The 134,483-nt window shown below is 37.2% G+C and overlaps 4 protein-coding genes across 10 annotated transcripts; 2 read left to right on the top strand and 2 right to left on the bottom strand.

The window, feature by feature from the left end:
* Positions 1–29,376: 29,376 nt before the first annotated feature.
* Positions 29,377–36,121, bottom strand: MED21 (mediator complex subunit 21). The gene is made up of 4 exons (XM_090275496.1): positions 36,038–36,121; positions 32,149–32,263; positions 31,548–31,648; positions 29,377–31,004 (listed from the first exon to the last, which is right to left on the bottom strand). Exons 1-4 carry the CDS (start codon positions 36,077–36,079, stop codon positions 30,828–30,830), a joined length of 435 nt encoding a protein of 144 aa, XP_090131622.1. The 5' UTR covers positions 36,080–36,121; the 3' UTR covers positions 29,377–30,827.
* Positions 36,122–42,241: 6,120 nt separating this feature from the next.
* Positions 42,242–69,477, top strand: TM7SF3 (transmembrane 7 superfamily member 3). 2 transcript variants are annotated; one of them, XM_090272950.1, is made up of 12 exons: positions 42,242–42,571; positions 49,975–50,129; positions 52,575–52,725; positions 55,325–55,445; positions 56,397–56,568; positions 59,990–60,167; positions 62,531–62,617; positions 63,604–63,684; positions 64,319–64,471; positions 66,550–66,647; positions 67,218–67,380; positions 68,880–69,477. In XM_090272950.1, the coding sequence occupies exons 1-12, from the start codon at positions 42,481–42,483 to the stop codon at positions 69,140–69,142; spliced, it is 1,713 nt and encodes a 570-aa protein (XP_090129076.1). In that variant the 5' UTR covers positions 42,242–42,480; the 3' UTR covers positions 69,143–69,477. The 2 variants fall into 2 exon arrangements, with proteins under 2 accessions (XP_090129076.1, XP_090129073.1); XM_090272947.1 differs by lacking the exon at positions 62,531–62,617 and having other exon boundaries at positions 42,423–42,571.
* Positions 69,478–78,430: 8,953 nt separating this feature from the next.
* FGFR1OP2 (FGFR1 oncogene partner 2) lies at positions 78,431–103,007 on the bottom strand. Of its 2 annotated transcripts, XM_090275493.1 has the most exons (7): positions 102,768–103,007; positions 91,166–91,314; positions 87,698–87,815; positions 85,522–85,664; positions 83,056–83,169; positions 80,051–80,164; positions 78,431–78,995 (listed from the first exon to the last, which is right to left on the bottom strand). In XM_090275493.1, exons 2-7 carry the CDS (start codon positions 91,298–91,300, stop codon positions 78,858–78,860), a joined length of 762 nt encoding a protein of 253 aa, XP_090131619.1. In that variant the 5' UTR covers positions 91,301–91,314; positions 102,768–103,007; the 3' UTR covers positions 78,431–78,857. The 2 variants fall into 2 exon arrangements, with proteins under 2 accessions (XP_090131619.1, XP_090131621.1); XM_090275495.1 differs by lacking the exon at positions 83,056–83,169.
* Positions 103,008–103,160: 153 nt separating this feature from the next.
* On the top strand, positions 103,161–133,341 carry INTS13 (integrator complex subunit 13). Of its 5 annotated transcripts, none has more exons than XM_090272943.1 (18): positions 103,161–103,707; positions 104,213–104,257; positions 104,642–104,877; positions 108,061–108,135; positions 114,789–114,991; positions 115,354–115,434; positions 116,530–116,620; positions 118,058–118,186; positions 119,698–119,782; positions 122,775–122,864; positions 123,027–123,116; positions 124,395–124,573; positions 125,168–125,338; positions 125,545–125,699; positions 125,988–126,218; positions 127,696–127,835; positions 132,152–132,287; positions 133,030–133,341. In XM_090272943.1, the coding sequence occupies exons 3-18, from the start codon at positions 104,653–104,655 to the stop codon at positions 133,064–133,066; spliced, it is 2,118 nt and encodes a 705-aa protein (XP_090129069.1). In that variant the 5' UTR covers positions 103,161–103,707; positions 104,213–104,257; positions 104,642–104,652; the 3' UTR covers positions 133,067–133,341. The 5 variants fall into 5 exon arrangements, with proteins under 5 accessions (XP_090129069.1, XP_090129068.1, XP_090129070.1 ...); XM_090272942.1 differs by having other exon boundaries at positions 103,161–103,866; XM_090272944.1 differs by lacking the exon at positions 104,213–104,257.
* The last annotated feature ends 1,142 nt before the right edge of the window (positions 133,342–134,483 follow it).

The raw sequence follows: 134,483 nt of genomic DNA, 5'->3' as shown, positions 1-134,483 counted from the left end.
TTCCTGAAATTCTCAACCCTTGGCTTTGGTGATACCATACTTTCCTGATGCTCCTTAAATCTTTCTCACTGCTTCTTCTTGGCCACCTTCAGAAGCTCCTCTTTCACTGTCCACTCTGTAACTCTGTTGTTGGTAAGGGGGAAAAAAGTGGTAGCTCTTCTTCTATGTATTTAATTTTTCTGATCCACAGAATAAAAACCAAATACTCCATCTTTATCTGCTGGTGCGCTCTCCTCTCCCTTTACAATGAACAGCTTTAAGTCCCATTCTGCATCACACTGTTTCTAGAATCAGTGCTTTCGCTAAGGAGCTATCTCTACATGGCATGTCCCCATGTGCCCCCCAACACCCTTCTCCTGGACAACTTTATCTCATCATTTGAGACTCAGGCCAGAACGCATATCCCCTAAAATATCTCTACTGACCCCCACCTCCCCAGCCAAGGTTACAGAAAGCATTCCTTCTCTGTGTTTCCTCTGAACTCCAAGTTTCCCTCTTTTTATGCATCTGCCCCACCCCCACTAAGTTGTCAACTACTTGAAAGTAGAAACCATGTCTTTTTGAACTTTGAATGAATTTGTATGGCTGTCTTAGTGCAATATGTGGACCAAGCGGCCATGGAAAGTCCACGTGGAAGATAATGACAACCTTAGCTAGCGGCAGCGACATTCAGTACCAACTTTCCAGCCATGTGATTGAACAATCTTGAAAGTGGGTTCTCCAACCTCCAGTAGCAATTGAGCCACCCAGATGATATAAGATGGAACAGCTATGCCCACCAACTCCTGACCAAATTGCAAAATCATAAACAAGTAAATAATTAGTATTGTTTTAAGCTACAAAGTTTTAGGATGGTTTGTTGTACATCATTAGATAAAGTAAGTGGTGTGGTTCTGTTAATTAAAATCCGAGTCTTTGTGACTTTTCCTCCTTTGTTAATCATAATGCTTTTTTTCACTTAACTTTTTTTTACTTCAATGCTCCCTTGTTCAATTTTTGATAATATGCCTTAGTGATCAGTTAGGATGATTTCTCAATATTAGAAAATGCTGTGGAAACACACACCAGGTTGCTTTTGGTGCAATAAGCAGGAATTTATTCAAGAGAACCGTAAAACACATGAAAGCTCATGTGCCTCTGAACATATCTTACTCATGTCAAGGGAAGATGAAATGTGTTTTCTAAGTCAGTGAATGAACTTCTTTATAAGAGGTAATATCCCTAATGCATCCAGCCATGTCAATAAGAAGTGCCAGCCATCTGTCTTTTTGAAACATTCCAGTTTACAGAGCTCTAAGAGCTGATAAGATATTCCATGCTGTAAGACACTAGTAGGATAAAAACATGTCTTTGTTCAGAATTGCTTTAAAATTCTGACCTGCCAAAACAAGAAAAAAATATCCTGGACAATCGTTAGTAAATTCAACATCAGAACAGGTCTAAATGTTAGTAATTCATTAAAACTATCTGCATGCATTTAGTCTATCATTGGACAACTCTCACATGTCTGATATCTTAGGGAACAATAAACTTTAAACCAAACATCCTTTTGCCTTAAACCCAAGATACATTTAGATGTCTATAACTCCTCCCTGTTAGGAGGAAGGAGATCCTTTAGAATCAGCTTTATTCACAACATGTTGGTAGTAAACCATCTTTCTGAGCCTTCATTTTATAGCCTATTTACATAAACAACCCCCCCCCATTACTGTTTTTCCTTTCTAGGAGAAATGTAGAAATTCTCTCTAGAGTAAAAATCTTCTTTCTAAATTTGAAATTGACATTATTACACTTTTTTGGCAATGTTATGCATTCAGTCAGTCAGCAAAATTTTTTGAACACTTCCTATGTTTTGGGCATTGTGTGAGGAACTATGGATTTAGCCGTGAGCCAAAGAGACAAGGGCTATTCTCATGGATCTTAAATTTTAAGGAGGGATAACTGAATCAATAAAAAAAATTGAGTGAACAAGATAATTCCAGGTATTGCTATGAAGAATATATAACCCAGGAATGTACTGGAGAGTGTCTGGGGGTGGGAGTTCCCGGCCTGACAAGAGGGACTGAGAAAACAAGTAGAACTCCCATATGTAATATGCTGAAGCCTTCCTCAATGGCAGTAGGGATGGGCATTAATCTTAGAGAGAATCTTTTGATGTGAACTTGTTTTTTTTCCATTTCTTCTGGCTGGAGCCAGGCACGGAGATGTGAGAGCCTTGGATATCAGGAGGAAGGCAGCTGCCATAACAAATGATCACAAACTGGGTGGCTGGAAACAGAAATTTATTCCCTCACAGTTCTAGAGGCTAGCGAGTCCAAAATCAAGTTGTTGGCAGAGTTACGTTCCCTCTGCTCTAGGGAAGGATCCCTCTTTGCCTCTTCATAGCTCTGGTGGTTGCCAGAAATCCTTGGTGTTCTTTGGCTTCTGGCAACATAACTTAAATTTCTGTCTTGGTCTTCATATGGTTTTCTTCCCTGTATTTCCTCTGTGTCTCTATGTCCAAATATCCCTCTTTTTATGAAAACATCTGTCATTAGATTTAGGACATACCCTAATCCAATATGACCTCCTCTTAACTTGAATACATCTGCAAAATCCCTATTCCAAATAATGTCATATTCACAGGTTCTGGGTAGACATATACTTTGAGGTGACACTAGTCAACCAACAAAAGACCAAGTCAACTAGAACTCTCATCAGTGGGAGGAAATATACCCCAGCAACTTGCTGTTACCCAGGAGCTAAAAAAGAGATCACAGCAGCCCAGAGAAGCAATTGTTACACACATAGCAAAGACTGATCAGCAGTCTTGATGTGAGATGACAATGAGAACCAGGACAACCCAGGTGTCCCCCCAAATACTTGGAAACAGAATCTTTAATGATGCAGGGTTCATTCACTCACTGAACACCTGTCATATGTCAAATACCTTGTTCATATTGGGGATAAAATGCTGAGCAAAAGGAGACCAGCCTCTGCACTTTGAGAATTTCATTGTCATCAAGGAGGATGGGTATTTGATGGGAATTATTAAAATGTGATCCCGGAAAGCTGAGTTGAGCACACATGACTTACACTGATTATAGAGTGATTGATAGTGCAACAAATGTCTGCGATTGCCTCCCACATGCCACTGTGCTAGGTGCTGGCATTCACAAGCAGCATTCTCCTTGCTTCCTCTCCTTTTGTTTCCCCTTCCCTGCTCCATGGAATCTTTAGACACAACAAATCTACAAGGTATTGATGTCTCTATGACCTTCCCAAAATAATTTCTTTGATCAGTGTGCTTCATTTGAAAATAGCCTTATAATAGTATCAAATATCAGACACTTGATTTCTCGGCAATCCAGCCTGAAAACCCAAATCAATGCCTCAATGTCCCTCTTCTTGACTTTTATTTAAACCTAAACCATTACACAAAAACACAGCAGTGTGTCTGGGACAAAGTAGACATTCATTCATTCACATTTACTGAGCAATTACTATGCACTAGGCACCAGGACAGGCATTGACCAAACGTTAGTTTCCTTTTCTTTCCTAAGTAAGTATTGCATATTTGCTTGCTGATCATAGCAATGAATTTAATATAAAATAAATGGAATTTTGATAAGTGATCTCATTATAATTTAACCAAAGAAAGAATCACTATAGTTCAAAATTTTGGAAAAGTTATACTTTCTCAAGATCTTATAAGAATCCGTCTCCATCTCCTCTTTAACATTGAATTTCCCTTCAGGCATAGTTCCTGTTGTCTATTGTTTCTGTCTTCTTTCCTTTCTCATATTTTCCTCTGATCACCCATCAAAGATGGAGAGTCACTTACCATTAAGTTTGGTCAACCACATGTAATTTGTCATATTTACCTCTAAATAAAAGTTAGATGAGTAATTATAAGAGCTTCTAGAAATGAACTAGACATCTAGGTCATGCCTTGTGAGCTAACCTGACAAGCTGGTTTACTTTTCCTTTTTTTAATCCTCACCCAAGAACATATCAATTGACTACAGAGAGATAGAAAGAAAGGGAGAGGGGGAGAGAGAGAGACTGATGTAAGAGAGGAACACCAACTAGTTGCCTCCGTGTATGCCCTGACCGGTAATTGAACCCACAAGATTTTGGTTTATGGGATGACGCACCAACCAAGTAAGCCACATCAGCTAGGACATGGTTGACTTTTCTTTTACAATTATGGTATCATGATATTTTGGAGAAGACAGCATAGTGTGGTTGAAGACCATGGGCTTTGGGAGCAGGTCTGGCTTTGAGTTCCTACTCTTTTATTTGCTGCCTGAGTGAACATAGGCAAATTACTTTTTTTTTTTTTTCAGCTGGAAACCATAGCTACTTTTTTGAGTTATAGTGAGAACTAGAAACAATCTTTGAAAATTGGCAAACACCAAGCACTTACTTCATGGAAGCTATTACTATTATTCTAGTCATGCCCAGTAATCTACATAATCTCAGGATCTATTTATGGTTGCTTCTGACATTTCCACTTTTGCCTTTTTTATATTGGCTATTACTGTACTTATAAATATAAACCTAATGTCTTCCAAATGCAAGGGGGGCGGAAAACCCAATTAAGATTACATTGCTTTAAAGTAAGTGTGCTGGAATTCAAGTTGGGAGATATTAAACAGATTAATTACCATGGGCTGTTGGTGAGGTCATGAGCCTAAAATAATTTGGCAGCACTAAACCAGACTAACAGAGACAGACTTCTGCACTGGCACACAGCACAAAAGGTAGTTCTCCTTATGCCCAAATATAGATGTTGACTCATGCAGTCTGGGTGAAACATCTGAGGAACAAAGTGATATCATCCAAGAAGGCAGGATGACATCATTCTGCAAATGTTTCTCATCTGTCTGGTTTGGGGCATCACACCTTTTTGGCTCCTAATTCTCATAATTCCCATCAGTTGCTCTTAAAAACTACCCTCCTTGAGGGAGGCAACATCAGCTCCTGCCTATCTTTAAATTTCTTGTACCTTATAAATATTTTTCCATGTCTGACACAGTATCTGTTTCCACTCTGCTCATTCTATTGAATCTGGTCTCAAAAGAGCCACTGAAAATAGTCTGGTTGCCCAATCCAATAGGTTCTTTTTAGTTTCCTTCCCACTGGAACTATGTACAGTGGTTGATACTGCTGATCAGTGCCTTTTCCTTGCCCACTCTTTCTTTGCTTCTTTATACGTGTCTTATGTTACTCTTTAAAAAAATTTTTATTTTATTTATTTTTAGAGAGAGGAGAAGAGAGGGAGAGAAACATTGATGTGAGCAAGAAACATCAATTGATTGCCTCTTATATGCACCCCGACTTGGATCAAACCTGCAACCTAGGCATGTGCTCTGACTGGAAATCAAACCCACGACTTTTCAGTCTATGGAATGACACTCCAACCAACCCAGTCAGGGCTCACAATACTCTTAATTCTGAAGATCACTTCTTACAGGCCTCCTTCACTTATTTCTCTTCCACAACTCACCCTTAAATGTTCTAGCTTCTTCTCTGGCCACAAGTCCCCTTAGCAAGCTTATCTCCTAGCTCCTCACAGCTTCAGCAATGACCTTCTCAAAACCAAACCTGTTCAGGTCACTGCCCCAACTGAGAATCTTTCATTTTGACTGTTGCTTTCAGGATAAAGCCCACACATTCTGGGAAGACTGTTAAAGCATCATAACCTGGACTGCGCAAATCTTTCGAGCTTCGTCTCCTAACACTGAGCTTCTCTTCCTCTACTCGTGTGGTTTTTCATGTGTGTTTTGTTTTGTTTTGTTTTAATTTCTCTGCTCTCTGTCTCCAAAGATCTTGAAGATCCTCTAAGATTCAATTAAAATGTCACTTCTGGAAAGAAAAAAAAGGTCACTTCTGCAAAGTCTTTCTTAGCACCTTCCTCCCTGCCACCCTGGTGGAATTAGTGGCTTTTTTGGAGTTTCTACAACATTTTTGCACTTACCACATTTTATTACTGTCTGTTCTGCACGTATTGTCTGTTCCTGCAGATGGTGAGTAGTTGAGAGTAGTAACAGTACTTTCTTTGTCTTATTATTCATACCACCCAGCACAGTGTCTTGAAGATAATTACATTCTCAATAAAGAGTTCTCCATTTAAACCAAATCTATTTTTCAAGATGGTCTTATAATCAGGTCCAGTTGCTTTAAGAGAAGGGCTGCGGGAAGGGAGAGAGAATCTCTGTCATGAACTCAGTGTATTTTAGACCATATTAGGCTTTTGTGGCAAAACTCTTTTCTACTCTCTATATATAATCAAACTGTGGGCAAAAGAAAAGTGTTCCATGTTTTATATGCAGAGCCAACTCCCAGATCTACTAGATTCCAATGCAGAATCATCAGAAAGAATCAGAATGTCAAATTCTACTCCTTGCAAACAAAGAGCCTACTGAATTAAGTTGAGTAAGCTCTTCTAGGACATCAGGGTAGTGTTTAGTAAATTCCTTCTCCTAGGAGATTAATAGGGCCTGTTTATATGTTATAATAGATGCACATGAGCTCTAATTTTGTTCAGCAAAATAAATGGTTACTTAAAACTCAGCCTGGATCAACTCAAATGTATCATGTAGCAAACCCAGACAGCACTAAAGCTCATGAGTGTGGTTGTGAAGAGCACTGTTCTTCTTTCACCTGCTCTTTCCAGTCAAAGTCTGCTTCACCAATGCTCTCTCAATAGGAGTATCTAGTGGGGTTCTTCCGCTCAGAAATTCATAAAGGCAACAAAAATCTGTTGGAAATAACTGAGTGGTCACTGCTCAATAAGGGTGCATACAATTTACAATATACATTTTTATAAAAAATAATGGACAGCATATCTTGAGCAGTAGCATGTATATGTCAAGCACTGGCTCTATAAGTTATATGCAATATGTGATTTCCTCAAAATCCCCTTATGAGATTAGAACTATTATGTTCTCCATTTTATAAATGAGGAAACTGAAGATCAAAAGGTCATGTAACTTCCTAATGTCACAGAGCCACTGAGCAGTGAACTAGGAGTCAAAGACTAAGTCTGATGCCCGTGAATTTAGAGTACGTAGGATATTTTTGATGTCAGTTACTAGCACCTATTTATAAAGGGAAGGATGACAATCCATAAGCAATATAGATAAGGAAATGTGACCAGTCAGGTCTTAATGTGTATGCACTTTCTTCCAGCCCAGTCCTAAGGACTGAGTCTCTATCAGTTATCTGTACAGGAAACTTTATTTCTTTTTGAAGTGGAAAAGGAAGCGGCGAAAGGAGAGATGTCAAGGAAGTTAAATTATGTGAATACACAGTCTCCTGCTCAAACTTCAGCTTATACCCAGGGGTGGATAAATGGAGCCTGTGCTCAAAACCCCTTAGGTCCTTCACAGCGGTCTGGCTGCAGCTTAGCAGAAGCATCTCTGCCCCTGCCTGGGTGTCTCCTTCACCTTCCTAGGAGACTGTAGTACACGGTCATCAAGCATTGTCACAAATCACTGAATTTACATGGACAGATCTTTTGTAAACTAACATTTCTCTTCCACTTTTTCCCAGTATCTACTGGAAAAATACACCCATATAGCTTTTGAAGAGGACAAAATACTGATTACTTACCAAACCTATTTCATTCTCAGCAGAAATCTTGGAAACAGTGCTCCGCTCTTCTACTTCCAAGATAAGCTATCTGCAAATATTTCTTTCCAGTTGCCAGTCCTTATACTCCTGGCATGATCAGCCTGCTGCCAAGAAAGGTGGCTTCCTACATCTTATCTCCAAGAATAAAGGGAACTGTCGCTCAGAAAAGTCACTTACAGGCTATCATTTAAAACAGACTGTAATTATTATTGAATGTAATAACTGATGATTTCTATTAGCTAAAATTGCATTTTAAAAGACCTTAGATGGCCTATTAACAATCGTTAACAATGATGGTATGGCAAAACATAAAGCATTTTATAGCACACTATATTGCTGAGGGTGTGAGAAGACAGACATTCTTATATATTGCTGGTAGGAGAATCAACTGATGGAACTTTTTGTAGACAGCAATTTAGCAATAACTATTGATATTATAAAGACATTTATGGATGAACCATAGATGATTGATTGGAGCATTGTTTTGTAGCAGCAAAAGACTGCTGTTTAAATATCCATCAATAAGGTATAAACAATGCAAACCTTAAAAAGATTGAGAAAGCTCTATTGGTGCTATTGAATGATAACTAAATTCTGTTTGTTTGTGTGTGTGTGTGTGTGTGTGTGTACTGTGGTGTGCTAGTAAATATTCAACCATCAGCTCCCTAAAATGTTGCTCTATGGATGTTTATTAACACATGAGATGAAAATGAAAACACTAAAAATATATTCTGGGGCTTCACTGGTTCATCAGTGATGTGAAGAACTTCTTTGCTGAACTGGATAATGATTTCAAATAATGGAAGAGCATTTCCTCAATTTTTTTTTATATTCACAATAACAAACTTTTAGTTTAATTTGTACTATTAATATTTTTATCATTATATTCTTTTTAAAAAAATAATTTATTTATTTGTTTGTTTATTTATTTATTTTTAGAGAGAGGGGAAAGGAGAAAGAGAGGGAGAGAAACATCACTGTGTGGTTGCCTCTCACTCACGCCCTCAACTGGGGACCTGACGTGCAACCTAGTCATGTGCCCTGAATGGGAATCGAACCAGCAACACTTGACTCGCAGGCCGACAGTCAATCCGCTGAGCCACAGCAGCCAGGTACCATTATTTTCTTAAGTCTAGACAATTAATGAAACAAAACAGTTAAGGCCTGATTTGTGTCAGTTGCATTTCAAGCTACCAAAGTGACACCACTGAACATAGAGTTGGGAAGAGATGCACTTACCTACATGCACATGTTAATTGGATTTCCACCAATAGATACGATAGACACAAGTGATCTCAAGATGCACAGATAACAGTAAAGTGTAGCAACATAAGCAGAAAATGATAAATTTTTAGTATTTATTACCATTTCATAATTTATTTAACTATAAGTTTACTTACTTTTTACTTTTTAATCTTCACTCGATGATATGTTTATTGATTTTAGAGAGAGAGAAAAGAGGAAAGAGAGAGAAACATCGATGTGGAACAGAAACATTGATTGGTTGCCTCTCCTAGGCACCCTGACTGAGGATAGAACCTGCAACCTAGGTTTCTGCTCTGACTGGGTATCAGACCCACAAACTTTTGGTGTATGGGACAATGCTCCAACCAACTGAGGAGCCCAGCCATGGCTTCTTTTAGTTTTTATTAGTGACTGGGTTTAATACCCAGCTTCAGAGAACTTCTGAAAACTTAACAATTGGCTCTCATGAGTTGGTATGAGCTGGTACCAGCACACCACTACGCAGCCCCAATGCCAGCTGCCGGGATGACTGTGGTATCTTTACTAGGGCAGGTTAACAGACCTCAAGGATATAACATGTACCAGCTGATCTGGTGAGTATTTTCTCTCCCATATCAATCAAAAGGTAGAGCCAAAAACTGTTACAATTCATATGGAATGACAACACTATATATTCACAGGATTGCCCCCAAGGACTATGTTCATTCTTCCATTTTCTGTCATAGGGACCTGTGCTATCTGGACAGTTCACAAAAATTATATTGGTCCAGTATTTTGAAGATACATGTTAAGGAGCAAGATGTGTCATGTACTCTAGATAACATGATAAACTGTATGTAATCCCGAGGATGAGATGCTACTCCTACAAAGACCCAGAGGCCTGCCAGATTAGTGCAGGACATTTGAAGATATCCCTCCAAATAGAGGTTAGGTTACTGCATCCTACCTAGAAGAAAGAAGCACACCACTTGTTAGGCTTCTCTTGATTTTGCTTGCAGAATATTCCACACAGAGACACACTGCTTCCATATATTCATAATGTGAGTTGGAAGGCAGCTAGCTTTGGAGAGGAGCCCAGAGAAAGAAGGCTCTGCAGCAGGTCCATTTTTAGTAAAAGCAGCCTTGCCGCTCAGGTCATACAACCCAGCAGATCCCATGGGAGCAGGGGCACCTGCGGAAGAAAAGACGCCATGTGAGTTCTTGGCCAAGTCCCAATGGGAGAGCTGCAATGCAGATCTCTAGGGTTCTCAAAGCAAGGCTGGGCCATCTGCTGCAGAAAACTATATTTTGTTAAAAATGTAGCTCCTGGCAGACCCTGATGCAGTCTCAGTACCTCACCAAGGGACATCAAGTGACCCTGTGGCCAGAAGTGCTCATCAAGAGCTGGATGTTCTCAAATCCCCAAGGATCTGAGATTAGGTGGGCCCCATAGCAATCTGCTGTAAGAGAGACTCAGTACACTGGACAGCATGCTTGAGCAGGTGCAAAAGGCAAAAACAAGCTGCAAGAAAGATAGCTCAAGCCCCCGGGACCACCCTCTGCTGTTACACTGACTGACATCTCTTTCTCAGTTCACACCTATGGCCTCATGGTGGTTTCCCTGTGACCAGGGAACAGGAAGAAAAACCATGCTTGGTTCACGGATGGGTCAGCTTGGCAAAGCTGGTCACAAAAGGAAGGACATGTCTCTGATGGAATCAGCCACAAGGGCGGGGATATCTCTTATCTCCGGATGTTGCTGGTACCTACTACCACTTAACATATTTGTTAAATAATTGATCGAATGAATGAATGAGTGCAAGGATAGTTTTACCTTTTTTTTTTCTTTTTAACAAAGTAACAGCAATAAAAGCATCCGTGAAAATATTTGAGCGCCTCTTCCCATATGTTGGTTTCTGTTTGCCAGTTCTCAGAATGAGTTTTCTGTCAGTTTTGAGGCCATTTGTGGAGTGAATCTAGGTCAATGTTCAAACCACGCTGCTTCCACTGTCTTAAATTTAAAGAGAGAACCCTCAGACAGGGAACTGGATCAACGACAACTCCTCGGGTTCTCCAAGCTCGTCTCATTGTCATGTTTATCATGTGATCAAACTACGTCTTTGGGCCAGCGGAAGTGAAACTAAGCTGCCCATGTATGCTACCTAGATCAAGCTTAAGTCTGATTATTTAGAGGTTTTTTGCTGACTTTTGTCACTTGGTTTCTTAAAACAAGCTTGCTGAACTGTATGGTTAGTGAGGGCAGCTACAAGCACAGGGAGAAACTGGCTGTCGAGGTAATTTCCTGTGGTAGGAGAACCCTATCCTGGCCCTAGCCAGACATCTCCCCCTTCTCAATTGCTCAACAGAGTGTCTTGCTGCGTCACTCTCAGCAGCCAAGTGAAGTTTCAGAACAGTCCTCTTGAGTGACAAACAGGGAATGTGATGGAGTATTATGGGAACCAAGTCTTCTCTTGAACAAAACTTTCAGTGAAATCTAGCAAAGTCAGTTCAGCAAATTTAATTTTCCTATAGTGGCCTTTGATTTAGTATAAGTAGTCTGAACTAGCTCTAAAATGATATAATGTGATATGATTTGAAGTGACATGATATGAAATGATACGATATGAAGTGAAATGATACGATATGAAATAAAATGATGTGAAATGATATAATGGTATGATATGATATGGTATAAAATACAATATGCCCTACTCCTGTTGGTCATTTACTGTTTGTGCTTCCTCACCTGTTCCATTGCCTGGTTCAATTTTTCTCTATCTCTTGGTTCACTACGGACTGGGTTTGTTAACTTAACAGAATTAAATTTTATGCATTGTGCTGATAGTTTTAAACAGCACTGAGAACTCTAGGCCTTATAAATATAACAGGGGAAAAAAAAAAAAGCTATTACACAGTTCCCCCTAGAAGGGAAGCCTCAGTGCGAATCAGAACAACAAGTCTTTCTTGCTAACTTTGCCTTCCATGCAATCCCAGAGACTTCTGTCCTTGGAGCTCTTCAGCTGCTCCTAAACTAGTTTCATTGTCAAGGGGGGCCAGGTCTTTTGCTGATTTTAGCTGCCTAGTTTAAGGTTGCTTTTAGGATAGAATGCTTTTTTTTCCCAACTACAGTTTACATTCAATTTTCATTTTGTATTAATTTCAGGTGTATAGCCTAGTGTTTAGACAATCATGTCCTTTACAAAGTGTTCCTCGTACTATTAGGAGTTCCCACCTGGCACCATACCTGGTTATTACATATTATTGACTATATTCCCTGTGCTGTACTTCCATCCCCGTGACTGTTTTGTAACTGCCAATCTGTACTCCTTAATTTCTTCACCTTTTTCATTTCATCCCATAATCCCCTCCTCCTCTCACTACCATCAGTCCATTCTCTATATCTATGGTCTGTTTCAATTTTGTCTGTAGGAGAGACTGCTTTTAAATTAATCTTTATATTCACTAACTTTGATGGAAAACAGGTGGTATTATGTTGTCATTTCTCTATGAGATCTCTGTGAGAATAGAATTCCTTAGAATTAATTATTTTAAAGCCCAGACAGCAAACTTTTTGGGCATTTAAGAGAGCATATCTTTGTAAATGCAGTTTAAAAATCTTTCCTTGTTAAGTAAATTATATGAACTGGATTTATTTCACAGCAAAATGGTGAAAGAAAAAAATACGTTCTGCATAATAGTTGTGTTTTGTAAAGCCTCATTATAAAATCACAAAAGATTTGAATAGCTGGTGCTACAGATTTCTTCAGATAAGGCTTTTCATTTTGGGTCCTAACAGAATAACTGATGCCTAGCATTCCGTTTCTGACCTAAGACCTTCTAAGTTTCTTTAATTTCAAAAAGATTGAGTAGGACTTACCCCATCCCCAGCTCCATCCCAGTGCCCACCAAATTCTTCGTCTGGGATACCACCCTGCTGTCTAACTAACACCTCAACACCCATTTCTCAGATGACCCAGGAAACAACAGAGGCCTTGTGAGGGAATGGACCCTGATGCCAGACTGTGCAACACTGGGCAAGCTGCTTAAAATCTCTGGGCCTCATTTTCCCACCTATAAAATGAGTATAGAAGTGGTAGGTGGTTCATAGACTTAAGAGGAGGAGAAATTAATTCATCTTTGTAAAGTGTTTAGAATAGTGCCTGGTAGGTAGTGAGTACTACATGAGTGTTGTTAAATAAAATTTTATCTAACGAAGTCTAATCCTGACTTACTTTTTCCCTACAAAATCAGAAGTATTTTTATCCCATAAATGCAGTAGAAGAAGTTATTAGTAAGTTTAATGCCTTTTTATATAAATAACATATCTAATAAGAATTTTTATCACAGCTTATAAGCAAACTAGATGTCCAACAATAAACAAATTGTTAAAATATCAGCATATTTAATGCTTCAATGAAATATGAATATATTTTCAATATGTGATTAAGCAAAAAAGCAGGTTGCATTAAAATATTATGATTCTCTTTGTTATTGAAACAATGTGTTACATAAAAAGGCAAAAAGAAGTTTGAATAGATAGACACCCAAATGTTCATTGCGGTTATTTGGGGTAATAAAATGATGGATGGTTTTTATTTTCTTCTTTTCCAAAATCTGGATCTTCTAAATTATCTCCAAAAATACTTATTAATTATAAATAAAAGGTAAACTAAAAATCAATAATAAAAATATAGTTTTATGGTTGTGAAAATTTATTTTCTCTCCATAGGAATCTCTAATAAAGAGGGGAAAATATACAGGGGTGGGCAAAAGTAGTTTTATAATTTACTACAAATAAATAATACAATAATAAATAACAATAGAAGATTAAACTCTGTTTCACATACCCACAACTGTAAACCACTTTTGCTCACCCCTGTATTGAATTCCTCTAATTAAATATTAAACTTCAAATTTAATAAGGAAATTTTTTTTATACCATTGCCTTGGATAGCCTAAAGCACAGAAAGGTATTTTAAACAATCTTGTATTTATTAGCTTGAATATTTTAATCTTTTGTTCTTACTTTTATCTAAATTAGTTGTGGACATAACTAGTTGGATGTTGGTTTATTTTGCGTAACCAAACTTTTAAAATGCAACATTGAAGTAGACATTCTGTGAATAAAGCAATTTTAAGTTTTTTCAATCTAGTAAAGAACAGAAATGAAACGTGTTAAGGCATTATTTATGAGGTAAGATAGATGATTACTTAATTGCATACATTTTCCAAGAGCCACAGAGAAAAATGTAAATATACCATCTTACCAATACTATCATTGGAAGATTTTACTAGATCATTTGACAGAGAAGCAAAATGGTGGGGAAAATGCTGGTATTTTTTTCACTCAGATAATTTATGGAAACAGCCAGGAAAAAAAAAAAAAAAAAAAAAACCTCTCTACTGCATAATGCTTAGATGAGCAATAGTAACTATTGCCTACCAGACGAAAAGAAACACTTTTGGTGGAGAAAGAATCGAGTTGAAATTTTGTCCTGCTCACCTTCAGGTTTCCTGACAGCCACAGATCAGCAGCAGCTGGGTTCCATGGCTCTGATTCAAACATCTTCATGCGGGCACCTAGGCCTTGTCTCCTGGCAGGCAGAAGAGGGTCAAGAGTGAACTATGCAATGGCACCTGCCTGATTTCTGCCTGGAGGAAAGGCAACCTCAACTTGGCTTCTACCGGTCAAGGCAAGTCATATTGTCAAACCTGTGATCAGTCAGTCAGTTGGACAGTTAAGATAAAAGGTTAACAAAATCTTTTCCCTGCTGTGTAGGCATTTGACCTTCAGTTAACTCACTACCTATGTTCCCCTGGAACATGACTAGAGTACTATGGCCACACTATTCCTCAGAAATATTGCTTACAAGAAAAACCATCTCTGGAAATTGCATCTGGACTGAGAGGAGCAATACATGCACATGAAATACCTGAGGAAGGCTGTGTAGCTTTTAGCTTCCCTGACTGTGATGACTCTTTGAACTGGACACATTTGTGTGGGGATGCCGGAGGCTATGCCTCTGATATTATTACAAGAGATATTGGCTCCCATGGGGAATGGTACTTTAAGTCAGAATAGGTCCTACACCTGCCCCAGGTGGATCTCCTCTTGCATTTGTGCTATCCCTGGGCAGCTGTGTTATTTGATGGCCCTCAAAAGAGGGATGCTTGATGCTGCCTGCAGGCAAACTATGACTTTTGTCCTATGTTTTGATGCCAAAGTGGTCAATGGTAGTTTTCTGCATATGATTTCTGAGTTGAACCTAAGAATACTCCATGGTGGGTAGTGTAGGCCAAGATGTATATGATTCCGTCACAGGGAAGCCCTACAGGGATGTATGCTCTTCTTACTGGGAGAGGAACTAATAATTAAGAGCAACGATACAACCTGAATAGGGGGATTCTCCTACCGGACTCTGGTACCCTTTGGTACCTTTCAGCAGACAATAATACATGGATGGAGAACTAATGACCAATAGGGGAAAACATGGAAATAAGTTTGTGACTGAGAGAGACCTCAGAAGGATCTGCTGCTTACAGCTTGCGTAATAACTTGGGTGAGTGAGCATCAGAATCCTTATTATTTTTCTTCAGGCCTTTTTACTAAAAAGAAAGAAAATACCCAACTGGAACTCAGTTGAGGAAAAAAAAAAAAGTGGACTAATTTGTTCATGCAAGGATGGAGCTAATACATTTGAGTTTTCAGGACTCTGTTCCTGTCTCCAACATTTTCCACTTTTTGGCTTCATTCTATCCTACTCCAGCTGGCAGCTCTGGCTCATGGTCTTCCAATGAGCACATGTGGTTTTTTTTTTAATTAACGATTTCATTTAAATATGTAACTGGTTACTCTAATTATCTTACCTGTCTTAATTGAACTGAGTTCCTTATTTAGGCTGATTGTTCTGCCATTTACAGTTTGAAGGCAATCCTTCTTGCTAAAAAAAAAAAAAAAACTGGGGAAAAAGTAGAAATTGAATAAACTGATAATAATAAAGTTCTGTGTGAGGGAGGGACCATGGTGATTATCTAGCCCATGCATTCTGCTTTCATCTGACATTACATTATCCTTCCCAGGAAGTTGGCTTATTCTTCACTTATTCTTATTCAGACCACAGCTTAAAAAGTCTTTCCATTTTTACTAAGAATATTCACAAACCTACACTTATTCTGGACTTGAATCTTGTCTTAGAGTGCCCTCCCTGGAAACAGTCTCTGTTAACGAGGAGTTTCATATGGTAAGTCATTGGAGTGCGCTCTTGGGAAATACACCTATAAGGAAGTGAGGATGGCAGGGCTGGGGAGAGGGGGAAGGGAGATGCGTCGGATGCTCTGCTGGCACTCACCATGCTGGAGAGTCATGGCTGTGCTGCTGGTTTCTCCTCCCTCTGCACACTTATCCTCGTGAACTTACGGTGTGTCTGTAGATACAGCGACTATACTGATGTTACCAGAATTGACTATTAATCAGCCACAAAGACTATCATTCCCTTTCAGCTTCCATGTTGTGAATGGAAGCCCTCTATTCCTCATTATACCTCATTTCTCCCTGTGAGTCTCCAAAAAAAGGAAGATGTCCATGCACCAGGCTACCGAAACAATAAATAAGCATTAGAAACATCTCCAAGAAATATAAGGATTTTTCAATATTATTCTCTTAGCATAATTAGTTCTCTGAATGTTGTTATATTTGGATTTTTACATTACCACTTGTCCCTCTGCAGTTTTGAAAATTTATATCAGGAAAGCATGTCTAATATAATCAACCTTCTCATTCTGCTCCAAAAACAATAGCATTCTTCTTTGTCCCTGTTTTTCCTAGTCTGTGGTCCTATGAGATGTTAAAAATGTGTTCTGTTTGGAGATAGGAATAGTCTTTAATCATATAGAATTGAGAAGTACTACAAACTATAACCTCTTTTTGAAAATGTTCAAAGCACAGAAGCATAGTTAAAAGTTTTGGGAAGTACTGATGTAAAGAGAGGCATTTCATTTTAACTCAGCTTTGACCCTTCTTATCAGAGTTTTGTTCTCATTGTTTGCCCATTAGCCCTCAACTCCATACTACCCTCTTTTCTGTATCTCAAAGCCTGGAAGGCTGAAAACCACATTTCCCAGACTCTCTCATCAGCTGGTTTCTGATTAGCTTTGGGCACTGGCAAGAGGCTAGAAAGAAGAAAAGAGCCTTTATTTCCTTCTTCTGCTCTGGCTGGGGCAGTAGTGGTCAGTCGCAGGCCATGGCAGGCCATTGCTTTAATAGTGGCACAGTTGTAACGACAGCAGCACAAGGCAATTACCAGCTCCGATTGCAGCAACAGCAAGTCTATTGGCAAAAACAGGACTATGGCTTCAGAATCCAGGGCCATCACTGGGATGCCTAGCTTCCTGCAAAGTAGCAGCTGCCATGGTTCCAAGAGCAGCAGTGGTCACAGCGGTGTTCTAGAAGCCTCCGCAGCACACTGTGCGTGAGATCTGGGCGACATGCCCGTTCTTGCTGCTCATCCAGCCTCAGGACCTGGCAGCTATCTGTAATAACTGATACCTGGGTAGTATCTTCTCACATCTTTGCCCTGCAGGAGTTGTAACGATTTTGCAAACAAGTCTCTGCATTATTGGCTAAAGACTAGAAATACCTAGAGTCGTTTCTATTGTTCTGACTAGCTACAAGAAGATACAAACATGGTATTCTGCCCCCAACACACAGAGAAAATATAAAATCTTTTATGACTATAGTATTCTGCATGCTATAGTTTAAAAAATGCAAGAAGCTCAACTCCTATCTACATTTCTTCTATTTTCTAGTTGTTGTTGATTCTGTAAATGAGTACTTTGACTATTTACAGTACTGTTATTCCTTACATTTTATTATATATTTTGACCAAAATATTAAATTCCATATTCCATTCATATGATTCACTTAAGAGTTCTTATCAATACCTATAAGATCAAATAAGAAGTTAGATCAAATAAGAAGTTAATTTGTTTACCATCATTCTGTATACTGATAGAGAAATATGCATAACTCTCAACAAATTTATTTATTTTTGAGATAAGTTGTATGTAGTAAAGTGTACAAATCTTAAGTAAACAGCTTAATGAACTTTTCATATACATGTAACATATTTTTAATGAACTTTTCATACACATGTAATATATTTTACATATACATACATTATACCCATTGTATAAACATCAGCTAAAAATATAGAATATTTCCCACATCCAAGAAAGTTTCCTCATGCCACTCTGCACACACTCCATTAAAGGTAATGAGTAGTTTTCTATTTTCTTGTTTACCTTTATTTGATCAAAGACATATCCAGGTCTTTAATCATCTCAAATTAATTTATTAGGTAGGGATAAGTCATTTTTTTTTTCATATGGGTACTCAGTGAACTTGACACCATCTACTGAAACAGCCATTCTTTTCCCTGCTGAACTGCAGTGGCCTCTTGATTGTAAACCATGTGACTATAAATATGTAGATCTGTTCTAAGCTCAGCATTCTATTTGTCTGTTCTTGCACTAATATTATTTACACTGTCTTATTATTGTAGCTTTCAAGTTAGTCCTGATATATGATCATTTAAATTAGTCTCTAGATTTTTTCTCTTCATGATTGCCTTCTTTATTATTGGCCCTTTGCATTCCAACTCGTATATATATTTTTTCAAAGAGAATCTATAGCTCAATTTATCATTATTATTGAAAAGCTTGAGTTTAAGTGTACCATGTTTCTAATTGTTTTTTATTGACCCATCTATTTTTGTACTTTTATTTCTCCTTTTCTGCCTTTTTTTGTACCACACTATTATTCCAGTTTTCTCCTCTATTAGCTTTTAAACAGCTTCACTGAGATATAATTCACTGATATGCAACTCACCCACACAAAGTATACCATTCAATTGTTAGTATATTCAAAGAGAGGTACATCTATCACCACTATTAATTTTGCAACATTTTTATTACCTCAGAAAGAAACCCCACACCTCTTAGTCATCATCTGGCAATCCGTCATATCCCAGCCCTGGGCAACCACTAATCTACTTTCTGTTTCTACATATTTGCTTATTCTGGACACTTCACATAAATGTCTGGAAAAATGTACTTGGTGGGTATGCAAGTGGTATTATCTGAGTGTGAGTGTGTGTGTGTAAGAGAGCAAGAAGGAAAATGGCAAGTTGTGAATAACACATTGAGTGAGAAGAAAATGGGAAGAAATTAAAAGTGGAGATTAGAGTGAGATTTCACATTTTCTTGAGCATGGACAATCATGTGTGTGTAAGGATCAGATTTATAAATAGGGACACTAAATTCTACTTACTAGGTCTTTGGTGAAGTTTACTAAGAGAAGCTAACATTTCACAGAGAAATTAATGCTCCTGAGTATAAAAGTTAGTTCTCAAATATCCACTGCCGAAGGATTATACATATTTTAGCATTGTAATAAGAGTCAACAAGCTGCAACCAGTTTTTCCCTTCAAAGTACTTCAAAGGAGAGGTGTGCCTCAGCCACTTCTATCCTTATTTCTAGAAGGTAAATAAAGGTGACTAAAGCAATCAGTGATCCAAAGCTTGTATTTTTCTTAAATGGACAAAAAAGACCTCAAAGATTTTGAGTTTTGTTATTTATAACAAGTCCTTTTTATCCCTGTAACATGCCAAATTTGTCCCAACCTTGGAAGTTTTTTCTTTTTAATCCTCACCTGAGGACATGCTTATTGATCTTAGAGAGAGGAGAAGGGACAGGGGAGAAACATTGATATGAGAGAGAAACATCGATCAGTTGCTTCCAGCATACGCCCAACAGGGATAGAATCTGCAACCTACACGTGTCCACTGACTGGAAATCAAACCTGTGACGTTTTGGTTTACAGGACAACACTCCAACCAACCCACACCAGCCAGGGTCACCTGGGAGTTTTTTAACTTAACTGTTTCCACTGCCTGGGCCCTGGCTCTTGGCTCAGCTGGTTCTAATGGTCAGTCTCAGCTCAAATGCCACAGATAGGCCTTCCCAGACAACTTACCTAAGATTCCCCACCTCTCTTCCCTGTCTCTCCCCATCAGTCTGTATTCCACTACTCTGTTTTATTGTCTTTTTAGCTCGCTCTTATGCTATCTAAAATTACATTTTTTAATGTATTTATTTGTCAGTTGCTCATCTCTTCCTCCAAAATGCAACCTCTATAAGAGCAAAGAGATTGCCTGGCTTATTCATTGCTGCATTCCAGGGCAATAACTGGCTACAGTGGGGGTGTATAAATATTTGCTGGATGAATAAATAAATAAATGAACTCCTGTAGTACACTCAATTGTTCAGGCCACTGTGCTAGACTCCCTACAATATAAAGTTGGTCTCTGTCCTCCAGAACTTTGAGAAACTACCATGTCAAGTGTCGTTAAGTGTAAAAAATTTGGCCCATAAATGTATTTACTGAAGAAAAATAATTTTAATATCCTGTCAAGGAAATAAAACAAAGTACAGTCAACAGAAAATTGAATAAACCTAATAATTAAATAATGTATGCTTTGTTCACAAAGGTTCAAAGTTCAAGTTTATATACTTATCTAAACTCTATAAATCCTTTGAATTTATTAAAGAGGCCAAAGACTATGTAAGATATCAAGCTTTTATTATTATGATTCCTATACTTATAAAAAAATGAATAAAATTTGTAGATTCAGGATGGAGCACTGGGAAATGCCCTATGTTTGGAAACACTGACAGGCCCTGCATGGATGAACAATTAACTTCTGAGCCTCAGTTTACCCTCAGGGATAGTGGTGTCTGCCTCACAATAACCACAGGGATGTTGTGAGGCTCAAGAAAAAAAGAAAAGAAAACGAGTTATGAGTAACATTTATTGGTCACTTCATATCAGACTGAATATTTTACATTTATTATTCAGATCCACCACATAATCCTACGCGGTAAGTCATTATTTTTATTTTATAGATACGGTATCCGAGATGTGGAGTGGTGATGTAACTTAACCAAGGTCACGTGGCTTCTGAGGGGTATATAGCCAGGGTTCAAACCAGAGCCTGTGCTCTAAACCATTTTGTCACATCTTCCAAACAGTAAGAGTTGTTCAAAGGTGATGCATCGATAATCTTTCAACCAAGAACTTCTTACAGCAATAATCCGGAGATTGCATATTAAGATTCTACCTTCCCTAAGCTCTGCTTATGCCTACTGAACCTAACGCCAATGCATCTGGTATTCTCAGTGGCTGCATCTAATTTCCAGCAAAATCATGGGAGTCAAATTCCATGCTGAGTCACCATATAAATCCTGGATTCTGCATAGTGTGCTTTAGTTGGTAACTATTCCTTTGTTTTCATTTAGCCAAACTGAAAAAAGGGCTGACATAGAATTTGCATCTCAAATCTGAAAAGTCCTTTCTGAATTCCTTTGTTGCAACCATTGTTAAGAAAAAATAAGCACAAATCAAGGGAATTAGGTTTAATCCCTCTAATAAATAAAGAGAACCTCAGCCAGGGTTAGAGAGAAACCTCTTCCAGCACCTCTCTGCTCTTAGGAAGGACAGGAATTTACTGTACTGTTTTACAGTATTTGCTGAAGCATTCAGAATAAGCCAGTGCCTGAGGGAACACAGTATGTCAGGATGGAACTTAACTCTTCTAAAATTAAAGTGTGTATTCAATCTTTACTGGATTTTTTTTCCTTTGGAAAAGACTTGTTTTTAATAAGTTATTTCTTTACTGTGGGTTAAGAACAATAATTTCAAGATCATAGATATGTCTAAGGATTTTCTTAACTTTTTAGCTCTGGCAGAAAAATATTTGTGATTTAAGAAAAACCTTCCAATTTTAGCCAATCCTGATTCAGAAAAATAGGTATGATCATTGTAAACAGCCTGGATAACTGACAAGGAAATGCCTTGCTTTAACTGTAGCAGGGTTATGTGACTTAGGAGGGACATCCATATTGTGAGAGTTTTTCTTGCAAAAATAAAACAAGATAAAATACCAAACCATAACAGACCTTAACCACAAGAGCAAAGAGTAAGGAGAAAAAAATGGAACCACTAATTGTTATATCTGCCCCATCACTGCTTGATATCAGCATCTTCCCCTTTTACCTAAACCTTTAATCAATCTTAGCAGAGAAAGGGATCATGCTGTCTTATCTTTCTTTTGAAACAGCAGTTTTCAAACATTTTGTCTCGAGACCCTTTATCCTTCTAAACATTATCAAGGACACCAAAGAACTTTTGTTCATGTGGATTATATCTACTAAAATTAAGAAATTGTTAAAGTATTAACTTATTTTAAAATAAAAATAATAAAACCATTACATATAAGTAGATTTTATGAAAATTATATTTTTCAAAACAAAAAGATGAGAACAAAGATTTTTACAAAAGCTGGATTGTTATATCTGCTTCTGTGTGTAATCTTTATATATTGTTTTGGTTGAAGTATGTGAAGAAAATTTGGATATGCAATTTAAACACAGAGGAGTATTTTAATGGTCTTCAGATAACTGAATATTCTTCTTTGCTATTGCATTAAGATACTTAATCAAGAGAAGTGAAAGTATATGTTCATGTAAACCATTGTGCATAAATGTTCATAGCAGTTTCATTTGTGTTGGTCAAGAACTTAAAACAATTTACTTGCATATGTCCTATACAATTAATAAGCAGTAACCCTTAGGTAACCCTGGCTGGTTTGGCTCAGTGGATTGAGCGTCGGCCTGCGAGCTAAGTGTCGCTGGTTCGATCTTCCAGTCAGGGCACATCAGAGAAGGAAAACTCTGACTCCAAAAAAAAACCTCCGCTGCCTTGCGGCATACCTCTTCAGGGGAAAGGCTAAGGGAGTAAACCCCGACAGAAAATCCAGAGCTGGAGTCCCTAAGGCGGTTTGACGTTGTAGTCAACACCGGCAACTCCTGCGGCGCACCTGAAGCCAAGCTGTATTGACTCCGTCTTTCCCTTGGATCCTTCAGCTGCGAAGAGAGGGGGGGTCTGCTGCATGGGCAACAGCAGACCCTCCATATCACCCTGCCCAGGCTCTGTAGCTTCAGCTCCACTGGAGAGGACACTCCAGCGTCATCGCAAGATGTCAATTCAACACGGGAGGAGACAGATACCGTGTCACTCCCGAGTCGGACTGCACAACCATTCTCGGCGGTGCAGATAGACTCTTAAGAAGCTACACCATCGTCTCTCGAGACAGACGGCTGCCGACGAACCCTTAGGTAGAATAGCACATACATGAGCCTATGTCAGCAATCACTTGTTGTATTGCCTTTCCACATAGGGCTGCCCTTCAGCTATGAAGCAGCAGATTTCTGACATGTGGCCTATCCAGCACACACACATGCATGACTGTGCACATAAAAGATGATTTACCATGCAGAGAAAGCGCTCACTTCCTCTGTGGCCCATCTGGTACTTAACCTCTTTATGAGGAACCGTAGTTGTGTCACTGTGCTTTTGCTTTCGGATACAAATAAACATTTGGTTATCACCTTCAAGTTATTGGCTCCAGGACATTAGTTCAAATCAGAATCATAACACTACTTTTAAGTAGATTCCAAGGGAATTCAACTTGTGGCTACTGCTACCAAACTAGCTAATTCCTAGGTACCCCTGTCACAAAACTTCCTAAATACCTGCAGAACCAAAGTTCAGGGTCAAACTGCCCTCTTGTGGTGAAACATTGGTATCTGGTGTCAGAAGCTCCAACCTGCAGCCTCAGTGCCTTCTTAAGGAGATTTCCCACCATTATCTAAGGACTTCCTTGGACAACCAGAAAAAAAAAAAAAAAGACAACCCTAAATAGGCAGCGGAGAGGATGAGGAGCAGAAACACAGTAGCAAGCAATTCATCTTTCGAAATTCTACCTATAGTCTCACTTTTCAGAAGGAGTGTAAGGGACAGAGTGTGTGTCAGTCATGTGGGGGAACCTGAACAGCCTCTTCCAGCACTATCTACAACAGGCAATAGCAAGCCTGCTCTGCCTAGTTCAAACACAGGGAAAACAATATACTGTACTGTGCTTCTTAAAAATGTGCTGCCTTATACCTCATCATTGAAACCATGATTTTAAATATAGTTTGCATTATTGTTTTATTAAATGTATGCCTCCCAGGTCAAGAAAAAGAATGTTATTTAATACCTTTACAGGCCTTTGGTCCTCTTCCCTGATGACATCAGAGGTAATCACTATCCTGAATTTTGTCTTTGGAATCTCCCTGCTTTTCTTTAAGTCATATAAACATACATGTATAGACCTGCCCTGAATATATGCAGCCCTGGTCAAGAATACATGGATGCCCACGGACTACATAGCCAAATGTATACAATTTGTAAATCATGCTAGCAGTGTTAATGGTTTTTTTTTTAAAGTATGTTTTGTCCTCCTGCCTTGAAAAGTGAACCTTCCTAAAGATGTAGAAAGCCAATCAAATAGCTCTGATTACCAATGAAGTTGAGCATTTTTGCACCTTTTTTGGCAATTTCTCCACTGTGGAATGATCAAGTATTTTGTGATTTTCCTAATGGATTGTCTTTTTCTTATTGATTGATAGGAGGGTTTTACATACTCCAGACACTAACCGTTTGTCCAGTTACAAGTATTGCAAATACCTGTTCCCAGGTTGAGCTTGCATTTTCTCTCTTTTGGAGTACTTGGATGAACAGGTCTAAATTTTAATGCAGCTGAGTGTGAGTCTATTAACTTTTTCTAGATTAGTATATGTACAAGTCTTAAACTGTGTCTGACACATTGTTTATTGTAACTTTTATTTTCCTTTATATGAACTTTGTGTCTATTTTTACAATATCCTTTTCTACCCCAAAGTCTTATTTTCCTAATGACTCCAAAAACATTTTAGATATTTATCTTTAACATATATTTTTAATCTACCTGGCATGGTTTTTTTTTTTTTAACAAGGGCTTTATTGGGATACAATTCACATACTATAAAATTCACCCTTTTAAAGTACATAATTCAGTGTTTTAGTATATTCACAGGTGTTCCACCCCTATCTAATTCCAGAACATTTTCATCAACTCCCACAAAAAAACCTCATACTTTTTAAAAAATTTATTTATTTATTTTGAGGGGGGTGGTAGGAAGAGAGGGAGAAACAGAGGAAGAGAAACATTGATCGGTTGCCTCTCACATGCCCCCACCGGGGACCTGTCCTGCAACCCAGGCCTGTGCCCAGAGTGGAATCAAACCAGGTACCTTTCAGTTTGCAGGACGATACCCAACCCACTGAGCCACACCAGTCAGGGCAGCACTGACTTGACTATATGGCAGATATGTAACCAATGTTCCAGCACCATTTCTATTCTATTCTATCCTCAGTGATTTGCAGCAGCATCTCTGTCACAAATCAAGTTTTCAATCAGAATTGATTTCTGTTAGGTCTCCCTGATCTCTGTGGTTGCTCTGTTTATTCCTGCACTAGTATGTACTATCTTAAATACTATTGAAAGCAATCTCTGTCATTCTATCTTTCCTCAGGAGTATGTTGATTTCTACTGACACTACTTACTTTCACATAAATTTTAGAAATAACGTCAATTTTCACAGAAATCCCATTTGGAATCTTAGTTAAAATTGTGTTAGATCTGTTGACCTGTTGAGGAAAGTTGACATATTTAACATATTCACTCTGGTCCATGAAGACACTATTACTCTACATTTAAGTTTTAAAAAGTTTTAACTTTATAACCTAAATTTTTTTGTGCTATTTCTCTCTAAAGGCCTAACATTTTTATTGTATTTATTCCTTAAAACCTCATTTATTTGTTATTGAAAATGTTCTTTTTACAAGTATTTTTTCTATCACCATTTGTTACTATGTACGGCAATTGTTTTTATGTCCAATGACTCTTCCAAAATTTATCGATGGAATCTTCTTTTCTCTCCCAGTAATTATTTTGTCTTTAAACATGAATTTTTTTTTCCCACCTTATAGTTTTTCTTTCTCATGCTTAAATGTATTGGTCACAACTATTGGCACAAAATGACTAGATGTGCTTACAGCATGCATCATTGTCTTCTCACCAAACTTAAAGGGAATGCCCTTGACTTTTCAATGTTATGTTTACTATATTCTGTAACATACTCTTCATATTCTTTTTAAACTTTATTTTTAGAGAGAGGGGAAGGGTGGGAGGAAAAGAGGGAGAAAAACATCAATGTGAGAGAGACACTGATTGGTTGCGCCTAGTACCTGCCATGAGGATCAAACCAGCAACCCAGGCACCTGCCCTGACAGGGATAGAACCGGCCACCTTTTGCTTTGCAGGATGATGCTCACACCAGTCAGGGAGCCCCTTCACATTTTAAAAATTCTTTTCTGCTCTCCGTTGCTAAGAGTTTTTCATAAACAGGTGTTGAATTTTATCAAATGCTTTTCCTGCATCGTTAGATGATCACAATTCTGCCTTTAATTTATTAATGTGACAAACTACATTACTTAAAAAAATTAAATAAAATAATCCAACAATTGTAATATATACCATTCTCTTATGTTCCAAGAAGAAAAATAACAACTGCCTATTGAATATTCCAATTTAAGATATGGTAAAGAAAAAAAATGGGCACCTTAGAATTGATAAAAATGCAAAGTAATGTATAAAGATAAAACTGCCATGCATTCCTGGATTAAGACTTAATTTTTTTAAATGTGCTGGCTTTAACTTGCTAATATTTTTGCATGTTCAAGTAAGTGTGATTGTAATTTTTATTTTTATCCTGTCTGTCAGATTTTGTAATGAGCTTTATCTATTTTGTGTAAAACTGGAATTTTTTTCTGTTTAGTAAAACGACTAAAACTGTTCAGGCTTGCTGTTTTATTTCAGGGAAAGTTTTGACTATTGATTGAATTTCTTTAAAGGTCAAAGGATCAGGATTTATTTTCTTATCTGCTATTTCAAGGACTATATTTTACCAAAATTTTCAAATATTGGCAAGAAGTTAAATATTCCTTAAATATTTTAAACTCAATGTATATATTTTTAATTCTTCATATTATTTATTTATGCCAACTATCTTTTATCCTTGATCAGGCTTGTCTAAGTTGTCAATTTTATTTTGAATCCCCAACTTTAGGCTTTCCTAATTCTCTCATGATATGGTTTTCTTCTGTTAGCTTTATTATTTCCTTCCTTCTTTCCTTCAGTTGAAAGTTTAGCTAATCTTTCAGCCTCGTTTTCTCTAAAATAAGCAAGTAATAGTGGCATTTTCTTCTAAATGCTATCTTAGCAGAATGCTCTAAGTTTCTATAGTTTGTTTTCATTAAGTTATGAATTATATCATCTCCATTATGATTTCCCTTTGGTCCCTGAGTTGTCTCTAGTGTTGTTTTAAATATTCACCTTCATCAATTTTATCCTAAATGTACGCACAAGATGTTCTGAATGTGATTTCTCATTATTTCAAGGTAAGTTCCTTTGCTCCCTTTGCCCCAGCCTTAGCTCTGAGACTATGTGGAGTCATGGGATTCTTTCCTATACAAGTAAGGAAAGTGTCAAATGAAAACAAATCCAGATATAGATACAAAAAGACTTTTGAAAAACTATTGCAGGAGGAAGAGGACTATTACAATAGGGGCAGAAAACTATAGCAATAGGACGAACGCTCTGATCATAAGATTTGCAAGCATCTCAAAAATGAGGTGGAAAGGGACTTTTTTTTTTAAATAGGAAGAAGTAAACAAGGCTAGAAAAACCTGGGTGTAAAGGAGATGAGTGGGTGACATGATGGGAAATGTCTTTTTTGTATGTGTGGGTCAATTTTTGGAAGGTGTCATTGAGAAGGAACCATTCCCCATTCCAGTCATGGGCCTATGGGGGAGAAGCCTAAAGTTTGATCAAGTTAGAAGACATTGTGTCCAAATGGGTCTGTGGGGACAAACAGTTAAATTATTTATGAGACAAAGAGTGGGACTTTGGATGGTCTGGGTCTGTAAATAAAGGGGTGGTAATGCACAGATCTTATTTTAGTCATATAGGGAAAGGTAGTTCTTTACCATCAGCCATTTTCTGGGACACAGGAGGCTGGAGGGGTTTCTTAACTGTAACTGTTTTCCCGGAACACAGTGTTCAATTGCCAGGGGCCAGGAACCCCATAGGCGATGGACAGGGAGATGGGTTGGGGACTGTTTTACATGTCACACTGTAACAGAACCCACCCGCTGTTCAGTTATTGGGGGCCCAATTGCCCGTCTCCAGAAGCGTAACTCTCAATACCAGAGTTTAGTGAAAAGAAAAAGAATTATTTAATGGTTATATAGATCTAAATTATTTGCGGATTTTTGTTGTCAAGTCTTATTTTCTTTAAAATACCCACAAACACATAGTTCTGCCTCCCCCTACCAAATCAGGCTAGTTTTAGAAAAGTGGGAGATACAGTTTTAGCTTTACCAGGAGCTCCCAATCATTCGATCCTGATTGGGGAGGTTTTGCCTGTGTTGTGGTGCCCTCCAGTTTTTAATGCAGAACCGCGTGGAGTTCCCAACCTCCTTGTAAATCGCATGGAGTTCTCCCTTTCCTTTCAAAGCCGCGTGGTGTTCTCTCTTTTCTCTCAAAGCCGCATGGTGTTCCCCATAAAACGTCTGCTGCTTGTTTTTAAATCCCTGACTGCGTCCTGTGATGCAGTGGGCATGGTAACCAGTTTTGACCATTCATCACAGAACCTTACAAAGGCGGTGCGCTCTTTCTGTACCATTCGATGGTCCAAAACCCCTCCCATCTTCTTGGGGCCTTGGAAGAACCAAATCCATTTGCATAATAAAGACACTAGCCACTAGCCACAGGCATGTGAAGGCATCCTGAAAGCTGTTTCCTTTCCCCACTCCCAACCTGCAGGCTCTGGGGATTTTTGGAGACCCCCATTCTGTAACAACACTACCACCTATTTAGCGTGTCCTGAGTGGGAATACCCTCCCTGGCATTTGTGAGGGGGAGATTATAAGTGTACAGGATGTCTATCCCACTGATATATGCAAGGTAGAAGCCATGCCCACAGTGCATCAGATTGGTCTCAAGGGCTCTAGCCATAATACTGTATTTATCTCCTTCCCTCCCAAGTTACTTTGCCCAGACCTGGAGGTGAATTCAGGTGCCCCTTCTCCACACTGGACCAAGTATGACAGTCACTAGCATATCTATATCCAATAAAGCCATTAAGGTTTGCATCCCTGGTTTCCCTGAGGTCTCCAAAATTTGAACAGGGCATAGGGTCTGAGGTCCTTCGGGAAGAGAGGAGATGGCTCCACCTCTAAGGATTTTTCTCCTTAAAATCTTTGCAGGACATCTGGTTCTGTCCGAAAGGTTCAGAGACATCTGGGCCACGTCAAAGGTCTTTGCTCATGGATGTTTTGAATAGGACCAAATATCAAGGTCCTTTTGGTGTGGACCAAAATGTCTTTGTGGGTGTTTTGGACAGGACCAAATGTCTGCTAATTCTTAAAACAATTTAGATCTGGGTAAACAGGAAGGGAGAGATAGATCAAGGCATCAAAGACAAGAACATTCTATTTTCAATCCTCCCCAAACTGTTTATTAGGCACAAGATCATCATTGCCTATACATCTATTTCAGCTCTGAGAGTCTCCTGATTCAATAGACATGTCCATAAAATGATATCTAAGAGAACCTGTTGTATATAACCTTTATAAATTTTGTTATACGATCTTTATGAATACTTCAGAATGCATAGTCTTTTTTTCTACAATACCTTAAACTGAGGGGCAGTGAAAGAGAAGATAATTTCAAATATAAAAAATTTCTTTCAGGTAGAAGCAGTATTTTAACAGTAGTCAAGCCACTATCTTAAGGTTATAATTTTTCCTACCTGTTTCTTGGGACTAATTGTTCTTGCTCTTTCTTAAATTCCAGGTAACGGATTATAGGAAATATAGCTCAGGACACTCTGAAAATGTAGCCTTCAGAGACAGAACCAGTTTTAATGTTGAACACATGTTAACTTCAGCTTTCTAGTGGAAATAAGAAGTAGATTCAAGGACCTCCAAGAGCAGGATGAGTAATCATACTTGATAATGCTGACAAAAATGTTAGCAATAACAAACTAAGGTGCAATAAAGAAAGTCATATTGAAGTAACTCATGTAAAGTATGTTCTGTTTAGATTACAAGGCAGCAATAAAAGTTGAGAAGTTAAGATCAGAAGACAGAACCTTCAGATAAAAAGAATGAGAAGAAACAGATGACTCAGGAAACATACCTCACTACAGAAATTAAGGAACAATGAAAAGAAGCAGGTGAAAACTTATGGGAAAAAAAGTAGGTCTGAATGAAGAAAAATTCTCACAATAGCATGGAATTTCCATAGACAGAGAAGAGGATTTCTTAGTAGAAACAAGTATGGAGATGAACTAAAATGGGTATAAATTTCTGGAAAAGAGGAACGTTTCCACAAAGGTGACATAACCTCTTGTCCAACCACACTAATTCTCTTTGTTTCTTAGAAGAAACAGAGTTTCTGAAACTTTCTTTGCTCAAGCTCCAAATTTCTACAATGTGACCTCCAAAGAGGCAGGACACCAACCTAAAAATGTACTATATATCTCTGCACTCACCACCTCTCCTCCGGCTTGAGAGATGTTTTTATTTGTAAAACGACTGTAGAAATATGACAAAAATAAAGAAGTTATGTCACAATAGAACTTTATAGTACATTTGTTTAATTACATTATAACCATTAATGCAACAGCTGCCTCAGTTTCATTCAGATAATAGAAAATGATGGTATAATGATTTAAAGCTGGTTCAATCACAATTTTACAAGTCAATTTATCAAGAGTGAAAATAGAAGACTACTAAAAATAGCTAAAAAGAGAACATGTGTCATAGTGCTTAACATTTCTGTTAACTGTGGATAATAAGGCTTACATCTAAATCTGATGCAGAATTCCTACTGGCACTGAAATGGGTCTTTTCTCAGCCACATGGTACATGTGGACGCTATGAGTCTGGAAGGGACTGGCTATGGGTGCCACTTCTTGTTTTCAGCTGTGATTGCGCAATATCAGCAAGTGCACTCTGTATCTTTTCCAGGAGCAGGTCCCCTCGATAAACAACATCTTCCAGACATGTAGCAGCCTCGTGGTTTTCTTCTTCTAGCTTATACAAGCTAGCAGCCTTTGTAAGACACAAATTTAAAAATCTTCTGAGAAATAAAAAACTTGGAGATTAATAAGAGCTGAGAACAAACTGTGAAAGTATCTACTTTAAATCTGGATGATTATGCAAGCATTGTGATAGACCCTTCAGTGGCAAATATTCTAAAATCAGGGAACTATTAAAAGCTTTCCTGGTATGAATCATTTAAAACAATGAAATTTCAATTAGAGATCTCAAGATGTCTACACGTCACTTCCTTCCACACTGCTTTTGGACACTATTATTCTACTCCACATCCAGAATGCCACCCTCCTCTCATTCTTTGCTAGCTAAACAACCGAACTAAGAAAAACACCAAGTGTCCTTATAACTCAAAATTGGACAGCTATATATACATATTCAGTGCAGTCTTTAACAGACCACACTAATTCACAATGAATGAAACTCCCATTTTAAAATTTAATCTTAAGCTTTAAATATTGTAACAAGTGGTATTAAATCTATCTCCTTTAATTCAAAATTCCCTATTAGCAAAGTACTCAAAGAAAAAGAGATTTTTACCTGTAAAGCAGCTGTAGATTCTTCACTTGGCAAGGAATCTATCAAAACATCAATGTCTTTTGCTGTCCGTGCAATCAGTGCTGCAAAAAGCTGGGCGTATTCTAGAGAAAGAAACTACTAATTTAGGATATTAGAGTTCAAGTTTTCAGAAAAAGAAATGAAACATTAAGTTTATGAACCCAGAAAAATTTATGTAACTTTTTCTATACTAGACTTCTAATGATTAAAGTATAATTCTGACACACCAATCCTATTAGATGTTTGAGAATTAACCTTTAATAGTAACTCAAATTGGGAATTAACCATAACATATATCACTTATTAGGACAATATAGTGGTCACCTGAATAAAGAAATCTGGAAATGAGATGCCTTCCTTATTAATGTCCAAGAAGTGAAGTTCATACAAAATTTCCTCTAAAGGGGGAACAATCTATTATTTCACATAAACAGAAGTATGACATATTATGTAAGAATATTCTCAAACAACAATAACATTTTTAGAAAGCCGAAAATAAGTTGAATTTCTCATTAAATCTAATTTTAAAAGATTACAAGTAATACGAGAGTCAAACTAAGAGAAGCCAAGAAAATCGGTTTACCTTCTGTAGGATTAGCTGGCTGATCTTTGTTAATTGTGGTCTGAATATTACTAAAAGAGGCAGGAGGCCCACACTGCTGCAGCACGCCAATGGCATTACAAAACTGATCTGCAAGCTTGAAGCCAAAGAAAACATGTCAGTTAGAAAGAGTTTATCAAATTTAAGGATTTTATTGGTAACGGCAACAGTAAGTTCCTATAATAATGATTTTTGAGCAAGGAAATAAAACAGAAAAAAGTAATTCTTGTATAAAACTAGCCAGTTATTAACAGTGATGAAAAGTTTAAGTCATGCAAAGAAATTAGGTTTGGTAGCAATCTACTTGAAACAACTGAAAAGAAACACAAAATAGGGACTTTTGAGGGGTAGTGGTGGGAAAAAGCAAATTTGACTGTCAAATATCTAAGTATGGCTCCAGGATAAATAACAAAGTATGGGTCCCTTTTTGGAGACCAGGGTAGTTATAAAGCTAAAGAAATAGTGGGTAAAGATAACACCATAAGTATTTAGAAATGTGTTTCTTCATGACTCGAATTTGCAAACTCTTGGTGCTCTAAAAGTATTCCTTACGCACTTTTGAAGATTTAGAATACTAACTCTTTATCAGCCCCAAACTTATACTCCTAGCCTCCCCATGAACTTCTATCAATAGTCCTGACCTCTCAAATCTCAACTGCTTATTTCCAATCAGTGAATAAGCATTTCCACTAAATTTCTCTGCCATTATTTGTATGGTAGAACTCAAAAGTCAACTGATTCCTTTGTTTAACATCTAATTTGTATTAAGATTCTACAGACTTCTGGCCAAGATGGAGGCCTAGACTGACATGCTCCGTCTCCCTCCATAACTAAGAAGGACTACAACTACTGCAAAACCAGAAATAACCAGAAGTTCCAGAAACTAAAGCTACATGGAAGCCCAACGTATGAAGTTATGAACAAGTGGTGCTCATACGGACAGGTAGGAGAGGCAAAGCTGGGGCAGAGAGATCAAGCTGTGGAGGTGGCAGCTGCAGCTATGAGTGGCGGGACTGCAATAAGCACAGACACCCGTATTTAAGGGGAGGCGAGAAGCACCTGGGGAGCACCCTTGGCTGCAGCCCAGACCGTGAGCTTGTAATTCCAACGCCGGGGAAGGCAGACCCCCATTGCCTCGGACTGTGAGTCTCACAGGGCGTGGGGATGGAGGAGGAGGCTCCCGGTCTCCACAGAGAGTGAATGGCAGGAATCCATCTTGGACCCCCACCCCAACACAAAATGCCAGTGTTGTGAGAAGGGTCACCCAGTAGTGATGGTAGTGATGAATGCACGAATACACGGGGCTCTGCCCCTTATAGCGTAGGAAGTGTGACAGCCCCGCCCAGGAAGCAGAGGTAAACACAAAACGGTCAGGATGGCAGGGATAATGATAGAGATACCAATCACGCAGCTGACCAGAAAGCAAATACACGAATTAACAGACGAACAGGTAGATAATCTTTCTGAGGCTCAATTCAGAGCTATAGTTATAAGGCAGCTTACAGAAATAACAGCAGGACTTATTCAAGACAGGGAAGGAATGAAGGCTAGTCCTGCTGAAATGAACAAAAACACTTATGAAACAAGAGGTGAGGGAAGGAAAACCAGGGATCAAATCAACAAATCGGAACATAGGGAAGAAACAAACAACCAGTGCAGAAAGAGGAAACGAGAAGTGAGAAAAATGAGGAGAGTCTCAGAAACTTATTGGACAGCTGTAAGAGGGCCAACATCTGAATCATAGGGTTGCCAGAAGGTGAAGAACAACTCAAAATTGAAAAATTATGTGAAAAAATAATGAAGCTTTCAATAATCAAAATCAACCTTACTTACTCATTTTCTACCGCTACTTACTACTGACTGGTGATAAATTAATTCCTGAATACACTACTTTTGCTCACATTTTGCAAATGTAATGGAGCAGTAGTAAGTGCTCGGAAGCTGGACAAATGTGGGTTCTAATTCTGATTCTAGTGACTTGAGCAGGTTTTTTATTCTTAAATTAGGCACATTTTCACAGTACAACAAAAAATATTCAATACAGTGGTTATCTGCTTTGTTCTTCAAAAGCTCTCAAGATCTAGTTATTCAACAAATATTTATCAAAAATCAACTTTATGACATGCACTGTATATGTATATATAAAACATTACAGAGATATAATGAACTAGGTAGTCTGCCCTTAAATAGTTCTTAGAGGGTAAAACAAATGGTATGTTGGTGAGATTATGAATTAATGTTTAAAAATAATATGCTTCATACTTTTGATAAACATATATATCATACAAAGCCCATAAAATATAAATATTTTAATAATTTTACAAATAATTACAATTCAGATAAATGCTAAGATGATTTCCTCTATTTTAGTTCTTGTCACTCTATATTCCAATACACTTCAGCACTTATAGCTGAAAACACCTGATTAATTAGAACTCCCTCACCACATACTGCCTTTGTATTATTTAAATGTCTCCTGAGTACTAAATGACATTTTCCAATCAGACTGTAAACTCCTTAAGGAGCATCTCCCTGTAAACATAAGAGTGATTATATACACAACGGGCACTCATACTAGTAAACCTAGAGGTTTATCCCCTAAATCTAAAAATCAGCATGCCTACCTAAAGTTAAGGCCCTATTCACTTTGTTTTTATCTCCTTCCAGCTACAAGACAGGTATGAATATGCAACTTTCCCCTAAAATGATAATCTATCCAGCAGAATCATTACAATTGGATTCTGTAAAGCCTCAAAGGAGTATCCTCCTGAGGGAGATTGCGGGCAGCTCAGGAAAGTCACAAGGTATAATTTATCCTGGTGCGTTCATCAACATTTAGGAGCTGGCCCTCTCAGCCTTAAAAGGTCTTATTTCATACACACATGGGAGCAGATTCGTTTCTCAGACACAGATTCACACTCCAAAATGTACAAAAATTGATGCAATAACAAGAATATCAACTTACTAGTATCTAGTGTGAAAACACTGTCAAGAAACCAGGTACTAAGACTTTCCAGTTAACCTACTTTCTCTATATACGCATCTTACCTGGGACATCAAATTATATATAGAATGACGTTGAGAAATACAACTGCCACTAAAAAATTATTTAACTTTTAATGGTAATAAGTATATGGATCCTATGGTTTGTGTATACTTTCCCCTTAGGCATAACAGGAAAAATAATCAGAAGGGTCAAAGTAAAGGAGGTGGGGGGCTACTTATAAGACTTTAATAGGAAGCAAGCTTTGGGGGAGATAGCAGAGAAGACTTAAATAGAAATATACGAGGATTAGAAAATTCACTACCATTAAGATGTCAGTTTCTCCCAAACTGATGTATGCTGGGGAGTGGCCAGGAGACGGAACGACACCCACGGTCTACAGGTACCAGCTAAGATGAAACAAAACTTCTCACCCCACCATCACTCCCGCCCCAACAGGAAATTTCTGGCAAAGGATCCTCTCCGCTAACATTTAATGACAAAGACCCAATCATCAAAAGCACAGGTTCCCCTTCGCGCGTTACAACTCGTAAGAGGGAAAAGAAGCTGCTGCTGCTTCTCCCCTCCTCCTAAACGAGAAGAGGTAGTCTAAGCATCACTGACGAAATAAAACTGTTCCCAGAGAACAGGACAGGTCGTGAAGCCTAAGAGGCCAAGCAAATGGACCCGCTCCTTTCTAGCACGACCCCGCCGCCGGCCTCAAACTACCCAAGTCTCCGCGACGCCTCCGCAGCCCCGACCGCTTTTTGCCGAAGCCCTATTTCTGGCCGCTCCCCACTTCCAGGTTTCGTCTGTCGAGCTCCTTTCCCTCCCTCGCTTTACCTCAGGAAAGAGAAAGACAGAAACTAATCAAGTGAAATTGCTCACCGAGTTCACCGCGTCCTGGAGCTGCGTAAGCCGATCCGCCATGTTCCTCCCATAAGCGAAAGGTCTCTAAAGCTGCTGCTAGTATATGATTGGGTAGCGCTAGGATGCGTTTTGACCAATCACAGGGCTGCGTTCTTAGAAGGGGTGGAGTCAAGCACAACTGGATGTTCACAAAGAGGGGCAGGATTTTCCTGAGGGATATTTTATCGAGACTAGCCGCACCTGGGAAAGTTCGTCTTCGGAGCACTTGTAAATAAGTTGGGGACTGTCTCGGGTCCACTTGCTTTTGTAGCTAATATACTAGGCTATTTTTCCAGGCTTCTAGGTATTAAACACTTGGATGGGGGCACTCAAATGTTGGAAAATTTTAGTTTCAGGTAACAGTTAATAAGGTTAGTAATCAATATATGCAAAAAGCTATTGTTTCAGGAACTGGAGGTATGACCCACCTTGACTGCAGGAAACCGTAAGGAGTTCCACCTTTGTGCCTGAGGAGGACTGCAGGCAATCTAGATGGTATCTGAGCCATTGTACTCCACAGTGAGATGACCACCGCCCAGAACACAAAGATCACTGCCCAGGGCACAGATGAAAAGAATGCAGCAGCTTTTATCCTATTAACTTTTTCCTGAATTTCAAACCCCTTACCTACATTTTTCTTTTTAGAAAAAGGGTTCGTTTATAATGGACTTTAAGACAGTCTGTCTGAATAAAGCTCCCATGAAGATTCAATCCCTGTTTCTGTTTATTGGTTCTTTTCCAGTTTCAAGATAAACTGTGCAATTTAGACTTAGAGTTGGGATCTATTGAGTTTAAGTGTGAAGAGTGATACTATAAACTTCGTATTAAGGAAAGTTAGCCTGGGGATAGTGGGAAAGAAAACTGCCTGGAATCAATGACAGGCTTGTGGACTTTAAACAGACTCAGGTACTTTCTCTCACAGTCTGATTATCCCTGATTACTCTCCTGGGATAGGAGGAAGGTCAGTGAATTTAGCTTGCTGGATTTAACCCAACCCTAACCGAGAAGCTCCTTTTCTGCTTCACCCCACTCCCATTCCCAAATAATATACAAGCCTGATTAATGAGAGATAACTAATTGGTTTTACCTGTAATTTGGGGTAATCTGTGATCTCCCACCCCCAGCTGGAAGTGTATCTTATTTATTGAATGCCTGTCATGTACCAGGAAGTATGTTGGTTGCTAGGTTTGCAAAAACAAATAAGCCAGAGATGCACTAGGAAGGTTTTACAGTTACCCAGAATGAGCTGGGTCTAGACTAGATGTTGACCCTGATTAGACAACATAGGCTATTTTTGAAAGAAAATTAACATGGATTGGTGACTGGTTGGATACAGAGGGATGAATGAGAAAATCCACTAAATACTAAGTTTTGTAACCTTATTAAAGTGAACTGGGATCTCTTGGAGTAGAAGAGCCACTTCAAGTCACAGCTTTGTTCTGTCATTCATTATCTTCTGTACAAGTTTTCAGTAACTCCACAGAGACCTCAGGTTGATGTTCAGCCATCCCTAACTGATTATCAAGGTTCACTGTCATCTTGGCTAAAATACTAAAAACAAGCATTTCCTTTTACTGTTTGCTTATTTACTTAAGACTCCTTGCGATTCCCTAAACTTGTTCTGCTGTTTCACACTTCTATGCACACTATATAAGATACATATAATTCTCTCTTCCTTTTATGAAATGCCCACACTTCCATCCATTCCTCCATCTTGTTCCTTCGTGGATCAGTCACTCAGCTTTAAAACTTTACTTTAAATATCTCCTTCTTTAAACTCTAGTTAATTGCTCTCAATCTTTCTCACAATTGTTCCTTATACATCTATTATTACACTTATCATACCGAAGTGTAATTTTTCATACCTTACTTGAATTCACTCAGCACCATGAGATACTTGGGAGCAGGTAACATATTTTAATTGTTTCCATATTTCCAATTCCTCGCACCAAGCTTTTAGCTTGGCACATAGAAACCTCTGAATGCGTGTTTTGGACTGAATGAATTTCCTAGCATAATGATTTACATGTAATAGTTATTGTTAGGTCCAGCGAGAATGAGAGGAGAAATGACAGAACAGGCCATGAGTCTAAAAGATTTATTTGGCCAGCTGCACAAGTGGACTGAGACTCAGGGGTGTCAGCAGCCAACAAAGAAAGATGGGTTTTTATAGAGGTAAGCGGGGGTGGGGGTGCGTGGGTGGGGGACTGAAGGGACTCTGTTGATGGCTTTGGGGGAGCTGAGAACAGAGAGGCTTACTGAAACAGAAAAGTTACTAAGTTCTTGCAGGCAGGCTATGATATCTTTGAAGTACACAGGCCTTGACGGCAGGCTAAGATATCTCTGAAAGACATGGGCCTTCACTGGTGTCAGCAGTTACTGTGGGGACAGCAGATTTATTGGGGGTTAGGCAGTCCCTGGCACCAGTAGTTACTGTGGAGGCTTGCTAAAACCAGACCTGGATTCCCAGGACTCAGGTCTTATGCCTAAGAGTTAATAAATAAACATTTATTGAATTTAATAAAAACAGTCAAAGTAATGTATATTGCTGTCCACAAGAAGAGCAGGAGTTTAAAAATACAGAGCGAAGGTGACATTAAAGAGGAATCAGCTAAATGGGCACGTTTCACACAGTTCTTTTCTTGCTTTCTCTTGAATCCCTGCTCTCATCTGCATCCAAGATGCTTTGATTTTTCCTTCCTTCCTTCCTTCCTTCCTTCCTTCCTTCCTTCCTTCCTTCCTTCCTTCCTTCCTTCCTTCCTTCCTCCTCTCCTTCCTTCCTTCCTTCCCTCCCTCCCTCCCTGAATCTTAAGCAGACTTTAAGGCTCTAGTTATCTATATCTTAGATTGGGGAATCTTGTCAGTTTTTATTTCCTTTCAACTCATAGGAATAACGAACTCATCTGCAAAGGTGCTGAGCCCATTTGCTCCAGTCTCCACTGGAACTCTTACATAAGCCCAGGACCTCAGCCAATCACCCTCCCAAGCTGTCACAGTATTTCAGAACCAAGATAATGAGACCCTCTTATTATTACTGACATATCTGTCATCAGCTGTCCACTGCAGGCCTGGGGAACTGCAATGCAAAGGTCTGGAGGGGAGAGAATGAGGTTAGTTCAGGGAATTGAAATTAATTCAGTGTAGCCAACATAGAAGAGTTTGAATTTAGTAGCAGCAAGAACCTGGACAGGTAGACAGGAACTATATCATGAAAGCATTATGTATCATACTCAGGAAAGTGGACTGTTATCCTGAATGCTTTTATAAGAAAACCTTTAAAACTATACATAAGAAAACCTTTAAAACTATACATATCTTCTCAAAAATTCTATTATTCAAAAGCAATGTTCAAAGTAAATTTTTTAGTGAGCAAATGTGCAAAGAAAATCATTCTTAATCCAGTCAGCTTTATGATTTTAAACAATTTGATACTTTTTTCAAGCTTTCTTTTTATGAATATAAATATGAATGCATATTTAAAAGAAAACAAAATTAGGCTTATACTATAAGTATTTATTGCTTTGTAATTTTTTTGCCTTTTCATAAACACTTCACAATCAATCAGTTCCCTTTTAAACATGATTTTTGAAGGCCTACACAGTATTTTATTATATGCATGTATCACAGGTTATTTAATTTATTACTGTTGGGTATTTATGTGGTTTTAGTTTTTTTCCTACGGTAAATGACATCTTGATGAATAGTTTTATATACTCTAATTTTATACAACTATCTAATTTTTGTATATATTACATACCTAAATCTAAAAGTGGGCTTACACCAAAGCTATGGTGTAGATTATGCTATAAGAAGTTGTTTCAAGTTACACTCCTGGCTAGTCCTATCTTAGAATGTCTACTTCTCAGCTCTTTCATCCACAATGAACATTCTTATTCTTTTAGAATATTTACAACTTAGTTTCTTAATTTGATTTTTTGTTAGTGAGTTTGAACTTTTTCATGTTTTTTTTTTTTTTTTTTGAAATGCCAAGAAGATTTTGTGTATCATTACTTTTAAACTACAGGTAGAATGTGGACACATTCATACTGAGTTTAAGGTATGGTCTTATTTAGTTTGATTGTTTGTCCTCTTCTTACTGGTCCATGAACAATCTCTAAACACCAGGGGAGGCCATGGGCAGAGAGCAGGAATCTTTCCCATCCTTTGTCTTGGTACCCCAGTTCCCTGCATTCCCTCCTTTAATTGGGTTAATGATAAGTTAAAAGGAAAATTTTCTCTGAGATAATTGAATTTTTTCATGTTTTTATCAGTCACTTATATTTCCTTTTTCTTCGTGTATGAAATTCCCTAGTTGTGTCCTTTGCTAATTTTTATTTTTTGTCATCAGCTTGACTTTTAATATTTAGAGTTTTTAACTTTCACAAAATTTATTTATTTATTTAGTCCTCACCTGAGGACTTTATTTTATTGCTTTCAAAGAGAGGGGAAGGGAGAGAGAGAAAATCATGGCTTGGAGAGAGAAGCATGGATTGGTTGCCTCCTGTATTCACCTGGAACAGGGATCAAACCCACAACCTAGGTATGTTCCTTTCCTGGGAATCCAACCTACAACCTATCCGTTACAGGACACGCTCCAACCAACTGAACCACACTGGCCAGGACAAAATTTAACATTTTAAATAGCCAGACCTACCAATCTTTTCTTTAACGGTTTCCTTCTTTGCTTTTTTGTTTACAAAGTTCCTCCCCTGAACCCTTCTAATCACTTCTGGTTTGGCACTGCCAGATTCCAGTTGATTTTTGTTCTAACAAATTCTTAAAATAAAAAGTAAAAATACAAAAACATTCTGAAGTCAATTAAAAAAAAATCTTGTAGCCGTTATTGTTTTATTTATTACTTTGGGACTGCATTTTGGCATTGTGAGAATTTTAATCCTCTCCAATATCAGAACACACTTCATTGAATAACCCATTACTGATTCAAATGCTACCCTGATCATAATTGCTCCTGTTATCTCCCTGGTATTTCATCTACTGACAGCAACAGGAATGAGGGGCATGTGGGCGAGTGAATTAACATCATAGGAAAAGTCAGTGCTGCCAAAGCTGTGAGCATTTGGATCAGACCATGGGAGAACAGGAAGAGTTGTGCTTGTTAACATATGCTATTGCTATAGATTTTTAGCTTAGTAATGGAATAACTGAATGATGTACGTAATTTTCAAGATAGTTCCTCACTAAAATATAGAAATGAAAAATTTAAAGAGCAAGAAGAGAAAAGCAGAGCAATCTTCCCCATATAACTTTCAGTTTCTAAGCCTAATTCCACAACCAGCTCATGGAGCCACCTGTCACATGGACTACTGTCCTTTAAACAGCAGCGCACAGGTATGAGATCTAAGAGAGGAAGTTCAGATTCAAGTCTTGAGTCTTCGAGGATATTTTGCTTAGAGAAAACAAAATTAAAAGGAAAAAACGGTGCTCGCTACAAGCGCAGTAACCATACAGAAACAGCAATACCCCCCGCATTTTCATGCTACCAGCGGCCTGAGCCCCTAGGGCAGTGGTTTTCAACCTTCCTAATGCTGCGACCCTTTAATATAGTTCCTCATGTTGTGGTGACCCCCAATCATGAAATTATTTTTATTGCTACTTCATAACTGTAATTTTGCTACTGTTATGAATCATAATGTAAATATCTGATATACAGGATGTATTTTCATTGTTACCAATTGAACATAAGTAAAGCATAGTGATTAATCACAAAAACAATATGTAATTATATATGTGTGTTCCGATGGTCTTAGGCGACCCATGTGAAAGGGTCGTTCAACCCCCAAAGGGGTCGCGACCCACAGGTCGAGAACTGCTGCCCTAAGGCAATTGCTACATGGAAAGCATTTCTTTCTATGTTTTGAGCAGCAGATTCCTCCTTTGTATTTTCCTTCTGTAACCAACCGTTAAACTCGGGAACAGGAGCCAGAAAAGTTAGGCCGCAACAGAGTTATTTTTACTTTAACGGTTGTTTTCGTAAATGGGAAAGATAAAAGAATGGAGAAGTAAAGTTTACACATTACTTCCTACGTATTCTCTGTTCTTAGCGCGGCGACCCCAGAACGCCGCCTGCTGAGGGCCCCACGAGGGGGCGCGCGCCGCCTGGAAACGCCCCTCGGTCGCCCCCCGCCGGGGGCCACGGAGCGGTGACGTAATGGGGCGGGTCGGAGTGGAGGTGGGGTGCTGGGCGGCAGACGGTACCTGCGGAGAGAAAGAAACTGTTGGCGAGGCAGGGGAGTGCGGCCGGGTTGCTGGCCGGCACTGCGGACCTGGCTGGTGTGCGGCGCGAGCATTTGGCGGGCGATGGCGCCGAGCGCAAGCGCCCCGGGGTAGCGAGGGCGAGGCTGCGCGGCCCCGAGCGCGCCGCTCTCCTACCCTGGCGTTGGCTCCGCCGGGCCCGGGCAGCTATGGGGCTCCTTCGGCTGATGGCGCTGGCAGCGCTGGCATCGCAACCCGGGGTGGCTGGTGGAGCCGAGACCGTCGGAAACTCCAGCGTGGGTAAGGTCGGGGCCGCCTCACTTCTGCAACCCACGTTGCCTTTGCATTCTTGCCAGGTCGAAATCCACCTCTGGGTCTGTCCACCTAGCAGGAGAGGTGCAGAGTTTAGAACCGGCAAGAGTGGGTGAGCCCTTTCCAGCAGAAGGCAATTCCCTCTGCTAAGGAGGCCTCTTAATTTAGGCTGTGGAAATGAGAAGAGATACGGAACTCTAATTCCGACACGTTATTATTCCCCTCAGGGAATAGCCATATTTGTGGGCTTAATTTAACACTCGAAAGCACCTCTTTGCGCCCAGATGGTGTATCTGATCCTTCGGACAGTGAGGCCTGGAGCAAAAGCGAAGGCTTTAAAAGGATTGACTGCCCTTCAGGCTGCAGCAGTTTTTTACGCTCCAAAATCTAGATGCTTTTCTAATAAGCTCGACAGAGTTTGAGAGGAAAAGCGAGCTCAGATTGGGTTTTAGATTGTAGGTCATGTGCTTGGCAAATGGATTTTAGCAGTAATTCGTGGTTTGTTAATATATAAATTGTGAAAAGCACTAATTGTGCCAGGCTGATAATCATGTGCTTTTTCCGGGGGGTTAAGCACATTCTTAGTTTTGTTTTGAGCTTAAGAGACTAGTTACAGTTCTGAAACATAATATTTTCTTAATAATGTGATTTTGTTCCTGTCTTTGAAAAGCTCTTATGCAGACTGAGTTCTAGAATCTTTAAATAGAACTTCAGACCAAAGCTGAAAAGGACAGTTATATTTTTACAGAAAAAAAAAAAAGCCTCTTTTATAATAGAGCACTAGCATTCATTGCAGCGCAGAAAGTGCCAGGTGCTGTTCACGGAAGCGTTATTTACTCCTCACTGGGCAGAGGAAGAAGCCCAGGCCCAAGGGGGTGATGCTCACTGCACAAGCCGACAGCTAGCAGGGGCACAGGCAGCGTTGAGCCCAAGGAGGTCCCGCTGCCGATTTCATGGTCCTTCCAGCGGATTAACAGAGCTGCCCCCAATATTTAACTTAGTATGATGCTTTACTTTACACTTAATTCTTTGGTGAATTCTCATTTCTTAAAAGAGCTTTATGACAGAGGTGGAAGAGGTGATGTTACTCCATTTTCACGGGTGAAGAATTCGAGGGATTGTGTTTGTAGTCGATGCAGGCTCGCCCCTGAGTCAGGAGGACTGCCATCCAGAACTTGTCATTTCTAGGTCTGTGTGTTAGTATTTTTCCACAGAAGTTGAGAAATGTGAGTAGTTGAGAGATTAATATCTTTTTAGATGCTGTTTCTTGCCTCTTTTCTGTGTGATTTCAGCCCTGATATTTCTTCCACCATGTTAATTCTTTTTGCCTTGCTTTGTGTTGTTGCTCTGTGCAGAAGGACATGTGGGAACTTGACTGGCTGAGTGATGATAAAAGCTGATGTTCTTCACCTCTGTCAGATAAAAATCAGTATAGAAATGAAGAAAGACTTAGTTCAGTTCAAGACTTGCATTCTCTTCCTGGAAAACGGCTGGCTTTCTGTTTGAGGATTCTGATAACTAGACAAGTTGAATAAATGAAGCACCTGCTGTAATTGAGGAGGATCTGCCCATCTGTCGCAGGACAAGCTAACTTACACCACCTGAGTAGTGGCTTGAAAGCCAAATGAATCTTTGAAGGTGGCAGATCGAGTTCCTAGAATGAAGAAGATGCTTTCTGTGACCAGACATTTAAACAGTTTACCCTTGCCCTGAAGTTCTCGTTCTCCGCTGACTTTAAAGTCTTTCATTATTGTTTGTTTCGTATCCATTAACTCACGTGAAATTATATAGTAACCAGAGTCGTGCAGAATGTCATTTGAACCTTCTAGTATTTGTGTTACGGGTAGTCCTATAAGTAAGGTAGCAGGCCCTTTGTGTAGTTAGTTGCATGTGGTCTCTTTCTTTGGAAAGTATGTGAAAGGTGGTACATGTACACTTTTTTTGTTTCTTTCAGCTTTTTGGGCTAATGAAACTTCGTAAGATATAAATGAGAAACTGGGAGGGGCAGTTGAATGCCCACCGGTTCAAATGGCTAAGTGAACTGCTTTTGTTTTCAATATTTCATCTGAAGAGGATTATGAAGACTCAACTTTCACAAATCTCTCCTACAATTTGGTTGTTGTGTGAAATCACAAACAATGGAAGTAAATTTTAGTAAAATGGTAAAAAGGAAGAATAGAAATATTTTAAGTTTGCAAGTTTAGGATTTATTGGGAAAGAAAAGGGAGTGGGTAGTTCTTTGTTGAATGGAATGCTTGGAAAGAAAAATTGCCTGGGTAGCAATGAGGAATAGTATGAAAAATAGAAGAGTCCCCTCCCCCACCCCCCCACCCCCTGTCATGGGTCAGATGGCAAAAAACATGAGCAGCAAAAACAAGAGGCACTGCTTTTTAGAGGAGAGCTGCAACATCAGGGCTCTGTCTCCATGGTAGACATTTGCTCTGTAGCATCATTTGATGTAGTTCTCCCACTCCCAAAGTCATAAGATCTAATTATGCCTCGTGAAATCTTTCTGATGAATCCCTTTCCAGATGGCCTAGAGGTGAATTAAGTTCCTGTTAACTTCTACAGGACATATTTTGGTTATATGCCTTTACTTGCCTGTGTGCTTTGATGAGCAGAAATTACATGCAGATTCTGCCAGACTGTTCTGTTCAGACTGTCTTGACCTTCAGTATTTTTCCTTACCCCTCTAAGGAAGTCTCCTTCTCAACTTGATGCTTACGAAAGATATGCTGAGCAGTTACACCCGTTAGTCTTCTTCTTCCCACTAGTTTATTTGTAGGATCATACGGAGTGCCTGTTTTTTTTTTTTTTTTTTTTATAAGAAGATGAGTCTCTGAAACACTGGAAAGCTAATGGAAGTTAATAATGTTTTATTGTGTGGTATTGGACAGTTTACAAAATTTTCCCCATTTGTTTGATACTTTCAGTAGCCAAGTGATTTATGCAGCACAATTACCTCCATTTTATTGTACCACGAGGGAACTCAGACCCTGAGAAGAGAAATTACTTTCCTGAGGTCACAAAATTGAACTATCATTTACTAAACATTTACTATGTGCCAACTAAGTGACCAGTAGTTTGAAATATCAAACATGACAAAGCCCTGTATAGCCAGGAGTTAAACCATAACTGATTTTGTTAGTACACAGCCTTCTATAAAAATTGTGAAATGGCTCTCAGACTATGTAGAGGTGACACTGCCAAAGGATTTTGACACAGAAGTTAGATTAAAGATAACTGAGAATAGGAAAAAATATGCTTATCCTTCCCTAACTCATCAAACATTGAGTTATGCGTTCTCAACCCTGGTTGAACCTTAGAAATCAGCTGGAGAATTTTTTAAAATGGCATATTACTGAAGAGACAACTAGAAATAGAAATGTAAAAGAAAAAGTAAATTGCCTGGCTGGTGTAGCTCAGTTAGTTGGAGCATGATCCCATACACTAAAAGGTCGTGGGTTTGATTTCTGGTCAAGGCACATACCTAGGTTGTGGGTTCTGTCCTCTGTTGGGTTGTGTCTGGGAGGCAACCAATCAATGTTTCTCCCTCACATTGATGTTTCTCTCTTTTCCTTCCTCTCTCTATAAGATTAATAAACATTTTAAAAATTAAAAAAATATATTAAAAATGAAAGGAAAGGTAAATTTACAATAGCATCAAGAAAATTAAATATTTAGGGCTAATTATAAGGGGATATGTAAAGCCACTACAGAAGAAACTATACAATATTCTTGAAATAAATTGAGAATAAATAGAGGGATATCTCAAATTCATAGGTTAGACGATTGTTATAAAGATATCATTTCTTCCTAAATTAATACATTTAGTGCCATCCCAGTCAAAATCCTAGCAAGGTTTTGTGTGTGTGGAAATTGACAAGCTACTTTCTAAAATTTATATGCTAAGTGAAATAAGCCAGTCAGAGAAAGACAAATAACACATGATTTCACTCATCTGTGGAATCCAATGAACAAACTGAACTAACAAGCAAAACAGAGACAGACTCATAGATGGAGAGCAGATGACAGCTAGTGGGGAAGGGAGGTTAGGGGGTGGAGGGATTGAGCGAAACAGAAAAAGGACTCACGGACGTGGACAACAGTGTGGTGACGGCTGGGGTGTGGGGTGGGTATAAGGGGACTAAATGGTAATGGAAAAAATGCAATAGAGATTAAATTTAATAAAATAAAATTTATATGGAAGTGAAAGAGGGCCAAAAATAGGCAAGACAGTCTTGAAGAAGAAGAAGAAATTTGGGGCAGAAACTGAGACACTGTAATATTAATGTTAGCTTAGACAAATAGACCAATGGAACTCAAGAGTCTAGACACAAACCCTTACTATATGGTTACTTGACTTCTGTGAAAGATGGAATTGCAGGGCAGTAGGGAAACTATATTTTCAATAAAGGTTTCTATGTCAACTGGAAAAATGAACCTTTTGAGTACTGGCAAGCATGAAGCTTTTTTAAAAAGCAGCATGAATTTTTTTTTAATTGTACAGTTTCTTTCTGATAACACCTCATTATCACTATAGAAATTTTATAAATAATGAAATGTTTAAAAAAAGAGAAATCACTTAAAATATATTCCCAGGGATACCTTCATTTAATGCCCTTACTTATTTTAAGTTACTAGTTGATTAATAGTGTATTTTAATACTTGGTCCCATTTTTCCTTACTGTCTTTTAAAGCAGTGAACATTTTGGTTCTCCAAGTATTTCTATCTTGTGATCCACCCCCCCATCCCGGTTTACCTATTTAGTGGGTTATTTGAAAATTAGGCCAGACACAGAAAGAACTGATGTACTGCTAGGACAGACACACAGAGAATGGGGGACAGAGTGAGAAACAGAACCAGAAACGGAGATAGGAAGGGTCCAGATGAGGTGTTGGAAAACTATTGTTGTAAGTTATCTTTTGTGTGGATTCTGAACTTGATTCTTAAACTAACAAAAAGCTCTTTTTTCCAGAACACCAGTGGTTCATGACTATAAGTGAAGTATCTGGCATGAGCATTCAAATGACATTTTTGCTAGTGTTGGTGGCACCTTCTTTTGCAAGCTGACAGATGAGGAAATTGAGGTTTAAGGGAATTAAGAAACTTGCCTAAGATCGTCGTCGTCGTCGGCAGCCGTCCGTCTCGAGAGACGATGGTGTAGCTTCTTAAGAGTCTATCTGCACCGCCGAGAATGGCTGTGCAGTCCGACTCGGGAGTGACATGGTATCTGTCTCCTCCCATGTTGAATCGACATCTTGTGATGATGCTGAAGCTACAGAGCCTGGGCAGGGTAATATGGAGGGTCTGCTGTTGCCCATGCAGCAGACCCCCCCTCTCTTCGCAGCTGAAGGGTCCAAGGGAAAGACGGAGTCGATACAGCTTGGGTTCAGGTGCGCCGCAGGAGTTGCCGGTGTTGACTACAACGTCAAACCGCCTTAGGGACTCCGGCTCCGGATTTTCTGTCGGGGTTTACTCCCTTAGCCTTTCCCCTGAAGAGGTATGCCGCAAGGCAGCGGAGGTTTTTTGGAGTCAGAGTTTTCCTTCCTATTCTGGTTTGCTTAGTTGGATTTTGTTTTTATTTTTTAGATTCACTTGTTGATAGTTGTGAGTCTGGTGTCATTTTAGTGTTCATAGTTTTGATCTTCTTTTTCTTAAGTCCCTTTGACATTTCATATAATAATGGCTTGGTGATGATGAACTCCTTTAACTTCTCCTTGTCTGGGAAGCACTTTATCTGCCCTTCCATTCCAAATGATAGCTTTGCTGGATAGAGTAATCTTGGTTGTAGGTTGCTTTTCATCACATTGAATACTGGTTTCCAGTCCCTTCCTACCTGCAAAGTGTCCTCTGAGAAATCAGCTGATAGTCCTATAGGCACCCCCCTGTAGGCAACTCTCCACCTCTCTCTTGCTGCCCCCAGGACTCTCTTTATCTTTCACCTTTGGCATTTCAATCATGATGCGTCCTTGGTCCCCTCTGGGTCCAGCTCACCCAGGACCCTCCATGCTTCCCAGACCTGTATGTCCATCTCTTTCGCAAAATTTGGGAAGTTTTCCTCATTTTTTTTCAATTCATGCTTCCTCATTCTGCACTGGTTAACTGTTATTTTTCTTCCTTATGTTCCAAATCATTGATTTGAACCCCGGTTTTCTTCCCTTCACCACTGGTTTTGTGTGAATTTTCCTTCATTTTACTTAGCATAGCCTTCACCTCTTCTCTTATGCGTTTGCCATACTCAAGCATATCTGTCAAGCCTGTGAGCATCTTTATCACCAGTGTTTTGAATTCTGTGTCTGTTAGGTTGTCTAGCCCCTCTCTGTTGAGTTGACTATCTCCTCGTCGCTTAGTTCTCCCACTGGAACCTTGATCCATTCCTCCTTTTGGGCCATACTTCTCTGTCTCCTCATTCTGACAGGATCCTGTGTTTATTTGCTTCTGCATCCAAAGTAAAGCTGTCGCTCCTGTTATGTTGTAAGGGGTGGAGCCTTAGGGATTCGTCAGTACAGGGCAACCTGTTTCACCACGTTGTGGCACTGTATGTGGGGGAGGGATCTGAGAGGGAACAATGCCACCTGCCCAGCACTTGCCCCTTTTCCAGGCACCTCTCCCACTCCTGTACTGGACTGGCGCCCCTCCAGCTGCTGCCTGGGCCGTTGCTCCCAGAGTGGATGGGTCTGCGGACGTTCTAGGACTGTGGGGGCCCTTTAAACAAGCGGACTCTGCTGAGACCAGCAGTTTCTTCCTCTGCCCCAACCCCCACTGGTCCGCACAGTCAGAAGCAATGAGGCTTGATTTTCCCCATGCTGGGAGTATGAGCTGCAAGGCCCCGGTGGGGAGTTGGGAATGCTACCCAGATGTCCCTCCTGACTTATTAAAACGTGTGACTGCACTTTCTGCCGCCCTGCTGCTACCGCCACTGCCACCGCTGCTGCTGCCACCACACCGCATCCTCTCTGCCCCGGCTCCACCCCTCCTACCTGTCTTGTTGAGTATTGCTTCTTTATATCTTTGTTTGCTGGACTTCCATGCAGTTTGACTTCCTGGAACTTCTGGTTGTTTCTAGTTTTGAGATAGTTGTAGTCCTTCTTAGTTGTGGAGGGAGATGCACTGTGTCTGTTTATGCCTCCATCTTGGCCGGAAGTCTGAAATACCTTTTTACCACTTTAGTTCTTAGTTCTACCACTTGCTAGCTGAATCATCCTGGTGGGCTGCCTCACCTCTTTAAGGTTGTCCTCATCAGTGCAATAGGAGCAGTGATAATATTTATTTCAACTGATTTTTCTTTCTGAGGATTAAATTAGTAGTGTGTATGGTTTTGTATGTGATTTCTGCAAATTGATATTGGCGGTGCATATATGACAATGAAATATTTCTCTCATTGTAGGTATTACTGAATTTTCTGTGGGGAAATTTAAGTACTTCAAGCTCAGCAGGACCTTTCCAGAGGAAGCTATTTTGCGTAATATTTCCAGCAATGTAACTTTTCTTATTTTCCAAATACACTCACAGTATCAGAATACAACAATTTCTTTTTCTAAGGTAAGTACAAAGGATTATTTCTGTAAAAACTTTTCTGTGTTTTGGGGCCATGCATTTAGGATAAGCATTAGAATTTGATGCCTCTTTATGTTTAATTTTATGCCTTAAACTAAAAAAAATCAAGCGTGGTTTCTGCTAAGTTAGTGATTTAGACTGGCTAAGAGGCCTTTCTTGAGTGCGCTGACCTCTGACTTACAAAGGAGGTGACTGAGTGCTGAGTTAAGGGGGAGGGGGAGCTGTGCCAAATGCTTCCTGTCTGAATGTAGTTCAAGTTTTTCTCATGATTTTCTGCTTTTTCTTCTTATTACTGTACTGGGTCCTTAATGATTTTTCCCTGGGAATACATTTTAATGGGTTTTCATTTTTGTTTAGCCATTTGGTGTTGAAGTTTACTAAGACCTGTACATTTAATAAGACCCTGTAGGATTAAATTTATTCTTTGGCGTCTCATGGAAACAAAAGAATCCTAACACTGAGTTCATCTTGTCCAGGGGTGGGCTTCTAGCAGTATTTAGAACCCTTACAGAAGTCATCACTAAACCCCTTAACCTCAACCTCAGGTTTAGGAAGTTTTTCAAGTGCCCTGGATTAGCCTAAGCTATTAAGGACCTGCTGTTTAAGTTAATCTTTTATGAATCTATTAATCTATTTCTATTTGGCCTATATAACCCATTAGACAAGTAAATTCCACTCTGTATGATGTTGTGTTTCTTTTTATTCGTCCTAAGTCTGTCTTCTAATAATTGTCTGAAATTTGCTAACATAGCTCTCTTAGTCCAATTCATGTGTATTTTATAGGCATGGTCATATTATCTTCCAAACTAAGTATTTTGTATTTTTTTTAATTCTGATGTCCTGTTCTTATCATGAAGGGTTTGAAATTGTGTGCATGCATGTGGTAGTTTAGTAGACTAGAAATGGAAGCATTTGATCAAGGAAAACAGGAAGGATTAAATTGTTAATTGCAAGAAATAACAGTGTCTGTGACCCATACAGAAATCAAAACACGTTGAATATTGTAACTTTTTTAGAAGGGAAAGCCAAGTTTTTCCTGGCACTATAGTCAAAAGGAAACTGACTATTCAGGGCCTGACATAGGCATAATAAAATGGCACATTCATAATTTCCTTCTTAATAACACCACAGCACAGGCAGCATTTAAAGGAAGAGAAAGGGTGGAGAAAAAAAGCATTTATATTTATTGCATGCCTACTACATACTAGGCTGGTGGTTCTTAGCTCCCTGGGGCCATCAACTTTGAATCTGCTGAGATCAATGACTCTCTGTCTGGCAAAATGTATAGGTACATCTGTATGATTTGAAGGGGACCTCTGGAAATTCTGGGTCTCTGTGGCTCCTAGTTAGAAACCCTTGTGTCTGGTTTTCTATATAATTAACTGTCACAACAGCTTAACAAAGTAGGTACAGTCAATGCCTGTTTTACCTCTGAAGAAGCAGAGCTTGGATAAGGGTTGTGAACATAACTAATGTGACGAAAGGCCTGGATGAACAACATCTTGGGCCTCAACTGTTGTGTTGAAAGAATCTTATCTTTAATTATAATTCTTTTTCTTTATTATGCTGCCATCCTTTAGTTCTCGCTGTATCTGTACGACCGAGATGATAACTGGGACTGCCCGTAGTTCTAGCAGTGAGGGGTCTGTGTGGAGATAATTGTTTCCTCTGCCCTTCCCAGTGAGCTGTGGTACTTGGGATTTTTTGGGTCATCATGGTGGTTGGTTCTTGGAAACTTGTCTGTTCTGTAATTCGTCAGTTAGTATTGGGTCATTCTCCTTTACGCTTGTCAAATTGAAACCCATCTGTCACTTACGGAAAACTCAATCTGCAAGTCAATCTACACTTACAGGGTAACTTGTCAAGGAAACCTAACACAGGCCAGTCATAATCCTGCAACTCTGTTTTAGCTAAAAATGCAACCTGCTAGTGTTCTGACTTCCTGACCTCCTCGCCCATTATGCCTGTTTCTGCATTGCTGTTTTTAGTGCTCTGTAGAGTTCACTCTTGCCCCGAATCCCTCAGGAACAATATCCCACAGCTTGTGAGACATTGCACTCCCCCAGTCCGTGGATTGTTTTCCCATGAAGAAAGGACATCAAACTCGTTATCAGATTCTTTTAATTTCACCATTCAACAGTCGTCTTAGTACCTACCTGTCAGTAAATCCTAATTTGGGGAATTGAAAAGGTTTGGAATTTTATCGCATCTGATCAAACAACATGTATTTCCAACAGTTCTTGCATGTGTATGTGTGGGCATGTGCACATAGAAGTGAAAAGAGTTCTTTAATTATCGAAAGGAGGTCTACTTTTATTCCTTTTTGTTTTGAGAAGATTTGGAATGGGACAGGCATACTAGATCAGCTCCGGAATTTAAATACTTTGCTCAGCTCCCTATTCATACTGACTCTTTGCTTCCTTATTGCAGACTCTCCTTCCCAGTACCGCGGGGACAGGCACTGACAGAGGACTGGTTTTTATTCTTAGACCGGAGCAGAGCATGTGCTCTTGGTATATGGAGACTTTAGATGCTGAACCTGTCCAAAATATGGCCATTCCACTCTCCTACTCAGAAAGAGGTAACCTCTCTGTCTTTGACTCCCATTGCTCTCCAGCATATGGGACTTGTTCATGAAAACTTAGGGAAAACTGTACTTTTCTTAAAAATGTTTATTGTAAGTACAGTATATTTCATCAGAAAGGTTTTAATAGTGAGGGAGCCAGAAAATTAGCATGATGATTGAAAGCCTAGGTAGGGACTAGGAGAATACACTTACTCATTCGACAGACATTTAAGAGGCACTTGGAGAAGCAGTAACAAAAAGTCATTAACAGTTTAGTTGGTTCTTCTAGGCAGAGGAAGGTGCTGAAGAAAAATGGAATATTTGGAGAAGGGCAAATAGTGGGTGTGGCTGGAGGCAGAGTGTGAGCACCTAGTGCACAATTTGAGGCTTGCATTCTATTCTGAGATTGGTTCTGAGGAAGCGTAGAGAGTGTTTAAGCACAGTAATGTTGTGATTCATTTCATCCCTTAGAAAGTTAATTTGAGAAGCAGCGTAGGGAGTGGGTTGGAGAGGACATGGAGTGAGCATACCTTTGAGGGCTTGAATCTTAACAGAGGCCACAAGAGTAGAGGTGGAGAAGGAGGGCTGGATTTGAGATACTGTATTGGGAGATAAAATTGATAAGACACAGTGACCGATGGTTATGGATTATTAAATGGGGAGACTTCCCATGTGGGCCCCTGGGAGATAGTGATGCAAAGTAAGCGTAGAATTAGGGCTATGGTGGGGCTCAATGTGTTAGGGGGTTAGGTTGATGGATTATGACTTCAGTTCAGGACAGTGAGTCTGAGACACTGTTGGATATCTAGATGGAAATGCAGAACAGGCAGTTCTAAAATAAGAGCCTGGAGTGGAGGAGTGAGGTTAGACACTTAACTAAATAGCTGTTCATAAAAGCCACAGAAGTGAGGGTGATTGCCCACACATGTACATAGAGATTTAGGGGGTAAAATAATAACAGATACCTTCATAGTGTCTCCCACATGTCAGGCACTATTTCTGGGGGATGCTAACTGCCAAGGAATAAACATAAGGCCAAGGAGTAGTCAGGAAGGTAAGAGAACAGCCTGGAGGTTCTGCCTGAAGTAAGGAATGGTAATTGGTACATTGCAGAGAGGTCAGAGGAAGTGACTGAGAGTGTCCGTTTCAAAGTTCAGTCAGTGGTGGCCTTTTATGAGAGTCATTTTAGTGCTGCAGTGGGGATGAAATGTAGGTTACGGTGACTGAAGAGTGAAGGAGAGCTGAGGACATTTGGACTGAACTCAAAGTTTGGTGGTAACGAGGAGGAGGGGAGCAGTAGCTAGTGAAGGAGTAAGGATCCAAAAAAGTGACCAGAGTTGAAGACAGTGTTATCTGTCCCAAAAGGGTAATTAGCTGGTCAAAAACCATGGACTTCAAGCTCCCAAGAAGGGCAATGTACAAAGAAAAAGTAGGAACAATGGAAATTCAATTACAGTACATATCCTTTTCTTCGGTTATGGTAAATATTCATGGATGTAGCAAAAGGGCAGTACGAACAATCACAGAATTCTGAGCAAAATTCCACACAATGTTGAAACACAGGCATGGGGTATTTCCGTTCCAAATCTTGCACCAGAATTCCTTAGTTTAAGGAAACTAGGACCTAACTATGGGAGTGATTAGATGAGTGTATGAAGTTGAGATCTTATTAATCTTTAACTTGGTTTTCCTTGTCTTCTAATTTGTCTTAATGTCTCCACTTGAGTCTACTATATACAGTTTATTGTATGGAGTTGAGCTCATCTCAGGTGACTGATTTAAGTTTGTCTTGCTTAAAGGTCATGAATAGGATTTCTAATAAGAAAAGTGCTGTTTTAGCCATATTATTAATATAAAATTTATTTTATGTTTAAGCATTCAAATACTGTACCGATACATGGTCCTGGAGGTCTTTTGAGGTCGTTTACTCTTTTCTTTCAACAGGGAGAAACTGCCCTTCACCCTGTTGAAAGAAGCATGTAAAAAGTAGGCCCTCCTTTCTCTATTACCCAAGAGTTCCTTTTCTCTTTGGCAGTGCTTTTTTTCCCCCCTCTCCATCCTGGGTCCTTATGCTATTTTCTTGAGAGTCATAGACCCCAAAATCTAATAAAAACCTCTCTCGCTAGGAAATGCACGCATTCAACGTGCAGTTTCACAGTATTCATGGAAACCTATTTTTGGATCCCAGTTTAAGAATCGTATCTCTTCTGACCATTTCAACTCTAGAGCAGAATTTGGCAAACTACAGACTGAGCCAGCCAAATCCAGCTCACTGCCTATTTTGTGCATACAGTCTTATTGGAACACAGCCATGCCTATTCACTTGTGTGTTGTGTATGGCCCATCTTGTGCCATGAAGGCAGGGTTGAGTAGTTGCCACAGAGACCATCAGGCCCGTGAAGTAAAATAGGCACACTCTGACCATTTACAGAAAAAAATTGACTGATTCCTAGTCTAGAGTTTTTAACCTCAGTTCAGTAGATACTACAAAACTAGAAGTTCTGTATTTAACTCCTGTATGTAAAGTTCTTGTAAAAGTAGTGTTCTGTTATCTGAGTATAATTTGAATGTATGAAAATTTCTGTGTTGAGTGACTTATTTATTTTTCATCCAGATCCTATCCCTGGGGGCTGTAACTTGGAGTTTGATTTAGATATTGATCCCAACATTTACATGGAGTATGATTTCTTTGAAACAACTATCAAATTTGCCCCAGCAAACCTAGGCTATGCAAGGTACGTCTGTCTCTTATAATCACTTTTAAAACACCAGCTCTTCTCTAGATTCAGTAAACTCTCACAATCCATTATTCTCTTTAGTAAAATTGAATTGTTTAACCTTTTTTTTGAATGAAAGTAATTCATATGTGGTAACTAATACTGGAACCGTCATTTATAGTTAAAATTGCCCCCTCCATTCATATGAAGAGCCAGATGTTGAGTCCATTATAAGCTGAGAAGTACATCTTAGTTTCTGTAAAGAGTTTTAAATATGGAAAGTGTTTTGGAGCCATGAAGCATACTTATTTTTTTGTAAGGGTTTTTTTATTTTAATTAAAACTCTGCTTTAGTTTCTACTTTAATAATAATGCTAGCTAATGTCTGAGTAATATTTGAATCCACAATCCTGAATGCTCTATGTTCTTTGTCATTTAATTCTAACAATTTTATTAAGAAGGGGCAATTGTTCTTATTTTACAGAGAGGTTCCCTAAGGGTCATTGAAATTAAGTGATATGCCTACCTATAGCTAACCAGTGGCAAAGCTGGCATTTGACCAGGCCTGACCGACATTTACATCTGGTTATTTAACCATACTGCTTGTCAGTGTGTTATTTTTCTTCATAATGTCCAAACTGGAATTGTTGTTTCAGAAGTTTGAAATTTGAGCTTTTGATTTTTTTATAGATTGGATGTCTTCCACAAGAGACTCATATTCAGTTTTTTGTTTTCTTTTTTTAAATCTAAACTTTTTTTTTTAAGATTTTATTTACTTACTTTTAGAGGAAAAGAGAGGGAGAGAGAGAGGGAGAGAAACATCAATGTGTGGTTGCCTCTCGTACGCTCCCAACTGGGGACCTGGCCTGCAACCCAGGCATGTGCCCTGACTGGGACTCAAACCAGTGACCCTCAGTCCACTGAGCCACGCCAGCCAGGGCTGATGTTCAGTTTTGTTGGTTGACTTTAGAGGCACAGAGTCTCCGCCATGTGATATCAGGACGGGACAGGACACTAGGTGGAGGTTGCAGTATGACGTCTATCAGTATTTTCTGCCCGAGAATGACCTCACTGAAGAGGGGTTGCTGAAGCATCTGCAGAGGATGGCTGAAGTGCCTCAGGTGACAGCCAATGCTGTTAAGGTAACACATCTCATTCTCGTGATTTGAGTGGCCAGATTGTGACCCCTTTGTACACATTGAGTAGAGGAGAAGCTACCAGGAGCTTATTTTCTTCTTCTTCTTGGTGTTTCTGGGATTCTCACTTCATTCTCTTTTATTTTGTTATCATCTTGGGAGACTTTGTGAGTGATATCTCAAAGAGATGCATGTAAATTGTTACATTTTAGTTGCAGCCACATATGTGACCTGGTAATCTTGAGATATGGATGGGAGTGGGTGGTAATTTTCTATATACTCCTATATCTATCTGTTAGATTAAAACTTTTGGCAAATATAAAGGTAATAGTGTTTGGAGAAAAAAAATGAGAAACTGTTTAAGGATGTACTCATTCACATTAATATTTAAGCCCAAATTCCAGCTTGGAGAAAAAATTTCTCTGAGCTTTTGAACCCCTACAAATTCTCACTCCTCCACATGGGAAGCATGGACCAGAGGATTGGCATCACCTGGGGGGTTGTTAAAGTCGCAGACTCTTGTCTTAAGCTTCTCCCCAGACCTCCGCAATCATAATTTGCATTCTATGAGAACCCCCAGGTGATTCCTATAACACATTAAAATTTCAGATTCGGGGCAGGATTTTATCATGTCTTGAATGGTACTTGGTAGCCGTCTAATATACAAGGACATCCTTCAGTCTCACAGTTGGTGGTTAGAGTTTTTCTGGACTTCTCTGATTCTTCCCAGAAGGTTGCGAGATTACCTGATGATACAGACAGAGGTGACTTAGTACAGGAGGTCAGTCTGTTGTTGAGCAAGATCTCATGTTGTTGCTTTGTCACATAGGATCCCTTTGCTCCATGCTAAGAGGGAGCCTTGTATAAGAAACCCCTCTGTGCTTATTCACAAATTGGGAAAAGTTTATCAGTTCATCCTTTTAAAATAAGAAATTTTGAGGAACATGTTTATTCTTATGAAGCATATAAGAACTCACAGAACAGGGCCTTTTTATGTTGCTTTTTAAATTTTAGTTAAGAGTTAGAATATTGTGTGCCAGAATTCAAGGAGACCCTCAGTGATTAATGGGAACATGTTAAAAAAGAACTCTAGAACCTGTTTGAGAGGCTCACACTCGCCAACTTTGGGACAATTCAGTGATCAAAAAGAAAACGATAGATTATAAGTCATTAATAAATAAAAACAAGTTCATGCTGATAGAAAAAGAAAAAGATTGCTACTGTTGGAAGAGACTCTTATTCAAATAATTATGAAAGTTCATAAAGGGAAGGAATTTTCCCTGCCTTTTTTAAAAAAGGAACTTTAATTTATTCTTAGTTTATGAGCGAAAGCTCTTCTTTACAGAATAATGCCAACTAATAAATGTAGAAGTAGAAAAATCAATATTTTGTGACCCTCAATGAAATAATTCAGGCAAGGATCTTCAGGTGAAAGATTGTTGGGGGGCAGGTTATTACCAGGCAGCCTAAATAGCACCCCAGACTGCCCTGACCAGTGTGGCTCAGTGGGTTGGGTGTGTCGTCCTGCAAAGCAAAAGGTCCCTGGTTCCATTCCCAGTCAGGGCACATGCCTGTATTGTGGGTGCGGTCACCAGTCAGAGCATGTGTGAGAGGCAACCGATTGACGTTCCTCTCCCTCTCTTTCTCCCTCCCTTCCCGTCTCTCTAAAATAAATAAATAAAATCTTTTTAAAGATAGCACCCATAGATTAATTCTCATTGTAAAAGGAAAACTATTTTAGAATGGAGTGATCTGATTGCTTCCTCTGATCCATGTGGTCAACATAGCTTCACTGACAGTGGGTCCACCTGCATTATGTGCTCCCACGATTGCAGCTGGACATTATCACCAGTACCATCACCTACGGAGTAGTCTAACAAAACACGCTCAACCTGAATTCAGTCCCTGGAGTTCCTGTTTACAGGAAACTATAGGGGATAAAAGTACAGATTGGACACCCTGAGCACAGTCTGAAAAATGCTCATTGTGGAATATTCTGTAAAGTGACTGCCCTTAATCTCTTCAAAAGTCATTGGGTGAGTGGGAGCAGGGTGGTGGGGAGCACTGTTCTAGGTTACACAGATAAATACGATGCGTGAAACTTAGTTGGATCTTGGTTAAAGGGGAGAAGAGCTATAACCATGTTTGGAAAAATCTGAATATAGACCTTGTATCACATAAGAAACTATTAGTTTTCTTAGGAGAGCTAAGGTATTGTGGGTCTGTAGGAGGATACCCTTAGTCTGCCATATTGTGCTACTCCAACGGTGGTAGATGAACGCATGTCGTTGGCATCACCAGAGAGATTATTAGAAAAGCAGAAAGTCAGGTGCCTCCTCTGACCAACAGAATCAGAGTCTGAATATTAACAAACCAGCTATGATTCATAGGCACATTAAGTTTGAGAAACACTGTTTTAGGACATGCATGCTGAGGTATAATATTTAGAGGTGAAATGTCATGATATCTGTAACTTTGAAATGGTTCAGCAGGAAAAAATGGGGTGGGGGAGACAGAAAAGGAAATATGGTGAACTATAAACAGTGATTAAGTCTAAGTGGTGGTATGTAGTTTACTCATTGTATTATTATTTTACTATTTTTGTAAGAAAAGTTTCATAATAAAACCTTGGGTGAATAGAAGGTACATTTTGTTGAACTTGACCAAATACTTGGCCCAGGAAACATATTTATGAAAGCTAAACAATATTTTTAAATAGCGGACGTCCTCTAAGAGGCTCGTAATTATTTATTCCAGAAACTATAATATTTAATTTTCTTAGTTACATTAATAGGACCATAACTATGAATTAAGATTACACAGGGTTTTTGTTTCTTCTGTTACATGTATTACCTATTTAAAAAACAACCTTTAAAAGAGAATTTTCAAAGTTAAGGAGTATTGCATAACACAACTACATGTAATGTTTTCTTATTTCAGAGCCTGTTAAAAGTAAGTGGGTACTCTCTGAGAGGTTAACAGACTCAGTCAGCTTTGTAACTAGTAGTGACAGCTGGTATATGTTGAACACTGACTCTGTGCTGGGCATTGTGCTGAGCACTGAGAGAAGACTAGTGAGCGAGAGAAATATGGTTCCTGCCTTTATGCTCTTTATAATCTAGCAGATGAGAAGGAAATTATTTTTGCTTTGTTCTAACTAGCCTTTACCTGTTATTTGTATCTTATTTTACTTAATTACTAACATTTAACACTATACAAAGCTTTAGAAACATTTGTGTAAGAGTTTGTTTATATTAGTACATACAAACTGTATAGGACAATTATTGACAAAGCTAAATAGGTTGGTGTATATTGTAAACAAGACTTATATTTTAATATTAAAATTTAATATCATATGTAGGTGGATTATAATAGAATAGCCTTTAAAAAAAATCTAAACACTAATCATGCATTATTTTGGCTTCAGGTGGTTACCCTAACAGCCGATGATAAGACAAGTGTATCCTTCTCCTCCCTCCGGGGACAGGGGGTCATTTATAACGTCATTGTTTGGGACCCACTTCTCAATACATCTGCTGCTTATGTTCCTGCTCACACATATGCTTGCAGCTTTGAGGCGATGGAGGGTAATTGCTCTTCTCTTGGTGAGTATATGAATTTAAACTTTGCAAATTCTTCTTTGGCTTTACAGATCTGTGTTAACTTAGAATATAACAAATGCCTTTGTATAGTATTCATTCACTCATTCATTTATTCTACAAATGCCTTTTAAGCCCCTACATTACCTCACTCTCTGCTCCCAGCACTGGGATGTAGCAATGAACAAAACAGACAAAGCACTTGCCATCCTGGAGCTTATACTTTAGTGGGGGAGACAAGACAGATGAGATACATTTGCGACGTAGGTAATACATGGGACAGTAATGACTGGTAAGAAGCAGCAGTGAAGTAGGAAAGGGATAAGTGGCTGTGAGAGAAGAATTTGAGGTAGTGTGGCCAGGGTTGTCCTTGCTGGGAAGGTGATATTTGAGGACAGACCCAAAGTGAGGCAGGGAGCCACACATCTGGGGGTACATGGCAGGTGGAGGGCAGGGCCAGTGCGGAGTACCTCATCTGGGAGCTCACGGTGTGTTTGAAGATCTGCAGTGAGAACAGTGGCCGGAGGAGACTGAGGAGGCCCAGTGTTCCCAGGCAGGCAGCTCGTGTCGTAATGTGGAGCTTTCGTTTGGAGCGAAGTGGAACAGCATTGGAGGGTTTGAGCAAATAGTGCCATGATTTGACTCACAGTAAAAAGGGATCACTCTGGCTGCTTTTTTGAGAAAAGGCAGGGCAAGAGCGAAGCCAGATTGATCAGCAGGCCGTTGTAGTAATCCAGGTGAGAGATGATGGTGGTTGTTTAGGTACCATGGTGGCAGTTGAGTTGTGGCAAGATCATCCTCTGTCTGTGTACTTAGCATTTTATTTTGAAATATGTAGTGTCATGGAAAAGATGCAAACATAGTACATGCATATCTGCATAATCTTCACCCAGACTCCTCAAATGCTAGTTAAGATATGCTGTTGGCTTTTTAATCTTAATTAATTTATAGTTCTATATAGCATTTTTCTATAAAGAAGAGCTCTCTTTCATCAACTGGGGATGAATTACAGTTCCTTTTTTAAAAGAGGCAGGCTAAATTTCTTCCCTTCATCAGTTTCCAACCCCAGGTCTTAAACTAGGCAGAATATGGGATTATCTTTCATTTCATTTTTCTTTGGGCTCTTCATTCTCAGAAAAGCTGATATGTAGGTATGAATTATGCCCTACAGATTCTGGTCTTCTGTCTTGTATTTCTTATTTAAATTTAGGTCTTTTTGATACCTCCATCTGAGCACTCTTAAGTAGTGGATGTGTTTTGATTGGTGCTGGATTTGTAACGTTTTTCACATGAGTTTTGTGTTTTGTTTTTAGTTCGGGGATTACTTTCTTGTGTTATCTCAAAGGAGTCATGATGGTGGTGAATTTTGTGAGTGTATTTTTCTCTTCAGCACGCCCTGTCTTTCAAATCATGAAAGTTACAGTTAAGTTTGTGCCTGTGAAGGATCACAGGACTTGTATCCTTTAGCATCATGAAGCATGTTGTGATTTGTTATAATGCTACATTTTTTTCCCAAAGCAGTAAGTATAATTGATGAGATTGGTAGTAATTTCTTCATGTATGAATTCTAGTAATGTGAGTTTTGGTTAAAGTTTTTTGTTATGGAAACTTCAGTCACCTGCATATGCCATTATTCAGCCTAAACAATTTTGATTCATAGACATTGTATGTTTTAGCTGTGCACTCACCTGTGTCTCTGCCTGCTCACCTCCTTTATCACTGGATTCTTTTAGAGCAAATCCCTGAATCATCATTTTGCTCAAAGAATTCCAGTATGCATATTTTAAAGACAAACACTATGTTTAAAAAATATAGCCACAGTATCATTAACACAAGTTTGTTACAAATAGTGATGATAATTCCTTAATGGTTTAAAATTAACAGCCAATGTTTATATTTCCCCTGTCATGCCAGTTGCATTTCACAGTTTTTTATTTGTTTGAATCAGGTTTCAGATGAGGGCTGAACATTTGATTTAGTTAATGTGTCTCTTAAATCTATTTTAATCCAGTTCTTCCTCCTCCCTCCCTCCTTTTCTTCTTGTATATGTGAGAGGAAACAGAATTATTTGTTTTAGATATGCTCTCTCTCCTCCTCCTTTCCCACTTCCTCCCAGCCTCCTCCACCAAGAATATGTTACATAGTTCTATCAGGAAGCATATACTTTTTTATTTTGCTTCTTGTTATATTAACAGCCCTACATACAATAATTCATTCATGGGTGGCAAGGATATTTTAAAAATAAATCACACATGTATGTAATAAGTTATTGCCAGTTGACTTTGCTTTTTTCATGAATCTTCGTTCTATTAATTAAATACAAAGTACCAAATTACGTGTATTATCCACTAAATATTCTTTATTTTTAGGAAGAGTATCTACCAAAGTGTTTTTCACTCTTTTTGCCCTGCTTGGCTTCTTCATTTGTTTCTTTGGACACAGATTCTGGAAAACAGGTATTATGTCTGATGTAGATGCTATTTCCATGCTTCGTGGTCTTTTTTCTTAAATACTGTGGGGAATTTATGCCCTGTAATTTATCTCCACTGCCTTCATAGATTTGTGCCTGTATTGTTTCAGTCAAGATTCTGAGTTGCTCTGCACTTCTTTCTTTCTCGATAATGAGTACAACCTTCTCTTGTGAAGAGGGGAATAAAAATTGATTTGTGCAGCAAACTTCTTCACTTGGTAGATTGGCTAGTTGGCTAAAGATAACAGGTTAGGAATCAGGTCGTCAATGTAAAAAAAAAAAATGTGTGGATTTTGGTGATGGTGATCAACATGCTTTCATATAAATCTGGCTGTGGGGCTCCTGGTCCTGGGAGGTTCAGACAGCAAACAGGAACTCCAGCATCTGCTCAGTGAAACCCACTGTGGGAGTAGAATATAAATTATGCTCACTGAATTGATTTGTATTCTTTGGGTTGCCTTTTATGTAACTAATGTTTTACAGTTACTAAATTAAAAAAATAATCCTTATTTAATTCATTAACAGGGAGTATAAATGGAATGTCATGGGGAGAGTGAACATAGTCCTGATCTCATAAAATTCTTAGAACTTGCTTAACTACACTGTTTGAAAATGTAGTTCCTTTCCCTCCGTCACTGCATCTTTTTTCTTGATTGAGAGAAAATAATGTTCTTGTTTTAAGGAAGTATAAATTGTATTAAAATGAGCTCAGAAATTAATCTTAGCAATTGAAATTGACCTATATACAAGAAGGTATATCTGATAGTTAATACTTTAATATTATACCCATTTAATAGTAATATGTACTCCCAATGAGTTCTGATTTTTTTCCTTTCTTTTAGATAATGATTTCTCTTCTCAGAATGCCCTAATGTGTAAGCATGAACTTGTACATTAGATATTTAAATTGCATTGTAAAAAGAATACCTAACCATAGCTGTGTTTTTTCTTTTCCTGGTGGTTTGCTACTAGAATTATTCTTCATAGGCTTTATCTTCATGGGATTCTTCTTTTATATACTGATTACAAGACTGACACCTGTTAAGTATGATGGTAAGTAAAAATAATATAGTTAAATTGGGTGTTCAAAAAGAAAGATGCTATGTTTACACTTCATCATTCTTCTACAGTTTGGCCGGTATTGTGAGTTGATAGGCCATTATTTGTGTAAAATAATATAAAACTTATGTGCTAAACATATTTTCTAAACTGCTCATTCAGACCTTCTCTTCCAAGTTTTTGGTGATTGGTAAATTAGTATTTAGGGAAATGAAGGGCCATGTGGATTATAAATCTCTGTTCCAGCTCTGTGGTATTCAGTACAGTATATTGAAATGTGAGATTTACAGCGGTCAAAATGTTAAGATTTTCTTTACTGTAAAACAAACGCAGATCCTCCTTCCTTGTCACATTTAACAGGATGCTTGTCACCCCTTCTTCCTCAGGCCCAATTTATAGGTTGTGCCAGGCTGTGCCTGTCGCTAGTCCTGGAAGGTTTAGCTCCCCTGCTAGGGTTCCTGTCTCAGACCGGCCCCTCCCTAGAGAGAGCCCACACTGGTTTCATAGCACTACTGACGAGCCCACCCGCCTTGACCAACAAGAAGGCTAAGGATGGCTCCGGTAATGGTATGTTGTGTCTAAAGCATGCAGTCGGAGAAGCTAAACAGTTCGTCTTCTTTCTCTGCAGTTCGTCTGATTCTGACAGCCATCGCCGGAAGCACTGGTGGGATTTTCTTGGTAGCTGCTTGGTGGCGATTTGGAATCCTCACACTCTGCATGCTGAGTGTTGGACTAGTGCTGGGCTTCCTCATCTCGTCCGTGGCTTTCTTCACTCCGCTGGGTAAGAGATGCATAACTAATGCTGTGTGTGTTCAGCTCACTGTTTGAAAGGTCTTATTTGGCCTCTCTAGGTGCAAGTACTGCCTCATCAGGGATTTGGAATCTTCTGTGGATTCTAGACATTTGCACTTGATGACGTGGCACTTTAGGGAGGGCCAGTGCAAATAAGAGTCCCTCTTTCCTCAAAGGCACCTGTGCTAAATGGCTTATAGACTGTCTTTAGAGATAGCTTTGTCCCTATTTGTTGTGATAAGGTGTGTGTCTATGTGTTTCTGTTAGAATTAATGGAGGCAAAGGGCATTTTTAATATATGGCAGAACAGTGGTTTTTGTGTTTCATTTTTTTAACCCTTGAACTCTTTATTCAAATTACTCTTAAGCAGCAGCTCAATATAGCCCACAGATGAATTTGGTGCTGCTTTGATGGCAGCTGAGGTGGGGAACTTGGTGCTTTGTTCCTGATCTCTTTTCCCTCTGACCTCCACTCCCATCCTTCGCCCAACTTTGCATTCCTAAGGTCCCCTCTTGTAGCTATCCTAGGGCGGGAGCACAGGAGTGGATTGCTGCTGTTGTTTTTAAGTAGTTCACATTCTGTCAATGTAAAAAAAGTTAACTTTCTTTGTAGTTGTGCAATAACTTAAATTTCCTGATCGTTGTCAAAAATGGAAAAAGAGTATCCACATTCCAAGTTACCTTATTAGGCTCTTTCCTTCTTGTGATAATGATTGGTCCTTATATTACATTATCATGTTAAAGTTGATGGGAACATTCGATATATATAGCTGTCTCCTGAGCTATCAGCTCCTGAGAACACAGGATATAACAGTGCAGTTGGTGCTCAATAAATTTTGTTTTTCAAGACCAGAGAGAATTGACAACCAGTGTGTTTACTGACCATTAAGAGGCCCTTTTGTTCTGGTTTTAGCAAACCTATAGCCAGGTTTATTCCCACAGCCCACCCTGGAGGTTCCTCAGAAAATAAAAAATGGGCCTGCCTTATGACCCAGCAATTCCACTTCTGGGTATATATCTGAAGAAACCCAAAGCACTGATTCAAAAGAATATATGCATCCCTATGCTCATTGCAGCATTATTTATAGTAGCCAAGATACAGAAGCAACCCAAGTGCCCAACAGTAGATGAGTGGAGAAGAAAGCTGTGGTAATATTACTCAGACATTAAAAAGAATGAAATCTTATCATTTGCAACAGCGTGAATGGACCTAGAGGGTTTTGTGCCGAGAGATATAAGTCAGACAGAGAAAGACAAATACCACATGATTTCACTTACATGTGGAATCTGTAGAACTCTCATTCTTCCAGGATACTTGGGTCTTAAGATATAAGGCCACCTCCAGGTAGACTGAGTGGTGCTGCCAGTGTCAGTATTAAATAACTGTCAGGCTTATATTCTTGCTATTTAAACTTGATTTATAAATAGGAGTTCTAAAACATTTGTCCTGGGTCACTCCAGGTGTGCCACATTTTGGAGATAGTTTAGTAGGAGCAGATAAGTGGTTAGATCCTGTCTTTCCTGATGCATTAGGAGATCACATCTTCCAGGATGCAGTGGCTGAGCAGGAAATGCTAAGTGGATTTTGTTGCTGATATTGGGTGGGAATTCCTGTAGTTAACTCTGACTGCCACTTACCTGTATTTTTTACTTGGCAATACAAAATCATGGAATCAGAGAAATTTAGAGCTAGACTGGATGATTTGGAGTTTGGAGAGGAAGTGGTTCAATCTTTTCATGTTATAGGTTAGGAAACTGAGACCCAGTTTCATAGCTATTAAATGGAAGAGCTTGGACTAGTCAGGCCTCTTCTAAATTATCCTGATAATAAGTGCAGAGCATTTACCTGCTTGGTTTTACTCCTACCCTTCTACCTGCTAGGACACACCCTTCAAAGATGATTGTATCGACAGTTAAAGGAATAAAATCAGAATTCATTTCTAATTGCCAACACAGTCCCTGATTGTTACATTAAGCCTTCTACGTATGTCCATGTTCAGATGTTGAGAAAATGAAATTTAACTTGGCGAACCTGTTGTTTACTCCTGATTTCTTTTTGCTTTTTCAGGAAACCTAACAATATTTAGTAATGATGATGTGTTCTGGGTGACCTTCTCTTGTATAGCTGTTCTCATTCCAGTAGTTTTCATGGGCTGCCTAAGAATAGTAAGTGTCTCATCAAAAGTTAGCCTTGTTTATTATATAGTCCTGGGTGTTCAGTTGTTCACTTATTGTATCAGTTTGCATGTTTTATTCACTAGGAAGAGCTTTAGGTGATTAATTTTAAATAGTCTCATTACTATGAAAGCAAGAAAGTTCTAATTACTATTACCATACAGTGTTTTTATAATCAAGTGGAGCAGGTTATCACTGTTAATATGCTACTAACTGGGAGCAGAGAAGGTAGGACTCACTGTAATGCAGCAACCTGATGGATCATTAGCTGTGTCTCCAAAAGAATGGTTCTCCATCTAAGTCAACTTTATTGGTGAAGTTCTTTCACAGGGAAGATATTTTTATATAAGGTAAACTGTGTTTTAAGGACTCACTATCGATATCAAAGATTATTTTCAGTTTATCTTTCCAGCTAACCTTTATTCAGCTCTAAGACTTGGTCCCTTTTCATGTGCCCTGCGGGAGCAGAAGTGACCCCCTGTGGTTGAGGCCAGTGATAAGAGTTAGAGACTATTCTTGTTCTGCCAGAGATGAAACCTAAACTTTCCCACTCTTCCGCAGCTGAACATACTGACTTGTGGATTCATTGGCTCCTATTCGGTGGTGTTGGCCATTGACAGTTACGTGTATACAAGTCTTTCTTACATCACATTGAATGTACTCAAGAGAGCACTCAGCGCTCATTTCCGCAGAGCTTTCACAAATGTGCCTTTTCAAACTAATGGTAAGACTCTAAATGCATGAATCAGAGTGATGGTCAACTAGGAATATTGGCCGCCTGTGCTAACAAAAGCACTTCACGGTACTTAGATTGAAAGAAGGTTAACTAGATGGAGAGAAAGTTAACTGGACACAAGGAAAAAACAAACACTATACAAATGCTATTAAAGCCCTCTGTTAAGAACTTATGACTGTAGAAGCAAAGAATTTAAATTTAGAAGTTCATACTTCTAAAAATCTACTCAGTGAACTTTGTTAAGAAATTTCTAAATCAATATTATTTAGGTTTACCTGGTCAATTCCCAGTTGTGAGAAGAATGATGAGACTAAAGATGCCAGCTAACGGTCCAGGGTGAGGCGAGGGATGAGGATGACAGCCTGGTTTTTAAGTTATTCCCTGTTTCCTGCCTTAAAAAAAGCATATGATTTGCTAATTAAAAGTGATTTTTTTGTCATTCAGTGTATTATTTCCTTAGTTGTAAGATTTCTATTCATTAAAAATTTTTCATTAATTTTTTGAAGGAAAAGAGACTACTAAATTAAATATTCACAAAGTTTGTAAGGTGTGTTGGTTTCAGAAATGTTAAAACATGCAGGATGGAAAAGCATGTCTTAGAATCAAATATATAAGCACAACTGTGACTGTTATGAATATTTAAGGACAAATCTTTCCCTGTACCATCTATTCTGAGCCTGCCTTCACTGGATAAAAGGTTGATGGTAGAGTCCTGCCTGGATATCGTCCTGTGAACCACAAGGTCACCAGTTCAATTCTTGGTCAGGGCACATGCCTGAGTTGCAGGCTAGGTCCCCAGTTGGGGACATGTGAGAGGCAACAAATTGATGGTTATCTCACACATCCATCTTTCCCTCCTGCTCTTTCTCCTCCCTCCCTTCCCCTCTCTAAAAATAAATAAATACAATCTTTAAAAAAGAGAAAGAGGTTGATGGTAGAGACCTTGAAATCCATGTGTCCTGTAAGTTTTATGTACAAGACAATATTTTGCCAAGCCTTTTACTAGAAGCTCAGTACAATCTGTTGAATCTCTTCGTGTGTTTTTGTACCCACTGTATATAAGTGGGGGGGGATGGGGAAAGAGCGTGGTGGTGGCCCGTGTTCCTTGATGTACGTTGGTGAGGCATACCCGGATTGCTGCCTCCTTTCCCTGCCCCTTTGTGAAAAAACAACAAACAACTGTGCCTGTGAGTGCTGGTCATCAAATACTAGAATGTCAAGACTCCAAACAGCTGGTTTCTTTACAACCTGTCTGGATTTTCAAATACCTATAATAGAAAATTCCTATTTTCAAATGTAAAACTGTAGCTTTCTCACTCATTTCCTGATTTGTAAGCAAGAAAATAACATAGGTTTGGACAAACTCATTACAAAGCCTAATATTACTAAGAAAGGATGGCATAGATTTAGGCTAGGAAAGGTTACGTATTAGATCTGCTAGGTTTTAAAATGCAGAAGTTCAAACTGTGCTTTTGACTGTTTTTTAGACTTTATTATCCTGGCAGTATGGGGGATGCTGGCCGTAAGTGGAATTACGTTACAGATTCGAAGAGAAAGGGGACGGCCAAGCTTCCCTCCCCACCCCTACAAGCTATGGAAAAGAGAGAGGGAACGCAGAGTGACCAACATCCTGGATCCCAGCTACCACGTCCCGCCCTTGAGAGAGAGACTCTATGGCCGATTGACCCAGATCAGAGAGCTCTTCCAGAAGGAACAGCCAGCCGGGGAGAGAACACCCCTTCTTCTGTAGATGCCAGCGGGCTTGGTCAGTGGGATCCTGCGGTACCACCTGGGCACTGCCTCGGCTTTGGTGTTTATGCCCAGCCTGCTTCAGCCATCTCCAGTGCAAGCCAAGTAAGAAAATAGGCTTTTGTACCTGCGTGTGTTGCCCTGACTGACACGTGGTCAGGCTATGCCAGGGGATGATGGTGATTCTGAATGAGCGAAGAAGATGACCAAAACATTGGCAGTAGGGAGGCTTTTCCTTACTCTATAATACTTCAGACATTGCCTTTTGTGTTCACGATCAACTTGGTCCAATAAATAGGTACACCAAAAAAAATTAAACAGTGATTCTCATGTAAAGCTCTGGTGTTTCTTTTTATAACTCCTTGAACCTTCTCTCACCTGAGTCTGTCTAAACCTGGGGGCAAGGGCATAGCGGGTGGTTTGATTTAAGTGTTAGACAATTTTTTGCTACTGTTCAGAGGTTTAGGGATTTGATACTGGGGTCTTTGAACTTCAGAGTACAAAAGAAGGAGAACTGACTTAAAAGTAGCCTGATTACTTAGTTGAATCTTCCATAGTATTTTCATATATTATCAATAGGTACCATTTGTTTGCTTATTTTTGTGATTAAAAACACATTTACCGTATCAGTTATTTTAAGTGTATAGTTTAGTACTTTTTGTTTTTGCCTTTTATTGCTAAAAACGGTAATTTAAATAGCTAAATTATTTCAGTTATTTGAAAATAGGTCAAATTTATATAAATAACAGAACTTTTATATGGATGATTTATTTATATTCCAAACAATGGCCTTTCTTTCAAGGTCCTTTAAAATAGTGTTGACAGCTGATCTCTGATTTAAACCATATTAGGTGACATATGAATTGTTTTGTTTTTAGTGTACAAATGGCTCCTACCTTAATCCATAGGCTCATTAATAAGGAAATTTTTTAAAATTTGTATTTTGTAATTCTTTGTACTAAATTAGTTATTAGCATTGATGTAAAATACAATTTCAAAAAATATCTCTTCTGAATGAAGCCCTTGTACCATCTGTGTTTTAAAGTGATGAAGAAGTCAGGTGTTGAGTGGAGCTGTTCTTTGAATTAGAACTTTGGCATTTTTAGGAGGGTCCCTTCAGTTTTGATGCTTTTCTTTCCCACTGTAAGAAAGTACCTGGATGCCCTGGGCTGCGTGCCTGCTCCTCGTGGCGTTTTCTCTTACCTGTCAGAGCCTCTGCCAGTGGTTCTGCTTTGGACATGAAGCTGGTGACTGCCATGCCTGAGTGACAGCGTGGCTGTGGTCACATCACATTTGTAAGTTAACCACTATTTGAAATTATGCTGCTTTTAAAAGTTTTTTCAAAGCACAATAGATTTTTGAAATTTCAGGTAACAAAAATTTTCAACGTTTGCTTTTAAAAATGTTTTGCAAAGACTGAAACAAAATAAAAAAAATTAATCATTTTGCTTTGAAAAATTATACACAGGTGCTCGTTTACTGTTTATTCTGTAATCCACAGTCTATATAATTGCAGTAACCCTTAAACTTGAAGGAAAAAGTTTTTATAATTCACTGTAAGGAATCTGGCTTCTGCCATATCTTTGTACATTCTAACAAAGTTATATGGAATATTTGTGAGTTATTTTCTAAACCATCGAAATGCATTGACAGTGAAGATTGTAAAGACAGAAAACACTTTTTTGGAGGGGGCTACAAATTGTTAAGAAAAGTTTTATAGTAAGTTGTGAGTAATAAAAAACATGTTTGTACAATTTTTTAATAATAAATTCCTATTTTGAAAAATACAAAAAAGTCTCATTAAAAATTCTTATAAAAATTTTTACCAACTGTATTTGCATCATAATAACAAGATGTAAGAAGACAGTTTCATAACTATACAGACAAAATTAATTAGAAAAATAATTATTTGAAAAATCAGTTCAAGCATAAATGAAATAGGAAATGAAGGAAATCTGGGCAAGCTGATGTCATTAATGGATTAATTTGTGTTAGTGTCATTAGAACTTAAGGTGTGTCAAACTGAAGTAAATAGCAGTACTGGAAAATTATACTGCTAAATACAATTTAAACGTTTTGTTTCTGATAATCTGTTACAGGTTCACTACCAGGTTGCCCAACCATAGCAGCTAACCAGTTGAGTTCTGTAGAAGATGGGATAGTAAACTGATTCTAACAAAGAAATTGCTAGAATATTAGACCAGGAATTGACTTTAGAAATCATATCTGACTCCTTTATTTTATACCTGAGGAAATTTTTGACGGAGTCAATTATATGAAGTCACAGTTACAAAATAGTGCCCAGGCCAAAATCTGGGATGCCTGACTGACTCCCTTTCCTAATGTGCTTTATGCCCTATCATAATGAAAATGTAAATCATTTTTAGTTTTCGTCTGGCAAATTGGTAGGAGGTGTCTGATGTTAATTTAATATTGCCGTGATCTTTTCTTTGGGGGAATTACAGTTTTATGCAGTGAAGACGTATTTTTCCAAGTTATTTTCTGAGGTCATAGGCCATTATTAATTTCAAAGAATATAATACTCAAAAAATTTCAATATCCATACATATTTATCTCCACAGCATCATTTATATAGAAGTTTTTGGTATAAAGTTCATTCCTTGATGGTGTATTTGATGCTTGTTATTAAATTTCATGAAAACCCCAGAATTCTTGGCCCTGACTTCCTTAGAACTGGGCCTCCCCCAGAGCTTTCCCATGTGCTTTCTTTTTCATTAGGGACTGAACTGTGTCCCCCTCCAAATTCATGTTGAAACCCTAACACCCCCCGCTCCCCCCCAGCACCTCAGAACATGACCATATCAGGGCTTTAAAGAGGTAATTAAGTTAAAATGAGGGCATTAGGGTGGGCCCTAGTCTAATCTGACTAGTGTCTTTGTAAAGAGGACAACGTACAGAGACACCAGGGGAAAGTCCATGTGAGGACACAGCGAGGCGGCCATGTGCAAGCAGAAGCCTCAAAGGAAACCAACCTTGGTCATGGACTTTGAGGCTCCAGTAAGAAAAATCAGTTTCTGTTTAAGCTGCCTAGTCTCTGTTATTTTGTCATGGCAGCCCTACCAAACTGGTACCCTTCACAAATCCTTTTACTCTGATTGTTGCTTGAAAGATCTCCGGGCAGTTTGTCCATTGTGTCTGCCAGGACCACTCTTGATCATATTGAGGTAGAGAGGGGCTCAAGTAAATGGAAACTTGGGCTTACGCAGGGATTACTGAGAGGATTGGCAGGCCTGGGTCAAGCTACATCAGCACAAAGGCAAGATTCTTAAAAATTATGCAATGATAGTAGCCCTTGACCTGGATCTCCTCTTCACACATTCAACAAATATTTTTTGAGGGTCTAAGTGCCAGGCTTTGCTTTGGGCAGTAGGAAGATGGCAAACAGTACAGGCATGGCCCCTGCTTCAGGGCCTAGAGTGTGATAAGTGAGAAAGATAATAAAATAGTTGAACTTTTTATAAGGGGGTGGGGGTAGAATCCAGAATGCCAGGGTGGAATTCCTTGAGGAAGTGACATTTAAGCAGACCTGGAGGGTGAGTAGGAGTAGCCGAATCACCACGGGGCAGGTGCATTCCATATAGTGGGTGAAAAGCATAAACAGGGGCTTCCAGGCCTTCTGTTCTCATGGAGAGACACAGTGGAATCTCACTTGTAAGCCCAGCCAGTCATCACAACCCTTCATTTTGGTGCGTGATGGGGTCAGCTGTCTCAGCTTTTGGCATTTTGGGCGGCTTAATCCAGACAGGATTAGACTGAGGTATAATTGACATATAACTGTGTATGTTTAAGGTGTACATGTGTTTAATACATTATTATAACTACCATAGCATTAGGTAACACTTCTGTCACATTTACATCATAATTCTGTTCTTGTGGTGAGAACAATTAAGATTTATTTTCTTGGTAACTTTGAAGTGTATAATACAGTATTGCAGACTATAATCCTTAAAGGCTAAAAAGCCTTATTCTCTTTCCCATGACGTTCATGAGGTTCACGGTTCCTCCTGCTAATGGATTCTCTATGGCCCAGACCAGCTTGACTTGCTCTTGCCTTCCTGAACTCATGGTGGGCACACTGGGAAGAGCATGGAAATGAATGCAGCTGGAAGAAGTAAGAGACACTAAGTATCTTTGTTCCCTAGTTCTCCCTGGGCTGTGTTTTTGGCAATTGAAAAAAGACTTCAACTCTTTTTTATTTATTTTGCTTTATTTAGTTTTTTAATCCTCACCGAGGGACTTATATTATTGATTTGAGAGAAAGAACATCAATGTGTGAGAGAAACATCAACTGTCGCCTCCCACACGTGTGGTTGGAACACTCAACCTAGGCACATGCCCTGACCAGGAAGTGAACCTGCAACCTTCTGGTGTGCAGGCTGATGCTCCAACCAACTGAACCACCTGGCCAGGGCTCAGTTCCTTTTAAAAATAAACCAGCTGTCTCATTTGGAAGAGACTAACATGTATCAAGTAAGATTCCTTAGAATGACTAAAATATATGTATTGTTAGGACTGGGCCTATGGGTCTGGAGGACTAATTTCAGGGACAAGATTGAAGGCTTCTGGTGGGGGCGGAGAAGACCCTTTTATCTTGCTTAATGCCTGAAGGTTTTTCAACAGAGGACAATCCTGCATTCCACAAGTAGAGCTACTCAACTTCCAAACCAGCTTTCTTCATTGAATTCCTTCAATGATATATACCAGTGATTTTCTTTCTACTGAATAAAGAACAGATTTTTAACTTCTTGTATTCTATATATCTCTAGAGTCTGCATGAACTAGGAACAGAAACTTACACCTGAGATGCCTTAATGTGTTCTAGGGGGAAGTTAACACTTGAGAAATTCATTCACCTGATCTCACATCAGCCTCCGATTTGGTAGGACAGAGCACCTGACCACTGAGTGATGCTAAAATTTGAAGTGTGGCTGACAAATCCCCAGTGTTTTAAGGTAGCCAAGGGCCAGTCCTATTCAGCTTCAACTCTATGTACCAACAGAGCAATGTACTGAGGCTTGGGTTTGTGTACAACCATGACAAGGGCAAGCTCCCAGGGAACACTGATGCTAACCAGCTTTGTGCTTTTGTTAGTTTTATAGAAAGCCTAAATCTAGCCTTCATTCATATCAATGTCTTATACTCAAGAAGTATATCCTGTGCTTCAAGAGTAGTTATTTTTATTTTGGATCTAATTCTCCCTACTGATACTGATTTCAATATAGTGAATTACCTGAAGGCTTTGGTTACTTTAAAACAGTCTACTCTTTTGTTTTTGGTCATACGAAAAATAAAACTTGCAATGGATTATCATTTGTTAAAAAAAAAAATTAAAGGAACCAAGGTGTATAGTAAGATTCCAATTGACTGTATACTTGATTTTAAACCATGCACATTGATTTTTTTTCTTTATGTAAAAGATAAACTCTTGCCTAAATGATCATAACCTAACAAACTTCTGAGAATTTATACATCAGAAATAAAGTCCAGTGCATAAACTCTATATGGATGTTTACTGCAGCACTGTTTTGGGTAAAGAAACAAACTACAAACAATCTGAATGTCCATCAATAGAGGGAATAGTTGAATAAATTATGACACAGTTATGCAATGATAGCCACAAAAAAATTTGGTTTGGAGGCAACAGAAACTAACTGGCCAGGGTATATAAACAATGGAATTAGCCATGGCTGGTGTGGCTCAGTGGATTGAATGCTGGCCTGTGAACCTAAGGGTCACTGGTTCGATTCCCAGTCAGGGCACATGCCTGGGTTGCAGGCTGGGTCCCCAGTTGGAGGCATCTGAGAGGCAACCACACACTGATGTTTCTCTTCCTCTCTTTCTCCCTCCCTTCCTCTCTCTAAAAAATAAATAATAAAAAAAGAACAATGGAATTAATTGTAAGTACTTGAACAATGTGGAAGCTAGGGGCGTGAACCTCCACATGGTCAAAAATTTGTATAAAACTTAGGACTCCAAAAACGTTAACTACAGTTGTCCTTTGGTGTCCGTGGGGATCGGTTCCAAGACTCATGGATACTGAAAATCTGCAGATACTCCAGTCCCCAATATAAAATGGCATAGTTGACCTTTCACATCCATGGGCTCCCAACTGTGGATCGACTACATGTACTTGCTGACAAAAATCCACATATAAGTAGATCCATGCAATTCACACTAATGTTCAAGAATCAACTGTATACTGACGTTGTTTGCATCTGAACATTTCTCCCTATGCTTTTGATTTTTATAATTTTAATTATAGTTTAGTATTAAGATTATGCAAATTTAGGTATATTTGGGAATTTTCCTGTTGCTAGAATCTTCAAGCCATAGTATATAATAAACTGCACTGAGTAAATACTGATAATTTAACTTTTAGGTTATTAATTAAATTTACTATTTCCCTCTTATATCTTGGTTGAATCCAATTTGTTCACTCTAATACTATCATAATGTGGCTTTAACCAGGGGAAGCAGTGGAGATGGTGAGAAACGGCAGGATTCTGATATATTTAGAGGGGAGAGTCACAGGGTTTGATGATGAACTGGGTGCAAGATATAAGAGGAAGTGGAGTCAAAGATGCCACGAAGGTTTTTGGCCTTAGCAGCTGGTAAAATGTCATTACCAACTGTGATGGAGTTTGGGCGGAACATGGAGATGCCTGAGATTAAGATCGGGAGTTCAGCTTTGGATATCCTAAATTTGAGGTCTCTCTCTGATAGTCATAGTTGAATGAGGCTGGAGTTAATGAGAGGTCTAATAAGAGCTGTAAGTGGGAGTCACACAGCATACAGGTGGTATTTAAAGTCATGAGATTGGGTGAGATCACCAAGGAAGTAAGTATAGATACATAGGAATAAGAACTGAGCTCTGGGGCTCTCTATTGTTAAGAAGTTAGAGGAAAAAAAGGAACAAAAAAAATTGAGGGGCAGCCAGTGAGGTCAAAAGAAAATGTCCCTTTAAATTTCAATTAGAAATTCTTCTTCTCTGACAGTCAAAAAAAGATATTGGTCACCAAAAATTGAGTTCTGGATTTTTGATATTACATTATCAAGGCAGTTTAGAAACAAAAAATTTTGGAAGTCACCTTGATAATAAATATCAAAGAATATCAATTTGATCAAAAACGTTTGATCTTTGAGGTTGTATATAACTGATTTTTTAGAATTGCATTCCCTACGTAAGGTAAAAACTAAAGAGAGTACATGATACATGATAGATGTGTTCGTTTCCTAGGGCTGCTGTACATTCTCACTGGCTGGGTAGCTTATCAGCAATTTATTCTCTCACAGTTCTGAAAATCAAGAAGGCCAGAAGTCTGAAATCAATCAGAGTTGGTCCCTTCTGGAGTATTTGAGGGAAAACTCATTCCATGCCTCTCTCCTAGCTTCTGGTGGCACTTCATAATCCTTAGCCTAACTCTGTGCATGTTTTCATACAGCTTTCTCCTTGTGTCCTTCTGTTTCAAATCTTCTCTCTTGTAAAGACACCAGTCATTGGATTTAGGGCTCATCCTAAATCCAGGGTGATTGAATCCTGAGACCCTTTAAACTTTGCAAAGAAACTGCTACAGAAGGTTAGGACCTGACTATGCCTTCGGGGGGATGCTTTAAAACCCACTACAGAAAATAAAACGTCTTTCAGGATCAATAATAAGTTGCTAGCCAATTCTTCAAATATATAGATAGAAGTTGTTGCTAAGTACCAGTTTTGTGGTAAGAAGAGACAAAAAGCCCTAAAAGTAAATGTAAGTTAAGCACTGTTTTCAAAGTAAGTTGGAGAGCATATGAATTTTAAGCACTCATCTTTATTGATAAAATAGGCTCCTATGCACTACATACCTTCAGACAAAAATTTAATGTTCTGCTTTTAAAAAAAGTATGGGATGGAAAATGTTCTATATAACAAAGTAAATGTCTTTAAACACCAAGATCTTAAAATTATATCCAAGTAAGAAGACTAAGAATAAATTAACTCAACTTGTTTACAAAAATAATTATTTATCAAGTAATATTTTATAATAGAGCTGCCTCAATGAAGTGCCTCAGACTTACTCTCAACTGTGTAGCATATTTTCTTTCATTCTAACTTGGGATAAAAACTATATGAATGAATGTGCCATCAAATTAAGGGGTACTTTCCCCAAAACAAATAGAAAAGTTAAAAAATAAAAACTGTCATTTATTTATAAAACATTAAGGCCTCTGCATGAGAACAAAAATCAATTTAATGTTTGGGTCTATAGCCCTTTCTATTCAGTCAGCCCCATGAATCCCACTTACCCCAAACTTAAGATAAAAAAAGTATGAACAGTAGTTTAAAATGTTACCAAACTATGAAATTATACATAAAGATTGCCATGTAAATATTTAACAAATTTATACTCAAAAGTAAATTTTCTATTGTACTAATTTTAATATGTATTTAATATAAAGGAGCATAATATATTTAGTCATATCTGACACTCTTACCCTTTCACTCTGTAGTCATCACGAAAGAATAAAAGTTTAGATTTCAACTGATGATAAAGCACACTTCTATTTTTGGTGACATTTAAAAATTTAATTCTGGATATATATTTTATAAAAAATAAAACAAATACTTCCAACTCCTTCAATTTTGGGGTCCCTCTTTAACTGAAAGGTTACAAGAAAAATCTGATCAGTTATAAGGACCAGATGGTGCTTAAGAACAGATCCAGAAATTTCTTTTTAAATACTAATTTACTTTTTCTATCTCTCTTAATAGTTACTTTTTAAAAAGGGCTTTTTATGAGGCAGAGGATTTCCCAATTTACTTTGAAATAACCATACCTAACTTGCTTCATCAAACATTTCAACTCTGCCAGCCAAATGAGCTCCATAATATTCTTTAAGATCAACCAGAGAAGAGAAAAATCTCACCTTCATTACTGATTTAGAACTAAAGCTTATTCTTTGAAGGAGTAGTTTAACCTACTAAATATATCTCTTATAAGATCTTCTTTCTTAGAAAGTAGTATTCCTTCTCTTTCATTCCTGAAAAGCTATTTCATATGCTTAGCAATTATGGACAATTGTTTGCTGAGTATTAATTATGGTAAGTTAGCTAAAATTAAATTATCTCTTTTGTTTATGGTGCATATAAAACATTCCTACAGCTTTTCAAACTGAATTTTCTTTGACAAAAATTTAAATTAATGGGAAGGTAGACAGGCAATCAGAAATGCTGACGTCTCATGGTACATAAGCTATTTGTTAACTTTGACACCAAACAGGGAGGCAAAAATTTAGTATGGCGATCTTCCATTCATTAAACTGTGGCAAAATTTGTATTTTAAAATTGGGGTAATTTTATGAATTGCCAAACATTTACTGGGAATATTTCTGTTTATCCAAGTGTCATCCAGAAAGCCAAGAGCACTACTGAAAACTCTTGATATATTCAGCAGTCGTTGTGGAGATCTTCAATTTGTTCAGCAATTAACAAAGTCTTAGTTTCTGCTTTTCAATTGTGTTTTGGAATAAAGTCTATAACCATGAACTAAGCACTTTTTGTTGCTATCTCTTAAAAATGGTCATTGCCAGTGCACTGTACACTGTACATATTATAGAAAATAAAAGCGTAGCTTGAGATCGATTTTTCTGTAATCCATTCACGTTAGTAGGCCAGTTTCAGGGATCATTGGGAGCCTTGTAAGAAGCTCACAGACACTTCAGCTCTTCCTCAGACTCAGGTCACTATTGGTCACTAATGCTGACAGAGATGTACTTTCTGATACATCATCTTTTCTAAGATTCAAAAATGATTCTCGAGTTATTTGAAGGATCTCTCTCAAGCCTTTGTTTTCTTGCTATAAAAAAAAACAAAAACAAAGATGCAGTCACCAAGGCAGCTACAAGAGTACAAACATATCTTAAGCCAAACATATGACAAATAAAAGCAAATTCTGTAAACGATAGAAATGTGCTAAATGATATATGCAGTTGAAGTTGACAATTTGAATCCAGAGAACACGTTTTTAAAGAGGTAGGAATCACGTGTTCAATGTCTTCCACCCCTGCAAAGTCTTACTTATGCAGCTGTAATTGTGGATGAAACCTCAGAAACGGCCTTATTTTACAATCACAGTATCAAAGAAAATAACATCTAGATTTATATTTTTATAAACTCAGAAAGTTTGTAAATAATACCCTGGGACTATAACCTATTAGTACTTTAGTACTTTTATTACTTTTCATGATAGCATGGAATGCAAGACAAGCGATCTGGTTTGCTTTCCTTGCTGGGATTCGACAGCAGCAAGGGCTGGCTGAGAAGTTGTGATATTTTTCAAGGAAGGTAAGTGACCAGATTTAGAACTGGTAAACAACTATGCCTTTTTTTCTAGTTACTGGAAGAAATTTGCAGACATTTAAAAATAATGTTAATGGTTTATTCTCGAGCACTATGTCTTTGGTTTTTCTTTCTAAGTTTCAATGGTGTAAGGCAGGGATGAGCGAACTACAGCCTGGCTTGAGGCCTATTACTGTATATTAAATTTTACTGTAAATTTTGCATTACAATGGTCAAGTTGAGTCACTGCAACAGAGACTGTCTGGTTTGCAAAACCTACAAGATTTACTATCTGACTCTTTACTTGAAAAGTTTGCTTACTACTGTTATAAAGAATGAGAGAATCTTGTATGCTTAGGGAGAGATAAGTTTTGGCCCTCTACAACCAACTTCTCCAACATGACTTCAAAATGAAGCTTTGAAAGCATAAAAGTCTGTTCTACTTATTTGGATTATTCAACAATGATTTATGCTTTCACTACACAAAATAAAGGACCATAATATATGGGATCTATTTCCTGGCATAAATCTTCATATGAGCAGTTTCACTCACATTTATAATTTAAAACTTACTTCAAGTTGAAATATTCTTTCCTGTTCCTTACAACCCTGTTGCTCATCAATTTCAATGGCTTTCCTCATTACGGCTGCCATTTCAGTTATCTGGTCAACATGTGCTTGTAATTCCTGAAAAAAAGAAAAAAAGAGTTGGGAGTTGCAAATTAGTGAATACTGTTATTATTTTTATTTTTGGATCCTCTCCTTCTTATAAAATCTGCATTGCCACTTAACATGAATGCAATATTCATATGTTGCCATTTAACATGAATGTAAGATATCAGGGAGATATTTACAAGAAAGCTGACTGACCACGATTGTGCTTTTGAAATCAGATTTCTGTCAGGACTAGAATTAAGGATAAGCAGAACAATTTAACTAGACCCACTGGTAAGAAGAGTGCTCATATTTCACATTCCTCTCACTACAAATGATCAGCACCTTTTTCTTTTTTGCACCTACCTATACAATTGATCAAAGTAATGGGAAAGATAAGAACTTCTGACACTCAATCTCTTTCCTGCGAAGATTGCATGATTTATCAATGTTTTCTGTATTGTCCATACCTAAAAATTTACCTCAATCCAGTCTAGAACCTGTTTAGATTATAATCCTCTTTGACAGCAGAAACTGTATCTTGTTTATATTTGCCCATTAGTGTTCAGTACATAATAGATAATACGTATCAAGTAAAATGAACATAGTTCTGCTTTTAAGTATTAAAATATTAAATAGCCTCTTTGCAAACTGTTCAAAATATAATTTCAGTATAAAATAGACATCCACAATTTTTTGGTGCAGTAACATAAATTTCTTGCAATTGCATTTTTTTTTGCACACCTACAATGTGCCAGGCACTATCTAGGCAACAGAAATACGAATTCTTTGAAGACCTGTTCCCTGATTTCTAGGAGCTTACAGTCAAGTGAAAGATACAGATAAAACATTTAAAATCAACATAAGCTTGAGAATAATCATCTTTTAAATGAAAAGCTTCTATAGACCATTGTTCACTGTCAATTGAGGGTTATTTTACTACATTAAGGCCAGAAGTTAAATACAAAAGTTAACAGCTCCCCAAATAAATACAAGTCTCTTAAATAGATGTATATTTTCTATTTGTAGAAAGGATTTGAACAGGACCCTTCTAAAACCTACAAAACTAGTAAACTATGGAAGAAATAAGATGGAGAACAAATAGAAATATCCTTAGCAAACACATTTAATACTTTCTTAAACAACAAAAATGCAGGTCCTGATATTATTTTAATGGGGAAACCTGTCAATGGTAGTACACAGAAAAGGCAAAATAAAGGACTAATTGACACTGTCCTATATAGCACTATTTAAATTTACATTAATTAAAATTAAATACAGATAAAGAAATTAGCAATTCAGTCCCTCAGCTGGACTAGTGATACTTCAAGTACTCAAAAGCCACATGTGGTGGGTAGCTTCCATATTGAACAGCATAGATAAAGAATATCTCCATTATTTCAGAAAGTTCTGCTTGACGGCCCTGAATTAGATGATGGTAGCAAGAATGATATCAAGACAAACATCTGCCATATTCTGCAAAATGATTAAAATCCCTCTCAATATAAAGGGAGCATTTGATGTTTAAAAGAAAGTTAAGGACAGATAACTACAGCAGCAAACTGAATAAGGGTAATGAGTAAACATTTTAAATACAAACAACTTTCTCAGTTTGTATCCTATGGGACTGACTATGTTAAAAAACTACACAGGAAGCAAATAATTCTTTGACTTTAAAGTGGAAGAAAACAAGATACCACCATTATTTTTTCAGGACAAAGTCTATCCTAATAAAATCATTGTGAGAAAAAAAAACTCCAATGCTTTAAACAGAAGAGTATTGTTTAATTTTAATTTTTAAAAGATTTTACTTATTTATTTTTAGAGAGAGGGGAAAGGAAGGACAGAAACAATGTGTAGTTGCATCTCACATACCCCCAACTGGGGACCTGGCCCACAACTCAGGCATGTGTCCTGACTGGGAATCGAACTGGTGACCCTTTGGTTCACAGGACGTAACTCAATCCACTAAACCATACCAGCCAGGGCCCAGAACAGTATTTTTATAGGCCCAGTTCATGGATGGTTCACTTATTACACTAAAATCTTTGGAGAAGTATCATAGATCTTTTACTGGACACGAGAAGTCAAGACCTGTGCTTTCAAAACTGTTTTAAAGGCAAGAAGTGTAAGCAAAATAATCCTGGAACTGTCTTGACATGCCTTTTTCACTTGCAACCTTTGTTTAGGTTTATTTCAACTTTGCTTAATAAAGACCAGCCACAAGTTTAAAAAAAACCCAAGAAACAGTTAAGACACAATGGAGTGCATACTACTACACTTAATGACACCTAAACAAAGGCATTTCAATTTTATTGTAAACTCAAATTAAAGGACCACAAACTGTCAAAATATGAATTAAAAGTTAATTTAATAATTTGATTGAATAGCCCTGGCCAGGTAGCCCAGCTGGTTGGAGTGTCAACCCTATACACCAAGGTTGCAGGTTTGATGCCTGGTCAGGGCACAAACAAGAAGCAACCAATGAATGCATGACTAAGTGAAACAGCAAACTGACATTTCTCTCTCTCCCTCAAAAATCAATAATTAAAAATTTAAAAAATTTGAACAAAATTTTTATGAAATCAGATTAAAATTACTGCCAAGAATTTATCTTTGATGTCCAGAAACAGAGTAACTGAAGTTTACTAAATTTGCAGCAATACAGCAACAAAGTGAAAAGCTGACCAGAACAACCTTTAAAGCCTGCCATTATCTAACAGGATGTGTATGACTCAATACACAGAGAATTAATGACAGACTTAAAGTTTCTATATTTTTGCATGGCTATCAAAAGCACAGCATTTTAAAGCAATTTCATTTATTTGCTGATTTACTTTGGCAGGAAACTTAACGTAAAATAACTTTTTGAATGGACCCCCTTTCATCCGCATCCCCAAAATTGACTGTTTTATTTAGTGTACATTCTGATTTGCTTCCAAGTGCCTCCTCTCCAGTCCATGTTGAGGTGCTTCAAGGATGTGTCGAGATGCATCAAGGAAGAATCCTTCGGAGTTGTTACGATGTACCATGTCAATCTGTAGTATAGAGTCATTATAATGTTAATACGGACATTATCCGTAATTTAAAAACTGAATGAGTGTTGTTAGTTCATGCGTGTTAGCCAACTGTTTGAAATGTTTGCTCTTTTAAGATTTCCAAAAAGGTATCTGTCCAAAAATAATGAAAAAAATGAGTATTTGGTTGAAAATCAATTCTCATTTTGACTTTTAAATGTGTGCTCATAAACCTTTGGGTAAGGGCAAAATTCTGTATTACAGTAGTCTCAAAAGCGTTTCTTATTCCAAAAATGCTGTCATGTGTAACTCAGTCTGTTACCCGTAAATGTGTTATAAAATTATTTTTGTGTTTAGGCATGTCAGAGCACTAGAACCTAAACACGTCTTAAAATCTCTTATTTCTGCATCTTTATCATACCAGTTTCTCTGCTCACCTACTTCTGCTTGTTGGCACCCAAAGCCCACTAATTAACTCAAGACTGAATTTAGATGGATTTCTTTCTTTCCTTACACAATCCCAGATTCTTTATGAAAACTAATCTTGCTTCCTCTATATTCCAGTAATAATCCATATCACTATTTGGGGACTCATGACATATTACCTTATATCAGATAGTCATGTTTTTATCTGTATCTCCCATTATACTGTAAGCTCCCATGATAGAATAATGGAACTTATTCATTCATTCATCTTATTATTAATAATAACTAAGCCAGTGCAACTGTTAACAGATGTTCATTTAATTGTCAAAGTGTCTCCTTTTTGGGAAAAATCAAAATCACAAACATTAATATGTATTAGTTAGAATTAATAACAAGTAATTGAATAGTCATTTTATGGAAGGCAAGGATAGCGCTTATGATGAATTTTATTTACATAATGCAAAAAAAAGGTTTACAGCTATGTTTAAAAATGTTTCACTTTACTAATTAATAAAACAACTCTGGTGAATGGTAAAATCTAATGTATTTTAGAAAAAATTCACTTCTGTCATAGCTGCTACCAGATTGGACTAGCAAGCTGCAATATCTCATTCTAAGCATTTTTTTGGTCATAGTATTCTTCTCTTCAGATTTTAAAATATGTATTTCTTAGGGTATTAAATGTAAAGATTTCTGGAATTTCTCGAGATCACATTTTTTTTTTACCAATAATTTTAAGTCAATTCATCTCTGTACCTTTTTTAAAAAGTTACACATTTAAATATAAATATTTTTATAATAATCTCATTAACAATAGATACATTTTATATTCAAAAGAATCCTACATAAATATTCAATGTTTTCCTTTTGGTTAGGAGATGAATATAGCATAATTAATTAACATTAAACCCATATTTATTAATTTAATTTACTACTTTATTGTTTGACAAAAGAGGTATCTGTTACTAACTTCCTCAATATAAAAAGTTATCACACAAAGATCTACTTACTAGGTATTTAATTTTAATAGAATTAATAATTAAATAATTAAAAAATACCTACAAGCACCACAATAGAATAAACATTTTAAAGAATCTAAAATGTGTTTCAAAAATTAAGATAAAAATACACCTTAAAACAATATTTCTTAAATAATATTAGTTATAACTACTAATAGTTAGCTCACCATTATCTATTACAGATAATGGCCTAGTAATCACAATCTAATCTAATATTTTTATTTCATACCAGCAATTAAAATTCAGTTTAACGTGTTAGGTAAATGGTAGAGACTATTCTACTTGTCTTCATAGCAGTTGTCAGCAAACAGTGTCATACACAAAGGGGACAGACAGAGGGACGACAACAAGTAAGATGAGCAGAAGGAAAAACACTAATTTTTAACCAGTGCAGCTATTTCTGAAAATGATATTCCTGATATTTGATTTGTGGGGAGGGGAGAAAATTTTAATACATTAGTTCTTTTCCTCTCCCTGACCCTATGTTTTTTTCCATTATTGTCAAGATTATAATTTGAATGAATTAGCCTTATTCAGAAAATAGTTTTAAGAAAAACAAATCTACCTTTACCTGTGTTCAAATTTTTGGTTTTCAGCATTTCAATTTTTGCTTTTGCAACAGATGTCAATACATAAATTATTAAAATAAGCATTTTTTAAAAGCAGGTAACCTTATAAAAATAAATTTGAATTGAATACTTACCTTTATTTATTAAAGCTACTAGAAGCAATGGGAGTTAAAGGGGTAAATCTAACAAAATGATATATAACAAGAAATGAAAAAAAAAAAGGAAAAATAGAAAATGTCAAAAAGATGAAGTATTCAATTATCATGTTAAATATTTATCGTGATTTTTAAAAAATCTGAACACAAGTTAACCAATTGTCCTTCTTTCCCATTTCAAATTATATTTGTAGAGTGGATTACCTTGGAGTGCTGCTCTTTTAACTTCATTATTATACCCGGATCATCTTTTTTGCTAGCCATTAGCAATCTAAACATTTGCTCGCGATACTTGCTCATTATAAGTTCCAAAGCAGACTGATGTTCTTCCAGGGATGTACGTAATTCTATGAAAAATAACAGTATATTTTATTCAAACTTTTCTCTTTCATATTATATTTATAAAAAAAGCAACTTATAAAGAGAGTATTTAAAAAAGAAAGCACAATGGATAGGAATCTAACTGTATAGCTGTAGACAAATAAAAGATATCAAATGAAGTCCTTTATTAGTTTTTTAAATTACCATTTAAAACTCATTTTTTGGAGAACCATTTCAACAAACATATACTGAACGACAACTGGGTATTAGATGATGCTCTATATTAGGAATACCAAAAGGTTACAGAGCTCAGAGTGTAGCGAAGAAAACAAATACATAAGTTATTATAATACAATGTGGTAAGTGCAGAGAGGAGATCTACTCAAATATATATTAGAAGTCTGTGAGGAGAAATTGGCGAAAGCTTCCCAGAAGCTTGAGATGAACTTGCATTCTTTGAGCTGAAAAATAAAGGAAAGGACATTCTAAATAGTAGGCATGAAAGTGAATGGTATGTTCAGAAACTAGTTTGGGATGGCAAAAGCAAAGGTTTCACGGAGAAGAGAGGTATGGGAAGAAGACAGAAAAGGCTTGGAGTTGACTTTGAAGGCCATTGGATAAGGAAATAAGTATACAATAAGTTCTCACTTAATGTCACTGACAGGTTCTGTGACTTTGAGCAAAATGACGTAGGAGTATAACAAAATCAATTTTACCAAAGGATAATGGATATAAACAAGAGTTAAGTTCTTATGGCATCTCATCAAAGTTATAACAAAACAACATTGAGCAAAATGACATTATTTGAGACCTGCTGAATAATGCAGGCTCTTAACCAAAAGAATAATATGAACCGATTTTTTTAAAAAGTTCTTAATTTATGTTTGAGAGAGAGAGGGAGGGAGGAAGACGGAGAGAAACATCGATCAGCCACCACTTGGCAAGCCCCTATACCTGGCACCATGGCCCACAACCCAGGTATGTGCCCTGACTGGGAATCAAACTGGCGACCTTTCAGTCTGCAGAGCAATGCCCAACCCACTGAGCCACATGAGTCAGGACTGATCAGATGTATTTTTGAAAAATCAGTCTGATGCCTGTGTTGAAGATGGACTGCAGGGGAAAAGAGAATGGAAGAGAGATCAGATAGAACAGTCCAGAAAGAGACTATAAACACCCAAGGCAGGGAACAAAGCAGTGGGATTACAGAGAATGAAACTGAGTTATTTCATAGACAACAACAATGGAACAAACGGGATATTTATGGTGAGGATCTAAGATGACTCTAATAAGCAAGGCAGACATTCAAATGTAGGACAGGTTAAAGGGCAATAAATATGATGTAGACATACTGGGCTGGCCAAAAAGTTTGTTTGTTCTTTTTTCCGTAAAATGGCTCTTAGTAGTGCTTAGTTGTCTTCAACTCCACTCAAAATAATTTTGTTAGATAGTATTGTGAAAGCTGTCATATCAGTGTGCATTAAAAAAAACATCAAAATTGGTGAACTTTTGTGTAGCCATTTTAATACTGAAGATGGAAAAATGCAACATTTTTGGCATGTTATGCTTTATTATTTCAAGAAATGTAAAAATGTAACTGAAACACAAAACAAGATGTGTACAGTGTATCGAGAAGGTGCTGTGACTGATTGAATGTGTCAAAAGTGCTTTGCGAAGTTTCGTGCTGGAGATTTCTCACTGGACATGCTCCGTGGTCAGGTAGACCCATTGAAGTTGATAGTGATCAAATCAAGACATTAATTGAGAACAATCAATGTTATATCATGCAGGAGATAGCCGACCTACTCAAAATATCCAAATCAATAAAGTTATTGGTTAAAATGAAAAATGCATCCTTTAGTTTACAAAAAAAAAAAAACTAAACGAACTTTTTGGCCAACTCAATATGACATACAGAAGAGATGAGATTCGCATCAAAAATTAAATTCAGTCTATTATTTCCCCATTTTTGACAATATTAATAGGGCCCAAGGTGACAGTGCAATTGCAGATTAAAGCTCTCTTTCGACTCGCTATGTGCAGTAACAACATATCTTGCCTTTGTTCTCTTGTTGCAGTTCTCTGATTTGTCTGTTTTCTTGCTGGATTCCCATAACTAATGTGGACCGTGGCCGATGTCTGGCAACTTCATTAAGTTCTTGAATTTCTTCCTGATACTAATGAAAAGATTAAAAAAGAAAATGTAGGTAGAAAATATTTGGAAATATAAATATGAGACACATATCTGATAAGGGTCTAGTACCCAGAACATAGAACTCTCACAACTGAATGACAAGAAAAATCACCCCATTAAAAACTGGGCAAATAAGTTCTAATGTATAGCATGGTGAGTTAACAATACCGTATTATACACTTGAAAGTTGCTGAGAGTATATCGTAAATGTTCTCACCATGCACATGCAAAAGGTAATTAATTATGCGAGATGAGGGAAATGTTAACTAACCTTGTTATGGTAATCACTTCACCATATATGATTAGTAAATCATCACACTGTACAACTTAAATTTACACAATGTTTTATGTAGATTGTATCTCAACAGAGATGGAGAAAATTCTGGCAAAGGATTTAAAGAGACATTGTTCTAAAGAAAATACATTAATGGCCAATTGCACATGAAAAGATGCTTAACATCATTACTCATTAGGGAAATGCAATTCAATACAAGATACTACGTCACAACTGCTAGAATGATTTTAATCAAAAAGACAAGTAATATCAAATGTTAGAGAGAATGTGGAGAAACAGTAACTCTCACAGGTTGCTGATGGGAATGTAAAATGTAACCTCTCTAGAAAATCGTCTGACAGATCCTCAAAAAGTTAAACACAGAGCTATTGTATGACTCATCCGTTCCACTCAAAGTTATATACCCAAGATAACTGAAAATGTGTGCACGCAGAAACTTGTACATAAGTATTTGCAGCAGCATTACTTATAATAGCCAAAATATAGAAACAATCCAAATGCCCATCAACTGATGACTGACAGACACAATGTGATGGACCCTTACAATGGAATATTATTTGGTAATAAAAAGGAATGAGATACTGATACTTGCTACAATATGGATGAATCTTGAAAACACAATGAGCCACAAAAAGACCCATATTGCATGATTCTATTCATATGAAATATTCAAAATATGCAAATCTCGTGAGATAGCCAGGGGCTAGGGAAAGTGAGATTGGGGGTTTGGGGTGAGAATATTCTGGAATTAATGATTATGGTTAGAATATTCCCTGTGAATATTCTAAAATCCAGTAAACCGTACCCTTCAAATAGTAAGTTTTATGGTATGTAAATTATATCTCAATAACATGTGCAAAAGAAATGCAATATTATTATTTCTTTGTGTGTCTTTTTAAACATTTTATTTATTTATTTTTAGGGAGAGGGGAAAAGAGAAAGAAAGAGGGAGAAAAACATCGACGTATGAGAGAAACATTGATTAGATGTCTCTCACACACCCTGAATATTCAGGGACCTAGCTGGCAACCCAGGCATGTGCTGACTGGGAATTGTACTGGTCACCTTCAGTCCGCATACTAGTGCTCAATCCACTGAGCGACACCAGCCAGGGCTCTCTGTGTTTTTTAATTCTCACCCAAGGAGCTGCTTATTGATTTTAGACAGAGGAGAAGGGAAGAAGAAAGAGTTTCCTTTTGTATATCCCTCAGCTGGAGACTTGAACCCACAATGCAGGCTTGTGCCCTGACAGGGAATTGAACCCACAACATATTGGTTTGTGGGATGACACTCAAGCAACTGAATCACACTGGCCAGGCTGTTTCTTTTTTTTTAGTAAGTGGGAATCTAACTTTAAAATTGTACTCCTTCATTTTAAGGCATTTTGATGAGTCACTTAGTAACATAGTCATTATAGTCATTATAACATTCCTGGTTCTAAATTTGTTTGTCAAACTCTTTTTTTTTACAACTTAATACCGGATATATGAGGTCTGTCCAGAAAAAGTCCAGCCATTGTTGATATAACGAGAATGGTTTGCATGACACTGATATAACCTAGCAGCCAAGGAGAGTGGACTGGAATGCATGTGTGTGAACGACAACTTCACTGTACTAGTCAGTAGAGGCACTATATGTCATTGAGTGAGCATGTGTACTGTGTGGCCATCGCATTCAAAATGACTGAGCAAGCAGAGCAATGAATCTGCATCAAGTTTTACATTAAGCTTGAACATTCCTACATGGAAAGTATTCGGATGATTCAGAAGGCCGCAGTTATGGGCAACTGGGGATTGGCAGCTTCATCACAACAACGTGCCTGCTCATGCATCACGTCTTGTGCGGAGTTTTTTTTGCAAAACATCAAATCACCCAGGTGACTCAGCCCCTCTACAGCCCTGATTTAGCGTCCTGTGACTTCTGGCTTTTCTCAAAACTAAAATCACCTTTGAAAGGAAAGAGATTTCAGACCACTGAAGAGATTCAGGAAAATATGACAGGGCAGCTGATGGTGATTGGAAGAACTGTGTGAGGTCCCAAGATGACGACTTTGAAGGGCACTTAGGCATCATTATCCTATGTACAATGTTTCTTGTATCTTGTATCCTCTTCAATAAATGTCTCTATTTTCATATTACATGGCTGGATACTTTCTGGAAAGACCTCCTATGTTCACTGGAATGCATGAAACAGCTGCACAGTTAGGGAGGTATGTAATCTGTTTAGGGCAGCAGAGTTGCAAAACAAACTAGGTAAACTTATTCCATTATTTTCAGTAGCTTTGATAAAACCATCATCTGAGGGTTGCTTCCTTTTACAAATGAATGAATTTCATTAAGAGTAGGCTATGAATATACATCCTCCATTGATTTCCATGACAATATTAGAGAATTTATAATTCTCTTAGAGTTGAAAATTTTTATCAGAAGAGGGCTTAAACTTTAGCTAAACTCCATAGCCCACTGGAAAGTCCTTATATACAATACTAAGGATATCAAGGAGTGAAGCCTTTTTCATTTCTTTTTTAACTGGCAGCATTAAATGAAAAATAAGGTAGCAAGTACAAATGCAATAACTGCACAAGCTGTAAACTAGATATTACCCTGCATTATTTTAAAAAATTTATTGTTAAATAACATCACCTAAGTACTTTTATAAAGAGAAATATAGACATTTCTACATTACAAAATTATGAGAAAATATTTGTCTATATTAGTAAATGACATTATTTTGTCTTTGTCAAATGTATCTAGACTGAATATATTCATATAGTTTCTAAATTCAAATGTGTTTGTCAGAAAAAAGTGATCAGGGCTACAGGTTTTACAATATATATAATATATATGTCACATGACAAAATTATATTCTATCCTAAAGTAAAACTGAAACATACAAGTCAAGCTACTTTTAAATTTTAGAGGGAATGTTAAAAAAATAACTAAATACTAATTAAGTAGAAGTTAGTGATTCAAGCAATACATAAATGTCAATGACTGCTTTTTTAAAAAGTAGAATCAACAAGAAAGGAAAAACCAAACCTGCTTCATCGCTTCTACTCTCTTGTTAAGAGCCGTGGTCTGCTCAATCAGAGACTCTGCTGCATCGTCATGATCTCTCAGTCTTTCAACAAGAGCTTTAGCATCAGCAAGTGCTTTCTCAATTGTGCAACTCATTTCTAAAGGAATACCTGTAATTAAAATTAAAATTAAGACTCAAAACAAAGCTAGCATGCCATCTTATTTTAGTTTCATGTTAAGACACATGCTTCTGGAGCTACATTTGTTACAGGATTGTTCATTCTCTAAGGAGAAAAAGCATTTAAGAACACCTGCGGTGTTGCTTCTGCTAGGATGGCACAAGTTTGAAAGTGAATTTAAAATATTTGAAAAAATGAGGACATATACAAACAATTTGCAGACATATTCAGAATTAATACATTCATATACAATGAATACATTTGCTATCATACAGAAATTGTGCTTGTCATGAAGGTACTGCCTGTCTTGTCATTTGTGAAAAACGTCACTTTGTTAGTCTGGATTCTGTAGACAATGTGACTATAAGATCCTTCCTAGCTTTTGCTTGGCCAGGTGACCTGAGATGATGTTCCCAAACACATACTACTGACCATCTGAAACAGTCTCTATGTGTCATGATAAATCAGTGTCTACTTTCTTCTGGTGGAACTTCAGCTTCTTATATAAAGTTACATTATAGTACTAAGTCTTTCACTTTTCTTAGTAAATGGCAAAAATAAATTTTTTAATGGGAAATTAAAAAAAGGATTCCACCTGTCCGGCAATGACCAGCTTTTTCCTATATCAATGGGTCTGTGTCTGTTGCTTTTTCTTTTCTTTTTACAGATTCTATATATAAGTGAAATGATATAGTTGTCTTCCTCTGACTTATTTCATTTAGCTTAATAGGTCCATCCATGTTACCTTAAATGGCATTCTTTTTCATTCTTTTCTATTGTTGAGTAATATTCCTTTATTGTTTTAGGTAGTAGCATCAACCCATCAAGTAATGAATTGTTTTTAAGGGATATCTGAGGAATGTCTTTACTTTGCAACATTTCAAAAAAGTGAATTATTGCCAAAATGATCCAGCTATTAGTGCATAAATTTACTCTTATTTTAGTAAGTTGCTCTGTCTTAGAAGAGCACAGTTAAGTCATTTGATTAAGTTGGCCTCTCATAAGAAATTTAATTTTATCAGAGTGACTGAAGTATCTATTGCCACTTTTTGTTTTTAATATAAAATTCATTAACAGACAGCAAAGTCATGCTTTGGTACTAGAAAATTCAAATTTTGGCCCTGGCTGGTGTGGCTCAATGGATTGAGCACCGGTCTGCAAACCAAAAGGTCGCCAGTTCGATTCTAAGTTAGGGCACATGCCTGGGTTGTGGGCCAGGTCCCTAGCTGTGGGCGCGTGAGGCAACCACACATTGATGTTTCTCTCCCTCTCTCCCTTCTTTTCCCTCTCTCTAAAACTAAATAAATAAAATATTTAAAAAAAAGAAGAAAGAAAGAAAATTCAAATTTTGGCCTTGGGTACTTCTTGATCTATGAAAACACAATCATAAGGTTTTCTTTCAATAGGTAGGGTTGTTGTAGTGACAGTGTTACTCCAGTGGATGGTAATATGAAAAGGAGAAAGTAACAATAGTTCATAATTACTCAACTAGTAGAAATTTTAGGGTGGTTTCCTTTAGCAATAGGGACTTGGTACATATGGTAACATTAGGCTCAAAGACCTAGTATAAACTCAATAAAGGTGATTTAGTGGAGGCCTATTACTGAGGGAAGGAGGCTAAGCCTTAGCTGCTGAATTAAGGCATAGGATTTAATGGGCAGTAGGTCTTAGGTGCCATGCTGTTCAGTTAATATCCCCAGAAACAGCATAACCTTTTCATATTTCAAAAAGGAAAAAGATTTGTGATTATCTAGGAAGGCTTCATCTAGATTCAGGGTTCAGTTCCAATTAATCTATGCCTATGGATTCTTTGCCCAGAGGATTCAGGAAGCATAGCATTTTCTGTTTTTTGTTTTTTTAACTTACTGAAATTTACATACTATAGGTCATGCCTAAATCGCTTATCATCTGATCACATACAGGAGCCTTAGTGAATTGTATTTGGAAGCAGATCCTTTTATTAAATTTGTAGACGTTGTGTTACAAAGTACACAGTAAAAAAAGATACAAGATAATTTACTATACTATAGATACTATGGAGCTATTTTAAAATACTCTATAAAAGATTGCTTTGACTAAAAGTCCTTATGCAAGGGGCTCATATAAAACTAGAAAATCATAACAAATCCTTGGAAAAGTTCAAAAATTCCATCACAGACACAAAATCTGGCCTGACAAATTCCAAAAAGAAACATAGGGTGATCAAGCTGTAAAATCCATGAGATAAGAGCCGCCACTATCAGAATAGCTACCTGATACCATCAGATAAAACCTGAAATGGACACTAGAAATTCCAAGAAGCATCTCTTATCAGAAGGAAAAAAATTAGCCACAATACTAAACACTGATGGGAAAACGTGATGGAAAGCGAAGGATGTGACCAAGTGCATACCTCATTATTTGTGAATAAATTAATCTGAAAAAAATTGTGAAGCTGAAGCAAGGACTAAAACCATTCTTAGAAGATTTTTTTTAACATCTCCCACTGGATTTAATAGGCTAACCTATCTCTATGGCTTAAGAATATGTAATGTGCCTAAAAATACTAATAACACGCTAGCATGTTTCTGTTATAGATGGACTGAAAAAGTCCTCTGTTGAAAAGCCATAATATTCGCAATGGTTAAAATACTATTATACTTTGTATCTCCTACCAAGGACATTCTAAGTTATCAATCAAGTAATATGAAAATATATTTGGAATAATTTTTTTTCATTTTTCATAATTTTAATCCTCATCTGAGGATATGTTTATTGATTCTAGAGAGAGAGGAAAGAAGAAAGAAACATTGATTGGTTGCCTCCTGCATGCGCCTAACTGGGGATCTAACCAGCAATCTAAGTATGTGCCCTGACCAGGAATCAAACCCACAACCTTCTCGTGTACAGGATGATACTCCAACCAACTGAACCACCTGGCCAGAGCTGGAACAATTTTTAATGAATTTAAATTATGCAACATTTTGCCTCTTTCTCAGGAATCTTCCTGTTTTCATTATTCCCAGACCTCAGTAAACCCCCAAAAGGATAAATCCAAGCGGTTGCAAGCTCAGAAACATCAGAATCAAATTTCTGAAAACTGGAGACAAATAAAAACCTTGAAAGGCCAGTAGATAGTGGAACATTTAAAGTGCTGAAAAAACAGAATCCTATAGCCAACAAAAATTGCCTTCACATAAGAAGGTGAAATAAGAATCATTCTCAGATGAAGAAAAAAGGAGTTCATTTCTAGATTTGTTCTAAAAGAAATTCTTCAGAGACAAGTAAAATAATATTAGAAGGGAACTTAGAGCATGCAAATTAAGGAAGAGTAACAGAAATTGTAAATATCTAGACAAATACAGTAAACTATTTTCTTCATGAGTGCTTTAAAATGTCTGATGTTTGAAAATAAGAACTATAACTTTTGTCTCATGAATTTCCAATTTATGTAAATATAACTACAACATAAAGGCAGGAAGTTAAGTGGACTTATATAGTAATAGTTTCAACATTTCACTTGAAATTATAAAATGCCAATTATAAGTAGAATGTAAAAAAGTTACATACATATATAAAGTAATGCCTAGAAAACTGCCCTAAAAACTGTATAGAGGTAATAGACAAAAAACCACAACAGATGAATTAAAATGGATTACATACATTCAATAACCCAAAGAAAATGAAAAAGGGAAACAAAGGAACAAAATTTAAAGGAACAAACAGAAAACAAATGATACCATGGTAGACCTAAATCTAAATGTATGAATAATTACACTAAATATAAATGTCCTTCACACACTATTTGAAAGATAGATTATTAGGATTAATTTAAAAAACAGGACCCAACTATATGTTGTCTGTATAAAATTCACTTCAAATATGACATAAGTAGTTTAAAAGTAAAAGGACGGAAAAAGATACACTATATAAACACTCATAAAAAAAAAGCCCAAGTGCCAATGAGCACATGAAAAGATGGTTAACGTGACTGGCTATCAAGGGAATGCAAATCAAAACCACAGTGAGATGCTTCACACCTATTAAAATGGCTACAGTAAAAATGACAGATAATAAGTGTTGGCTAGGATCCAGAGAACTGGGAACTTTCATAAATTGCTGGATGGACAATGTAGGCATTTCGAAAAAGTCAGGCAGTTCCTCAGAGGGTGAAACATACAATCCAGCAATTCTACTCCTAGTATACACCAAAAATGTAAATGTGTCCATGTCAGAAACTATATATAAACGTTCAGAGCCCAACAGTAGAACCCAAATATCCATCAACTCATTAATGAATGAATAAATTGTATATTCATAAAGTTGAGTATTTTTTGGCCAAAAAAAAAAAAAAAGGAGTGATGTACATGTGACAACATGGATAAAAATTGAAAAATTATGCTAAGCAAAAGAAGCCAGCTGCAAAAAACCTGCACATTTTATGATTCCATTGATATGATGTTTAGAAGAGGCAAATCCATAAAGACAAAAAAATAGATTAGTGGTGCCTGGCATGGGGGGATAAGGGGAGATCAAGAGAAGTAGGGAGAATGGGGTGTGTGACTGTTAAGAGGCATAGTATTTCTTTCTGGAGTAATAAAAATATTCTAAAATTGTGTTAAGAGGCACAGTATTTCTTTCTGGAGTAATAAAAATATTCTAAAATTGTGGTGATGGGTTGCACAATTCTAAATATACATGACCTACCAAATTGTATACTTTAAATGAGAATTCGCCCATTTAAATGGTATGTGAATTATAGCTCAATAAAGGTATATGATACATGAATTATAACTCAATAAAGGTAACTTTAGAGAAAAGGTATATGGATAGCAAATAATTATATGAAAATGTTTATTACCATTATCTGTTAAAGACATGCAATGAAAACTATGATGAGATCCACTACAGCCCTGTTAAAATGACTAAAATAAAAAGTACTCACATACCAAGGGCTGGTAAGGATATAGAGCAATTGGAACTCTCATACAATACTGGTGAGAATGCAAAGTGATAACGGCTATTTTGGAAAATGGTTTGGCAGTTTCTTACAAAGTTAAATATATAGCTACCATGTAACCCAGCAATACCACTTCTGGGTATTTATTGTAGAGAAATGAGTGGATAAACAAACTGTAGTACATACAGTCCATAAAATGGAATAATATGCAGCAATAATATAGAGTGAAGTACTGATACAGGGAACAATTTAGATGAATCTCAAAGGCATCAGGCTGAGTGAAAGAAGACGGTGTCATAAGATTACATCCTATTACCATTTACCTGGCACTGCCAAAAGGACAAAACTATAGTGATGGATAAGAAGATCAGCAGCTGCCAGGAGGTAGGGGTGGATAGAGGGTGTGCCACAAGGGAATATTCTGGGGTGATGGATAATTCTGTATCCTCATTGCAGTGGTGGTTACATAACCCTGTATACATGTTAAACTGAATAGAACTGTTATCCAAAAGAGGACTACTTTTATAACATGTTAATTTTTAACTTAAAAAAATGACTCCCTGAGGCCCTGGCTGCTGTGGCACAGTGGATTGAGCGTCAGCCTGCGAGCCAAGTGTCGCTGGTTCGGTTCCCAGTCAGGGCACATGACTAGGTTGCACGTCAGGTCCCCAGTTGGGGATGTGAGTGAGAGGCAACCGCAGTGCTTTTCTGTCCCTCTCTTTCTCCTTTCCCCTCTCTCTAAAAATAAATAAACAAACAAGCAAGCAAATAATTAATTAAAACAAAAATAACTCCCTGTTTCCAAGGTTTTGTCTTTGCCTTTAATCCATCTGGCTTTTATCAGCATATATAATATAAGGCAAGCATCTACTTATATTTTCTTTCTTCTTATGTGTGCAACTAGTTGCTCCAGTTCCATTTACTGAATAGTAAATTTCTCTCCCACTGAATTTTTTTTAGAAATTTAAATATATTTGACATATATTATGCAAGTTTAAGGTGTATCACATGTTCATTTGATACATATATATTGTAATATAATTCCCATTGTAGCAATAATTAGCATCTCTGTCATGTCACATAATTATCGGTTTTGTGTGTGTGTGTGTGTATGGTTAGAATACCCCCACTAAATATTAGTGCCACACCTGTTATATGTTTTTTAATAAATGGCATGGCTATGTTTCTGAGCTCTTTATTCTATTCTGGGTCTATTTATCTATCAATCTCTATATCAATACCATGCTGCTTCAACTATTACAGTTGTAAAATAAACTCATTATCTGATATGGCAAGCCATTTTTTCTTCAAAATTGCTTTACCACATCTTGGCTTCTCTGTAACCTGATTTAATCCAAATGGACCCCTAGAGCACTCTTGAATAAAATCAGTATCATCATTTTAATTAACTCAGTTTAATTAGTTTTCTAAACCTGAGGACTATGACCTAATAATGTCTTTTGGTCAGCAGGACAAGTGTTATTCCTATTTCACCAATGAGGAAATAGCTCCAGGGATTCCAAATGTAAGGAGATGAATGACTGCACCATGCAGCAAGGCAGGAGCCAGGCTAGTAGTATATCAGAAATAGAATTTCTGATCCTTAGTCTAGTGATCTACTCAGGAGCCAAGGGGGATACCCAGGACTCTGTCTGCTTTTACCTATATATTGTAAAAAAGGATCTCAGTCTCCCTGACTAGAAATTCCCTGACCCTATTTCACCAAATGGATTTCCAAAATATTTTAAAAAAATCATTTCAAGCCAGTAGTAGAAAATAGGAGTGTAAATGAAGGATGAAAAATATAAATTTCAAATATTTTTCCTTACAATAAAAGCCTAGCATCCATTTAAATTAGGCATTATAGTTAATTATAAGACCAATAATAAATGTTTATGCATAGGCTTTTTGAAATTACAATTAACATTCCCTTTAAAAAAAATTCCCGACTTCAGGCCAAGATGGAGGCGTAGACAGACATGTTGTATCTCCCTTCACAACTAAGAAGGAATACAACTACCTCAAAACTAGAAACCACCAGAAGTTCCAGAAAATCAAACTACATGGAAGCCCAGTAAACAAAGATATAAAGAAGAAATACTCATCCAGACAGGTAGGAGGGGCAGAGCCAGGCAGAGAGGATTCGGTGTGGTGGCGGCAGCAGCAGGCCAGCAGAAAGTGCAGTCACACATTTTAAGAAGTCAGGAGTGACACCTGGGGAGCATTCCCAGCTCCTCACCGGGACCTTGCAGCTCATACTCCCAGCACTGGGGAAAATCAAGCCTCATTGCTTCTGACTGTGCAGACCAGTAGGGGTTGGGGTGGAGGCAGAAACTGCTGGTCTCAGCAGAGTCCGCTTGTTTAAAGGGCCCCCACGGTCCTAGAACATCCACAGACCCACCCACTCTGGGAACAATGGCCAGGGCAGCAGCTAGAGGGGTGCCAATTCGGCACAGAAGTGGGAGAGGTGCCTGGAAAAGGGGCAAGTGCTAGGCAGGCAGCATTGTTCCCTCTTGGACCCCTCCCCCACATGCAGCGCCTCAGTGTGGTGAAAGAGGTCGCCATGCACTGACAAGTCCCTAAGGCTCTGCCCCTTACAACGTAACAGGAGCAACAGCTCTACCTGGGATGTGGAGGCAAACAAATACAGGAGCCTGTCACAATGAGGAGACAGAGAAGTATGGCCCAAAAGAGGGAATGGATCAAGGTTCCAGTGGGAGAACTAAGCGATAAGCAGGTAGCCAACCTAACAGATGAGGAGATAGACAACCTAACAGATGCAGAATTCAAAACAATGATGATAAAGATGCTCACAGGCTTGACTGATATGCTTGAGCATGGCAAACGCCTAAGAGAAGAAGTGAAGGCTATGCTAAATGAAACGAAGGAAAATCTACACAAAACCAATGATGAAGGGAGTGAACCGGGGTTCAAATCAATAATTTGGAACATCAGGAAGAAAAAAACAGTCAACCAGTGCAGAATGAAGAAGCAAGAATTGAAAAAAAAAATAAGGAAAACTTCCCAAATTTTGCGAAGGAGATGGACATACAGGTCTGGGAAGCATGGAGGGTCCTGGGTGAGCTGGACTCAGACAGGATCACACCAGGATGCATCATGATTGAGATGCCAAAGGTGAAAGATAAAGACAGAGTCCTGGGGGCAGCAAGAAAGAGGCGGAGAGTTGCCTACAGGGGGGTGCCTATAGGACTATCAGCTGATTTCTCAGAGGACACTTTGCAGGCAGGAAGGGACTGGCAAGCTGTATTCAATGTGATGAAAAGCAACCTACAACGAAGATTACTCTATCCAGCAAAGCTATCATTTGGAATGGAAGGGCAGATGAAGTGCTTCCCAGACAAGGAGAAGCTAAAGGAGTTCATCATCACAAAGCCATTATTATATGAAATGTCAAAGGGAGTTACTTAAGAGAAAGAAGATCAAAACCATGAACACTAAAATGACAATGAATAACTATCAACAAGTGAATCTAAAAAAGAAAAACAAAATCCAACTAAGCAAACCAGAACAGGAACAGAATCATAGGTATGGGGATCATTTGGAGGGTTATCAGCTGGGAGGGGGAAGAGGGGAGATTGGGGAAATGGTGCAGGGATTAAGTAATGTAATCGGTTGGTACAAAATAGACAGGGGGATGTTAAGAATAATATAGGAAAGGGTGAAGCCAAAGAACTTATATGCATGACCCATGGACATGAACTAAGGGGACTGGGATTGCTGGAGGTATGGGGGGTACTTGGCAGAGGGGACAAAGGGGAAAAAAATTGGAACTACTGTAACAACATAATCAATAAAATATACTTAAAAATAAATAAATAAAAAACATTCCCTGGATTGCATAAAAATACTACTATCAAAATAAACTATACTTAAAATTGGTTTTGTAACTATAAAAATAATGCTATTCAGAGAAATGAATTTTAAACATCAGTAATTCAAAGCATAATTTTATCAGCATTCAGAAAAACAGTGACAGAGTTTCTAAGAATCTGTATGTTCATTTCCTGTATGTGAAACCACAGAAAAATTGAAAATATTTTATAATATGCATTTACTTTGCCATCTTTTTTGAAAAACATTGTTTCCCCTCTCTTTTTTAGTCAATAAGAGGAGTGGGAAGATTGTTTCCAAATTCTCTAACAAGTTTTAAAAATAGAATTCAGTGGAAAAAAAAAGGTATTCTCAATTTATCTGCCTATTTTTATAGTGCTTATCTTAATTAATACTTACATTATCTGCTACAGGTAGGCCCAAATTACAGGTGAAATTTTTCTAGAGCAGGTTTCCACTTGCATCACCTATATTCTCACCCATTTCACCACTCAAACACATTCAGAGTCAGACTCCTGGCAGATGGTTCAGAACATTCTGCTGCTGATTAAAGTGAAACCACCGCCCACCCATGACAACACTGACAGCTGTTTAGTTTTAGATTTTGGTTAACAAAATTTTAAAGAAATTCAAGTCACTCTTCTTTCTTTTTTATCCAAAAATCCAGTATGCTATAGCTGGACCTACAGAAATATTGTGACTACTAATAGGCTATTGAAGTGTCTTCAAATGTCAACAATCTAATTAGTTGAAAACTTTTATTAGGTTGCTCAGGCAGGTACCTCTAATGTCAATTAGTAGATAATATTAACAGACACATATGGAAACAGAAAAATAAAAAGGCATCGTATGGCTTTCTTATAAACTTATAATCCAAAAAGATCAAGGAAGAATATATGTAAAGTACATATAAAAACAATCACCTTATACAGACACATCAGTGTATTTGAAAGCACAGAAAATTTTCAGTCCTTGAAAATGATGGAATGAACAGGTTTGAAGCTTTATGAAGATGAATTTTTAAAGTTGGAAGAAACAGAATTTGAAAGAACACAGGTTAAATATAAGTTGCATCACATATATGTTCAAACAGATATGACAATTCAAAAAGGAAGTAACTTGATCTAAACCAGTTATTTCTAACCAATGGGCCCAGGAGTCATTGAGAGAGTTGCATAGAGGTTCATACACCAAGCATGGCCTGTAGTCTAAAATATTTCTCTCACACATAAAGCCCACTATTTTACAAATATAGACACATATTCGTATAATAAAAAAAAAAACCAATTAAAAGCATCATAGTTTTTTGCCATTATGCATAATTTCAATCAACAAATACTAAGAGTACAACTACTTCTGTGTTAGGAGTCCATGGTGCCTTATATTCAAAATAGGTCAGTGGCCATTTAGCCAATACACAAGGTTCTTTCTGGCTCTAAAAATTCTATGATTTTAAGGGCACTTAGGACTCCTATGGTCAATCTTTAGAACGATTACATTATACATATTTTTACATATGTATATATAAATAATGCCTGCTATGTGCCAAGCATTAGACTAGCGTTTGTTACAATGATGAATTAGACATGATTCCAGATACAAGCTCAAATTGACACAAGAGACAGACAGATGAGTAAATAATACAACCTTATAAATACTGCAGAACTGTTTCAAGTACTTTGGGAGTACAGTAGCATTATCAATGTCACCTGGGGGATCTGAGGTAACAATGATCTATGAACTGGATTTTGATAGGTGGTAAAAAACATTAAAAAAGGAAGAGCAAGCATTCTAGACTGATGGCACAGCACATACAAAGCCACAGAGATGTGTAAGTGCGTGCCATGATTGGAGAAACAGCCAGTCGTCTCGTATTGTTGGATAGTAAGGTAGTATTTGGAGAAGCAAGATGAGACTAAAAAGGTAAAACAGAGGCAGATAATAGAAGGTCCTGTATGATACTGCTTACCCATTAGGAAACAATTCTGTCAGCAATGCGGTTATTGAAAAAGTTTAAGGAGTGATGTAAACAGATTTGAATTTCAGAATGATAACTCATTGGGATGGGTGATGTGGGGCAACCTGGCTGGGGGAGGCAAAGTGCAACAATGACGGTGAAATAATACAGTGCAGCGCGTGTGGAATTGCAGAATCAAAGACGAACGTTTCTAGTTTGGACAGCAGGATGGATACTGGTACCATTATAAAAAATGGGATGCAGATGAAAAGGAGGAGGAAAACCAAGAAAAAAAGTAGTATTCCTTGGAGAGCAGTTTCAAGAAAAAAGAGACTAGCTGTCTATATCCTATGCTGCAAAGAGCTAAGCTGAAAACCGAAAGGGTCCCTTTTTTCTCCCCTCAATGGTGAGCTCTCAGGTGGGTTCGGCAGGAAGAAAACCGATACGGAAGGTGTGTCCAGAGGGCCAGGGCCACAGCTTTTCATTAAACTTTCTGCACTTCAGTCCGGAAAGAGGAGCTCAGAGCTGACGCCGGGGAAGGGAAGTACTGTACCGCTCTCAGGAGGGGGCAATCGCCGGGGAGCAATGACTAGGGCCGGGCGCCCGGTAGTTCAAAAGGGGCGCAGCACCAGAGCGCCCCAGGGAAAGGAAGCTTGAGGCTCCCTACGCCTGTACTTGTCCCTTAATTCCACTTACTCTGGTCTCAGTCCCTCGCAGCCGTCAGCTGTGGCGATTAGGACTCAAAAGCCTCTGCCAACGGGGACCTATGCACCCAAGTGAGAGAGTCCTCTTGTTTGTTCAGCTTCTTCAGAGAGCAGACACAGAACACTGCACAGTTAATCGAGGGGTAGCTGAGGGGTCAGCAGGGAGGCGCCCCATCACTGGCCAGGGAACCGCGTCTGACTAGGGCTCCCACAGCAATCCAGCCTCGCGAGATTTTCTTGTTTGCGTCACCATCGGGGCAGAGCCAAGAGATTTATTTGCAGCTTCTCACTGACATGCGCGAGAGATGGGGGCAGGTCCCTTCGAAGTCCCTCCTTGTTAATCTACTCAGGGTTTTGCTTGGTTTCTCACAAAGTCTCGCGAGTTTTGCCAGGGAACCCGGCCTAGGTGAAGAGACCGAGAAGGGGAGACCGGGTGGGAGGGTCTTGCGCGTAAGGGCCCGTGTCGGGTTTAACCGGTGCTGTGGTTGGCACTTCGCTGATGGGGAAGCTCTGAGGTCGCCCGGAACAAACTTCCCAAAGCGTGGTTCGGAAAATTAGCGGGTAGAAAATCTTGAGGGTGGAAGGCATTTTTTTCCCCCTTGGCTCCGCCCTCTTCCTCTTCAGCGACCTGGGCGTCTGGCCCACCGAGGGGGAAGGGCACCTTGGCGGGGGCCATCGAAGAGTGCTCTGCGCACGCGTGAATCCCAGTGTGTGAGTGTTTGTGTTCACGCGCACGCGCGCGCGCTCCCGCATTTAGGAAGCTTGGGAAGAACCGGTGTGCTAAGAGATGAACGGAGAAAGCATAGTCCCCTGTCTTTGGTACCAGACACTCCTGACTGTGCGCTGACCCACCCCACCCAACCAGCAGCCTTTGCCAGAGAGGCTGTGGTCCATAGCCTCTGTTCGTTTTCACTTCAGGACCAGGCACGAAAGTAAGCTAACCTCAATCCTGAGGTCTTCCTTATCCACTCACCTTGTACTTTCCACCCCGAACCCTTCAGCGGAGTGTGTCTAGATTTCTCAAAGAAGAGTTTTGCATGAAGGAGAAATGCGTTTGAAAGCAGCAGAAGAAAATAGCCGGATCGTAAAAAGTCAGTTCGTTTTTGATGAACACTTTTGCTCTGATTACCATGTGTTTTTTGAATGTGGCTTGTCTATTCAGTGTAAGATTTTACTAACGAAGCAAGGGCGTCTTTATAAGAAAAAGTTTTAAAAGTTTCTCTTCCCCAGCAACGTGATGGTAGCAACTAAGTTTTTCTGTTCTACGTGATAAATTACTGTGGTGTTTCAAAAGCTAAGGGGAACAGTGTGAATGAATTTGGGGTCTTTATCCTGATGCAAAGACCAGATATGCAGTTGTTAGATGGCTGTTATGTTTTGATCTTTTCCTATTGCTGTCACTTTTATTTCTTGTTAATTTCCCCCTCCCCTTTCCAGGAGTCTTGAGACTTTTTGGAGGGAAGCTCAAAACTGCTGACTTAGGTTAGTTCGGGGGTTTACATGTGATTGCTGTCAGTTAGCAAGGATCATCCGAAGTGTACTTGAAAAATATTTGTCGTTTGTTATGTTTGGTTTTATGTAACAAAGTCAAGTGCAATTATTTGTAAAAGTAGTTTATTTTGACCATTTTAAATTCATTCAAAAACAAAAAAATAATGTGTGGACTATAATTTGCCTCTGACTGATAAAATGCAGCTTAATATAGTGTAGCGTATACCTTGAATTGATAGCTACTTTCTGATCATGACCTCATTAAATCTTGTCCTTTGTTGGACACTGATTATTCATGTTACGTACCAAATCTTGAAAAAAAGATATGAAATGTTAAGTATAAGACATTTGACTAATACGTTTTATCTCTTACAGGTTAAAACAAAATGAAGATTTTTTCCGAATCTCATAAAACAGTATTTGTTGTGGATCACTGCCCTTACATGGCGGAATCATGCAGACAGCATGTTGAGTTTGATATGCTGGTGAAGAATAGGACCCAAGGAATCATCCCATTAGCCCCCATATCTAAATCATTGTGGACTTGCTCAGTAGAATCTTCCATGGAATATTGTAGAATAATGTATGATATATTTCCTTTCAAAAAGCTGGTGAGTGTAAAGTGCAAGCAAAATAATGATTTTGGGGATGTACTTAATTGCCTATTACACTTTTTATAAATGAATTTGCTGTAGATTTGACTTAGAACGATTTGTTTACTACTTCAAAAATGTGTTATGTAGGACTCCTCTTTGGGATTAAATGTCATGTGTGTTTAATCAGGACCAAGAGTAACAGCTAACAGTTATGGAGCACTTGTGGGTGCCAGATATATGCCAAAATGCTTCATGTATTACATGTTAACTCCTCTAATTCTCACAACAGTCTAATAAGGTAATTACTATAATTACTGGGTTAATATTCAAGGTATATAATGACCAAAATGGGATAGGTACTGACCATTGATTGTTGCTAGCCTAAGCAGCAGGGATGTTGGCTGCAAGCAGTTTGTCAGACTGTGCTGGTATGTACCATCTGGATATCAGCCTTGTTTATTACTGCCACAATGGAGGTGCAGAAACTGAGGTAAAGAGAAGAAACTTATTCTGAGTCATATAGCTAGTTAGAGGCAGAACCAGAATTCGAACCTAAGCGGGCTGGCTGCTTATATAGGTTTAGTGAATGTGTGCTAAATCGTTGCAGGATCAGGCCATATTAGAAAGAAATGCTCTTAAGAATGCTAAGTGAAAACTTTTTTTGTCAATAAGAAATGAAATTGCATATTGATAGACATTTTCAAGTATACAGATTTTCTTTAGGTTTCGGAATCTCAACTATTTTACTTTGGGAAGGTCATTTGGTTAGCCATAAGTGGGTAATTTCTGTCTCATTCTGGAGCAGCCTAGGCTGGGCCCTAGCCAATTCTTAGACTGGGCAGGGTAACACAGTAAGGCTAAGGCTCAACAACACAGTAAGGGCTGAACATAGAGAGTCTAATATTATATATTAAAATATGAGTTTTAGTCCCACAGCAAATTGTACATTATATAGAGGGAAAAAGAACATGAGAACAAGGATCTTTTTTTTTTAATATACTTTATTGATTATGCTGTTAAAGTTGTCCCAATTTCTTTTCCCTTTGTTCCCCTCCATCCAGTGATCCCCCTCCTTCCAGATGTCTCCCCCCTTAGTCCATGCCCATTGGTTGTGCATATAGTTCTTCTCAACATCTTCCTGTCTACTCCACTCCCTCCTACTATGCTTCTTAATTCCTGTACCATCTCCCTCCCTTTCCCCACTTCCCCCTCCCTGCTGACCTCTCCCCAAAATGTTCCCCATACCTATAATTCTTTTCCCACTCTCGTTGCCTACTTAGTTTGCCTTTGTTTAGGTTCCCTAACTTCTGTTGTTGGTTGTTGTGATACAGCTTTCATTTTAATGTTCATAGTTTTGATCCTCTCTCTCCTAAACAAGTCCATTTAACATTTCATATAAAAGTGGTTTGGATCTGATGAACTCCTTCAGTTTTACTTTGTCCTGGAAGCACTTTCTCTGCCTTTCCATTCTGAATGACAGCTTTACTGTATCGTGGTTGTAGGTTTTTGCTTTTCATTACTTTGAATATTTCTTGCCAGTCCTTTCTTGCCTGCAGAGTTTCTTTTGAGAAATCAGCTGATAGTCTTATTGGGACCTCTTTGTACATAATTCTCTTCTTCTCTCTTACTGCTTTTAAGATTTTCTCTTTATCCTTAATTTTTGACATTTTGATTCTAATGTGTCTTAGTGTGGTTCTCCCTGGGTCCAGTTTTTTTGGAACTCTCTTTGCTTCCTGGACCTGTAAGTCTATTTCCTTCCCCAAGTTAGGGGAGTTCTGCTTCATTATTTTTTCACATAATTTTTCAATTTCTAGTTCTTCTTCTTCAACTTCTGGCAACCCTATGATTCAAATGTTGGCCCGCTTATAGCTGTCCTATAGGTTTCTGAGCTTCTCCTCATTTTCCTCACTTTTCATTTCCTCTTTCTGCACTTGTTGACTGTTTGTTCCTTCCCTATGTTCCGATTTGTTGATTTGATCCCTGGTTTTCTTTCCCTCACCACTAGTTTTGTAAGTATTTTTGTTAATTTCAGCAGGACTAGCCTTCATTCCTTCCCCATCTTTTTTAAGATCTGCTGTTAGGTCTGTAAGCATTTTTATAAACAAAGCTCTGAATTGTGCCTCAGAAAGATTTCCTGTGAGAGCGAGGATAATTTAGTGATTTCGGGCACAGACTTTGGCTCTAATTTTGTCATTATTAGCTACCAGCAGTGTGATTTTGATCATACTGCTTAATATCTTGAAGCCTGTTTCCTCCCATGTAAGCATAACACTTACTTCCTACAATTATTGTAAGATTTCAAGGAGATAAATTAAGTAAAGCGGCTAGCAAAATGTATACCTGTCTGATAGGCTTAGGTGGGAAGACTACTTGTCAAACTTATGGGGAAAGCAAAACTAGTATTTCATAGATATTAGGAAAAAAAGATCATGGGTTAGATTATATAGTTTAAGGGAAAGAAATTATCTTACCCTTTTCCTAAAAGGGAACAGTCATCATTTGATATGTTTTCTAATATAGCTTTACTGTCATTATCTTACTTGACAGTATTTTTTTGGTTTACATTTCACTTTAAAATGTAGAAAATTCATTATTTTGGAATTCAGTGCCCTATTTGATAAGGCTACTGCCCATGTTTCTGAGCTTAACTCTTGCCCTTCTGTCCCCTCTGACCATCACCCTTTTGAGCGTACTCAGAGGCTTTTGCATTTGCTGTTTATATACCTGGAATTCTCTGTCCCCAGCTCTTTCTGTGGCTGTTTCTTTTGGTGCTTGTGGATTTCCTCCACTTGCCACTTCTATAGAGAGCCCTTCTCTGTCCAACCAATCTAAAGTAGTCGGTCACTTCTTTCTTCACATTTATCACTCTGAAATCATCTTATTTGTTTTTTCCTTGCACTGCTCTCTTATCTTACCACACCTGCCAAATCCCCTGCTTTCCCCACATTGTGACAGAACTGTTTTATTTCTCACTATATTCCCGTGTCCACATTGCTGAGAATAGCACCTGACATGTACTAAGCATTCGATACCTCTAAAGAGGATGAATGATTCGATCAACAAATCAGTGCTGGAGATTTCATATTATTTTATTTTTAATTCTTTTTACTATTAACTAGTAGCAAGCTTTACATTTTAAATATGATGTGATCAATGGACTTGGACTTGAATACTAATTATTTCTTTGAAATTTATTAGGTGAATTTCATTGTCAGTGACTCTGGAGCACATGTTTTAAATTCTTGGACACAAGAAGACCAAAATTTGCAAGAGGTATGATTCCGTTTTGAGCTGTGGCCTTTTTGAAGATTATCTGAATGTGATAATGCTTTATTAAAAATAATTTTAAATGTTTTTTACCAATATAGTATTTGAACATAGTTTTAAAATACTAACTAATACTAAAAGAATAACAGCTATCTCCATTCCAGTCTTTCCTGACTTTCCAGAAGCAAACTTTCAGCTTTAGCTTATTTTGTATTTATTGTACTTCCATATTTCTAAATAACATTTATGTAGTTTGAGGTTAAACTTTATTTATCATTATTGTTGATGACAGTTTACCTTTTATAACTCCTCTCACCCATGCCACTATGCCTGCCCCCTTCCCTTTCTTCATTTTCACAATATTGTTGTCAGAATTTTTGGTTAATTCATACTTCATATTTGCTTTATAATGTCTATATGAAGCGTTACTAACTGCTAAGCCAAGTAATATATATGAATATTTTGTTTTTGAACTATGGTTGACATACAGTTTATATAATGGCATACAGCATTGCATAAGCTTAAGGTGTACAGCATAATGGTTTGACTTACGTATTATTTCCTTTCTTGTACAACTTTTTGTTTCTGGAATTAATAATTTCCTTTTTCCCCCTAAATTTGCTTAGTTTTCTGTGTATCTGTTGTTCCTTTTCCTCTACAGAACTTTTCAATTTAAAAAAATCATAAAGGTGTAGACATTTAGCAGTTTGATTTTTGTTTCCTTGCAAAACTTCCTGGAGTGCAGTCTTCTGCTCAGTTTGAACCAGCTACTTTCTAGGCCTGGTGTACTGTGGTCATCCTCCTCTCTCCCTGTTTTTCAGATCCCAATTTTTTCCTCTTTTTCTTTGTGTGATCTCTTGCTCTGGTAGAGTATAACCTCCAGAATTTCTGTAACTTACCTTACACTTTATTGATACTTGAGGTTTAGAAATTTCAGGTTGGTAATAGCTTTTTCCTCAAAATTCTGAGGGCATTACTCCACTATTTCATAGCTTCTGGTGTTGGTGAGAAGTTCAGTATCATTTTTCTTCATAATTTCACTTCGAAATCTTTTAGGATCTTTTCTTTCCACCTTTATGTTCTGAAATTTCTCAGTGCTGTGCCTTGGTTTTAGTCTTTCACATTTATATGCTAGGCTTTATATTCTTTAGGAATAATTTTCCTCTATTTCTTTGATAATGTTCTTGTCCCTATGTTCTGTGTCTTTCTGGGATCCCTATTAGTGGTATATTGGACCTGCTGGATTAAATTCCTTATTCTTTTTCTCACCAGTTCTGTTATTGTTGTTCTACTTTATAAGCCTTTTACCTACTTCCTTTTAACCCATATATAGAACTTTTTAGTTGATTGTATCTTTAATTTTTAAGAACTTTTACTTAGGCTTTAATTATGTCCATTTTTGTCATACCCTTTTCTTGTTTCATGGGTACAACTTTTAAATCTGAGGCTATTAGAAATAGTTCATTTAAAGTTTTAATTTTTTCTTTTTTATCTCTGTGTTCTCAGAGTTCTTTTCATGCTGAGGCTTTTCTTTAATGCCTGGTGACATTTAGGTATGCAACCTTATTTAAAGGTGAGTCACTAAACAGCAGATTAGAACATATGCATGTTGTGAAGTAGCTACTACTGACTGAGCTTCACTGTGGTTTAATCTAATCGCTTTCACTGGGGGACCTCCAAATGTCAGAATCAACAGATCTTCTCTCTGGGACTATTCAGAGTCTCCAGAAATCTTCCATTGTTCTACTCGTATGCTATAAACTTGGTTGTCAGCCTTCTGGGAGCATGGAGAGAGGAGATTCTGCCATCCAGTAGGCAGACTTTCACTTAATCTTACAGTTTTTGGTCTAGTACTGTACTCTCTAATATAGGAGCTACTAGCCATACATAGCTACTATTCACTATTAAATGGCTGCTATTTAAATTTAAATTAATTAAAATTAAATACAATACAGAATCAGTTTCTCTGTAGCACAAGCCATGCTTCAACTACTCAGTAGACCATGTGGATGGTGACCACTGTATTGGACATCACAGGTATAGAACATTCCTGTCATTGCAGAAAGTTCTATTGGACAATACTGGTTTATTATCTTACGCTTATACTCTGCTGTGCTTTGTAGTATTCATGCTTGGTACCTTTCTCATTCAGTTCCCCCGAGGAATCTGATTCTGTATCTGGGGGTTCAGGGAGCAGTAGTCACTTACATGGGTAGGGTGTAACATGGGAGTGAAGTTGCTTCTTCTACTTTAAGCCAATAATTGTTTCAGATATTTTGCCTCATCCTTTCTCTGTGTCCCTGAACTTCTCCTGAATTCTAAAGGGCATGTCATCTTGTCTTTTTTCCCCTATAGGCACTTAGATTTCGATTATTCAGTCATGTGAAGTCCATCCCATTCTTCCATCCATTTTGATATTCTTACTGACATCTCATTTGTTCTTGTCTCCTTCATTCTCTTTATATTTGTGGGTTTGTGGTCCCCCACCCTTGGGTTATGCTTTTTAACATTAAATTACTACAGTTTCAGTACAGTTTAAGGGGGGAACAGAAATAAACCCATGCTTAATCTATCAAGTTTATGCTTCTTAAGCATTATTTGTCTAAAGATGTTGAGTTTATGGTAGCTTATGTTCGTTGCTATTGTTTAGTTGGATAGAAGACTTCAATTAACTAGGTTCACTGATGGATATGAACATGAGAGACAGTCAGAAGTGAGATATTTGAAACATTGTTTAAATTATTTCATGTTGAAATTTTTCTGTTAATGGGTGCACCAGTGGAAATAATCCCATCCAAATGTGTTTTAGATGCAACACTTTTAAAGAAAGTGTGTTTTGCACAGGTTTGGTCTTAAAATGTTGTTATTAGTATTTATTATATATGTATGTATATCTAACCTTTCTCTTTCTTGAGGTAACTCACTCCAGGTTAGTCTTTTATTAGCTTGGCTTTGCACTCCAGAATGTACTTTATTCTTTCATTACTTAAAAAAATATGAAGGATTCTATACATTCCCCTGTATTGTCTTTTTGCAAAGGCTTACATTCTGCTTTACTTCTTTTAAGAGGTATTGTGAAAAGCTTGAAGCTTCTCCAGTTGTGTATGAATAAAAATAAGTACAAAATTTATGTAGATTTTTCTTTCTTCACCTCTGCAGTGCAGTAAAAGGTATGCATTTGATAATGGTAGGTATACCGATGGTAAGAGAATTACTACTTCCTTCTGCTTCCTGCAGGTGAAGGCACCTTATGTCACACTTATTGCTTTAACATTTTTTAAAATTTATTGATTTTTAGAGAGAGAGAGGAAGGAGGGGAGAGAAAAAGGAATGCTGATTTGTTGTTCCACTTATTTATGCATTCATTGGTTGATTCTTGTATGTGCCCTGACTTGGGATTGAACCCGCAACCTTGGTGTGCCAGGAGGGCGCTCTAACCAACTGAGCTACCCGGCCAGTGCCTACACTCATTGCTTTTAAATTGTGAATTAAAGTGGAAACTCCAATTGTGAAGGCAATTATATTATATAGCAAATCACTGGTGTTTCAAAGATTATATAAAGTAATTGATATTTTATATAATCTCTGTGTTAATTCTTAGTTTTAGTTTCCCATGTCACATCTTTCCCTAGTAATTGTGAATAATCATGAGTAATAAGTGAAGTAGATTGATTGAAGAATGTTTGGGCAGGAAGGATTGTAGACATCTTTTGCTTTGACTCCTTCATTGTGCAGGTGAAGGAACTGAGGCCCAAGGGGGCCACAGGTTGTTTAAGGTATATACCTGGCTCCAGGGCTCTTTCTGTTGTAGCCCATAACTCTATCCTATACATCTTAAATTATATTACAAAAAAATTGTCACATTTTAGGAGTTTTGGTCTTGCTTTTGTTGTCTAAATTAAAGTTTGAAAGTGTCGCACTATATGGGACAGGTTCTATTATTTTCATTTTCAGATTAGGAAAAGGGCTAGGAGTGATTGTCTAGGTTCACACAGTATTAAAACGCAGAGCCAGAATTTCACAGCATCTCTATCTGACTATAAAAGATAAGCATTCTTCAGCGAGATTCCCCAGCACTGCAACACCCTTCCCCTAAAATAATACTTCTTATTGAGCTTCTCTTATATAACAGGGACTTTATATAGTCGTTTATACATAGTATTTTTTCTTTTTTCGATTAATTTTTATGACTAGGTTAATACATATGTAGCTCTAAAATGAAATATATGAGGTCTGTCCAGAAGGTATCCAGCCATGTAATATGAAAAATAGATGCACATATTGAAAAAGATACAAGATACATTGTACATAGGACAATGACTCCTCAGTCCCCTTCAAAGTAGGCACCTTGGGACCTCACACACTTCTCCCAGTCACCATCAACTGCCCCATTGAATTTTACTGAATCTTATCTTGGGAAAAGCTAGAAGTCTCAGGGCATCAAATCTGGGCTGTAGAGGGGCTGACTCACCTGGGTGATTTGATCTGATGTTTCACTAAAAACCTCTGCATGAGGCATGAGGCATGATGCATGAGCAGGTGCACTGTCGTGATGAAACTGCAAGTCACCAGTTGCCCCTTGCTGTGGCCCTTTGAATCATCCAAAGTTTCCGTGGAGGAACGTTCAAGCTTAACGCAAAGTTTGATGCAGATTTGTTGCTCTACTCGCTCAGTCATTTTAAATTTGACAACCACACAGTACATGTGCTCACTCAATAGTGTCTACTGCCCCCACTGCCTAGGACAGTGAAGTCATTGTTCATACATGTGTGTTCCAGTCCACTCTCCTTGGCTGCCAGGTTACATTGATGTCATGCAAACCATTCTCATTATATTAACAATGGCTGTACTTTTTCTGGACAGACCTTGTACATGTGTACACATATATGTAAGTGTGTGTGTATGTAAGTAAAAGGTAATCCTTGACAAGTTTCCCACTCACCCCTTGTCCCAGTTAGTGGTGTGCTAGAGCCTGCTTTTACCAGCTTGGGAGAGCTGTGTGCATCTCCCACCAACTTCATATTCAGTGAAGCTTAAAATCAGCTCTCGTGGGAATATTTAACCATAGATATTGGCAAACACTACAAATTAGGGTTACCCCCGGTTTTGGAGAACTGGTTTACCATCACAACACTGTTTAGCTCCACTACTATTACGTTTTTATGGACCTTTCCAGAGTACCTTTATGCATGTATACAAAGTGAAGTCCTCATACCTTGTTTTTTTTTCAATATTATTTTGGCTATTCTGGGTCCCTTGCAATTCATATGAATTTTAGAATCTGCTTCTAAATTTCTGTAAAGATGTCTACTGGTCTCTGACTAGTGTGGCTCAGCGGAAGGTGGCTAGTTTAATTTCTGGTCAGGACACTTGGCTAGATTGTGGGTTCGATCCCTGGTCGGGGTGCATACAAGAGATAACAAATGAATGTTTTCCTCTCACATCGATGTTTCTTTCCCTCTTTTTCTCCCTCCCTTCACCTCTGTCTTAAAAAAAAAAGAAGAAGAAGTCATCTGCTGGGATTCTGACAGGGATTATGTTTAATTTGGATTTCAGTTTAGGCAATATTGCCATTTTAACAATATTAAGTTTCCAATTCATGCTCATGGGATGTTTTCCACTAATTCAGATCTTCAATTTTTTTGCAACAGTGTTTTATAGTTCTCAGTAAGATTTGCATTTCGTTTGTTGAATTTATTCCTATTTTATTCTTTTTCTTGCTATTATGGATGGAATTGTTTCCCTTTTTTTGCCAGATTTTATTTATTTTCAGAAACAGTAGGAAGCAGGGAGACAGGGAGAGAAACATCAATTGGTTGCCTCTCTCAGGCCGCTAACCAGGGATCCAGTCCTCAACCCAGGCATGTGCCCTGACTGGAATTGAACCAATGATCTTTTGGTTCACAGGCTGGGGCTCAGTCCACTGAGCCACACCAGCCAGGGCTGGAATTGTTTTCTTAATTTCATTTTTAGATCGTTCATTGCAAGTGTATGGCAATATAGTTTATTTCTGTATTTAATCATGTATCCTGCAACCTTGCTAAACTTGCTTATTATTTCTAATAAATTTTTAGAAGATTCCTTAGAACTTTCTACATACAAGATCATATCATCTGCAACAAAGAGATATTCATTACTTCTTCCTTTCCAATCTGGATTCCTTTTATTTCTTTTTTTCCCTTATTGCCCTGTGGTGAGACTGGATATCATCCTTCTGTTTCTCATCTTAAAGGGCATAGGTCCGGTCTTTATCATTAGCATGATGTTATCTGTAGGTTTTTCATAGATATTGCAATACTATTTGTCCACTTAAGGAAGTTCCCTTCTATTTCTAGTTTGTTGAGTGTTTTTATCATGAAAAGGCCTGAGATCTTGTCATACTTTTTTTGTATTTTTGGCAATCATGTGATTTAAAATTTTCTGTTGATAGGATGTTCACATTAATTGATATTTGAACTTTAAATAAACTTTGCATTCTTGAGATAGTCCCCCTTGGTCATATAATTCTTTTTATATGTTGCTCAATTCAACTTGCTGGTAATTTGTTGAAGATGTTTGTGTCCATATTTATAAGGAATGCTGGTTTATAGTTTACTTTTCGTGTCTTTGCCTGACTCACACATACTCTTGTCAGCATAATTGTTTCCCCTTTTATTTAGCTAATGGCAGCATTAGCTGCCGTTGGGCCCCCTAATCCCCGGGCTGATCCGGAATGCTGCAGTATTCTACATGGTCTTGTTGCAGCAGTGGAAACCCTCTGTAAAATTACAGAGTACCAACATGAGGCCCGTACTCTACTAATGGAGAATGCAGAGCGAGTTGGAAATAGAGGGCGAATAATTTGCATTACTAATGCTAAAAGGTGAGATGTTAATCACTGTAATTCTTCCACACAAGGAATTTTAATGTACTATTACAGCTTTTATTGTAAAAATCAGGGACAGCACGTTAGCACTGAAATATATCACAGGTGGCCTTTCTAATATTGAAGTTTTGTTTATTCAATCCTAAAATAAAGACTCAGCGAAAACTTTAGATTGTCATCATATAGAGCAATTTGACTTCTCATTAGTTTTTCAACTGGTTGTTTAGTGTTGTGAATGAGCACACTAAAGACAGTCCTCACTGAAGTAATTTTTAAATGCCTGTAGCTGAATAGTGTGTTTAGTTTTTTCTCTTACTGTTTGTTCCTTTAAATTTGTTCTATCTTTTTTATGCCACTAGTGATAGTCATGTGCGAATGCTTGAGGACTGTGTTCAGGAAACGATTCATGAACATAACAAGCTTGCTGCAAATTCAGATCAGTGAGTATAATCCATAAATGAAATAAATATTTCATTTTATAGTCCTGTACATTTCATTATAATTATTTCAGTAATTTTAATAGTAATTGGTAGAATTCTCTTCTGACTCTACAAATTAGTCCAAGGATATATTTGCTCAGAAACCTTCTTCCCCCATTTTCCCTTTTATTTTAAAATTTTACTTTTTACTTGATCATAACTACAATGTAATATATAAATTTATAATGCATATTTGTTTTGATGGCTTGCTCTCAGACTTTTCAGATTTTTAAAATAAGTAAATTGTTGGTGACATTATTCACTAGGTACCAATCAAAGCACAATGAATTGCATTATATGAATTTTTTTAAAAGAAAAAAGCTATTAAAGACATGTTTTGGACAGTGGCAGTGTGACGCCTAAATTAGATTGAGCTATTAATTTCCTTAAGTAGACTACTGGTATTATTGCTAATGAGTAGCATTATTCTCACTAGGAGAAGTATTCTGAGTTATTTAGAATGAAGTATGACTTCCTCTGCAGCTTACTCTCTAATGTCATAATAAAAAGAAAAAAGTGTATGTCTGTTTAGGTATATAGAGAGAACAAATGTAGCTATCACTTAATGAATCTAGTTTAAGGATAAAACAGTATTAATTGAATAGTACTTTTCTTTCAACCTTTTTGTAGGTTTGGAAATTTTAAAATAAAAAGTTGGAGGAAACATTTTAGCATTGTAGTCCTATATTCTTGGAATAACCAATTATAGGTCACTGATTGATTTTTGTCCTTAAAAAACATTAGGAAAAAGAAAACTGATACACAAAATATTCATTTTCTCTGGCAGTTACCTATTGAAAATTATACATGATTATAAGAATTTTCCTTTTGTTTTATCCTTTAAACATAGAGAAAATTATTTTTGCACTCAAATTTGATTAATATACATAAATTGTTTAATGTTCATACAAGTACATTTATACAGTTTTTCTAAATATTTAGCTTTTGTGTTAACAGTAATATATGATTATAGAGATACATGGTTTTGACATATTAAACCTTCAATAGTTTACCTGCCTGTATTCTTATATTCTAAATGAAAAGTTTCTCTTTAAGTCTTATGCAGATTCAGAAGTGTGAGCTGGTCTTGATCCATACCTACCCAGTTGGTGAAGATAGCCTTGTATCTGACCGTCCTAAAAAAGAGGTAAATGCAGAAGGAAAGGAAGAAAAGATCATTATTAATTATTAATAATAAATGCTAAGAAGGGTTAGTATTGTAATGATCACAGTTGCTAACATTTTCTACCAAGAAAATACAGGGCAGGGGAAAAGTAGATTTACAGTTGTGAGTATGTGAAACACAGAGTTTATTTTTATATTATTACTTAGTAATTATTGTATTATTTTCCGTATGAACAGTGTAACCCTACTTTTGCCCCCTTTTCCTACCCTGTATTTAGAGTTTTTATAGCCAGCTGCATAGCAAAACACCTCAGTTGGTTCTTTATGTTATAATTGTACATTTTCAAGTGTTTTCTGTTTTCATTGCTTGTTGATGTTTAATTAAATGTGTTGTAAAACCATATTAACTGTGTATTGTTTCTAAAATTTCTTCTGCTTTAGAAAAGCAATACACTAACAAAAATGCACTCTAGTAACAGAAATTCATTTTACCAATTCAGATGGGGGAAAAAAACTAATTTCCAACCTTGCTTTTACTTTTTAAATAAACCTGAACATTTTAAAAGGAAAATATACGTCTGTTGATTATTAAAAGGATTTGCATCACATAATATTCTGTCAGTGATCTGTGTTTAGAAATATAGATATATGTATTTATATAATTATATATGTATGTTCTCATGTTCAGGTTTTTCATTTAGCCTTATGTAATATAAACATGTGAAGTATTACCTTAGTCTATGAATGTTTTGTAGTTCAGTGGTAATTTTAGGTCATTAGCTTTATTATTGTGTTTTTAGGTGATTTCCAGTATAAGCCCCATTTTAATTAACTTTTTTCTCCCTTTTATGATAATGTGGCAAAATGTTGGCTTTACTTTGTGATAGCTGGAATGTGTAAAGCTTTGTACCCTGGAATAAGTAAAGTTTTGTGTTACCTTGTTATAAGTAACTTTTGACTGCCTTATCACATTTATTGGTGATAAAATACGATGTTTGTAGTGATTCCACATTCATTATAAATAGTTTTATCTTCAAGGGTTTATTCTTTCCACAAAATGAATTGTTTTTTTCCTACTGTATTTCTATGGGTCACTTCATCCATTTTGCATATTGAGAAATAGAAGTAAAATTACAAATGAAAATATACGTTTAAATCAAAGACTGTTTTACTCTAATAAGTTTCAATAGAGCAGGGTATTTTCCTGTTCACTGCTGTGTCCTCCAATAGCTCACAAAGTTTCTGGCACATAATGTAGTAAGTTCTGCTTGGTACCTATTTTTGAATGACTGAACATTTATCACTAAAGTAATGATTATGTTTAATTGATGAACCTTTTTATTTTTCCAAATTCTAAAAAGTAAAAGCACTTAATTTTTATGGGTTGAAGTAAAATAGTTAGCACTTGATTACAATGTGTTAATGTTTTGTGGGGTATTTTTTTCATACTTTTCTATAGTTGTCCCCTGTTTTAACCAGTGAAGTTCATAGTGTTCGTGCTGGACGGCATCTTGCTACCAAATTAAATATTTTAGTACAACAACACTTTGACTTGGCTTCAACTACTATTACCAATATTCCAATGAAGGTAGGCAGTTCATTTTCCTGCTATACTGAAAGCTCTGTTTTGTTTTTTAAACATTTGTTTGACATGTATTATTTAATTTAAATAAACCTTACCTTTTTCTCCCCACATCATGTTTTCTGTTTTGCTAGCCCACATTCAGTGTCTTTGACCAGGTCAGTAAATATCAAAAAGCAACAAGAAAGGATCACAGACAAAATGCTGTATTTTTCTCTCTAATAAGAACATTCTATATCAGCTTTTTGTTTTTTAATTATGTCCTCATTTTTTTCATCAAAACATTATCTCTATCTTAAGTGATTACTTTTTCTGTGATTCTTTTTCTGACAGTTGTGTTATTAGATTTTACTTACATTGTGTATTCTAGTGGGTCTTTTATTTTCTGTATTTTTGTTTTTGCCCACCAAGTATAAAGGTATTGGTAACTAATATATCTGACTAGGGAAAAATAGCTGATAGTTTTAAATAAGTTTATTATCCTACCTGAAAAACCAATGGTGTGAGTCTTATGATTTTATTAATGGATATTCTTAGGAATCTCTTGCTGCCTGTTCCCTTTCATCATATTATCATTAAGTTATCTAGCACAATGGCTAGCCCATAGTAAGCTTTAAATGAAATTTTACTAAGCGGAGTTGATTTTAATTTTATTGATTATGTTTACAAATAAACCACCATGTCTAAAAATGCAAGTAAAACAATGAAATTGAGAGTTATAAGAAAGTCTGCTACCATATGATGAACACTAAGTTGCATGAGAAATATCTTCCGTTATTAATTTCCTCCTTATACCATTGGCTGGCTTTTAAATAGAAATTGTGCTTTATCCCATACAATCAATCGTTTGGATGCAGAAGCAATTAACAAGTAAAGTAACATAATAGATATACTTTATTGTATATAATTTTATGAGTTATATGAAAAATACTTGAGTGTGATAGGTACCTTGTTCTAAGAATTAGATTATATTTGTGTGCCACTGGTGTGATTCTTCAATCTCCTTTTTTTTCTTGTAAATAGATAATATCGAAGTTCCTACTATTAAGTGAAAACAAGTTTATTAGTCCATGTTTGCTTATTTAATATAATTGATGTTTGCTAACTTACTGTAGGTATTTAAAGATGCTATTTTCTTTTTTAAACACCTATTTCACTTTCAATTTATATAAACTCAATTACATGATATTTATTTACAGACAATTTGTGTATATTTGTGTAAGACAATGCAATGCATTCAGAGTAAAAAATTTCTAAAATTTCTGGATTAGTTATGTGTTAATTCTGATATAAAAAAATAATTAAATACTGTATTATATATAGCCAGTATTTTTTAAATAGAGTTTATAGTTCAGTGGAAAACTGTTGCATCTTTAAATAGATTAATTACTAAGCAAACTATATCATTATTATAGCTAATTTTTGTTGGGTATATTTGATCTCACTTTAAGTGAAAAGCAGTAGTTAACTTCTTTATTTGAAAAACAAAACCGAGTTATTTTAAATTTTGCTTTAAGGAAGAACAGCATGCTAACACATCTGCCAATTATGATGTGGAGCTACTTCATCACAAAGATGCACATGTAGATTTCATGAAAAGTGGTGAGTAAGAGACATTGGAAAGTCCATAATTTGTAAGATCTAATATATGAAAGCATATGAACAGCTTTGAGATGCTCTTTAGTAAACAAACCTGATTGTCTTTAGTTCTTTCCCTTCCAAACTTATCTGATAATGGATCTTGTGTTCTTTCTGTAGAATTTACTTTGGGAAGGACAGAGGTATTGCAAAAGAGAGGTGTTGAAGTCATGTTATAATTTTTCTTTTGTAGGCAAACTGCCTTGAGAAAGGGAAGAGAACAGGAGTCACCTTAAAAGAGTGATAGACTCATAGCTTGCCTGGATAAAAATCAGTTGTCTTGAAATTTAGTGTTATTTTTTTTTCCTCTAAAAAACATTTGAATTAGTAGATCTTTTCTCCAAAACTGATTTTTGCAACTGTATCAGCATGGTTGAAGGGCAAAGACTCTGGAGTTAGGAGATAAGAGTTTTAGCTAAAGCTTTGCCACTGGCTAACAAGTCCCATGTGTTTTTAGACTTCAGTTTATGTATTTATAAATTAAAGATGCTAGATTAGATTAACTGTAATATTCCATCCATCCCTCAAATTCAATGTAACTGCCTTTAAAGTTTGACATTTTGTTAAATCTTCTAGAATGTTTTCTATGTAAATTGATCATATTGTGTACATCTTTTCTGAATTTAATACCATGAGCCAATCATAACATTTGTTAGATAGTTGTATAAGGGACCTTACAATGAATATAACATGAATTTATAACTGGAAAAAACTATTAAGGTAAGTTGATATATTCATGTTTAAGGAATGTAAAGAACTTGTTTTTAAAAATACAATATGTGGAAATTACTAAGAACCTGTGAAGTAACAGCAATTTTTCAAACTTAAAAAAATGGTAAAAATATTCCTTGTGGCACAACTTATTTCTCAAAAATAGTTGTTGATTGACCTATAGTTATCTAATATACATCGACACCATGTGCAAAATGCTATGGTGGCAACAGGAGCAGAGTGTTGTGGGAACACAAGGGACTGCATGTAATTATACCTCTGAGTTGGGCAAGCTTTATAGAGGAGGTGACATTAGAGCCAGATTGTGTTGAGTAGTCCTCTACTTTAGCCCAGGTATCTTCTCTAAGCTCCAGATCTAGACAGATGGTCCCCAACTTACTCGTACAGTGGCTTGACTAAGGATTTTTTAACTATATGATGGTGAGAAGGTAGCATGCATTCAGTAGAAACTGCAGTTCAAATTTTGAATTTTGGTCTTTTCCTGGGCTGGAGATGTGCACTACAACTCTCTTCTGATGCTGGGCGGCAGCAGTAAGTCACAGCTCTCAGTCGGCGTGGTGATCACAAGGGTAAACAACTGATACTGTGTACTGTGTTACATTTTTTGGGTGTTGTGTTCTGAGCACATTTAAAGTAGGCTAGGCTAAGCTGTGATGTTTGGAAGGTTAGGTGTAATTAAAAGCATTTTTGACTTACAATAGCTTTATCAGGACATAGCCCTATCATAAATCAAAGAGCATCCGTATATCCTATTGGCCAGTTACAGTAAGTCCTTGCTTAATGTCAGTAGGCTCTGCAATTTTAAATGAAATAATGTATAATGAAAGAAGTTTTACCTTAGGCTAATTGATACATATAAAAGTTAAATTCCTATGGCATCTCATCAATGTTATAATGATATGATGTTGAATCAAACAGTGTTATTTGAGGGCCTGCTGTATATTTTAGGCACCTAAAACTCAACATACACAAAACAACTTACGAGTTTTGCCCTCTAAACTGGTTTTCTAATGTTCCCTCTCTCAGTGCATTATCCTGTTGTCTATCCAGTTATAGAAGGCAGGAACCTCAGAGTCATCTTGAAGATACCTCTCTGTCATTCTTCATGTCTAATCTATCATCACATTTACTTTTTTCTTTTTTTGGCATAAACAACAGAAATTTTATTTTCTATTCTTAAGGCTAGAAATTCAAGATCAAAGTGACTATACAGTTGACTTCTTCTGAGGCCTCTCTTCTTGGCTGTTTTTATCTTTACATGGTTCTCTGTATTAGCATATCCTCATGTTTTCTTGATTTTATCTACCAAGTATCTCTCAAATACATCTACGTCTGCATCTTCACTACTATTACCTTCTCCTTATTAATAATCCAGCCTATTATTTTCTTAGTATCCCATAGTAGCCTTCTAAATGGCATGTCTATCCACTCTGGACCTGCTAACTAGACTAACTTCCACAATGTGAATCATGACATATTCTCCTTATCTTACAACTCTCTAGTGCTTATCTGTTGTCCTGAAACTCTCCATGCTTTCACCTGCCATGGTATCTTGGCATCTGCCATTTTCCTTACTCGAATAATCTTTCCTTTCTTTCTTTAGTTAATTCCTGTTCATCCTTTTAGAACTCGAACTAGCTTTCACTTCTCCAAGAAGCTTTCCCTGATGTCTTAACATAGGTCATATTTCTTTATAAAGATCCTCATTGCACTGAACATACCTCCTTCAGAGATTTGACAGCTTTATAGTTTTGCATTTATTTATTTTATTAACACCTATTTACTATAGACTTCATTCAGGCAAAAAATGCTTACTGTTAATATGTTATATATTTACTTTCCAGATCATTTTATGTTTTTTCTCATAAGCTCATTAAGATTCAATATAACTAATTGTGCATTTTAGATTCCTGAAGCTTTCTTTAAATACTTAACCATGTTGTATTATTTATGGTGTCAGAGGGGAACAATTGTAGATTCTAGATATTAAAAATTTTTTGCTATTGACTTTCAGTGCAGTGACTGAGATGATTAAATTAATTGAGAAATTTGAAGGCAAATTAAATACTTATTTTAATCATAGCTAATATCCAGACTCTATTTGGTACTTTTTTAGGAGACTTCATAAAAAAGATGTTCTCCAAGAGGTATATCGTAAAATTTAAACTCAGAAATCTTGGGTAAACAATTTGAAATTTACTGTTCTTCTGACTTATTTTTCAAGGTGATACCCACTTAGGTGGTAGCAGCAGAGAAGGCTCATTTAAAGAAACAATAACATTGAAGTGGTGCACACCAAGGACAAATAACATTGGTACGTATTTTAAAAGGTTCTTAAAGTTTTATAAAGGGCTCATCAATTTGTTTCTTTTGAATTTTTGTTTTACATTGTTTTACAACTACAAGAAACAAAGTTTTTTCTCTTACATAAATATTTCTTTATATTCCTTCAAATCAGTGTTTTCTTCTATTTCAGAATTACACTATTGCACTGGCGCTTATCGAATTTCACCTGTAGATGTAAATAGTAGACCTTCCTCCTGCCTTACTAATTTTCTTCTAAATGGTAACTTTCATCATTTAATTGTTTTGACTGAGATTATTACAAGTGAAATCATTAGTGAGAATATGAGAAAATGTGAACTCTGGAAAAGCTATTTTTTCAACATAGTTTAACCATGTCATTTCACAAACTGTTTTAAAGTTATATAATTGTAAATACTCTTTGTTAGTTTTACTAATGTTTTAAAGTTAAGATGACTTTATGTCTTTCAGACTATTGTATCTGTTTTATTTAACATATTTTTTAGTAATTTAATTAAAAAATTTGACCATTAGAGTCTACTGTTTTTTCTTGAGGATAGAACAATATAGATCACTTTTCTTGGCCTAGTAAATTTTTAAAAAATGTATTGATTTTAGAGAGAGAGAGAGAGAGGTAACTGATTTGTTGTTCCACTATTTATGCATTCATTGGTTGCTTCTTGTATGTGCCCTGCCCAGAGATGGAACCCCCAACCTTGGCCTATCAGGAAGACACTAACCAACTGAGCTACCTGGCCAGGGCCCTGGCCTATTGAATTTTAAATTACAAAGTATAAATGAACTTACTTCTCTTTTAACACTATATCTTTATCATAAACATTTTTAATGTTATGCTATGTTATTCTTACGCATGTGGCCTTTAATGTGTTTTCCTTATGTGAAAAAAATTTTTAAAAAACAACAAATTATTGAATTTCATTTACTGAATCTAAATTCTAATAGTTTTTCTGGTGATTCTTATGAGTAACTAGATTTTTGAACCACTGAGATGATGAGTTAGCCAGCCTTCATCATAAGATTAATTTCATAGTTATATTAAGCACAACTTGATTATCAGATTATGTAAAGTCCACATTAAATAACATTTGGTCATTAGAAATAGAAAGTAGTTATGATAACAGTGCTAAGTAGATATTGGGGAAGTGAATTAAGACTTTGCTTTCTCCCTCATGTGTCTTATAGTTTTGATAACTTGAGGGTTATCCAACAGTTGTTTGACTCTTCTTCTTGATGTCCAAGGGAAAATTTTTATGTGAACTTATAGTTGAATGAAGAATATAACCAAACATTGTACTAGAGACCACTATATTTATTTTGGAAAACCATCTCTATAACTATGTAAGCTTGGAGTGACCAAGAGAAAGCTAAGGCTAGAATTCAGATTTTAAGGACTTGAAATGCAGATATACGAAGTTAACAATGCTGGTCAAAATATGAGGGTAAATAAATCAAATGAAAAATTTAGCATAAACATTAGGGGAAAAATAAGAGCCTGCTTTAATTTCATTATTTTTGACAGGTCGTTCTGTTTTATTGGAACAACCACGAAAGTCAGGTTCCAAAGTCATCAGTCATATGCTTAGCAGCCACGGAGGAGAGATATTTTTGCACGTCCTTAGCAGTTCTCGATCCATTCTAGAAGATCCGCCTTCAATTAGTGAAGGATGTGGAGGAAGAGTTACAGACTACCGGATCACAGTAAGACTAATATCTATAAATTTTTAAAAATATTTCATTTATTTATTTTTAGAAAGAGGGAAAGGGAGGGAGAAACATCAATGTGCAAGAGAGAGCATCAATCGGTTGCCTCTTGGACACCCCCAACTGGGGATGTGGCCCAAAACCCAGGCACGTGCCTTGGCAGGGAATTGAACCAGCAAACTTACCTATAATTCCATCATTCAAAGATAATCATTGTTGGTATTTTGATGTTATCTCAGGGTAGCTGTTTAGTAAGAAAATTGGTATTCTAATGTGATTCACTATTTCTTTTTTCTGTATATGATATAAAAGAGTTAAGTTATAGAAGTAGAAGGTAAATCGGTATTCCTTGGTTTTTAAATGTGGAAGCAATAATGAGGCTTTCTTTATCTCCATTGTATAATAAAGGCTTATAGGTTTCATGTTCAGAAAGAAGGAAAAAATAGGGGGTGGGGCAGGGGAAGCTGTCAGAGAAAATGCTTTGTTGCATATCACAGGACAGAAGACATCAGGGAAACAGACTATTACATGTAATCCATACTGAAACATTAGAAAATAGTTTCTAATTTTATCTTATTTGGTTATCATTAGGATTTTGGTGAATTTATGAGGGAAAACAGATTAACTCCTTTTCTAGACCCCAGATATAAAATCGATGGAAATCTTGAGATCCCTTTGGAACGAGCTAAAGATCAGTTAGAAAAGTATACCCGTTACTGGCCTATGATTATTTCACAAACCACCATTTTTAACATGCAAGCGGTAAGTGTTAAATAGTTTCAACTTTTCTTCTACATTAGTTATATATGCTTTTCAGTTACCATTTCTCAATCAGAGAGTGAAATATATGATTTTGCTATAGTTAAATAGTAACACAAAATTGAAGTTAAGGTTATAGATTATCTTGCCTAGGTGCTTCGATACTTGTTTTTCAAGAGAGATTTTTTTTTCTTTTTTTAATATAACAGGTAGTTCCATTAGCCAGTGTTATTGTGAAAGAATCTCTGACAGAAGAAGATGTGTTAAACTGTCAAAAAACAATATACAACTTAGTTGATATGGAAAGAAAAAATGATCCTCTACCTATTTCCACGGTTGGCACAAGAGGAAAAGGCCCTAAAAGGTAGTTTATTTTCCCCTCTATCACATTTGCTTGTTACATACTGTTTTTTAAGCTAACTTATTACATGTGTAAATTATTTGTTTGGGGGTAGGTATTTACATACATATCATTGAAATGAAATTATATAGAATTACAGAATTGGATACCTTATAACTTAGACTTGTACCATTAGCTATCTAGGAAGAGGACAGAAGTCCATGCCTTTACTTTACCACAGTGACACTTTAGTGTTCTTTACACAGTATTACACAGTATTACTAAGATCGTTGTTTTAAATCTTTATTTCAGAGACGAACAATATCGTATCATGTGGAATGAATTAGAAACCCTTGTCAGAGCCCATATCAGTAACTCGGAGAAACATCACAGGGTCTTGGAATGTCTGATGGCCTGTAGGAGCAAGCCCCCAGAAGAAGAAGAACGAAAGAAACGTGGAAGAAAGAGGGAGGACAAAGAGGACAAGTCAGAGAAAGCAGTGAAAGATTATGAACAGGAGAAGTCTTGGCAAGATTCAGAGAGGTGACTTGTTGATATAATATAGCATCATGGTGCATTTTGGCATACCACATTCTGCATATAGAACATTCAGACCTCATTTAATAGAAGTTCTTTTAATGTGTACTTATTTATAACTTAGATTTTCATTCTTAAATCTAAAAGATCTTAGACTTAAAAAGGTATGATTGTTTTTTACTAGTAGGGGAAAAGATAGTGTTTAATTTTTATCCTAATTCTGAATATTATAATTCAGGATGTTTAGTATCAGTATTTCCTTTGTATGTTGTGAATGTCAAAGAGATAGTCTTTATTTCTCCGTTCAGTAAATATGATTGAATACCTATGGTGTGTCAGACATTTAGCGTAAGAGTCTTGCCTTGGAAGAACATACAGTGTGGTGGTAAAGATAGGCAAGTAAGTCAGTGATGACAACAAAATGTGGAAGATGTTGGTATCGGAATAGACACAGGTGCCCTCAGGAGCCCAGAGAACGATCATAGTCCTCATTCTGAAAACCGTCCTCAACAGTACATCTTTCTCCTTAGTTCATGATTTATAAATAAAAGTATCATAACATATTAGCTGTCTTTGTCTTCTACCTTCTTGCCTGGAATCGGGCAAAGAACCAGGTAAATATTATAATGGCAATGTAGTAAGTCCCTTTCAGAACTTATGATGGAAAATTTCAAACATTCTTCTGTAGGATAAATGTTTGCCCGTCATCTTCTTTGAACAAGTATCAATTCATGGCAGATTTCACTTCATATATATTCACATCCACTCCCCTTACCACTAGCATCATCCACCTCCTGCACAGGGATATTTTGAAGCTAATTCTAGAAATTATTTCACCCCAAAATAAGTAGAATGTAGAACATTTCTCTTTCGCCTTAGAAGTTCACTTCTTCCTCAGGGCAACCAGGCTTTTGAAACAGAATTAGCTAACTGTAAGGAGTGGATAGAAAGTACTCTCATTCAGAGCCCACTGTTACTCAGGTATATGTCTATATATTTTGAGTTTCCTCAGGAAACCCAAAATAAGCTTGGAGAGTTAAGTTTTTAACTTGCAGAATGTAAATGCCCACAGTACATAAACGAGGAAACAAATTATAATAAATACCTTAATCTTTTTTTGTAATATGAAATAGTATTTTGTCCATATCTTTAAAAATTACAATTGTGAAGTTTCTTCCAAAGATCATTAGCTTTAATAATAGCCTCTTAAAGTTTTCTCCATTTTTTTCATATTTTACAGCTAACGACATTAATGAATTATTACATTATTACGATGAAGGAAAAGGGGAAAACTTGTGTTTAATTCATTAAGTTCTTGTACCTGATTTTGGATTGATATTTAGCTTCTGATTAGTTTCTAGGTTTACTTTGTAAGAGCAGATATCTTTTATGAAGACTGACATGCAAATTCCCATTTCATTATTGAACCATTTAGATTTCTAAACATTTTAACTTTAAATTTTATTATTTGTACCTTTAAAAGATTAAAAGGCATCTTAGAACGTGGGAAAGAAGAGTTGGCTGAAGCTGAAATTATAAAAGATTCACCTGATTCCCCAGAACCTCCAAACAAAAAGCCCCTTGTTGAGATGGATGAAACTCCACCAGTAGAAAAATCAAAAGGTAAGGTAGAACTGTGGTAACTGTTTGTAAAAAGTTGTTCAACTTAGTGCTGTTTTGTATAGTGTTGTTAATATTGTTGTATATATCAAGGAAGAGCTACTAACTCTTCCTGTTGTTGTTTAGGAGATTCTTTCTTTTACTGCCTTGGAAAATGCAGGCAGTAAATATATTTGTCAGCATTAAAAAAATGTAGTGCCATACCTGCATTAATGAAGATTTTGGAAAATGAGCCCTTGTACTAAAAAGTCTGTGTTTTAAGAAATTTTAATTATATAAACTGGAGCCTGTTTATGTTCCTGACACTATACTAAGTGCTAGGTTATTGAAGACAAATGCTTTTCCTTAAACCCTTACTGGATTTAGGGAAAGATCTATTATCACCTGTCTATTGATAAATTAAAGTGTGGTATAAATCAGTATCAGTAAAGATATTATAAATAATATTTTTATTATAAAGCCTTTTATCTTTTTTCCTGTTCCAATTTAATCTTTATTGTATTTTTCCCATTACCATTTAGTCTTCTTATACCCCCCAGCAATCACTACTGTTTTGTACATGTCCATGAGACCTTTTTCCTTTTTTCATTCAATTCCTCTACCCCCTGAGGTCTTTTATCTCTTATTTATAAACCAATATGCTTAGTTCCCTCTTGAAGGAATTCTGTGCATTAAAGATATGATTTGACCTTGGAAGCTCCTGAAATCACTGCAGCCCTTAGGTATCTTGAGGGAAACCAGATTTAGTCCTTTTAGGATAAATGGGAAACGGTATGACGAAGGACTGTCTGATTTCTTGCCATTATGCCTCTCCTAAGGCAATAAGACCTCAGGACTGGCCAGATTACAATTATTGGTAGCTCATTTAAGGGAAAAGGTAGGCTTCCTTGTTTTTTATATCCCTCTGCTATAGTGTGTGTGTGTGTATAATATATATATATATATATATATATATAGTGATAGCCCCTGGCTGGTTTGGCTCAGTGGATTGAGCGTCGGCCTGCGAGCTAAGTGTCGCTGGTTCGATCTTCCAGTCAGGGCACATCAGAGAAGGAAAACTCTGACTCCAAAAAACCTCCGCTGCCTTGCGGCATACCTCTTCAGGGGAAAGGCTAAGGGAGTAAACCCCGACAGAAAATCCGGAGCCGGAGTCCCTAAGGCGGTTTGACGTTGTAGTCAACACCGGCAACTCCTGCGGCGCACCTGAAGCCAAGCTGTATTGACTCCATCTTTCCCTTGGACCCTTCAGCTGCGAAGAGAGGGGGGGTCTGCTGCATGGGCAACAGCAGACCCTCCATATCACCCTGCCCAGGCTCTGTAGCTTCAGCTTCACTGGAGAGGACACTCCAGCGTCATCGCAAGATGTCGATTCAACACGGGAGGAGACAGATACCGTGTCACTCCCGAGTTGGACTGCACAGCCATTCTCGGCAGTGCAGATAGACTCTTAAGAAGCTACACCATCGTCTCTCGAGACGGACGGCTGCCGACGATATAGTGATACAAGCTAATATTCTCCAGTTCACTGATTTCTTTGAAATCAGAGATAAGGATGATCATTTCAGGCATTTGTGAGGATGCCTGGAAAATAAATAAAAGTATAAATTACTCTTATTTCTCACATGCCAAAATATGCCACTATGAGAAGTTTAGGTTTAACCTAACCAGTGCTTCCACGATGCTTGGAAAATAGAACTCAAAATTATTTACAGTGATATAAAGTTGAAAGCAACCAAAACACATATTAGTAAGAAAATGGCTAAATGATGGTGTGTCCATAAGGTGGAATTTATACAGCCCAAGAATAATTATTGCCACCAATGCCTACTTTTTCCTCTTGCTGATGTATAGGGTGGGGCAAACATAGGTGTATAGTTGTGAGTGTGTGAAATAGTTTATTATATTTTATACAAACAACTGTAAACCTACTTTTCTCCCTCCTTTGTATATCATTCAGACTTCAGTTAAGCATGTCCTTATTCAGGAAAGACTTCCCTGACCTCCTTTCACAATTAAGTCAGGTGTTTCATTGTGCTCCTTTTGCATCCAGGACTACTAGTGTGATAGCACTTAGAGTACTACATTGATTTTGCTTATTGATACTTTTCTTCTACTATGAGTTTGAAACATTTGAAGGTAGGGGCTTTTAAAACTACAGTTATATCACTTCCACCCAATGTATTCCCTGGCCTGTGATAGAATTCAGTTATTATTTGTTGAATGAATGATTAAGTGAATGACTATATATGTGTTTGTTTTCTTTTTAAACAGGCTATAAAACCATATATACCATGATCTCTATTTTGTGAGGTTTTTTTTTTTTTTTTAAGTTTTTATATGCATATACACTAGCTTGTCACTTAAAATTAAATTAAATAGATCCCTGATGCCTTTCACACTGGAAATCCTGTATGGACAGGCTCATATGAGGAGCAGCTTGATTACAAATCACTGTCTGCCCTTGTAACTTTCCATCCAAGGCTGGTACTTGAAACTTATTTTTTTCTTGCATTCTATTTTACAACCTAAGTTGCACGTCTCTTCTTATTGGCACCTTATATGGGCCTTTTATTATACCTGTTTCATCTGCTTTGGAAAATGACCTTCTAGGACTCTCCAAAGTGAATATTGTGCTTGCTGTATACTCTTCATGTAAGGTTGGGCTATTCCCAACATGAACTCTAGACTTGGAGAAAATCTATTCAGCTTTCTTAGTGTGACACAGTAACAGAAAAACCAAAGTGTAATTCTTGATATAGATTGGCATTTGATAAAAGACTAAATATTTACAGTTGTTAGAGCAGTGGTATTATGGATAACTTTATTTCCTCCTTTATATGTTTTGTTGTTTTCTAAATTTTATCTAATGAACATCTTTTTGCTCTTTAACAGGTATGTAGTAGTATTTTATTGTGTATTTATTTTTTATTTCTGTCATGACTAGTGATGGTGAGTTTCTTCATTTGCTTATTTACCATCTGTATGCCTTCTTTGATTAAGGGTTCATTCAGATATCTTGATCATTTTTAATTTGGTTGTTTATTTTTTATTGTTGAAATTTGAGAATTTTTAAATTTATTCTGGATACAGATCCTTTGTTGGAGATATGATTGGCAAATATTTTCTCCCAGCCTGTGGCTTTCTGTCTCCTAACAGTGACTTTTTCCAGAGCACAGGTTTCTAATTTTTGATGAAGTCTAAGATGATAATTTTTTTCTTTATGATTGTGCTTTTTATTGAACATGTAAGAAATCTGTGCATAACCCATCACAAATTTTTTTTTTAATGTATTCTTTTAGGAGGTTTACAATTTTAGATTTTACAATTAGGGTAGGATCTATTTTGAGTTTTATAAAAATAAGTTGTAAAATATGGTCAACATTCATAATTTTGCACTAACATCCTAATTGTTCCAGCAGCATTTGTTGAAGACTGTCCCCTCTATTGAATTGCCTATGTACCTTTATCAGAAATCAATTGATTTTATATGTGGTAATCTATTTCTGGGTTTTCTTTTATGTTCGATTGGTCTATGTGTTTATCATTTGCCACTATAATATAATCATAACTACACATAGAGTCTTAATATCAGGTAGTGAGTCTTCTAACTTTTTTCTACTTTTCAAAGTAGTTTTGGCTATTCTAGACCTTTTGCATTTTCATATTGTGCAAAAAATAGTTAACATAGCAAGCTTGAGGCTATTAACATGAGAAGAGACTGCTTGCAAACTTGGCCCTTGGCTGGCATCTGGAAACTTGGCATTTAAAACATTCCCTAAATGATGAAGTTATTTTGCCTTTCATCTGAACTGAACACCTGCTTTACTTCTTCTGGGAGTCTGGAATTTTGGTAGTTGTAGTTTGGCAGAGAATGCCTTTGTGACCAGAAGCCAATAAAAAGCTTCACCTCTGAGTCTCAAAGGGGCTTTCCCAACAGAAACATTGTGCACACATGGCTGCATTTTTGCTGCTGGCGGAGTAGGCACTCTGTGAACCTGCACTGTGTGAAGAGCGCGTGGAAATCCTGCAACTAGATTCCTCGAGTCTTTGCCTTACTGATCTGACTGTGTCCTGGCTGTGTTGCAGTAATGATTCTTAGCTGTGACTCTAACTTTATGTTTAGTTATTTGAGTTCTAGCAAACCACCAAACTAGTAGGTGGTCTTGGAAACCCCTAAACACTTACATTTTTTTAATAAGGGGAAGATGATACTGCTTTAATTGTATAAAAAATAGAATTTAAAGTAAAATTTAAAAAATTGTAAATGCTGAAGTAATGAATTATTTTACTTTTTTCTCTTCTTTCAACTGTAATACCAGGGCCAGTATCCTTATTATCCTTGTGGAGTAATAGAATCAATACTGCCAATTCCAGGAAACATCAGGAGTTTGCTGGACGTTTGAACTCTGTTAATAACAGAGCTGAGTTATATCAACATCTTAAAGAAGAAAATGGGTTTGTGTTATTTTTTGCTGAAATTGATATTATTAATTGCCTTATAATAAGTTAAAATATAATAAACATCCTTCTTTGTTATGTTCAGCAGTTTTTTATTACTAATATTATGAATTGATACATGTTACCAATAAAGAGAAAAATACTAACTTTTTTGATTCTTAGTACTTGTAAAAGGCATGAGTCTATGATGGATTGGAATCCTGAAAATATTTACTTCCCTAGAGCATTTTTTCATTGTTCAGTAAACATCATAGAGAAAATTTAGTATGTTAACACTGTATCTATAAAATAATGGGGGGATGGATATTTTCTGATTAAGTAATACATAATTAAGAATATTTTAATTGAATAAATCTCGTTTGATTTTTTTAAATCTCTTTTGGAAGACTTTTTGATAATGTGTTGGTAAAGGAACTTCTTTAGTGAAAAAGCAAATCTTTGACTAAATGGCAGAAGTTTTTTTTCTTAGTTTTGCTTGCAGAAGTACATTGAAAAAGTGGCCTTTGAAAGGAAACCTTGGGAAAGTCAATCTTTTTGGGCCTCAGTGTTCACTCATCTGCAAAATGAGGAAGTTAAACTAACCAGAGGAACCATATAACCTTGGTTCTTAAGTGCTGATATTCTTCTGCTTGATGAATATTTTAGTTTTAATTTCATATGAAAGTTATGTAAGGAGAAAAAGTACAGATAGTTAATGTTTTATTTTACCTACTCATTTTTTTTCCTCCATATTTTTCAGAATGGAGACAACAGAAAATGGAAAAGCCAGCCGGTGACTTGAGGAACTAAATCTACTATATTGCATAAATATTTTGGGTGGAATTTGATATAAGTACTTTTACAGCAAGATTGTATAGTTATGTTGCCTGGACTGGTTTTTACATTTTTAAAATATTTCAACTATCCTTTTTGTATTAATTGTAAGATTGGCATATATGTCAAAAAAAATACATTTGAGATTTGTCCTCCCAAATCACCCAAATTTATTTTATGGTAAAAGGTTTTCCCTCTGGAAATGTTTTTTAAAGAATTCTTAGGCTTCTCTTTGCCAAATAAAACTATTAAAATATTTGAAATGCAAAATATTGGAGTATTCCTTCAGGAAAATATATTTATTTAATAACTGACAACTTTTAGAAATTAAAGAAAAGATCAGAATTTAGGAGAAATTTACAGTATTTAATATAATATCTTGGTGGTTAGTCTGCAGCATATGTAGTACTTTTCCCCCCAAAATGTTGTTTTTCTTTCTTTTGTATTTTATTTTAAATTTTGTTTGTTTCTGTGTTGCCCATTTAAAAGCAAAATTTTCAAGTAATTGGTGTAGATTTATATTTACCCATGTTAGATAGTGTTACTTTTTATTTTCTGCTAAATATTTATTGTCCATTGACTTTTTGTATTGAAAGAGGAGAGTAAAGGGGATTACTTTACAGACTTAGAAGAAAGGAAAGTGGCTAGGTTGTTAATTTTTATCCTTGAATAGAATCTTGGTTTCCTCATCGTTCAGAAATGTCATGGTTATATGGTATACATTTTGGTGACTCGTCTTACTGTGCTGCTTTATCTGGAAGTTCATAACATGTTGCAAGAAACATGTTATTTAAATGTTGAATGCAAATTCTAGGCTTGTCATTTTTCCTTGAGTGTTTAGCAGAAGAAGGGAAAAGCTCTTTCATTATAGAGATTCAATATTTGCTATTAAAAAAACAACTGGTGTTTTATTTATTTATTTTTTTGAGTTACCAATAATGTCTGTGGGATTTTATTTTATTTTTAATAGTTTATTTTTATTGTGTTTTTCCATTACCATTTATCCCCCTTATACCCTCTTCTACCTCCACCCACTCCCCTCCCCCTAGCACTTATTTATTTATTTATTTATTGGGGGGTTACATTGGTTAATAAAATTATATAGGTTATTACAAGTGTACAATTCTATAATACTACATCTGTATATTGTATTGTGTGTTCACCACCCCAAGTCAAGTCTCCTTCTGTCGCCATTAACCCCCCCTTTACCCTCTTCTCTCTCCCCCACCCCCCTTTCCCTTTGGTAATCACCATACTGTTGTCTATGTCCCTGAATTTTTATTTATTTATTTTTTGCTTAATCTCTTTACCTTTGTCACCCTGCCTCCCAACCCCCTTCCTCTCTGACTCTGTCATGCTGTTCTCTGAATCTGTGAGTTC

The sequence above is a fragment of the Furipterus horrens genome, unplaced genomic scaffold (assembly GCF_987537825.1).
Source record: "Furipterus horrens unplaced genomic scaffold, mFurHor1.1.pri manual_scaffold_4, whole genome shotgun sequence".
In the NCBI taxonomy this organism is placed as follows: Eukaryota; Metazoa; Chordata; class Mammalia; order Chiroptera; family Furipteridae; genus Furipterus; species Furipterus horrens.
Note: the sequence above shows the minus strand (reverse complement) of the source record. Positions and strands in the feature narration are given on the sequence as shown.

Coding starts and splice junctions, on each gene's coding strand:
- MED21 (XM_090275496.1), bottom strand. CDS start 36,079: ATGGCGGATCGGCTTACGCAGCTCCAGGACGCGGTGAACTCG. Junction 32,264..36,037: donor TCCAGGACGCGGTGAACTCG/GTGAGCAATTTC, acceptor TTTGGCTTCAAG/CTTGCAGATCAGTTTTGTAA. Junction 31,005..31,547: donor AATCTACAGCTGCTTTACAG/GTAAAAATCTCT, acceptor TGTCTTACAAAG/GCTGCTAGCTTGTATAAGCT.
- FGFR1OP2 (XM_090275493.1), bottom strand. CDS start 91,300: ATGAGTTGCACAATTGAGAAAGCACTTGCTGATGCTAAAGCTCTTGTT. Junction 87,816..91,165: donor GAGTAGAAGCGATGAAGCAG/GTTTGGTTTTTC, acceptor TCTTTTCATTAG/TATCAGGAAGAAATTCAAGA. Junction 80,165..83,055: donor ACTTGGAAGCAAATCAGAAT/GTACACTAAATA, acceptor TCTTTTTTTCAG/GAATTACAAGCACATGTTGA.
- TM7SF3 (XM_090272950.1), top strand. CDS start 42,481: ATGGGGCTCCTTCGGCTGATGGCGCTGGCAGCGCTGGCATCGCAACCC. Junction 42,572..49,974: donor CGTCGGAAACTCCAGCGTGG/GTAAGGTCGGGG, acceptor CTCTCATTGTAG/GTATTACTGAATTTTCTGTG. Junction 66,648..67,217: donor TCATGGGCTGCCTAAGAATA/GTAAGTGTCTCA, acceptor ACTCTTCCGCAG/CTGAACATACTGACTTGTGG.
- INTS13 (XM_090272944.1), top strand. CDS start 104,653: ATGAAGATTTTTTCCGAATCTCATAAAACAGTATTTGTTGTGGATCAC. Junction 123,117..124,394: donor TACTAATTTTCTTCTAAATG/GTAACTTTCATC, acceptor TATTTTTGACAG/GTCGTTCTGTTTTATTGGAA. Junction 125,700..125,987: donor AGAGGAAAAGGCCCTAAAAG/GTAGTTTATTTT, acceptor TCTTTATTTCAG/AGACGAACAATATCGTATCA.